At 52.4% G+C, this 142,094-nt stretch overlaps 1 protein-coding gene across 1 annotated transcript; it reads right to left on the bottom strand.

The window, feature by feature from the left end:
• Positions 1 to 567: 567 nt before the first annotated feature.
• Positions 568 to 95,136, bottom strand: NECTIN1 (nectin cell adhesion molecule 1; the record flags this gene model as incomplete). The annotated part of the gene is made up of 9 exons (XM_084275001.1): positions 568 to 786; positions 13,312 to 13,422; positions 13,924 to 14,011; positions 15,950 to 16,097; positions 45,563 to 45,714; positions 49,548 to 49,665; positions 50,082 to 50,384; positions 51,058 to 51,408; positions 95,055 to 95,136. 9 exons carry the CDS (start codon positions 95,134 to 95,136, stop codon positions 568 to 570), a joined length of 1,572 nt encoding a protein of 523 aa, XP_084131127.1.
• Positions 95,137 to 142,094: the final 46,958 nt, after the last annotated feature.

Here is a 142,094-nt window from a genome sequence, read left to right on the forward strand (position 1 = left end):
ATGGTTCAGCAATCTTGGCTGTTTAGCTCTTTACTCAGGGATTTCCCATCCCCGCTGCCAAAGGGGGGCACGAATTTCTCCAAAGGAGGAAAATATAAAATGCTGCAGCCTGAGATCTGAGCAGTGCTGTGCTGTAACACTAGACACAAACTGGACCAGGGGCTGTGAAGAATCCACACCGGGCTTGCCTGGTGCAAGCGGTGTAGAGACTGACACACGGGAACCTACAGACATGAATCAGATTGGGCACATCCCATCCAACACAGGGCAAACCATCACCCACGTACACATGCACACACGGAGCCAGCTTGATACAGGAGGGCCTGGGTGAGAAAAGAAGGGTGAAAGTACTGAGCGAGACGTGGGCAAAGGCAGAGTGTTCCCTTGAGCATTAGCAAGCCAGGCAGATACTTAACCTAATCATGTCAATTACAAGTGCACCAAAATTTAAAAATCAATAAATAAAATCAGCGATGGCAGAGGGAGATCTAAAAGGCCTTGGTTGTTGAGCCACAGGGTCAGGAGGAGTGAGAAACAATAGCTTCTTCGTTTTGCTGTGCTGACACTTTAAACATACTGTTCCTTAGGACAGATGTAAGGAGCCCGGGAACCGGGAGGCGGGCAGCAGAAGGAGATGTCAGAATGATGAGGATAAAGATCTTGTGGGAGATCTGACAGGGGGGTATAGACATGAGGGATCTTCTCCAGATATCGATCTTCATGTGAGTAACAGCGGGTCAGGTAATCACTCGCATTCGATATCTCTGAGTGACACTTTCCAAAGTTCTGTAGGGAGAGACAAAAGGCAGCGGGTGAGAACTCTGGGACCACCAGCCATAAAACACACAACTCTGAGCTCCGTGCTGAGACACACACACGACAGGTAGGATGGGAAATTAAATAGTTCTGCTTACTGCTTCAGGAAAATAGAGACCCAGGGGATAAATCCTCACATTTCAAAGCTCCTCTCTCAAAAATACCCATATTGCTGAGGAGTGGGTATAGATTTTGCATGGTATGGCCCTTGCCTGTAAATGCTCTGCCTCTCTGGGTAAAACAAGCAGTGAGCTGAGAAAGGACAGTTTGTTTTCAGTCTTCCTCGCTCTTCCACACCTGGGTTTTGAAAAAGCAGTGCCTGTGTGTGTCATTAATCTAATCCAGGCTCCTGCTCCTTCATTTAAAGGGCACGTGTCTCTGACCAGGGACTCTGGAGGCAAAACAGGTCCTTGTGCCTAATGTTTACCTAGAACGGATTGCCTGGGCTAAGCTTTGCCTGGGCTAAGCTTTGCCTGTGCTAAGCTTTGCCTGCAGGAGCAGTTCCACAGAAGCCTCAGAGCCACTTGTGGAAGTCAAATCAACAGAGAATATAAAGCACTGGCAAGATCGACACGGCTCTGCGGCCCCCCGATCTTCCCTCTGATGAAGACTATTCCTCCAGAGTCTTTGCAAAGTTGGATTCTTCCTCTTTAAGTGCCAAATGAAATGAAAACCCCTCGGAGTCCACAGTGCTTTCTCCTGAGACCATTTTGCGGAGCTGTGGCAAGCGATGCTGAAGAAACACTGCTTTTTGGGGTGCAAAAATCCCAGCAACCTTTTCCCTCCCAGCAAGCTCCATGCAGACAGCAGCAATGGGAAGAGAGAGGGCACAGACACGCCACCCCAACATCCCCCCATCCCATTCCTGGTGTGCCTGGGGGACCGCTGTGCATGCTCGGAGTGGGAACAGTGCTCCCTGCCTGGGGCTTGGGCTCCTCAGAGAGCAGCAGCAGATGGGAAAGATTCACCCCCCTCACATACCCTTTCCTCTGGTTTGAAGCCCTGCAAGATGAGCCAAGCAGGAGGGATATCTAGCCAGGACACTGCTCTTGGTCTTTAAAATCAACCACGTTTGTGGGTTCTCACCAAGGGCTCATCTCTACGAGAGAGCAAATGCACTGGCTGTTGCCCTTTGTGCCTGTGGTTTGAACTGGGGCTGGCTGAAGTAAGTAACTTGCCCTTGAGTTCTTCTTTGTTCCCTTTCAAAATACCAGAAACAGTTGGTTTAGTGGAAAGGACAAGGACTTGACCCTCAGGAGAAAATGCCTGAAGGAACAGAACAATCTACTCTGCCTGTCTGCTGCCAGGTCTTGGATAAATATTTCACCAGGATGCTTAAAAAAATCATACAGAAAACAAAGTGTCGACAATAATTTATTGATGGTTCAGTCTGCCAGAAGAGGCAAGAAGCAAGTTGGAGGGCTGCTCAGTCTTAAGGCAGTTTCAGGAGCAGCCTTGTTAAGAGCAGCAAAGGCTGCTAGAGGACAGAAAGTTGGAAGGCTGCTGGAGGATGTAGGACAGGAAATGTTAAGGTCAATCTCATTTTCATTTCCCTTTCCTTGGTAAGGGAAAAACATTGACCTGGCCAGATAGCAAAGAACAATAGGCTCTAGGCCCATCTGTTTAGAATTGCTGTGGTGGAATCTGAAATTCGTGTGGGCCATTCCCACAGCCACCTCCTGAGGCTTTTGTCCACTTCTGGCTTTTGTTTGCAAAGTAGGAACGTGGAGAGGTGGTGTGCAGCTGTTTAACTGGAGTAACTCAGGCCAGGGCACACAAGGAAGCTTCACTAACCCTGCCTTAAGCCCTGCAACCTCTTCCTGGCTGCTTTAGGCAGTCCTGATGTACAGCTTCCCTGTTCCTAGGTGGGAAGGAGAAGGTTTAAAAGTCAAGGCTCAGATTTGCACTGTAGGACACACAACCCTGTGGCTGGAAAACTGAGCAGGCTGTGGCAATGTCTCCTTTGAGCCTGGAGACAGTTATTTTCATACAAATACTATACCATAAAGAGGGACCCATATGGGAAGGGAAGCAGGAAACAAAGAACAGCTGATTGCTATTCTTCTGATTGCACCAGCCCATAAAAAGGCATAAAGAAGGGCTAGCAGCCAGGGAGGGTGTTAGTCAGCATTGAATGTGTGAGGGGCTTTTTCCCCTCTGTAATCTGTTCTCAAGAAATCTCAAGCACAACAGAATTCCTTTCCATATCTGCAAGGGGGGAAATAAAAGTATGAGCCATGGTCTCCTTCTGTTCACAGAGGTAAGTCATTAACTGGTGGCTCAGCTTTCTGGGTGAAGCTAAATTGGAAGGGAAGTTGTCTCAGGGGTTGAAACTTAGTAACAGGCAAGTGGGTCTCTCAGCAAGGCTATCAATCTGTGAACAACTGAATGGGAGAGAGGGTATGTTTATGTGCTTTCTGGGTATGCAACAGAAGAGCATGGGGCTGCAGGCTAATGTGTGTATGCAAAAGGTGTAGTAGGAAAGAGGTTCTCAATTAACACAAGTAGCTATCTTGTGTGAAATGAGCTGGTTGTTGGCATCTCACGCTGAAAGAAGCAGAAGGGATCAGGCTACTAGTTTGTGGGCTGCCTACTGACAATACATGGGGTCAGCAAAGCCTATTTCATTTTGTTTATCTATCACTGTGGGCATGAAACAAGCATCCATGAAGTAGTGCTAGAGAAAACAAGTGCAATTTTGTCAGCACTTCTCTTTGGCCTGATGAGCATGAACAAGCTCTTTTCTTCCTGGCCAGTGTTTTGTGCTCGCTCTTCCCAGGTGGGAGTGGGGCCAGAGCAGGGCAGCTGGAGAATGCTGCTGTGGGGCTCTGAGGAAGAGACTTCCCTGCCTCCTTTCACCTTGCTTCAGCACGTGGAGCCAGAAGTCACACTGCTCCTGCTTTGTGCCCCTGTCTCGTTTCAAGGTAGAAAGAGGGGAAAGAGAGCAAAACCAGCCTGATGTTTTTTAACATACTTAGCAGCCGGTGCCCTTTGACTTCCTTCTCCAGTCCCACTGTGACTTTTCCCAAATCTAATTTATCTTTAACAAAGTTTGAAATTAATTTAGGGATAATGAACTAATTAAATTGAACTGGCACACAATTCTGCCACCTTCCCCCACCTGACTTTTCCCGCTTGCCTTTGTTTCCAGCATGACTCCATACAATTCTTCATTATCTGGGTTACATCCTCCCCTCCCAGATTTATTTTCAAGAGCTTGATTAAAGGGGATGTCAGCAATTTATCTGTTTCAGGCAGCCTGGCAGATTACCTTTAAACGGTCTTTATTTGATTGAATTACAGAGCTTTCATTTCTGCTGTTGCTTACTCCCAACCCTTCTCCAGCCCCTATACACCTCTCTCCAGCTTTTCTTCCATTTACAGGTCAGCTCTTTGGTAAAACTAGGGGTGCTACAGACCACTTTCCCTCTGTCCATGCCTTATACTTCTCATCATCCTTAAACAGTGATTTCTTAATAGCTTAAAAGTGAAAAACTCCCCCTCAGGGTCCTGAGAATCATGTGCAGCAGCATCTTCAGGTTTTCCAGAGAAGAATATAGCAGAGGGAGCGTTGGACAGACACTGTTACAGAGGACTGTGGCTTCTGCTATTGCTTAAAAGCTCAAGAGCCAGTTAATAACCTCTGGTGCAGTTTGACCTTGGCATTAGCCTTGCAGCAGGGCTCACAAACAGAAGGAGGCTGGGTTTCCCCACTTGGCCAGACACAAAGTAAACACCCTGCATGTTCATGAACTTGATGGATGTGTTCACCTGTTTCCTGGCTGAGGAAAGTTCCTGCTGTCCAAAACTGTTCAGACTTTGGGCTGACTACCCTGACCCTCTCCATCTTGAATTCTGGGATCTAGCACAGGCTGATGGATAGAAAAAAATCAGTGACAGAAACAGAGGACTGTTGTCATAGTGTGGACCAGTCAGTGGAGAGGATGTAGGTGTTGGAAGACAGACACTATAAAGGGAACTGAAAATATGAACATTTCATAATGGTGTTGGGAGCCTCACATCCTCTTCTCCCTACTCAGCAGTTTGGAGCTGCTTTCCAACTTCCAAGTATGGCCACAACTTTAGGTATCTCCTGGCATGCTCCTGCTCTCCCATACCTTATCTATGAGGGAGTTCCTGCAGTAATTGTGGTCCTGAGTAAAGATTAACATACCAGACATGGGTGGGAACCAGGGATCTTGATGCCCTGAGCTTGCTCTTAGGAGAGGTGGGCTTTTGTGAGGGCAAAACTGAGAGCAAGCAGGTTCAGAGGAAGAAAAGGTTGAGCATGAAGAAGGCTGAAATTCCCGAAATACAGGGTGAGGACCCGTGCACCCACAGGCACATGCAAGTATTACTTATGGAGAGAACTTGCTCATGAAGTTGCATTCCTTCTTACAGCATGCTTTGAACTCTGTAGTAGATACCTGTGCTGGATCCCTGTGGCATCTTAGACCATTCTTAACTGTAAACACTTCCCTCCATGCTGTTTCTCTCTTAAGTCCTTCTTTCTACCCTCCCAGAGTCAGGACAGGGTGGGGAAACTACTAAGAAGCCACCTTAGTTCTTTGCTTTATTTCTCCTGAAAATTGGAATGGGGCTACTGACCTGGGGGGTGTTCAGGTAACCTTGGTGTTGATGGGAAGGGAATGTGGTAACTGGGAAGCGAGTCAAGGCTCCTTCAGCTGATGGTTCTGCAATATCCACAGCTCAGCCTGCACCAAGTCAGTAACTGGTGCAGGTTTAATGGCTTTATAGGGACACTGAGAAAGCAGAGCTGGGAATCTGAACCCTGGTCGGTAATTTGCTGGGATCTCAGTGTCATCTCATGGTTTTGAGCTATTCTTGCTGTAACAGGGACAAGAAATTCCCAAACAAAGCTGGGAACAGAAGTGTGGGGAGGTGAAGGAGAAGGAAATAATTAAAAAACCAAAACCCCCCTGGTAAGACACACCACAGAGCAGGGGGATTTTGTGGCGGTGAGATTACACCTTCAAAGCACCATATGACTGGCTTTATTTTTACTTCAGAGAAACTGGGAGGGTTTCCAAATTTGGATTTGGAGGATTACTGTCCTTTTGCTGACAATAAAATCCCCCACCCCGGGGAGGACAAGGTGAGACCTCCCAAGATGGATTAGGGAGCGCTTGCCCTGTTTGTGGAGTGGGACTGGCCCTCCAGTGCAGCCCGAGACGCTGTTGGGAATTGGAGGTGAAGGCACAAGGGAAGGTGGCTGCTTCCAGCCACAGCTTTGGGCTGGTGTTTTCATCCTGTCTCTGTGTGTGAGAGGCTGGCAGTGCTGCTGCCTTTGGGGACAGGCAGGTGCCCAGGAGCTGCTCGGCTCCTCTCTCCAGGGACAGACCCCACGATAGGAAAAAGCAAACCCAAACCAATCCAGAACTTACTGTCCACTCTCGCTCGTTACGTCTACGAAGACCTTGATCCTCATTCTGGGAGCAGGGGTGGGTGAGACACCGCAAAAGAGAGAGGTTACCGTTCTGGTCCGAGCCAAGCCTGCTGCAGACACTTACCTAGGAAGGCTTTTGCTACAGCAAGGGAACTCTACAGGGCTGCTTCCAACACAGGAAAACCAGGGACCACAGGGATAAAGGCGGACAGAACTAACCCATTGCACACTTTCCACCCAGGTGTTTATGCTCTACCTCAACCCCCTGTTAGCATGGATGTTCCTAGGCTGCAAGGAGGCACTACATCAACAGGATTGTGCAGCAGAACTCTTTAAAAATGCCATTTCCCCCTGCTTATTCTCCTACACAGAGCTATTCCTCTCACTGCCAAGCATCCACTTCCCTGGCCCTCTATTGTCTTCTTCTCCATCCCTAAGTTACTGCTCTTTGTGTGCCTCCTGACCTGGGAGGGATTTGGGAGCTGCAAAGCACCTCATCTCTCCCTTAGCTTTCTTCCTTGCCTCCCCACCCTTCTGTGCACCTCTGCGTTTGGTACCCCTGTGGGGCTGTACCTCCATTAAACCCACAGCACCCTCTTCCCACCTAAAATGCAGCAAAATAAAGGGGAAGGAGAAAAACAGAAGCTGCAGTCATCACAGCTGGGGGAGAGTCGTAGCCAAGGAGGGAGCCACCAGTGCTGTTCTTGGGCATTATCTCATCCAGCAAGTCTCCCATGGGGTGGGAATGGAGAGTTACCTCCCTTTCAGATAGGGACCTGGTGCCTTTTAGTACCTGAGAAAAGGGTATGATGATAGTGTAGGGGGGTGTAAGAAGGGCAGAAGGCACCTCTTTCCACTGCAGACACCATTCTATTTCAAAGGGTCACCAGTAGCTAGAGGTGGTCTAGATCAACCACTTGTCAGTGCAAGCTGAGTTCTAGTCAGTCCATGCTGCAGGACCTGAGCTTTCTAAGGAGCTTGGTGATGCTTAAACAAAGTGGTGAATAAAACATGAGAATAGGGAAGCAGCCAGGTTTGGCCTCTAATTCTGAGGAGGGTATTTTCTTCTCTCAAGCATCCGAACATGCTGTCTACCCCAACCTCACACAACGTAAGCCCTTCTTACTTTTGCATACGTGGTCCCTTTCTGACTCTCTCAGATGCAGGAACCTTTGCATGTTCCTGTATTCTCTCACATACTCTCCCACCTTGTTCTTTCACACATGCACATATGCTCCATCTTATCTATAGTTCCTTCCATGCACACAAACTTGCTTTTTTTTCCCCTTCCAGTCAGTCCCTTTTCCCTTCCCTTCCCTTCTTGTACTGACTAGCTTGGAAAGGCCTTCTTAACAGCTCCACAAAGTTTTTTGGCGTCAGCTTCTGCGCATCCCAGCATTGCTGCTTTGCTTCGTGCTGCTGAGCCTTGCAAAAATACCCCAAACCCAACTCTGGCACCAAGAGCTGTACCCTTCAAACCCACCTCCTTTCTCCCTGCAGTCTCCAGCCACACTGACTGCAGAGGGGCAAGACCCCTGTCCTGAAACAAAGCTGTTAACCCCTTCCCCCCTCCCACATGCCTCACCTCACTGTAGAAAGCAAAGGAGAACACTGCAGAGAGCATGCAGAGAAGGCAAGGCAAGGCATTCCTGTCAGCACCCCCAGAAACAAGGGCAGCGAAGAGCAGCCATCATGGGCAGCGTGCAGGAGGTGGAGGGAGGGGAGGGGAGGAGAGGACAGACTGGGTGCGTGGGGGCCACTCCACAGGAAGGGAGGAGATGCAGGGGGTGGGGAGCAGTGACTTGGGAGGGGCGCAGTGCGGAAGGCAGAGTGTGATCGTGTACCTTGAGGCCAGAATCTGAGGGGAAAGGGCCTAGAGTGACATGCGCTAGCGTAAGTTGGGCTGGATGGTTGCATACTCGACTAGGTCTCCGCCAGCATGGATGGAGGTCCGAGGACTGGGTGACGAGGCCAGAGCGGACGTGTCCAGCTCTGCATAGTGGACATCACAGTCCTTGTTGCCAGGGTTCTGGAGAGAAGAGAGCAGCAAGGCGGTGGGGACACGGGAGGGAGGAGTTGGGGGTTGAAGTGGGGAAGGCAAGGGAGTGAGAACCGTGCCGAAGGTGGGGAGCGAGTGAATGAGGCGGGAGAGGGAGTGTGTGGAGGGTGGAGGGAGAAAGAAGAAAAGGGTGAGGGGGGGAGGAAGAAAAAACAGTTAAAAAGAAGGAGGTAGGGAGGTAATGAACAATCAGTCAGGTAAAATCCCAAATCCAAGGTCCCAATCAATGGCATTGCTCCCCAAATCCATCACTCCCAGCAGCTGCCCCCTCTGCTCCTTCCAGCGGGGCTGCTCCCAGCTGCACGATGCTGCTCTGATCTTCCTTCCCTTCAACCTCTCTGGGATAAGCGTCTTCCTGAGCTGCGGGTGGTTGGCTGCATTCAAACCTCACTGGATCCCTGAGCTGTCAGTGCTGACCTGGGACTGTGGGGTTCGCTGCAGCATGCTGGGGGCATGAGTGAAAGTCACAGGGGAAGGCTGGAGTTTTGGATGTCAGGAAGGAGTGGCTTCAGGGTTGTAGCTCCAGGGGCAGGTTGGCAGCAGGCACGTTACAGAAGGGAAACAAACAATGCTGCTTGGCCAGTACTCCTGTTTTGCACTATTATATTCTTACATTCCATGTTTTAACACGGGGCTTGACTGCACAGAACTGCACAGATTAACTGTGCAGCATGATTTTGTCATTATAATAATGTCTACTAGATGCTACAAGCGTCCTCCTTTGGCATGAAAATATTTATGGGTATCCCCTTACTAAGCAGGCTTATCAGCAAGAACTGTGTGGAAGGAATATTAGCCAATTTGTCTGATCATTCCTGCTCAGGCATCTTTCCTGGTTTGCAAGTGATAATGGTCAGATAAGCTTGGGATGCAGGGTGGCAGGGAAACCTCATTGCTCGGCAGGGAAACTGAGTCACCAGGAGGAACGCTGGTGTCAGCAGCTGAGGTGTGAAGGGGTAAGTACCATGGCTGCTTCCCCAGTGGGGTTTTTTTGTGCTAGTTTTCAGGCCTGGTTTCAGTGCCAGCAGTAGTCAAGCATCTGCTCAGCCTCTCTGAGAGGAGGGAGTTGTCTCTTCCAAACGAAATAGCTTTCCAGTTTCTCTATCCCCTTTCCAAACTGGCTGCATCACGTGGCAGCTACGTGAGAGGTGCTTCATTTGGAAATGTTTTTCTCCTCTCTGTTTGGAAGTGTCCTCAGCCACGTGCCAGCTGTGGCAGGGCCATTTTCTGGAGGTTACAGCTCTGGAACAAGTGGATTTAGTGCCTGTTGCTGGAAGGGGCTATTCAGCAAGTGGTTATCTCGGACAGCCACGCTGTTCTGTGGCAGGGATTGGCTCCCTGCTGACATCCGTGAGCCATGGGATGAGAGGACAGGGAAACACAGCTGTAGGAGCATCTGCAGTGCCCAGTTCTCCTGTGGTGCTCAGTGAAGCTGGAGACTGGGGGGCCAGGAGGCTTGAGGTTGCCTCTGCCCTGCCCACAGGGTGGCTGTGGCAAGTTGCTGGCATGAAAGCTGTGTCCCACGGCCTCTGCTTCACGTCTGGGCCCAGACTGTCTATGGACACTTAGGAAAACAGTGATGCCCATTGCAGGCTCTCACCTAAACCTATGCCCTGAAGACCTCTCTCCCTGTGAACTTTGTATCTTGTTTTCTCATCCAGTCCTACAGAAAGGCAGACAAAGTCTTTGCCTCCTTGTTTCTATCCTGTCTGCTTTGCCTCACTCCTCTCCAAAGAAGTGCCTCTTCCCACTGGAGGTGCTCTCTCCATGGAGTTCCCCTCCTTTCTGCTGTTCTCGGGCTTGCTCGTGCTCCCTGCTGCTTGTTTGGAGTGAAATTTATTACAATATCAATAATGTGACTTGTATACAAGGTCTGGCACTGCCACGTGCAAGCACTGGCTGTAAATCACCAGCATCGGCACCCCGGTAATTGCCCTGTAAACTGAAAGGAATGATTCTGCCGTCTGCAGCAATGAAACTTTCTCTCCTACCTGTGCAAATGGGTAGAGCTGACACGTAAACTAATCACACTCCTACACACACACCCCCCTCCAGCTCTCCTGCTCGCTCTCGCACACACAAGCACACGGTGTCTGCGGGACCCATGGGCAGTGCCAGGGACCCATGGGCAGTGCCATGTGCACACAGGGCACACGTGTGCCTTTCCCCACACATGTTAATTGGCACACACGGGTGCTGCCACTCTGACATGCACACACAGACCTTGTAGGTCTTCCCTGACCCAGGCTCAGCTCTCCCTGCCAGCACGCATCTCCACACATCCACACACATGTACCTGCACACTCCATAGATTCCCCCTCCACCTGTCTCTCATTTTCTCCTGGCAACTCTCTCATCACCCCCCCTTCTCCCCACCGTTGCCATCTCTAATCACTTTCTGACTCCTGTTCCAGTGCTGTGAAACTGTCACCCCCAGGCAGTGGCTTTCCTGCTGCCTTGTGAGGAATCTAGTTTATCTCAAATTGTGAGGTTTTGCACAGTTAACTTAAAGCTGAATGCACCCACCCTGTTTTCCTTCCTCTTCCCTTCCTCCCATCACCTTCACCAACATCCCAAGTCAAATCTCCAGAGGAAGTGCAGGCAGAAGGAGAATATCTTGCTTTTCTTTTGAGCCTTCCCCTCTAAAGGTTCCCAGGACCATGTCTAGAGCAGAGTAGCTGCCTTGCATCTGAACACAGTGGGAGGGGGATTGTACTGAACTGAGGTCGGTGGAGACCCAGTGAAGCTGAAGGAAGTGTGCTTCCCTCCTCATCCTCCAACTGACCCATCTCTTGGGCAAAGGACTGTGCATGTCTAGCTTGCCTTGGTTGGTCCCTCAGCATGCTGATGGAGGGTGGTGTGCTGGTTTTGGCAACCACCACTGCCCCTGCTGCTGTTCCCTGGTGCTTTCCACACAAGTGCTGTCCCAGCTCAGCATCTCCTGTGCCTGGCATGAACAAGAAGCCCCTGCAGTCCTTCAGGAGTGAAAGAAGCGATGCCTGTGAGTGGTCTTCCAAAAGCTTGGCTGGGCAATGTGATGCACACCTGGCTGTGGCAGCAGCCTGCTTGTGTTAGCTGGGAGGAATCCAGCAAAACCAGCACTTCTTGGCAGTGAAGTGATGCCCTTCTTCCCCTTACCAGTCACGAACTTGAACAGCCTGCTGCCTGCCCAAAGGGTACAGGGATTTAGCAAGAAATGGGAGCAAGCCTCATCTTGTTCCTGGGGCAGAAAGCCAAAGCATGGTGCATGGGTGTGATGAGGGAGTGCAGTACCATTTACAGGGACTGCCAGCCAAGCTGACCAAGAGACAGGTCACAGCTGTGCTAGACTTGTGCCAAGAGCGGGCACAGCTGTGGCAGCAGTGCTTGAGTTACCTGGGCACCACATCCCCAGCCCAAAGAGAGCTGTTTTGTGGGCCAAATGGAACGAGGGCTCCACAGTCCATCACCCCTTGGCTAAAGCCACGGGTAAGGAGCAGCACATGCCAAGTGTGGGACACAGAACTGCATCTTCTCAGACCTGGATTGAGAGCAGCAAACTCTGTTCCCATGGTTACAGAGCAGCTACCCATCAGGCCCCCATCTCACATCACTAACTCTGCCACTTAATTAACTGACTGCTCGTTATTTCCCGAAATGAGCTCCTCCATCCTCTTGCTTCCCTGAAATTTGGTGCTCAGATGCTCTCTGCAGAGCAGCCCGTCTGGCCTTAGTGTTCTGTGCTTCATTTAAAACTCAGCTACTACTCAGCAAGGATCAGGAAGAGCTGGAAACAAGCCCCAGGACTGAGGAAGAGCTCCAAAGGGAAGTTTTTCTTTAGGGACACTGGCCATCTTCATATGGGGTGAAGTAAATAGGATCACATCAGTACAGCTCAGCCCAGAACTGTGTCTTTATTGCCAGTGCCCTCGGCATCTGTCTCTCTGCAGACTTCTGCTAGCTAAAGATCACTGGGCCCTGTCCTTCTGTTATCTGCACAGGGAAAACACATTAAAGGGTCATACCAGGATGAACTGGAGCGGGGGTTATAATTAGTTATGTTCATAAAATATTACTCTGGTATGGGCTGGTATTTATACTGCCTTCTCAAAGATACGGGGTCACGTTGATCTAGAAGCAGCAGGCTTGGTGTGCAGTGCTTTGAACCACCCCTCGTGGAGGAAGGGATGGAGAGAGACCTGCAGCCTGTACACAGGGATCTTTGGGGGGGAAGGAGGGGAGCAGCCCCATGCCACAGAGTGATGGAGGGGAAGGATGTTGTCTAAAGTCTGGGAAGAGGAAGGTTTTCTCTTTTCTCATTGAGGAAGGACTCTAATCCTACCTGATTTCTGTGCCTTTGCCTTTTGAAGCTAACAGTTCCTCCTTCAGCCTCAGTCCTTGAAAGCTGACTGTTCCCGTACACATCTCTCCTTGACCCTTAATCCCTCTGCTGCTGCTGCCTCACATTAGCATCTCCCTATCTGAGGCTGAACAAATCCACACACACAAAAAAAGGGGGTTTTAAAGAACTTGGTGTCAATTGAGAGTCAAATGCTGGCACGCTGGGCCCTGCAGAGAATGGCTCTGTGAAGCTCACACCGCAGGGCTCGTCCTTCAGCCTCAAACCCTCACGGGGGGCTCAGCTGCAGGAGGCTGGGGTGGGATGGTTGGCTTGTAGGCTTAGCCATCATGTGCAGGTAAAGGTGAGACTACCCCAGGTTGTGAGAATCCTCTGATGAAGATTTGGAACATGCAGGGTGTTTTACTGAGGAGTGACCCATAAAGGCACAGCTCCAGGACCTATGGAAACCAAGGGCAAAAGGGGCAGGTGCTGGATTAGGGTCAGTGGGCTGAGGTCAGAGTGTGAAGGTTGCCTTCCTCCGGGAGAGGATGCTCCTGGGCTGTGAAGGCTGGTTGTTCACCCCCCATGGCTGCTGGGGGTGGGGAGGGGGCTTTAATTTTTCAAAGGTGAGAGATCCTGTGTGGAAGGCGGTGGGGCTGGGTGTGAGGGTGAGGCCAGGCAGGGCTCTCAGCATCCCCATCTCCTTACCGGTTTGTCGGAGTAGGGGGAGGGCTCGGTGGCTGCCATGTCATAGTATGGAGTCTGCAGAGGGAGCTTCTGGATTTCCTCCTCGTGTTTCATGTTGTCTAAGTGAACAACCTGTAACAGAGGAGAGAGAAAGGGGTGAGGAGAGCAAGTGCTATCCCTCTGTCACAGCTTGGGGCAACGTCTGCTTCGGGTGATGCCCCTACAAGTTATCACCATCGAGAGCAGCGCATCTTCCCTCCTCCCTTGCTCCCACCGTGTTATTTGCCTCCTGTGCTCTTTTCTTTCATTCTCACACCCCTCACTGATACTCATGACCTTCAAAATACTGGGTATGTTCAAAAGTCCTCACACCTGAGAGCCCATCTAACACCGTTTTATTTAGAATTCAGTTCCCACAGAAGGCAGTAAGCAGGATCCAAGCTGCAGCTTCCAATTTGTGCCAGTCTTGGGGGATTCTGGGCAGATGAGCCCTTACTCTCTGTCCCTCAAACTCAGGCCAAAGACTTTGCTCTGGCAGACGTGGTTTTTCCAAAATTCCTGCACTGCAGAGAGTGCCCCAATCCTTTTTCCTTGCCAGGGGAAGGAACCTGCATCTGGGCTGGGGTGGCATACCTGGATGTCTTCTGCAGTCAGGTGGCTTTTCATCTCCTGTTTCCTTTTCGGTGGAGGGGCAGGTTTGTGGGATGGAGGCAAGTCAATTCTGCAGGTAGAGAAGGGGTTGTCGATTAGAGAGCAAGAGAAAGGGGTCTGCTGGCTTTGAGATGCTGTAACAAGCCGGATCCTGCGGGCACCAAAGAGTTGATTTGTCACTGAACTGCCAATATAATCATATAGATTCTCCTCAGTGACCCTTGGGCGTCCTCCTCCTCACCCTAATTAGAATTGTTAATGGAAATAAACTCCCTCCTAGCCCTCTGTCCCTAGTTCCAAGCAAATCCCTGTTGGGATTGCAGGTCCCAAGGGTGCAGCTGGGGTACCTGTCTCCCAGTCCTGTTTTGGAATGGCTCCATGTCATCCCACAGGAGGCGGCTCGTTCTATGGCTATAGGGTACCAGAACATGCCTGGCAGTGCTGACTGCAAATCAACAAGGTAAAGTCAGCCCCAGTTTGGGACCCTATCTGGAACAGTAGCCCCTGCCACGTGCTTCCCAGGGGGAGTTTGAGTTTCCCTTATAGACAGGCTGTGCCTCTCAGGGACATTTATCCCTGACCCCCAGTCGGGGGGTCAGCTTTTGCCCCAGGGCACAGGGATTGGCAGCCATTATAATCCCAGCCTAGAGACTGTCTGCACATTCTGTCCATATGCACAGATGTGTCTAATCCTTTTACAAAACTTATTAACACTCTGATCCACTAATTAGCTGGCTCCCCCTCCCTTCTCTGTATAAACTTCACCAGATCTTCTGATAGAGACTGGGGCTATCCTTGGCAACCCAATGGATTCCAGCGTGAGACCAGAGTGGATGGGGGGGAGGGTAAAGTGGGTCCCCAAGGCTCCCAAAGGCATTGACTTTACATGGCTGTAAAGAAAAGAAATGCTATTTAGGGACTCCACAATAGAGGCGACAACTCTGCAGACTAGGGCACCTTTGTGCTTCTGTTCTCAGCTGAAGTGGCTCTTCCCTGTGCCTGCCTGGAGGGCCATTGTGGGGAGCGGATTGTCTGAATGCATCACTATCACAGGGCAGAGCTGTTGATGCAATTTCACCTTGTGGTGCTATTTTTTGTGTGTTTGTGTGCCTTTCTGTCTCTCCTCCTGTTCCCTCCCTCTCCTGCTATCCTCCAATGCCCTCTCTTCAAATGGGATTAAATGGAGCACAAAATGTGGCCAAGATGTAACAACAATGAGGATTGGGGGGGTGGTGGGAGGTGGGTTGTGGAAGATAAAAGCAGCTTCTAGCCTTTGGGCTTTCCTTTTGGGTGGGATGGAAGTGGGGGGATGCTCCTGTGGAAAGGCAGTGACAAAATGGAGCTGTTCAGCAAGACGCTGGGGAGAGGGCTCTGTTCCTGCTGCACAGGCTGCACTCCACACCACCCAATTCCCTGCCTGGGGTCTGTGTAAGGCAAAGCAAAGCAAGTACCTGTCAAGGAGAGGAGTCCCTGGGGCATCCCCTCTCTCTACTCTCCCACTGCCAGAGTTCTTGTTGTCAGGCTGGCACCATATGTACAGAACTGGAGTGCTGAGTGGATGTGAATCCTTTCCAGAGTCTTTGGGGCACATTCAGAGGTGCTCAGGGCCTCTCTGAGGCCCCTCTCTGGTGACAGAATGTGACTCTGTCTAGTTCAGGAGCCTGAAGCCTCTTAGAAAAGGGAAGGATAGGACCCTCCTGCCCCCGGAGCTGAGCTGCATCCAGGGAAAAGCAGCGTCTGGGTCAACATCACCGCTTCAGCTTCCACTTAAGGCTTGTGATAAGGGTTTGAAAACAGGAGAGAGCAGGATGGAAAGCACTGGGGGGGAGCCCAAACCAGGGGAGAGTCAGAGGAGTGAGCTAGAGGAAGAGCCGGCTGGAGCAGCCGTGTGCTCCGGGCTTTCCTTGCACACGGACAGGCAGCAGAGGGGCCGGCGCTGCTCTGTCTGCTGCCCCATCCGACAGCACCTGTACCCGCAGGTGCTGTACTGCCAGCACGAGCTACCTACAGGTCGTTGTCGGTCTCGGTGCGGTTCTTCTGCTGCCGCCTGTAGACGATGATCACGGTGACAGCCACGCCGATGATGAGAGCCGCCGCCACGACTCCTCCCACGATCCCAACGATGCTTCCTGGGGAGCCCTGGGGCAGGGGCTTATCTGCAACACAGGGAAGCGCAGGGGGAGGGGGTTAGGGCATCAGACAACGCAAAGACCAGTAGAACCAGGGAGCAAAGGGGCTGAAACGGCCTCAGGTAGCCGTGTGTGTGCGGGCAGCTTCGTGGGGCAAGGCAGGATGTACCAAAATGCAGCAGTCAGAGCTGAAGAGGAACAGGGGTCTGTGGCTACAATTGCAGCCCACTCTGTCTGGGAGAGCTACCTGCTTCCTTACTCTATTCCCCCATCCCCCCTTAGGCCAGGTGATTGTTCCTGGATCTGTTCTTGTGCCTTGGTGCTGCCCTTGAAGAAAGAAGGGTTTAGGGAGTAAAGGTGCTTCCAGGAGGAGCAGGGGGGCTTGCGTGGACCTTCTGCTGTATATCCTGTAACTGGCTTTAAAGCCCCCAGCACTCTCTGACACTGTGACTTCACTGAATTCCAGGCCCTGTTGAAATGACAGAGAGCTTTGCTGTTTGTGGCCCTGAGGAAAGCCAAGGACCAGCGCTTGATTTACTGAGGTGGAGCAGAGGTTTGTGCACCGCTCAACCCTGCGAAAGAGAGTCCCTGAGTGCAGGATTTAGGGGTGAGGGGGGGATACACTGTATCCTGAATTTCATCTCCTGTTTGCCCGGTGGCTGGAGAGCTCTGTGACTTGGGCCAGCTCCTTGGTGACTAGCGTGGCCCTCATTCAAAGGAAACCTATCCCACGGGCCTGATGGGAAAGCGCTTTGAAACGTACGATAAAAGGATTTAATTTGCTCTACCTTCCAACCTAATTAAACTTGAAAACTAGCTAATTGGTACTTTGTACTTACAGCTCTGGCAGTGATGAAAGAAGGAGATAATTGGAATGGAGGAAGAAGGAGGAGGAGGAGGAGAAGGAAAAGAAATCCAGGGGAGGGGAGCAAGACAGGGATGAGGAAACAAGGTGCTTTCTAGAAGTTGTCAGTCGCACCTGATTTTTCTACTTGGGTTAATGCATGGGCTACTGGCTGCTCTTAGAGAGTAGGTGCTGGACTGGATGGGCTTTATTTTGCAAGAATCACACTGATGGGCTTTATTCTGTGAGAATCATGCCTTTGGGCATTGTAGCAGTAGCCAGGATCTCCACTAAGCTCCTCATGCCCAAGACCTCAAAATTATACCCACCTTACATGCATGCATGGCTACAAAATGTATGCACACCTTCCCAGCCTAGGCAGGACAACTCATAGAGGGCTCCTCAGGGTGAAAATCTGCCACTTACTCCCACCTCACATCCACAGATTCAGCACTTGCTTAGCTGGGCTCCCGACAGTCCCACAGACCAGATGCAGTTGCGGAGCTCACTGTGCTGAAACGCTGCCAGCAGCCTATTCCCAGATCTCACCTCACAGCCAGCCTTCTTCACCTCTCAGATTTGCTGCTGTCATACAGGAGTGAACTGAGGTGTATAAACATTTCCCAGGGAAACCCCCTCTCTGGTCGATACCAACAAATCCCCCAGCAGAGAACTGGAGTGTTGCCTCTGAGCACGGAGCACGTGAACTCCCAGCACCGTGCCGAGACATCGCTACCGGGGAAGAATTTGCCTTGGGAATCACCTCAACCATGATCCCCCATCCCTTTCCTGAAGAATTCCATGCAAACCCACTCTTCTCTTGCCTCACAAGGACACCCCAGAGCCTGCATCGCTCAGCACCCTGCACCCTGCCTTCCCCTGTTCCTTAATTAAGAGCTCAGAGCTCCACGTCGAGCCATCAGAACGCGAGGCTCCTCTCCCCACTGTCCTCAGCGGTGGCAGTCATTCTTCCTCTCTCTCTCCCCTTCTCCATAAACCACATTATCTTGTAAATAATATTTCTGCCTTGAGACAGCTCCCTCACAGCCGTGCTCAGGCAGACAGCTGACACGCTGCAATCCAAACCCCCCGACAGCATTCGAGATTGCGGCAGGGACGGCGACTGTAAAGAATCTTCCAGTCACTTTGGCTGGGGCATTTTGGTGATGGATTGGCCCCTAATGGCTCTCTGGATGGCAGGCAGTGAGCAGAGACCATCAGCTTTCCGCTGCTGCTGTAAATCTGGGGGGGAGGGAGGTGTATGGGGGTGTGTAGGGGAAGGGGACAGAAGGCAAAAGAGGGAAAGGGGAATAAATTAATGAAGCAAGCTGAAATGAATCTCCAGGAACACAAACAGGGCTGTGTAATAGCAGAAAGGGGCCAGGAAAAATTAAAGAGGGGGAGGAAAGAAGCTATTAGTTTGCAGAAGAGAGAGGAGTAAATATAGGGCACTGGGTAAACACGTTAAGGAGGTGATGAGAGGGAAAGAGTGGGGAAGCACAAGGAGAATATGCAAGGAAACACAGATGTTTATGGTGTCTCTCAGTGCTTCCTTCTTGCCAAGCTGTCCAGACTATGGTATGAACATCCCAGCTGCCTAAGATGGGGCTGTGTGGCGATGCAGTGCTGCTGCAGAACGGCAGGTGCCCAGCAATGCCATAGCCCCACGGCACCCAGCCCTGCCTCTGCGTGTGCCGGGCTCCTCTGTGAGGGTGAGCTGAGCTGTCCTGCAGGGGATGGTCCCACCTCTGCAGGAGCCCAGCTGGGAAGCTGCAGTAAGAGGAAGCACTGGGAGGCAAGGAAGGTAAAGGGGAAATGAAGGTCCTGAGAGAGCAAGAGAGTGCAGAGGAGGTAAGCAAATGGGAAAAGGTAGATACACCTTCCTTTCTGCTGGCTCTTTCCTATTTCCTGGGGTTTGGGGATTTTTCCCCCCTCCTTTTCTAAACCTTCTTTCATCTGCAGCTGTGTATTTCCTCAGTCTTTCCTCCTTGGGGGAAAGCTGTGACTAGGACTGTTAGGAGTGGGTCACCTGCAGCCCAGCTTATTTCCCTCCCCCCCTTGTGTGTGCTGCCTCTTCAACAGGCAAAGTCAGAGGCATCAACAGGGCTTTTCTGGAGGGCAGGGTGGCTGCAAGAAGGGGTGTTGTAAGTCAAACAGGAGGGCACAGGGAAAGCCTTGGGAGAAGATGGTAAGAACGGGCAGATGAGGATTCAGGTACAATGACAGGGCTCTTGGGCATCCCTGGGAAGATGTCTGCAAGGCATGTGAACCAGGATCAGAATAAATTGGCAGGACAGCTCCCACACTGGAGTGGGAAGAGGCTTTGCCAATTAAGGATGCAAACCCCCTTGCTCTGTGTCACGCTCGAATAATTTAAAACTCTCTGAAAAGTTGGTGTGAAGCAGTTGGCAGCGAGGCAGGTACCAGAGAACCCAAAGGAGCTGAACGAACAGCTCAGCCTTATCTGGATGTCTACGGGCTGCTGGGAACTCCTTGTTCCTGCTGGAAACAGAATTAATTCACAGTATTACAATTAAGGAGAAAAGAAGGACACCCCACCCCCAGTCTGTTTCGGAGCAGTTTTGTTCCTTGCTTTGTTCTCCCACGGCTCTTCTGGAGATAGAAGCAGACACAGGAAAGGAGGAAAAGTGGCTATCTCTCCCTAAAGCATCCTTCCAAGTCACCTGACAGTGTGTATCCCTGGGTTTCCAAAAGTAACTAGGAACAGATGAGCATCTTTCTACCAACTGCATCATGTGGAACATTTAGCGAAGTGCTGGTAGTGTCATTCACCACTCCCAATGTTTGGTTCAGTCACACCGAGCAGAATGGTGCTGCCAGTCCTTCCCAGTGCCCCAAGGAGAGAAGAGGAATGTCCATCCTGGAGAGATGCATCAGGCACGGTCACAGCACACAACCAACAGTGTTTCACAGCACCGGCTATGAAACACCCCTTGTCCAAACAGCCGCAGGGCTGACAACTCTGTCTGGACCCAGCAGCTCAGATTTATTGCCCTGCCCCAGCAAACAGCCACAGCAGCATTTCAGGGGACAGAGACAAAGGATGGGGCTGTCTGTCGGTGCTGGGCTCATGGGGTGATATAGTGCAGCTGTGGGGTGCAGCAGCAAACAGTACCAGAGGCACAGTGAAGGTGCTGGGGAACCAGCGAGCAGGGGAGGTGTGCACAAAGGGAACCTGAGGCTCAGCAAGGACAGTAAACTGGAAAGCTTCCAGAAAAGGGTATGCTAGAGCAGAGGGAATGACTCACTCTTGGTATGGGTGGAGTGATGTGGAGGACTTAGTGAAAGGAAAGCAAAGAGGAGACAGCGTCTGTCACACTTTGGAAGTACAGTCTCTTCCACTGAAGCTACTTCTGTGCCTGGGACATTTGGATTGTGAAGCTGTCTGGGATCTGGGATGGAGAGTGGGGTATTCTACATCCCCAGCAAGGGGCTGTGCTGTGCCTGTCTGGATGGACCTTCTGCCTAAAGCGATGTGTGCACGGTGACACGCAGCCTGCACAGGCAGAGAGGAGCAAATCAGTGCAATGGGGTCCTGTGAGAATCGCACAGACAGGGTGGGACAGGCGTGCTGGCAGGGTGCCTTCATTTGGACCAGAGCCCCAGGTCTCACAGTGGTGCTGTCAGCATTGTGTCCTGACCGTCTGACATGTATTCAGCCTGCGCCCCAGCTAATTGCTGATGCAGTAACCCCCGTGCCCGGGGTAACTCTGGAAGCTGAGTCGTCTCTGGGCCCAGTTTACCTCTGCTGTGAGAGGAGCTGGTTTGCTCAGAGCACCGCTCGCTCTCCTCCTGCCTTTGCCTCTCCGAACTTACCCGATCCCTCAGCGCTTTGCAGAAAACCAGCTGTAACAACACACAACGCCTCTAATAAGCTATTTGCTCAAAGACCTGCCTGCATCTGTAACCAGCTGCAAAGTAGGGTTCCCTTTCCATTTATCACCTCCCCTCACAACACAGATCTGTGTCCTGGCTGGCTAGCCAAGGCACCCGGCGAGGCACTGCCTGGCTCACAGGCATGCTGTAAATCGGTGGGAAGGAATTGTGATTCTTTCCCTTTCTTTCTGCTGGCAGCTTTGAAGCTCTCCCAGCTTCCAGCCTCACTAGAGTTAACGTTACCTTGGTGCTCGATCGCATCCCTGTTCGCAGGCATGCACAGCCTGCGTGTCTAAAGCAGCCTGTCCCAGGCCGGTGCCAGCTCAAAGTAAGCTTGGCTGTGACCTGGATTGTCCCCCTGGCCCAGTGGAAGGGAGGCTGCACTTGCTGGACTCTTTCTGCCTGCTGAACCTTTGAGCCAGACAATGAGATCAGAATGATGCATATTTATAATACACTCCACCTGACACATTCCAGGGAGCCTGAGACACGGCAAGTTCGCAGAGCTAAATTAAACTGAGTTGAAAAGCTTGGCAGAACAAATACATCTCCAGTTCGGTTTTAACGACAAGAGCAGGATTGGCTAATTTGAGACACGCTCCAGTAGCACACCCACCCCCGGGCACAAGCTGGTTCCGAGCCTCGTGGTGCCTGGCGCCTGCAAGGGGTTAATGGAATGCTGCTCCCAGGAGAGCCAGAGACTGGAGCTCCTAAGGCTGATGGGCAAAAAGGCAGGGTAAACAGCAGGGCTTGCGTGGCACTGGAGGTTTTAAAGGGGCCTTAAAGCCTGAGGGAGGAGAGGTGGGGAGATTTCTCTGGGGGCGGCTCCCTTTGCTGTGTACATGAAGCGAGTCCCTTGCAGGGATAGTGAAGCCTCCAGAGGATAAAAGGGATTATGAGAGGGAAGATGCTGCTTGGAAAGCTTCACTGGGTGACAGAAGCGTAAGGAGAGCAGAGCTGATCCAGCAGTCCTCCCCACCCCTGCCTGCCAGGGGCTGCTCCAGCTACAGAAGGAGCTCAGGACCAATCTTGCTGGCACGAGAAGGTGCTTTGGTTTCGTGTCATTTCAGGAGCTGGAGATGCAGCCAGCCAAGCAAAGGTTAAGCAACAAAATGAAGTCAGAGGTGCTCTTCTGCCTCTGCGCCCTGATACAAGCCAGAAGGAATTTTAAAAGCTGCTCCTGCCAGGGTGTTTGTTGATGTGAGTCCCATTTACACAATCAGCCACCGCACAGGCGAGTGCCAAGCCCAGCCTGACACTGCTGCTGCTCCGGGCTGAGCCTCCTGCCCCTGGAAATCCCCCAGCGTGGGCTGGGATCTCACCTCCCCCACCGGGCTGCTCTGCATCCCACTGCACAGCCCTGCATCTGCTCCGAGCAGAGGCACTGGGGGGGGGGGCTCGGCCACATCGTGTGTTTTGGGTGGGCCAAAAGCCAGTGTCTCCAGGGGTGGTTAAACCAGGAAATGCTCCTGACCGCTTGCTGCATGGCCCTTCCTTTCCCTCCCACAGCAGGAACCCCTCAGGACTGCCAAGGCCTTCTGTGAGTGACCTCATACGTCCCCTCTCTGCTGAACACCCACTGACCGGGAATCCCCTGGGTCCTGACCGCGTTTGGAGCACGGGCATCCCACTGTCTAGGTACTAATCACAACAGCTCTTTGAGATCCCTGCCCACTTTGCTTTTCTCTGTAATTTTCACTAGCCCAGCTGGCCCTTGAAGGCTTTACAAGCTACTCTCCTGGCTCTGATGAGGTTTTGGGAGCACTTGGTGGTGTGGTGTGCTGCCTGGGGTGCCTGCTTTGAAGAGTGTACCCAGCTGGAAGTGGACACAGGGGTGTGCTTGGTATTAGTGGAGATTTGACACACGTTCCAGCAAAAGCAATTCCCTTGCCATTCACCAAGGGTGGAGGCAGCTCAGCTCTCTCCAGTAATAACCAGCTTTCCCCCCTTCCTCTCCCGCATGGGAAGCAGCAGAGACATCCTTGGTTAAGTAGCATCTGGTTAAGTAGCTGCTGGCAGCAAAAGCACGTCAGGAATGCGGCTTTAACCCGTAGTGACCTTCCCTTGCAATGCTTCCCGGTGGCCACTAAAGGAGGATGGGGTTTGGATACCAGCAATAGGAGCAGCGTGTTAAGCCCGTGGGATTCAGCGGAGATGGGGACTGAGTTCTCCAGATTAGCTGGGCATCTCCTCTTGCCGTCCTCTGGATGGCAATCCAGATTCTGGGATGTCCCTGTCTCTCTGTGCCACTCAGTGGCTCAGGCAGAGGGGGCCCAGATGTGACCTCCTTGTCTCTAACCCATCCATCCAAATCCAATACAGCCCTCACCCTGCCCTCTCTCCACCCAGCTTGGCCAACTCCACTGACCTCCCTGCCTTTGCAGGACCAGGGGCTGCACGGCTCAGTGCAGCCATATGGAGAGTGCCCCAGCCTGTTTCGGGGGAGAAGATGGGCTCTGGAGAAGATGGGAAATGTTATCTGACGTTTCCTCTGCCTCCTAGCCCTTAATTTTAGTTCTGCTTCATTTCCTTGCAGCTCAGCAGAGTAATGAACAATCAAATCCCTTTGGTAATTTATTTCTTCTGCTGTACAGTTTCGAGGAGGTGATGACACTTGAAATTGCCTCTCTTGGAGGGATGAAGGGGCCAGATCCTGAGCCCCATTACACCAGAGTGTGTCTCTCTTGATCTTAGCAGCCTGCTCTAGCTGCCCGGAGCACAGCATGGTCCCACATCCATGTTTAGCCAGAGACAGAGCCTTGCTCCCTTGATGAGTCCATTAAGGTCATGCTATTACAAGCAGCCACCAGATGAGTTCTGCCAGATAGAAGGTACAGGGATTGCAGCTCAGACCCTTATTATTTGTGTTAATAGAGCTAATTTGCTCAACAGTCTTCAGCAGCACTCCTGGGAACGTCTGGCTCTGATGACCATGTGCCCTGGGACATACTTGTCTCCTGTTGCCCCCGGGGTGCTTACAGCCCAGGGCAGCTGTATCTTGGATGTCCCTGAAGGACGTGAGGAGGAGCTCCCTGCTTGCTTCTGTGCTGGGAGCCTGCTGGGAGTTAGAATCATAGAATCATAGGATGGTCTGGATTGGAAGGGACCCCAAGGATCACAGAGCTCCAGCCTCCTGCCACAGGCAGGGACACCAACCTCCAGGCCTGGAGCTACACAAGGTTGCCCAGGGCCCCATCCAACCTGGCCTTGAACACCCCTAAATAGGTGCAGACATGGACTTTGTGTGGCAGGGTGAGGAGGAACACCTCTGCTTCTCTGCCTCCTGGCCCAAAGCACCTGATCAGTTGTGCAAAGGGGAAGGTGGACCAGTGCCCTCATCTCCCCTGGTAACCTGCACACCGACTGAAGATTTGAATAACTATTCACAGTCTGCCTCTGGAGGCCAACAGAGTTTGTGGCTTCCAAGATGACAAAACAATTCTTGTGTGTTTGAGGATAAGACCAAGGATCTCCTTGGATACTCCACTTCCCATAAGCAGATACATGGGTTGGAAGCCTTTGCTGAGGAGATGCTTCACTCGCTGCTGTTGGGTTTTACTATTTGTTGAAACAGTTAAATTCTAAAAGGTTAAATTCTATCAGGCTGGAAAAGGACGCAGAATGACTTGAATACTACAGGGTGATCTGATGGCATCAAAGAAAAAGCTATCACAGGTTCCAGTTAATAAAGAATTAAAAGGCAGGAATATAATCAAGGCTGGTCTACATGATTCATGGGAAATGGGCCTTGTCAGTCAAACACAATGCCATTTTTTGCCTACTAAACCAGTCATCAAAGTTAAGTGTAGAGATGGAATTGAAAATAGCTTAAGAATGGCTAACTGACAGGTCTCAGGAGGAGCTGTCAAGAGGGAATCGCTGTCAGTGGGCACGTGTCTGCGGAGTGCACAAGGGGAGAAGGTGGGCCTGATGCTGCTTTCATAGGGTGTGTGGGACCAGGGACAACCTCAGTGCCATAGCAGTCCCTGGGTGAGACAGAGCTCGGTGGATTCATAGAGAAGCCCGTGTGCCGACTCGGGGCATTGTAATTCCACCCCTGCAACACTCTGTGTCCCTGGGGAAGCAGCTGTGTTTGGGAAGAGGATCCCAAAGGGAAGAACACAGAAGGTGCCTGAGTATAGCTCTTCAGCAGGTCTGCTGGCACTGGACCTTAAAGGATGTTCCTTGACATGAGAAAAAACTGGTGCCAACCTGCAGTAGAGGAACAAGCAAGGGCTGGGAGCTGGACACGTCGTGTCCTGCCCCTGCCAAGGTCATGCTGTAACCCACAGACAAGCCTACCCCATCTCTAAATCCTTCTCCCCATCCTAATCCCCTCCTGTGTGTCAGCCTTTTTTGGCTAAGCTGAATGCTGCAAGAGGGGAGGTGAGTCCCTCTCTGCAGCAGGGAGGGTTGTGGGCCTTAAGGAAAGAGAATCTCAGGGAGGGGAGAGGGGTCTCAGCGCCTCTGTGGGGGGTGCAGAGCTGGCTGTGCACATCCTTCTGAGTGGGAACAGCCTCCACACATCCTCCTCTGCAGGTGCCCCTGTTCTGTTCAGGTGACACTTTCCAGGCAGGTCCAACAAGCAAATTTTTAGGTCAGTTGTAATTGGGAAACCTCGTGTGGAGCTATAAAACATTAGTTAATATGCTGGAACTATCTAGTTAAATGCCAATTATAAAACCCCATAAGCTCTTCAACTCAAATATATTAATAACATAATTAAACATTTATTGCTTATGCAAATTAAAAGTTAAGTTAATCGGACATCAATGAAACCCCAGGAAGTGACCATTTCAGTAACTAATTTCTATTTAATTATGATTCCTGCCTATTATAAAGCCCCCATGCCATTATTTCTGGACTGCTCTGCAGTGTTTACTTGAGCTGTTCAGACTCAGCATTCCCACTCTGGTATCCATTCATAATCCCAGGCAGCTGTGGCATTCAGATGGACCTCGCACAGCTGGCAGCAGCTGGACTGGGTGCCTCTCCTCCTTGTTGCTCCTTCTCCTCCCTGGCTAAGCTACTAGGAAGGGTACCCAGAATTACACCTCCCCAAATTCTGGAGATCCAGGGCAGAGGCAGGGATGTGGACCCATGGAAAGGGACCCGCTGGGGACGGTGACTGTGAGCCTGTGTTTGTGTATAACCCACAGGCAGAAGTGTGCTCCAATAAGCAAGAGAAGGATTTAGATCTCCCAAGTCCACCCCTGAGCCCTCTCCCTGGCTCCCTGCACGCCTTTGCTGAGGTCATGTCACTTCTCTGCACCACCCCCCCCACCCCGCCTCGGGGGACAGGCACTCTTCTGCACGGTGGGAAATGATGGGCCTTGGGGGGGATGAGCGTTTCGTGATGGGATCAGCTCCTTGGGTGGACAAAAACTGTGTGCCAGCAGAAAGCTGCTGTTCATTATTCTAGTGAAGCAGTAATTGAAAGGGCTGGGAGCTGCAGCAGGACAATGTGGCGAGGCCAGGAGATGGGAAATGAAGCGTTTTGTTCCTGAGGGATGGAGACATTTCCCCTGGTGAGCAGAGCCTGTGGAGCCAGGGCTGTACAGATGGGCTCCCTCCCTCCCTCCAAGCGACAGGCAATCACTTAAACCTGACAGGTGTGAGGCTGGCAATTCTCTTTTCAAAGCTGTGAGAGAAACAGGCTGGCCAGAGGACAGAGAGGTAAGGGAGAAGGGGAAACCTTCGGGTACCCTCTCTCCATGGGGCCAGTGGTGGGTCCCAGGCAGATGGGTGGCATCCCTGGGACTCTTCAAAAAAGGGGTAGACATGGGGCTTCGGGAGGTGTTCTAGAGGTGACGGTGGTGTAGGGCTGATGGCTGCACTTGATGATCTTGAAGGTCTTTTCCAACCTTGATGATTCTGTGGTTCTATCAAGCAAAGCCCCAGGTGGACCGGGTCAGGTGCAGGGCTAGAGAAAGGCTTGGCACTAGTGGAAACTGGAAACCCCTTCCTCTCACAGCTCCTCAGAGTGCTCCCTGTGATCTCCTAAGGTTGGATCAAAGTCCCCCTCCTGGGATTGCTCCCCCTGGGTTCAAACTGCAGGACAGTGTTTTCTGCAAGAACCTATTCACACACAAACCATTACTATCTCCCCCAAATGCCACACATGGTTCCAACAAAAACCTGCCTGCTGCCTGTGAAGATCTGCGTTCTGGTCAGCAGTTGTGAAATCCACAGAGGAGGGAGTGTCCCTAACCCACCCTGTGCTGTGCCTGGTTTGATGCTTGCCAGCTACATTACCTTTTCCTCTGGCTGTTGGAGCCCTTTGGCTCCTGCATACCCAGTTCTAGGGTTGTCCATGAATGTGGATCCTTGGGAGATCCATCTGGTTTTGAGTGATGTGCAAGGCATTAATCCCAGCACGGGAGCGGCACCTCCTTCCCAGGTGACTCTGTCCAGGGATGTCAGGCAGGTTGCCTGGTCATTCACCAGTTACTCTGGACTGTATCTCACTCACTACAAACCCTGCTTAGGTGCTCCTATGTGCAGGTGGAAATAAGCATGGCTCCACTATAGTCAAAGTTGGATGTGCTTGCACCAGGCAGGAGCCAGGGTCTGTGTCTCCATCATGGACATTTCAGCCCTGAACTCTGCATACATCTCCCAGTTCTGGGGAGGTAAATCTGATGGTGCTTGCTCTGCTCTAGACCAGCTCTCTGCAGTTGGGCTCTCAGCAGTGGGCACACGGCCCAAGAGCAAACACGAAGCTCTTGTTGATCTCCCCCTGCCCCGATCCAGCTCCTCCCCAGGCTCTCTGCTGGCACCTCTGCTGATCGTCACGGCTCTGCAGTTGCTTTTGGGGCCAGCAGTGCTGGCCTGCAGAGATGTGGCTTTGAGAAGACATCCAAGCCACGCTGCCATTTTTCCATGGGCTACAGGCGTTGCTGGCATTCCCGCCCCCAACGTGTTTCTGGTTTGTTCCAGAGAAACACAATACTTCGGGGCACTGCATGGGAGGCAGCTCCTGCTGTGTTCAGCTCCCTGCAACCTGAGCTGCTGAGAAGAGGCCCCATGTGATGGGGTTTATCCATCATCGCTTAACTGCAAGACATGGCCTGGGAAATCAGCGCAGCGTTTCCCAGGGGCTCATCCCAGCAGGACCACGGGCAAAGACAGCCTGTCCTCTTCCATCTTTGACTCCCGTCCCAGCTCCCTGGTGCTCCTTTTCTTTTTCTCTCCTGAAACTTGGCTGGTGAGGCTGGGCCAGCTGCTGGGGATCCAGTTCTGCAGGATGCTGCCCCTCCTGATGCGTCCCTGTCACGGTCACTCCCAGGGCTACCGGTCCGAATGGCTGCAGCTGAGGCAAAGCCACACTTCCAGCATCTGGCACTACTAAGGAGCTGGCACAGAAAGGTGGGATGAGAGGAATGAAGTATGTGGACATGCAGGTACAGCCCAGGCAGTGGTCACAGCTCCCTTAGCCATGTCGAAGCCTAACAGCAAGTGTTCCTGGCTTCTCCTCCCTTTGCATCCAAGGAAAGGCCCCCCCAGGGCTGCTTTTAACCCTTTCCAAAGCGAGGTGCCCATCACGCTCCTTTTCCAGCAGGATGAGTGAGGCTGTGTTAGTGGTGTGGGGTGTGGAAGGAGCCTGTCTGTCTGCACAGCAGCACACAACACACTGATCATCAAGCCTGGTATCAAAAAGCCTCCTGCTGCTCTGGCGCATGCTCCACGCCTGCTTTGCTGCTGGCAGGGAATGAACAGTCTGCACCACACCATCCCTTTCCAGCCCAGTCCTGAACACTTTCCTCACCCCCATTCAGATCATCTCTTCGCAATGGAGGCCAGTTCAAGTTCAGATTTGGGTCAGGATCCCTCTCCCCCTCTCTCTCTCTGTCTGCTGGGGAGTGCTGAGCTTTGTTCAGATCTCCAGTGGCTCATCCATGTGCTGAAGCTGGGTGCAGGAATCCCCTCCCTGGGAGCATTCTGCTCTGAGGCCAGAGGCTATCTGTTGGTAGCAGTGCAAGGAAGAGCTCACACATTTTCTCTGATCTCTTGCTTTCTCTCTCCCTCCTTCCCTCACAAAAGTCTTGGTCTTGCAGAGTTGTCTGCCTTGATCAAGGCTTCCTTTGTAGCACACATTCACAGCAAGGAAGCTGGTGGAAAGAAGGCAAAGTGTTCTTCCTAATGCAGAGCTCAGGAGCGGAGATGCAGGGATGCCATTTGACTGACCTTGCCTTGCGATGGACCCTCAGCATCCCTGTGGCATTTGGATGGTTTCCATACGTGATCGTCACGGCAGCCAAGTGCTGCTCTGTAGGAACATCCTACTGTGTCAACACAAAGGTCGGCCTAGCCCCGTATCCTGGCCCTGACTGCAGCTAATTACACATGCCTAGAGAAAATGTAAGAAGAGTGCAAGTGTGTATTGACATTTTCCCAGGAGCCTATCCCACATCTGCTACAGCGAACGGCAAATTAGGAACTGCCTAAGGTAGAGTCAGTGTCACAACTTTTCATAGCTCTACATGGGGTTTTCTTCCCTAGGTTTTTCTAGCCACTTTTTAGCTCAGGCTAACTTTTGGTGTCAGCAGCATCCTTTGACAGGGAGTTTAACTGGTCAGGCTGGTAAGGGGAAAGACTCCCACTTCCCCTTGGACACCTTGAACCTGCTGTCCAGGAATTTCACACAACAGCACTTATGTTCAAACCCACCCTCTGCACCTTCTCCAGGCTGTTTTGCAGGTCTCTAACCTTTAGCCTTCAGCCTTCAACTGCAGGCATCTCCCGTTACCAAACACTGCACCTCATGGCCACAGACCTAGGTGGTTGGAAAGCAGATGCCATTTCTGCTCCTGTGACTCCCCTTCCAGGTCACAGGTTGCAGAATGACGCAGTCACAGGTACACCAAGGAAAAGGAGAATGGATCTTTTCTTTTAAAATTCTTTATTTATAAAAAAGTACATTTTTTTCCACAGCTGAGCCACTATTATTTTTTATACAAGTAAAAGGAAGGGTGAAGGGACACCCTGCCCACACAAATTATAATCATGAAAATGCCCCCCCTGACCCCCAACAAATTATTACAAAGAATGGAAAACAAAACCAAAAAAAAACCCAAACAAAAATCATAAAAGTCCATTACATTATTATTCTTTTTAATTTGTATTTTTTACAAAAGCACTTACAACACAGATTACAAAAAAAAAAAAAAAAAGGAGGGAGGGGTTTTGGGGTTTTTTGTCTGTCCATAGTCTTTATTCCACAATGATAATTACAGCAACAGGAAGAAGAAAACAAGAGATAAAATCACTGGGGTTAAGGAATCACATCTTAAAAAAAAGAAAGGCAAAAGAAAAACCAGATCCTCAATGAGAGTCCCTCCACAGCTCCCAGCTGATGCTGGTGGAGGATCTGACTCGATATCCTTGTTACATTCAGCCCCAAGTACGTTACACCTGGGAATCACACTGCTCTGAAGTACGAACTCACCCCCCACACCCCTCCCTAAGGCTTGGGTTCCTTCCCTTGCTGGTGGACCGAATCCTTCCGAAGGCAGCACCCCCTGCTCTGGCACCCCGGCCCCTGGCCAGGGCCAGCCCTGGGCTCAGACCTGCAGCCCGGCAGCCTTGGGGAGAGGACGGGAGTTTTAGGGGCATCGTTTGACCCGAGGCCTTTGCACCCTCCTCTGCCCGGGGCTTCCCTGCCTCTCTCAAGGGGTTGCATCAGCAAATTGCATCAAATACAAAGAGGGGGAGGAAAGGGAGGGGGGTGAAACTGCAGGCCAGGGGAGGGTAAAGTGCTCTCGGAAGCTGTGTAGAATAAAGAGCAGGGATGCCAGCAGCATCTCCCCTCCTCACTGGAGCCCACTGCCCAGCAGAGCCAACACTGGGCCCAAAATGGTGCTATGACAGGAGCATTGGGGAGCACAGGGACCTGACAGGGAACTTCAGCCTGCTTGTGACAGGCTGCAATGCACCCTACTGCTCCTCTCGTAGAACAAGAGGGGCCTGGGATACCCCCTCTCATTTCCATGGTGTGAAAGCTCTGAGCTGTGTGCACAGGCAGTGTGATACCTTCCCCATCTCCCATGCTGAGTGGGGTCATGTCATTTTCCTTCCCCTCAGCAGAATGACCAGTGCCTGGAACTCGGAAAAGCTGTGTGTGCGTGTGCTTGTGTATGGGAAAGAAAAACAGCAAAGGAGAGCAGCAGCCCCCTTTCTAATTGCATTCCCTTCTCTAATTGCTTGAAGATCAATCTTTTGAATCTCTCCCTCTCTCTCTCTCTAGCCCTCAGTGATTTCTGCTGAACAGTTGTTGTGTTTCTTTCTCGGCTCAACATCAGGAAAATGGCTCCCTTTGTCCCTTACGCCTTTGCAATCAATTTGGTGCTACCATTTCAGTTTGTTTGATTTATTTTTTTTTGCTAAGAAATCTTAAGGGTTTTTTGTGGGTTTTTTTTTTCCCCTGGCTGAATGGAAATGATTTAACAACAGGGAAAAAAAAAATCTGGTAATTAAATAAGGGAAAATAACATCACTGGGGTGAATTGCAATGAATAATCCTAGAGATAAGCCCCAGCAGGAAAACAGCTGGGGTGTCTTTGTACATAAACTACAGGCTCGTTTTGTGTTGTGACACAGATGCGTCTACTTCAGTAACAGCTCCCTGAATACACACATGGAAGGAGCTGGGGGCTTGGCCCAAATTCACCTGCTTTTTTTCTCTGCTGAGATGGTGGCAAGACCCAGAGCGATGCACCTCAGGGCTCACACTGACCTCCCTCCCACAACTTGCTTCTTTATCCTGAGGTATCCCAAGTTTTGCCTCAAGTTGCCATCCAGGGTCAGGGCTTGTGAAGGGAAAAGCACCACATCGCTGTGTCTCTTCACTGGCAAGAACCTAGTGAGGGGATCTGGATGATCGTCCCTTCGGACAGGGGAACAGCTGCCGGCCACGCCGACCCTGAGCAGTGCGATGGCACCTCCCAGGCAGAAAGCCAACTGGGCAGAGCTGGTGTGACACACCAGTTCAGGTCACACGTAAACTGGGGCACTTCCCGGAGAGCAGCAGCTCCCTAGCATGAGGTGGAGAAGCAGCCAACACTGTGCCCACAGCAGGTGCTGGGAACTGGGAGAGGATGGGGACGTGCTTCACCCTGACCAGAGGGCTAGCCTGGGGATCCCCATCCTCTGCTGCTGGCTGAGAGGCAGGGACACAACAAACAGCCTTCATCTCCCAGCTGGAAGCTTCTGCTTGCTCTCTGCTGGGTCCCATAGGGATGCATTACATCTCCTCAGTAAGCAGTGCCTCAGCCTGCCAGCATCTGGCCTGTGGTGAGGAATTGGGGCACAGAGGGACAAGTGACACTGCCCAGCCAGGAAAGCGCAGGTTGTCCCTCTGCCTCCCCTTGGAGCCCCCCAGGCAGATCCCCTGCACGGTGAGTACTGCTGGGTCTTCATCCAGCACCTTCACTCCCCTGCAGCACCTCCCAGGAGGCAGGGTGCACATGGTCTTCAATTTGGCATCTCTACCAAGCACACCCTCGTGTTTGGGTAGAGACAAGTAGCACTTTCTTCCTGATGCTGGTGGAAAACCTGATCTAATTACCTTCAAGGGTCTCCTCAGAGCCATTTAACCCAGAGAAGAGAGTGATGCTATTACTGGATCAAAACAGCTCTCAGATGAGGCATCAATCTGATTTCTTTTTTCCCCACACTTTCTTCTCCTACCTTGCTATGGATTAATGGCTAATCACTTGGCTAATTACCACCCCAAGAGCCTCTTGGCCAATTACCTGACCTTGCAAGGGACAGTGAGAAGCAAATCACTGCACAGAGGTGGCATTTTTCTATGGCTGTGGGTGTAATTGCACCAGTGGAGTGATGCTGAAGGGCCCAAGGATGAGAGGAATGCACTGCTGAACCTTGAACATGCAGGGGACCTCACTGCTGTGCCAGGCAATACTAAGGATCTTCCACTCCAGATTTGTTGAGGTTCTGGATGAAAAATAACCATTTGTCCCCTCTTCTGAACCACGCAGCTGGGCTCAGCAGCTCAGCTCCTTCCTAGACTTCTGCTGGCTCAATATTGGAAAGCAGCAAGTGTGATATGCTCTAGCTTGGAAATATCCTATGGCTTTGCTATCTCCTTTTCTTTCTCTGAGTCCCACTGGTGTTTTGAGCCCACACTCAGCTAACTACGTGGACACTGTGTGAATGGGCAATGAATAAGCCAAGGAGGCCACGTGTCTGTGCTGGGGGAATCTGCAGGGGAGGGTCTGTGCCACCCATTCCCTCTCGGTCACGGACCCGCCCGGGGTTTGGTGCTGGAGACGTTACCACAACTCTTTGTAGAGCCTGGTTGTGAAATTCAGATCTACAGGATTATTCATTTGAAAGAGACTTTTGCTGAGAATCACCCCTGAGGGCCAAACTGTGGGGGCTCTGCAGCACGGCCCCTGTCAGGTGAAGGTACACTGGAGCTCTGCCTGACCCAGGCTACAGGGCTCAGACGCTGGGGAACTGAAGCCCTGTGTATCCCAAGGCACTGGAGGGAAGTCATTCCCTCTGCAGGTCTAATAATCAGCCCCTGCTAGTGATCAGAGATATGGCAAGATGGTAGAGATTTTGTTTCCTTTCCTGGGGGTTGCTTGGCAGCAGGGTGCTGCTGTGGCACCAGATGGACACGGGAGGGTTTAGCCCTGTTTTTTACAGTTTAGGCTAAGAGATCCCAAGGGAATATCTGTCTGCCTTGCTTTGAGTGGACACAATGCAGCCTTCCTGTGGCATCTGGCTGTTCTACCAGAAGCCAGGAAGCAGGGAGGGCTGGCAGGAACAGCAGGAAGATTACAGCATAACAATCGGATTTCCCACTCCCCTACACCAGTAACACAGCAAGAGCAAGCTACAAACTGTGGGTGGCTCAGGCTGAGCTTCAGGTTGTCTGGACCAAGCACCAGCAAGGTAAAGGGAAGCACTGGAGGCTGTCTGGATCAGAGCTCTGACCTTGACTCATACATGTGGGTCTGACTCGCCACCCTCCCTTTGGTAGCAGGATAACTGCTGGATGCTACAGAACAAAACCCAGCGGGTAAGGCAGGAGGAGAACCAGTCCTGCTATTTTTAGATGTGTGTGATAATACAGCTCAGAAAACTGGGGATTTCTTTTCAAAGAAAAGATTTATTTATACATCAAATTAAAAAAAAAACCCAAAACAACAAAAAAATCCCAAAAAAAACCCCCAACCAAAATACCACAACCAACCCACAAGGAGGAAAATAAGCCTCAACCCAGTGAATCTGATTTGGATACGGTGTCATCCCATTTACCCAGAGAGCAGAGATAGCAGCAATCCAGAGCCTCCCCATCCCAACGCAGTGGCTCAAGGGAAGGACGACAAGATCAATACCCCCCCAGCTCGCTCACTCGTGCCCTGTCTACCAAGCCTTTGCTGAGGAGGGAGACGTGCTACTGAAGAAGTGGCAATCAATGCAGGATAAGCCACACGTCGAAGGGCTGGGGTCGTTGCTAGGCAAGTCTGCGAGGAGCACCCCCATGCTCTGACCCAAAAAAACCCCCACAAAACCCCCCATGTAAACATGTGACATTAAGTCTTAGTGGTATAGTAGAACTCAGGGGCCTGATGCTGTACTGCAGCCCCCAAAGACACTGGGTGGTACCCTGGGAGATGTGCGCTGCCCGGCTCCGCCGACCGGAGCCCAAGGGAGTGAATTTGAGGGAGAAGTGAAGCCATATGCGTTGGTGCCCTTCCCAAGGCAATGGCAGCAAGGTGTGTGCACGCCACGCTGCGCTGTGCCAGGGTTAACTGCTCTGTGGCTGGTACCACCGACAACAACAGCAACAAGAACAAAAGGAGCCAGTGTTTCTCTGAGCCATCACGGGGGGGGGAAAAAAAAGTCAGCAATAAATACTCCTTTCCTTTCTTCTAAAGGAACAGTCGAAGACAGCAAATGAAAAGCCAGGAAATAATAAATTGTAGAAGGAAAATGGCAGCTCTGTTTCCCTGCCCTGCTATCAGCCCATGCACCTGGGGTTTGTTCTAGGGCTTTTTCTCTCCCCTCTCTCCTCATTTTCCTTTTATTGAGCCATTAAACACTGGGAGTGGATCTCCCCGGGCTGTGGTGGACAGTGGGAACACTACCCAGACCCCACTGAAAAGAGAACGTTTAGGAAAAGAAACCCAAAAATCAGTTCACCTGATAGTGGCACCTATGTTTCCACTGCCATAAGCTTTCCTGGCCTCTGTCCTTCTACGGACATCCCACCTGACCCCCCCCAAAAGGTTAAAAAGAACCAAAGAAGACAACATACAAACAAATTCCAGTGTTTCAGGGGTGCGGAAGTGGGAGGAGGAACCCTGGGGGAGGAAGTGGGGCCGAAGGGCACTCTGAGACATGAAGACACAAATAGAGTGTAATATACAGGCTGGGCAACAGTCGTTAAAGCAAATAGTAACACCTAAGCCACCGACCAATACAAACACCACAGAAGGGGACAAAAAGTCGTCAAGAGAAATTAAAAAAGCAAAACCAAAACCGAGAAAATAATTACCCAACCTCCCACCTCCCATATGCCCCACAAATGATCTGTAAGCAAAGCTGCCCTCCCTCCCCACTCGCCCCGGCCTGCCCTTCCTGCCAGTGCTGGAAGCGTCCAAAGTCTCTGCCCAGCACCCAGGGCTGGCTCTGCGTGCATGTTTTTGGGGGGAAGGGGGGGTGAGCGTGCGTGCAGTGGGTGTGCAAGCGGCCGCAGCACACTCGGCTCCGCTCGGGCAGGGAGGCGGGGGGAGTGGGAGGGCATCACTTGCACGTGTGTGTGTGTGAGTGTGTGTGTGTGAGTGTGTGTGTGTGTGTAGCGATGGGGCGCCGAGCTACACGTACCACTCCTTTTTGGAAATAAAAGATCCATCGTTCTGTGAGACCATGTTCTCCGCTATGTCGAGCTGCTCGGGGTCGTACTGGAAGCCGAGTGTCCTTTCATCGTACGGCTCGGGGTGCGCCTCCCCTTCGTCTACTGTGAAGTAAGGCCGCTTGGCATCCTCCTCGTATTTGCTGGGGACGCCCAGCTTGCGCTCACCTCCCGCATCCTCGTCCTCATCTTCGTAGGTGCTGCTGCCCAGCGGGCCCGGCTTCTTCTCGTCATCCGAGTCGTCGGGGTACTGGAGGTTTTGGGCCATGGGGGGGTGATGCTGTGGGATGCCGGCCTTGCTGTAGCCGTTGCCGTACACGTGCTTCTTTGTGCTGTAGTCACCCTTGAAGGTGTGACGCCGGCGCAGGAGTACCACAAAGAGCGCCACGGCCACCACCAGGACCAGCGAGATTCCTCCCACTATGCACCCAATCACCAGTGTGGGGATGGGTGTGGGGATGTTCGGCTGCGCCATGGATTTGCGATCATCGATTGGAGACGGGGTGTAGGGAAATTCTGGGTAGGAAAAGACAGATGGAAGGGGGAACAGTGTCAAACCATGCGGAAACGCGCCCTCCCTCCATGCTTTCACTGCCATTTTTGGGGGGTGGGGGTGGAGGGGTGGGAAGATGAGGGTAAGGAACAAGGAAGGGAAAAACTAGGGAAAGGGGAGAGGGGTGCATCCTCACAGGGGAACAGCGCACGGGAGCTCTGCCTTAGCAAGGGGAACGCAGCGTGCCGTGCCAAGCTCGCCAAGCCTCATGCAGGAACCCACCAGGCTGCAAGCAGTGTTTCCCTCCCCACCCCACCTGGTTTCTCCAGATGTGCTCTGATCCCACAAGCCCAGTGCCTTGAGTCCAGATGCTTTCCAGGGTTTTTTTGGGTGACATTCAGGTCCAGTTTGCCAGAGCATACTGACAGCCCCGGGGTGCTCCAGCCGGGGAACAGGACCGAAACCCCATCCAACGGTGGGCACCGAGCTGCCACGCTTGCTCCCGTAGATGCCACACTGTAGGCTTTGCATCCCCCTCCTTGGTATCCCAGCCCAGTGTGACCCCCCCCCAACCAGTCCAGGTCAGGCCAGAGGGCAGTGGCACCTTGTGACCACCCCTCCCACCCCCCCAACTCGCGATCTGTGGCTGCACGGCGCTGCTCAGGGTTACGGCTGGCTCCAAGTGCCAGATGCTGACCCAGCTGTGCTCTGCAGCACAGGGACACAGACCTCCCTCTGTTCCTTCTTCTGCTGTCACTGTGGCCAGCGCCACTACTCATTCTCATCTCGTTCCTACAGCTACCCTGACCTATTTACAAAAAATAACTAACTCAAAAGAGAAAAAGAAAAGAAAGGAGAAGGAAGCTCTCTTCTCTCTCATGAAGTTCAACACCTACACTTCAGCACAGATAAAGTTTGATCCAGGGCTTAAATCAACCTTCCCAACCCTCCCTGGGCGCAGTCACAGCCCCTGGCCAAACTCAGCTTTCACAGACTGCATGTTGAGCATCCGTGTCGGTGAGACTTCAGCACCACATGGCTGTCTCAGTCCATCACCTGCCTCTGAACGCAGACAGCAGGGACCTGGTTAGTGGCCACTGGCAGCCCTGCCCTTGCACACCATGTACAGACCCTCCACACTGCTTTCTTCCTCCCCAAGGCCTGTCTGCCAGCCCTGCTCATAGCTGCAAGCCATTATTCCTGCTCTGGAGCCTCCTGGCCCTCATTTTTTACCTCGGCAGCTGAGGAGAGGTGCAGACCAACTAGAAATCTCAGCACAGCATCCCAAGAAGAGGGGAAAAAAAGAGCTCCTGGGATCAGGCAGCTCCTGGAACAGCTGCAGATTTTGAGCAAGGGTACTGAATCTGAGCAATTGCTGGCCTGATCCTTGTGGCATAAACATTTTGCTTGTGCCTGAGAGCTGGTTCATCCCCCCCTGTTCCTGAGACACCATCCCAACAACAGCTTCTTGGTTTCTGCAGTGCTGACTTGCCTTGAGCAAAGCCTCACGATCCTGAAACCGCACACAGAGCAGCACACTGGGCAGAAGGGGCTAAGGAAAAGGCAGATGGAGGGGCTCCCTGCTGCAGCCAGAATGAGGAGCAAGACACTGTGCAGGCAGGAGCCAGCATCTCTTTCCAAAGACAGCCTTTGGAGCAGGAGCGAGGGCATGCGTTTCAGCCCTGGGAGCTGGGATGGGGTTCTGGAAAGCCAAAACCACATGTTGCATTGACAGAGGACTTGTCATAGCCATCTGGTTAATGCAAAGCCTCTCTGCAGAGACAGCAAGAAATGTCACGTCCACCCCCTGGTAGTCTTGGCTGCTGAGGGCTCACCATCAACCAGTGCCCATACGGCTCTTGGCAGCCCTGCCCATGCCACCTCCCCAGGCCTGCTCCATGCCACCACAGCCTGGTGCCCAAAACGGTGCACAGAGCAGGGGTCTACCTGGAGTTTAAGTGGGTGCAAGGAAAGACCAGAAAGCTGGCTCAGACCCCAGGGGCTGTAGCTGTGATTTCCCCCCACCCACAACTCCAATCTGAAAGCCTCTTCCTACAGCATGGCTGGCTCTGTGCATGGGGCCGTGGGGCCCAATTCCCCACCCTGAGAAGACCCAGACACGGGGTGCGTGCTGGGTGCAGGGCATGCTGCTCCCCTCTGCTTCCCAGCTCTGGAAAACAGATCCGAGAGGGGAAGTCTGCACAGTTTCAAAAGGAGCTTGGCCCACTTTTCTATTAAAAGCCTCATTAACAGTCCAGGTTGGACACACGAAGTGAAAAGGGGGGATGTTTTTCTACCTTTCTCATAGATATTTATTTTCTTCCTGCCCTCTGTGCCGCCCGCCCCTGCGATTGCAACTCGCCTACACGCCACCCCCCACACCCCCCGCCACTGCCAACGCCACGGACACCAGAGCTAACAGGCTGCTGTGTTGGATTTCACACGTTGCTCAGGGAAAGGAACTATTTTCTGCTCAGAGCCCATCCCCATCCTCCTCGCAGTGGCCCAGTTCCCATGCCAGAGAAAACAAAACCCAACTGTGGGAAGAGAGGGAGAAGGAAGATGGGAAGATCGCAAGCCAGCAGCCGAAATCATCCCCTCCCTACCCACACGGTTTCCTCCCCCCACACCCCTCCCACATCCTTCGTACACCCACCGCACTGCCCCGGAGCCTGGAAACGCGACTGGCTCCGGGGATGCGGCGGGGGAACGCGGCTCAGCCCCGGCGGGGGCCGGAGGGGGACACGGGGATGAACAGCTCCTGAGTGACCCACATAGAGGGCCGGGCCAGGCTGCTCGGGAGCAGGGAGGGCACACGCCCGGCACCGCCGCTGGATGGCGGCACAGACCGCCGCTGGCTCCGGCGCGGGGGCGGGCACTGCCGGAGCCCCTCACCGTGGCCGCCGGGCTGCAGCGAGCGGCAGGTCCGGGCCGAGCCGGGAAGGGAGGGGTGGGGGTCCCCCGGGCAGCGCTCTCTCCTGGCGTGCTGCTGTCCCGCCGCAGGGTCCCGTTGGCGAGGACGGGTGCTGAGCAGGGCGCTGCGCGTCCCCCCGCGCCCCAGTCCCCCCCCATCCAATTCACTGCCGGGCCCCAGCCCTGCCCCAGAGCCACTGGCATCCCCAGGGTCATGGGCACCCCCAGGGCTGCCGGGCACAGCAGGGCAGCCTCCTGCCACGGTGCCAGGGTGCTCAGCAGCCAGGCTGGTGAACTGGGGACCAGTCCAGTTCTCTTTGGGCATCACTCTGTGCGTATCCACTGCTGGCAGCCCCACAGAAGGGGGGATGGGGGATTTGCCCCTCTGCCCACCGAGTTTCGTGCCTGGGGTGCACAGGAGAGCGGAACTGCAGGCAGCACGTGGGAAAAGGATCCCCTCCCCCTTTCTGTGTTCCGAGGGGCGCATGAAATTTCTGGAAACCGGTGCGATGCCCGAGCGTGCTGGGGGCCCCATGTGAAAAATCCATTAGGAAGAGTCTGGAGAGAATTAAAGCCGCTGTGAAAAGCGGACTGGAGAAACAGGAGACAGCCGAGCGGAGGGAGGGGGAACAAGCCAGGCTTTAATGCCAGCATAAAAAGCCTCCCCCCCTCTGCTACACCCCAGCCCTCGTAAAAGGAGGGAGTGCTGTATGAATAGGAATTAAGGCAGCAACACTATCTGCCCGCTGCCCGGCTCTGCCAGCTGTTGCATTCAGCCCAGCTTCCTGTCCCCGTGCCAGGAGCCAGACCTCTGGGGCGGCAGCTGGGAGCGCAGGGAGATGGGCGGTCGCCCTGGGCTTCGCTCTGGCACCCGGCTGAGCCCACAGGTTGGTTCTCTTTGATCCCTCCACGCCAGGCAGAGGGCTCGAGCATCTCCCTGCCCCGGCTCCTGCCTTCTTCCGGCAGCTCCTGCCGCTGCAGAGACAAACCAGCCTTCCTCATCACAAGAGAGGCTTAAAAAAAATAATCCCATCTTTCTTTTAATGAGAGATGTATGCAAATCATCTTGCCTGCCCATCAGGCCCTTATCTAATGCTTTTTTAACCTGCCGGCCAATTTCAGAGGTATCTGACTGAAGAACGAGCCAAAATTATCCTTATCACAAAGCTCCTGGAGAGAGCTGGAGTGGGATCCCTGGTAGAGGTGGCAGCTAAACCTCATTAGACATCAGAGAACCCACAGGGACAAGACAACGCTCCCAAGGGCAGGAAGGACCCAGATCAGAAAAAGCCGATTTTTAGACACTGAGTAATTCTTCTATGATATGCAGATCCACAGGAAACCAGCTTTCAAAAGCCCTTCTGCTCATCACAATGCTTAGATACTTTAAAAGATACTACTTCCTGTGGACACAGTTTTTTTCTTGAAGTCACATTGCCATCCTTATCCCTTCAATCATAAGGGCCAAGGAAAAGCCTGGCACCAGCTGAGATTCTCCTGTAGCCATGGGCATCGTGGAGAATGTCAAACTCCATGAGCCATTACCTTTTGGACATGTGTCAGCCTACACCACTCCTCGCATGAAGCTCCTCCAGAGGAAGGCCCTGGATTTCCTTCTGCCTTGCAAAATCAGACAGCCTCTGCGATGGGAAGCAGGGGAGCCTTTGGCTGGCTCTGGCCAGGGCAAACAGCAGGAACCTTAAAGTTGATGGGCTCACGGAGCTTCCCACTTCCCAGATGGCCTCAGCAAACACAGTGGTGATCATGAGAGCTTTATAAGAGACAGATTGGTGATGGGAAACTTTCCCTGCCAGTATATTCCATGCCAAATTACCCTAGGACTTTGACCTGCTGTGTAAGAGGTGCACCTGAAGGAGATAAGGAGATAGCTCTGCCAGAGCCCGGCCAGGGCTGCCGTTTGAGAAGCCCGTAGCACTGCTGTCCTTCCTTCACAACAGCCTGCACATCTCAATGCACGCTCATCTCTAGCTTCAGGAGACCCTGCCTTGCCTCTCTCTGGAAGGGATTTCTGCTCTCCTCGTGTGGAGCGGGGCAGGGGGGGGAGGCTGCGGGGTAGAAAAACCACTGGCAATTAATCCAGAAGTTTAGCAGCTGCCGCTGGCATTTCAGAGTGTGACGGCTTTTAGGCCAGATGCCAAACGTGTCTTAGGTTTTAATCTCCCTCTCAGGTCACCTATCGCTTGTCAGTCAAGTGCTGGTCCCGCGGGGGCCGCTGGCACAGATGCCATCAGACAGGATGCAGCAGACGCTGCTCCTACCCGCCATCTACAAGATTAGCATCAGACAGACCCCCCAGGCTCGCTCCTCTTTCGCCCCCTGCTACGTCTCCCCACCTAAAGCAGCCACAGGCTGGTGCTGCATGGCATGGTGGTTGCTGGTGCTGGGGCTTCGGGTGCACCTGCTCTGCACTCAGGATCCAACGCTTCCCAGAACTGGCTCTTGCTCTGAGCCCACAGCAAAGGCCTTGCTGCTGCACGGCGCCGGGCTCCAGCAGGCCCCACAGGCTGTCTGCAGTGACCTTGCTGGGACGAGATCACTGGTGGTGTGTAAATAACTCCCTGCTGCAAGCCAAGCAAAGGCGGGGGGTTGGGGTGCATCAGCCCCTGCCAGCCTCTCCTCCCCCCACAGCCTGTGGCATATCTGAGGCCAGGGCTGCAAAGCTGGCACGGCCCTGGGCAGGGAATGGCACCGAGTCTCCCACCCTCACAGCCCCTCCCCGGGGCACCCCCGGGGCTCCTGGAAATGTGGGGGGTGCAGAGGGGGGGCTACACCCCCAGTATCCTGGAGGAACCAGGCAGGATGGTCACTGCCTCAGCACAGGCTCTGCTCTCCCTGCTCCCCAGCTCTAGCACTGTGGTTGTCCTTCAGTTCTGATGTTTGCTGGTGCTCGAAAGCCCATGGAGAGAAGTGCTCCAACACCTGTCTCCTAGTGCTTCCTCTGGCTTAAGTGCCTCAGTGCCCCCCTGCACACGCACACAGATGTATGTGTACACACACAAGGGCCAGGCTATGTACACACACTGCACATACAGCCAAGCACATCTTCGTTACCAACATGCATATTCACACATGCTAATGCACCGATGCTCTTGTCCCCTGCATGCACATGTGACTCTGCAGTAGGGCATCCCTGTTCAGGCATGCAGATATGGAGACCCAGGATGCAGACTGGGTCATACACGTGTGTGTCCACGAGCAGCTCTGAGTGCAGGACCATGGCCCCCGTGTGCAGGCATGCAGGGACACGCATGCAGGGCCAGGCAGTCTATAACCACAGCCTTTTGTTATGTCACCCAACCGCCTGTAATAAATAGTTACATGTCACACTACATGGGTTGGCTGCAACTGACAAAGGTCCTGCAAGGCAGGAGAAGCTATTATAGGAACAGATTGCAGGAATAAAATATTAAATTTCCACTTATCAATCTCTTTAATGTGCTATAACTCTAATAGAAGCATTCAGCCTTCTCCACCTGAACAAATCGCCCTCCCCATGAGGGGGCTGCACTAGCCCTGCGCTCCTCCTCTCCTGGGGCTGGGAGGAAGGATGCTGGGTGGCAGGAGGAGGGAAGGTCTGCACCCAGGCAGACTGGAGGGGGAAAAGGCGCCACAGGGTTTTCTCTGCATCAGCCTTCAGGTTTTTTTCTCCCAAGGCTGGCTGCTCACTAGATTGAACTCCATTTATTGCATGCAGCTCTTGAAAGAGGTTTCGTGGTCCACTGACAATCCCTAAATTGCCTGCAAGACCCAAACAAATGTACCTGTAATAGCTGAGCGAGGACGGCTGAGCCCTCCCCGGCACTGGCCTAATCGGTCCTTAGGGAGAGCTGGATAAACATATTCAGATCCCATGAATTATTAAAAGAAGGGTTTTTTTTATGTGGTGGAGCATTGTCCTAACGGGTTGACTGCTAATCCCTCCTAGCAGGGCAGCAGTGCCCCTCCTTCCCTCTCCTTTAACCTCAACCCCACAATTCGGACCGTTGGGAATAAATGGAGATTACAGGCAGGCAGACATCAGCCCAAAGCCCTTCCCCAGACATCCTGCCTGACCCTGCTTCTCTCGCTAGCCCTGTGCTGATGGAGTGTGAGAAAGGGGCTGTACCAGTCCCCTGAAATAATGCCAGGAAGGGACAAGTGTGGCGACCCACAGACCCCTGTCCCCAGAGGAACTGAGTCAGTGCAGCTCGTCCCTGTCCCCAGAGGAGCTGAGTCAGTGTCTCGCTGCTGTTGTGGCACTGAGACAGATAAAACACTGGCTGGAAAGGTGAAGAGAGGGCTGTGTTTGGGAACCTGTGTCCTGAGAGTGGGTGGTCGGACATGCAGAATGACAGTGAGAAATGGATGTTCAGATGATGCAGAAATAGAACACGAGACGTTGTGAAGAGACCCCGACCTCTCTAAGTCTTCTGCAATGCCTGTCCCACCTCCTCTGGCTCTGGGGACTGAGCGTGGAGGTACTAGGGATGGTTTTCTGCTGCTGATGGGAAGCGAGTCTGTTCAGTTTGCACCAGGCAGCTGCCTGCACTGTCCCAGAAACACAGTGCCTTTGGTGGCAAGTCCCATGAAATGGCCAGTGGCACAACAGATCTTGGCCAGGACCTCCTGGCTTGGGGTGGCTGGGCAGAGCTGGGCAGGGCAGGAGCTACGCCTGTCTGTCTGTCCTGAACAAAGAGCTTTGTTATTCTGGTGCCTTTCACTGGCAGATGAAAAATCCCCCAGAGAAAAGCCTGCACCGGGAACAACTCAGCAGGCAAGGATCCAGGATGGGAGGTGTGAATTAAAGGCCTGCTACAGTGATAATGATCATAAATAAATACTTGGTAATTAGCATATAATTAGCACATCCCATCCATTGACCTCCAAGCACTTGGATAGAGGAAGATTAGCCTGGTTTACCCATGTTACAGAAGAGGAGAGCCGAGGTGGTGAGGGTGCCAAACACAGTGTTACTGCTAATTTCAGGAGGTCAGCTGCCCCGACCTCCTCTTCACACTTGCTCAGCACTAACCACTGTAGGGAGCACGTGGATGGGGCCCGAGCTCAGGGTTAGACAAGGCTGGACAGCGGGGAGGCCTAACAACCTTGGGAACCTGTCCTGTATTTCCCACCCCCTGAGGAGCCCCATCGCGCCCCACTGCCCACCCATCCAGCTCAGAGACCCTTGTGCTGTGTGTGGCATTTGCAGGGTGCAGGCAGCTCTCCTGCTCCCCCTGCTACAGGCACTGCTCCCCCCAGAGAGGGCAGGTCTGGAGCTACAGCACCCCATGGTCCCTGCTTTGAGCCCAGCTGGAGAAGTGGTTGTGTGCTGTGGGGTGCAGGGGGAGCAGCCAAAGGAGAGCAGCACTGAGCCCCCACCGAGCTGCTGGCCAGGCATGTCTCCCAGGCAGGCAGCACTGTGTCACTGATGGTCAGTCCCTCCTCTGTCCCCCAAGACCCCGTTGCAGCGTGGCAGTGCTTCAGCTCACTACTGCAAGAGCTACTTCCATCTCTCTCATGAGACCCACAACTGCTGGTCACCGCCTGTCATTAACCCACTGATAGAACGGATGGTTCCTTTTATCCCAAAGGAATGGGGTCAACTTCCCTTCCCTGCTCTCAGCACCGACAGCCCCTTCTACCCTTCAGTGACGCCCCACAATATCATTTTGTCTCTCTGAAATCAGGCTACTGCCATATGTTATTTCTTCTGTTTAACCTACTTCTTGACATCACTCTCTCTCCCTGACACTACCTAAGCATTTCCAGGCCTTCTCTTCGCTCCTGTGGCTACACTGATTTGCAAGTTGTCAAACTCCTCCTGTCCCCTGTGACATCACATGGCATCACTTCCCATTGTCTGCATCCTGTGATGTTATTTCTTTCTGGAGGCCAGACAAAGCTACTCGAGTGCTCACAGCCTCTGGGTAGTCTGTGGCAGCCAGGTGAGCAAGTGCACAGACCAACATGGCATTGCAAGGAGCACAAAGGAAAAGTCCTGAGAATTGGAACTGCCTGACATCAGAAACACCAAACATCCTCTCCTGAGCAAATGACTCATCCATCTCATGCTTTCCTGCCTCGGTGGCAGTCTATATCCTGATCCTTCTTCTCACCAAGATCTCCCTGACATGTTTTTGCTTTTAACACGTGCAATGATCTCTCTGAATCTGAAGCAGAAGGGGGGGAAACAAATCGAATGTATCTTGGTGTAAGAAAGGAAAAGACAACACGAGGAAAGGAGAGAAGTCAAGCCAAACCAGTGCAAAACCAGTGCAAAGCAGAGAACTTCACCCCTCCCTCTGCACCAAGAAACTCCCCACCCCTACAAGGAGACACTGGCAATTAAGAGAGATTAATTAAGGAGATGTAAAAGGAAGCTGACAGCTGCCCGCACTCTCCCCTCCTCACCTCCTCCTCCTCTTCTGTCTTTCAAAGCACACCAAGAGTTTTCCTACCTGTGACATTGACTTCCACCAAGCCTGACCGTGTACCGATGGCGTTGGAGGCCTCGCAGATGTAGGTGCCAGCCACGCTGTAGGACACAGGCCCTTTGAAGTAGATGGTGTTGTTCTGGATTTCCACGCTCCCCGGCAGCGTCCCGTTTGGCCTGGAGGAAACAAGGACCGTGGTTCACCCCACAGATGATACTCAGTGGGGTCAAGCAGTATTGCAGAGGTGACAAATGATGCATTGGTGCTGCATTTGGCCTTGGGCAGGTCCAGAACCCCATAGTGCTGTCTGGAAAATACCCATTAATGTAGTCAGCCTTGAAAGCAAACCCACAGACAGTGGCATTACAGGAGGAAGGAGTCAGCGGAGTGTCTCCAGGGGAAATCCACTGCAGGATTAGAATCAGGTTCTTTACATGGACTGGCCATTTGGCTGTTTTTTTCCCTTTTCTGTGATTACAAGGGAGACTGGACATATTTAGGTCACATACAGCCCCTTGGACTAGGCTAATGGGACATGGAGCACTACCAGTCTATGTTCTCCCCTACCCAGAAAGCAGGCTCAGAGCCTCACAATGCTTCATTTCCAGCACAATCCCCAAGGAGATGCAAGCTCAGGGTAAGATGGTCAGCTCACTCTTCTGTTTTGAGTGGTTCACCTCTAGCATGCTCATCTTCAGTGTTCCTCCATCCCTGACTTGATGGTAAACACAGGAATGGGACACCAGCCTGACCCTGCTCTACTCCAGTTTCCTGCCCATCTAAGTCCCCTGGGCAGCTGATCAGCCAGTGTTAATTGCAACTCAGGCTGGAGGAAAGCTGTACTGATTCAGAGCCCTGCCATCTGTGACCTCCCATGTCAGAACAGTCACATCAGCCTGGAACTGGAATAATGCAAAGCCAAGTCTAGAGATACACAGTGTAAATGAACAAAGGCAGATTAAATTTTTTTAAAAAACCCTGTGTGTTAGAAAAACACACACATGGCCTGGTTATTCTTAATTACTGAAGCAAAGTAAAGTAATTACTTCTCTTAGGCAATTAAAAATTACTCAAGTAATTCTCTCCCCTCCTCCTGGTGAAAATGTGCACATATTGTTAGCAATTTGTCAGAAACAAAAGGGAATAATGGGGGTATAATTGGGTTTATAAAGAAGTGCCTAGCTGCACATGCACACATTTTGCATGTCTACATACACACATAGGCACGCAAGTCTAGCAGACATTAGTCTTTCCCAGCCACATGAAGCCAATGATCCCAAAGCTGATGGAAGAACAGAACACTGGTCCTCTGCCTTTAGAGCCCCGAGTCTAGAAAGAGAAGGGCACATCTGAAAACCATGCCCTGGGATGCTAAAGGAGGTTATTGCTTCCTCTAACGGCTCCCCTGGCTGTTGGTCATCACCATCCAAGTAAGAGGAGAGAAAAGCATGGCTGGTTTTACATTCCAGGCAGGAGTGAAACATCATCAGCACTAATTGCTTCCTGGCCCCGGGAAGGGGAAGCTGCACCTACGAGCACATGGATAGACCAAAGATGCTGATGGCTATTTCTCTGGCTGCCCAGCCAAAGAAATAAAGAATCGGTTTGATACTACTGAAGTGGCCCTGTGGGAGGGAAGGGGGTGGCCCTGGATCTCATTTCCATCCCTTACCTCCCTACACACAGGCGTGCCACATGCCTAGGTGGCTGGCAGCAGTGCCGTTCTTTATCAGGCTTTAACCCATCCGCTTGCTCTGCCCATTCCTTGCAGGGCCCAGCTGACAGGCAGCCTGGGGCTGAGTGGGAGAGGAAAAGTCTGGGCTGAAAGAGCCAGGGGGCAACTCCATGCCCCAGCTTTTTCCTCCTCCTCCTCCCTTTCCACCTCTGTTTCCTCCAGCCTTGCTCGCTCGCTCTTACTCCATACTCTGCTCTTCTTCTGCCTCCATTCTCCTTACACTGGGCTGCACTCCATCGCTCCTTTCCAGCCTCCCTCGGGTCAATAATCCTATAATCAGTCCTAAATGACGACCCAAGTGTGCAGAAAGGGAGAGGCTGGGGAATTGGACTGAAGCTCTATCGGGTTGAGAAACGTGGGCTCTTTAATTCTGTGCTTTCTCTCTCTCAGCTCTTCTTCCCACAGTCCCTTCTCAAAGCGAAGTATTGATGCTCCCAGCCTCTCTGTAAGTGGAGAAACCCTTTCAGGCTAAAGGTAGAAAAATGGGCACGAATACAGCTCACAGAGAATCCATAGGAAACCAACTCTTCCCAGTCTTAAAAAAAAGAATTAAAACATCCTCAGTCACACAAGCACAGAGGGACCAACTCGGCGCCTGGCTCGAAGATGTGCTGAGCCCAAGAATCATTTCTGCCAGAGCTGCATTTCTTACCAGCACAGTGTGTAAACCAGGTGTGCAAACGACACGTCACATTCAGGCTCAGTCATGCAGGGCCATGCTCAGTCCTGACACCTGCACCCCCCTGCTGCCTCTGAGTCTAGCTGGTAACTAACCCTCTTTCCTGCCCTGGGCTATAGGAACATCACCTGGATGAGACTTTTGGCACCTGGTTACCCCACGCTTCATCTCTCAGCCTGCCCTCAGCATCGCTATCACAGCAGCAGCAGAACACCCCGACAGAGATCAGGGGCCGCTCGTGCTGCTGGCTGTTGTCTGTACGCCAGAACAGAGCTCCTGCCACAGAGAGCCTGATGCCCAGGAGCTCAGCAAGCTCTCAGAACTCAGCCCCGCATGCGAGCAGCGGCAGTTCAAAGGGATGAAATGACTTGCCCAAAAGCAGAGAGAAAACCTGCCTCCTGTCCCCAGCTCCATCTCACAAGGCTCGTTTCAGCTCAATTTGCCAGCCCTGGTACACACTGATAGCCTAAACTGGCATCTCTTCTGCCTTGGGTGCCACATGGGGCATCTTTGCCTCTAACACTTTCCTGGCAACGCTGTGAAAAACCCAGAGAGCCCCCTCAGAGCTTAAGTTGAACTGGCAGAACCAACAGAGGGAGAGAGCTGAGGACAAGAACTAGAAAAAAGGCAAGAAAAACAATCCTCTTCAGACTTCCACTGCGAACAGTTTGATCTGGGGAGTGGAACGAGAGAGAATATGCCTAGCTCCTTGCAAAGCCACTCTGAAAGCCTCTTTCCTGATGACAAATGCCAGCTGAAAAGAAGAAAGCATCTATTTGATCTTTCGTCTTTAAAGCTATACGAGTGTTTATAGAAAAGAAAGAGGGAGAGAGAACCACCTCAGGTTGCATCAATTCCCACCTGACTCAGATACCCCTTGCTCACTTTCCAGTCCCTTTAGTGTGTTCTGGCAAAAGCTGAAACCCTGGAGGACAAGGATTTGCTCCCGTTTCATGCCAGTCACATAGGGATGAGCACTCTGATGGGGAGCTCCTGCTTAGAGCTGGGGCTGATTCTTGGGGAAGGGTATTCTGCACACAGAGCAATGTTGTGCTATTTGTGCCCCTTTACAGAAGGGAAATCCTGGGTTGTTTTCCAGTTCTGCTACTGAAGCCCTCTGTGGCGCTGGGCAAATTATTCACCTTTTGGTATCTCAGCTTCCTCACACGTCTCTGGGGCAGAATTCTGTTCCAGGAACAGGAAGTTACCCTGGGTACTGAGGCTGCACTGAGCTGGGAGCAAGCTCCATACTCTCCACCCTGGCCCAGTGCAGAGAGGGTGTGTATGATCCTTACTGCCCTTTCTCCCTGAGCTTGAGCTGGAGACCCAGCTGAAGGAAAGGGGATAGCCTCTGCCCATCACCAGGCAAGGTGGCTGTGTGCAGGTCAAGTAAAACCCAAGTCCCAGCGGGGCCCACAGGCCATGGGAATCTTCCGATAAAGCCCACCCACCCAAAACAAGTGCCTTGCCCCTGTCGCTCCAAACACTGCACTACCTGCCTCAAAAACACAGGCTGCCCTCTAGATACAGCTGCTCCCTGGCCCTGTTCAAAGACCTTACGTGCTGCTGAGGCGAGAAGCACTGTAGGCACTTACAGTTTCCATTCATAAGTGTGAGCTGGGGGGTTGGCATCAGATTTGCAAATCAGCTTCACATCCTTCCGGTTGAGAAACCAGTTGCCATCAAAGCCCTCGATAGTGACTTCTGGCTCGTCTGCAGGGGGGGAGGGAAAGGTAAAGGACAGAAAGGGAGAGGAAAGAGTTGTGGGAAAGGAAGGGGAGAAAATGAAATAGGAAGAGATGAAGGGGCGGGGATGGGAGAAGGAGAGAGATTGCAAGATGGGACAAGGAATGTGAGAGAGGGTGAATGAAGGAGAGAGAGAAGGGGTGAACAAAGAGACACAGCAGAGGCAGAGAGAGAAAGGAGGTGTGAAAAAGGGAAAACACATGATTATTTCAAGGGATCACTTCAGTTTTTACTCTCCAGAAAAAGAGAGCAGTTCCCCACTTCAGCCCCTCCACCAGACCAGCATCTTCCCTTCATGAAAACCCTCTTCTGCCAGACTTTATCACCCACCCCAGGGACTGACTGCAGGGTGCTGCTCTCCAGCCTTGTCCAGGCTCACTTACACTGCACATTGAGGGTGATGCTGTCTGTGAAGCGGTCCAGCTGGTAGTTGACCACACACATGAGCTGCTGCCGGTGGGCTTCCCGGCTCGGCACCAGCCGGTATCGGCTGATCACTGTGATGGTGCCATTGCTATTCCTGATCTCCTGAAACTCCGCTTCCCCTTTGAGCTTGGTGTCCCAGGTGACAGTGCTGGGGGGCTTTCCATTAGAGGAGGTGCAGGTAGCTACCAAGATCTTTTCTGTCCTGCCAGACTTGGCGATCAGCGGCCGCTTCGTGCCCTCCATCCGATTTGTGGGCTTGGCTGCAAAGGAATGGCAAAAAGGAGGAAGGGAAGAACAAACAGATGGTTAGAAAAGCAATGCTACCCTCTCTGCGACCACCCAAGAGACACCTAGCACTGCTGAGCCTGTGACACACCTTGTGAATCCAGAGCTGCTGCAAATTGCCAGCAACCTACTCTGGGGAAAGAATGGAGGTGCCCTACATGCAGAGATAAACCGTGGACAGTCAGTCCCTTCCTGCCATAGGCTTTCAGTCCTGTGTTAGAAGGAGAAACCAAAATCTGAGAGCAAATGAAACGTGAGGCCCTGGGTGGGGGTCACTCAACAGTCCTAAGATCCATGGCCAAGCTCTACTTGTGCTTGGGATCTCTCTGTTCACTTGACAGCCACCGGCTCATTAAAACTCACCGCTCCCTTAGGGAACAGGTCACTGTGACTGCTCCTGCATTATGAGGTATGGAAACTGAGGCCTGGAAAGAGGAAGAGGCGTTCCTGAGATAGCTCAGTGAACCACCTACCCTGGGTTCCCTGCTTTTCACCTCTTTACAGTCAACTTGAAACATCATCAAAGGTAAAATTTGCACCCCAGAATTTGCCTTCACCCTGCGCTCCCAGGACATGAATCTCAGGTTCCTCTGGGTCTGTTTAACTGGAGGCAATAGTTCACACTAAGAAGCTTGTCCAATGTCTTACCCAGCACAGTGAGGTTCAGCTGACTTTCCCGGTTGCCAGTGGGGAAGGTGGCGAACTCGCAGATGTAAACCCCCTCATCCTCCAGCTCCAGCCGAGAGAGCTGGATGGTGCCGTCCTTGAAGGAGGGGTTCTGGAAAGTCACCCGCTCTTTGTAGGGAGAGAGGATGGAGACCCCCATGGCAGGGTTGTAGATGGCCACATTCTGCTTGGAGCCGTTGCTGGCTTTCTGCCACGTCACCTGTGTGATCTTCACATTGGGGAGCGGGTTGGTGAAGCTGCAGTGCAGGATCACGTCTGTCCCAATGAACCCCGAGACTGTGTCATTGACTAAGACAGTCTGAGCTTGCAGCCCTGCAATGAAATGGAAAGACATGAATATATGTGTACTTCTCAGACAGAAAGAGAGAAGAAGAACGGTTCTTGGATGGACATCAGGCCCCACGCTCCTGTATTTATCCCATTTGCTGCTTCTTGGCATGGCTGACACAGGAACAGTCGATGGCTACAGGCACTCAGTACCTCCTGCAACCAGGCATCCACCTGCAGCTCCTCAAATTCACTCCTGTCCATAAACACCTTCACTCCCACAACTGGTGCTGAACTCTTCACTATGACCACTCTGCAGCAAACCCAGGGTTCATGGTCACCAAAAGGCACCAGGCTGGATCGATACTACCTCCCTTCCCTTTGTCCTTTGGATGACACTGAATCAGGTACTGCAAATATACAGGACACACATATCTGGAGGCATACGAAGGCACAGATATTCATCAGCATAGCACATCCCAACATATGCTAACACAGGCTCAGGCATCCATTTAATCCTACTGGAAATGCATCAGTAATTAAATGAGCTGTAAAGACTCAGCATGGCGACAGTTCCCAGGTAAGAACAGATTCACAAGAGTGCCCATACACCTCACACCATCTACCTGCATGATCTAGACTGTTTCTGGGGCCTTCTCTTAACCCAGAAGCGGCCACATTTAGGAACCTACTGTCTTGACTCTGCAGAATAAAGATGCTTAGGGGAAGTGGTGGCTGGTGTTCATGACTGCTATTCGGTGGCTGTTGATTCCTCCCCTGACAGCTGGAGAAAAAAACTGTCTCCCACCAGACCGACCCTGAAATTAATCTTTGGCTGCCACTGTGTCTTTCCCTAATCTGTATGTTTAGAGATAATGCTCTGGTAATTATACAGCCAGTATTTATATGATAAATACAATAGAGAAGCAAGGTGGCAGGAACAAGAAAAGCGGGTTTTGCTCGCTGCTTCTGGCAGAATCTGAACTGGGTGAATTCTGGAGAGTGATGAGGGGAGAGGAGAGAAAGGGGAAGTAAGAAATGCACAAAGAGGGAGGAACATGAAAGGGTCATGAGAGAAAGACAAGAAAGGGGGAAAAAAGCACAACAAGAGAAACTGAGGGGACAGAGCATTTCTGAAATGTGTCGCCTGCCCTGTTCCTCCAGAGGGCAAATGGGCTCCCTGTGAGGGGCCGACATGAAGTCCCCAGGCTTGGCTGCCACAGACCCCTGGCAGACATGCCCTGTGACTTCTGCACGTGAACCTCAGCAAGAGTTTCCTTCCTGCAGTTCCACACACCCCAGTGCAGCCATGGAGAAGTCTTCTTGCCCACAAACACCACTGTTACTGTCCTCTCAGCACACTCCCACGCTGCCCCCTCGCCCGGTGCCTGTTGTACTCAGCCCAATCTCAGTCCCCACATCTCATCCAAACTTTCTCTCCTCCTCCCACCCCTCCACATCAAGCCTGTGACCCTAAGGACAAGCCTCAACAATCCAGCCCGGCCAGGAGACGCCAGCAGCTGACCACAGTCATCAGTTCAGACCGAAACTCAGTCTCTGGAGCTTTGTGTGAACTTGCCCCCTTCCCTGAGCCAAGCGCTGGTTTGCCCCACACCCTAGCACTGTGGCTGGGTGCTGAGGAATGTTTTCCACCACTGCTTACAGCCACAGCAAAGCACTGGTGCCCTCATGTGCCTGCATGCATGAAGCCATTGAGCCCTCAGAGGCTGTCAGCTGAGCTGGCAAGGTTCCTCCTTTCCCCTCCCAGTGTAGCCAGGGACATTTTTGCCATGCATGTGCCTCCAGAAACCAGAAGGAAGGGATGTTGCACCATCTGTCTCCATGCCAACTGAGAGCACTGGCCTACATGAGAAAGGTGTCCGGCAGGAAGACACAGTGCCACCAGTCTGGGCTGTGCCCTGTGGGACCCCACGGCCTTCCTGATGAAATGAGGGCACTGGGTGCAGAGCAGGGCTGGGTTTAGATGATGCTACGCTGGGATTTCAGGGAAAAAAAAAGGGTGGACAGGGAAAGGGGGGAAGATGTCTCCAACATGCTTTGCAGCATCTGCTGCTCCTTCTACCCTGGAGGTGAGAAAGCCCCTTGCAGAATTGCCCACACCTGCGGAGGTGAGCAACAGCTTTGCCAAGCAGTCTGGCTCTGAAGTCTTCAGCGCCTCGCAGAGCGTGTGGGAGCTTGCCGGAGAGCAAAAGCAATCACGTAGCAAAGGGCCTGGGAACAACCTGCCGCCCATCTCACGGCTGCCTGGCTGTAGCACTCCCTCTTTCTCCCAAGGCTGGAGGAGAGCGGATTCATCACCACCGGTCCCCACCTCTTTCATGAAGGGCCCGTGCCCCTGAGCATCGCCTGCCCCGGGCTGGGGCGACGGCACCGCTGGCTGCGGTCCCACACAAGCTCCCTGACCCCCCACAGGCCTCAGCGGTTCCCTTTGAACCAGGCTTTCCACATCCCAATAAAAGAGGCCCCATTCATGACACCAGCAAGTCGTGGCCCAGCACCTCCTGGCAGCGCCAGAAGAGCGAGAGGTGAGTGAAGCACGGAGAGGAGAGGATGGACAGCCGGAGTCGCCCTTGCAGGGCAGATGGGAGGTTTCCCTAGCAGGGTGTGTGGACAAGGAGGAAGGAGGCTATGCTGGGCTGAAGGCTACCACTGCCCAAGAATGGGCACCTAAGGTGCACTACCAACCTGGCAGAGAATCACAGAACCACGTCCAGAGATCAGCAGGTCCAATCCCTGAACGTGGTATAGATCACAAGAGAGAGATCAATCCAACCCCTCACTTCATTGTCACTATGCCCTTTCTTTATGCTCTGATTTCTCTGCAAATTAATGAATGACCCTTTCAAAAATCAAGTCATTTTTCTTGACCATGAGTGGCAGTAGCAACACTCAGTTCTACCCTCCGTCTTCTACCGTCCACCTGCCATGGGATCCCTGCATCAGAGCAGACTGGACTTGCCACAGACTGGACAAAAAGCAGACTCTGGTGCTGACAAACTTGTCCCCTGAACCAAGTGCCCCTGCAGAACCCTCTTCTGCCCAGCTGTGAAGAGTCAGACTTTCGGCTAGGGAAAAAACCCATTGCCCGTTGAGGACTGCTTGCCAACAGCAAAATGCTGCCAACACTGGGATTCAGGCCTCTACATGTAGCAGCTTTAACAAAAACACATTCCAAACTTTCTAGAGGCTTCAGGGGAAAAAGGAAAAACAAAACCCAGCAGAAGAAGTAGCAAAATAAAAACAAACAAAAACTACCCCAAAAAAACCCCAAACACTGTGCGGAAATCATGTTTCCTTTCCAGGTGACTGAGTAACTCAGGGCTCTGTTGCAAGACAGGATAAACTCTTTGTGTTCCACTCCTCCAGGCCTCTCATCAGGGAAATAACGCACTCACTGCCCTGCTTCGTGCCGTGGCAGCAGCACCCACACCTCAACAGGAAGGATGGGGAAGAGGGTACAGATGGAGGAAAGGGGTTTTGCAAGTTGGTGGATCAGCTTCCCATGCTCCCCATGCTAAATCAGAAGCCAAAGGGGGCAAAGTAGCTGCTTTCATGCTCTGGGGAATGTTTGCAAGGATGGGATGGCAGGTCTTCCCTCACCCTGTTACACACTCAATAATTCATCAGGGCAAATCATAGATAATTGATGGCAATGAGTGTGCAAGGCTGGGAGAGGAGGAGAAAATAACATCACTAATCAGCCTCTGGAGAGGCTTGAACATACTAAGCAGGATGTGTGTGTGCATGTACAGTGCTGGGGCTCCCCTGGCTTTTTACTTCACTGAATGATGTGTGTGGTCGGTACGGCAGAGAAAAGGCTTGGGATACATCCTGATAGCTGCAGATCCTATGCCAGAACTCCCAGAGCCCGCCAGGCCACTCTGACACCTCCCAGGGGACAGCCAGCACACAAGGAAGGATCAGCTGGATAGGCTGAAGCTTGCTGAGCTGTGTTTTACTCATTAAGGATTTTGGTGTTACATTTTGGGAGGACCAAAAGCAGTAAAAAGGGCCCAGCTGCGTGCCAGAGACAAGTCGGTGCCAAGTCCTCTGAGATTCTACTCCTCCACCTTGGCCTCTGAAGTGGTTTGTGTTGATGCCTTTCCCCACGATCCCAAACCCAGATATCTACTAGGTCATGCAAGGCCTTGGGGGCACTATGCAGAACTCAGGGTGGCCTGCGGCGCAGGCACTGGGCTGGGAAGGAAGGTCTGGACTCCCCGGGTGTGAGGGGTGCTGGGGAGGGAGCAGACTAGGGAGCACCAGTGGCAGCTGGTGGCTCTTCAGCTCGAAAACCCTCTCTCCTAAAACCCCGGGAGGTGCTGTTACACTGAGGCTCCCACACCTGCAAATCTGGTTCTTGCTCCCCCATATAGAAAGCTCTGGAAATGATCTCCAGGCACTAGTGAGCTCTGTCACAACAGCAAGCTTCCAATGAATGCCTCTTTGTTAAGACCCATGTGAACTCCACGCCGCTTTGCACAACTGTGCCTCTGCTGAGCCTCTCACCTCCCTCCTCTTCCCTGATACTCATCTCACCCGAAGGGCACTGAAACAGCCCTTGGCAGAAGGGTGATGAGCCACCCTTAGGTTTGGCAATATCATGACTGATGCAAACGTCAGAGGCATCAGTCCTAATCGTTTTTGCATTGCTTAGGACTCAGTGGTAGGGGATGTGGACAAGGTCACAGTAGCTTACAAGAGGACAGAACAATGCATCACACTTCAACCTGCAACAGACCCTACACAATGCACCCGGTGTTGAGACAGCCCCTTGCACTGCACTTGACTACAGACCATGATGTCCTCTCTACATGTTCCCATGTGCCTCACAGACACTTCAGAACAGGTGTCAAAGGACTTTCCATTAGAGGAAAAATGGGATGGAAAAAGCTTTCTAGCTGTGGCATCTGTACACTTTTTCTTCTGGCATTTCTGAATAAATTTCTCAAATCTTCCCCATTATTAAGTGGAAATCAAGGTCTGAAATTCAGCCCTTGTGGGGCAGAACACAACCAGATGCAACTACCCAAAGGAATGCCACAAGTTTCTCAGGAAGAGTGGGAAATGAGAAAGATGCCTAAATCCCAGCAAGGGAATTTCTGGTGTCAAGAACCAAAGGTTTGAGCTGGTGAGTGAGCAAGCTGTTGGGGTTAATACCTTTCCTCTTCCCAGAGAGACTTCGTATTGATTGCCAGGCATTCAAATCAGTACTCTGCTACCCTTCCAAGCACTGTGCCTGCCTCGCCCAGTTTAGTCAATGGCTTGCAGTGCAGGAGTGGTCTCCAGTGAGTCACCAACATGCACTTCCTGCAGCAGCAGCCTTTCACTGGAGGTCTCTCTGTCGTGCACTTGGGTCTGTTCTGCCCCACTGAAGAGTGGAGCTCGAACGTCAGAGGAATTAGAAGAGGAAGATGGAGTTTCCAACACAGGGGGAGGGGGCCTTAGAAAGAAGATGAGAGGAAGCGATGAGAGTGAGATTATAGCTCCAGGTGACGTGGCTGCACATGAAAGTGAGAGGCCTTGAGATAACACTGCGATTGGGTGGGGGCACAGCAAGAGAAACTGCAAGCCCAAGCATCCCTTCTCCCAGCTGAGAGCTGGGAGCTCTCTGGGGAGCTGACGGGAAATGGCAGAGCATACAACTGCCCACCTGGCTCCCTCCCAAATCCCTCTCAAAAAAGAAAGAACATGCTTGGCTTTGGCTCACGACTGGGAAACACAGGGCCTTTTACTCTAGGTCACTGGTTCATATCCAGAACCAGCACATAGTAGCAGCAGCAGAGATGTTATTATCTAAGGACCAGTCAATGGCTTGTATTGAGCGAGGCCTCTAGTCAGCCCTTCATTGGCTGTCTGCTGGACAGGAGAGTGGATATGCCTTTGGGATAAAGCAGGGTTGTCTTCTCCTGCCTATGCAGTATTTTCTCTTTAGATAAATAGAGCACAAAGCAGCCTCAGGATCCACTTGAATGAGAGATCTTTCCCAAAGGGCCCGAGCCATTGATGCTCCTCTTGTTCTCTGTTAAGGTTCGGGAAGTCTATTCACTGAGCTGCTACCAGGATTTACACAAAGGCCCTAAACACAGGCAAAGCCATGTTTGTCCTAGGTGTTCTTCATAAAAGTAGATGAAAGCAGACACCAGGGTTAGACCAGCCAGAGATCAAACAGACAGCAAAAAGCGGAGACGAACACCAGACTAGACCACTGGTTCTTGCTGTCTGTGGTTCAGCCCTGCAGACAGCCTCAGCTGCAGCCAGCCTTCCAGTTCTCTAGGAAAATGGCTGCAAACCAGAGGAATGGGAAGAGAACAACCATGCCTCCCTCTGCTCCCAGCTTTTACTCCTTGCTGTACCTTTCCCAGCGTTCACACAGCTGCTTTGCCTCAACACCCCCCACTGCCCCCCAAGCCAAGGGGAGGGGAATGTGCCCCATGGCAAAACCAGGAAGGCTGGCAGAGCAGGGCTGCTGCTGAAAGAGCTGACACAGCACTGGGAAAGGCCTTTCCTGCAATAAAGCTGTGAAACCCCATGCTCAGCAACAAAGCACAAAGGTTCCTCAGTCTGCGGAGGAGCCAGCTCCTGTTGCCCAGCCTCGCCCCACAAGCATGTCAGCTAATCCTTCTGCAAGAGCTGCCAGTTCCCACACACCTGAGCAGCAACCCAGACTGCCCTTTGCCTCTACCTGACGTGCACCAGTGCTCAGGGCTTGGCCCACCTTCGATGCGGCGTGTCCCTCCAGGCCTTTTAAACTGGACGTTACTCCAGCTCCTTCCTCAGCTCTTTTCCCACTGTGAGCTCTTACTCATCATCCCTGCCCAGTGCCTGGCTTCAGAAGACTCTCAGATCCTGTGGCCTTGCGCAACTTACAGCAAAGTCTTATCTCCCTTCAGCCCCTCCATAAACTGGGAGTGGATTTCCTCTCCACCTGGTGCACAGTGCTTGTTTCTTTGCCTTGCCCTCCCTCTATTTTAGCTCTACAAATCTTCCCACCCCTCTTGTGTGTCTCCAACATCACTACCACATCCCAGACCACCAACTTGCCTGTTCCCATCCCCAGCCACTACTTCCTCTGGAAGGCAGCTGTGACTATGCCCAGGATCAGAATTTGGCACTAGGCAAACCAGGCAGCTGGCCAGACTACGCCAAGGCTGGACAAACAACAACAAACTGAAGACCCTTCTGTCAAGAGTCATCTTGATGCCTGCCAGCAAGGAAGAAGCCAGGGTCTTCTTGCTTACCAACTCTGACTTGTAAACAAGAGGGAGGATGGAGAAAGGGGACCGTGTTCAGAGCCAATGCTTATTTGGTGGTTGGGTGGGGAAGCGAGGGCAGAAAAGAACAGTACAGCTGGAAAATCAAGTGTGGAGGAGGGGAAAGAAACTGAAGCATGGAGCAGAGGAAAGCTAATTAAGCTGAGACTGTCCTGAGACCTTATCTTGATGGGCTCAGTCTTCATAAAGTATTTTCTCTGCTGTTCTTGGACTTCTGCGTTACCTTGGATGTTGCTCAAGGAGCCCCAGTTCAGGGCTAAATATTCTCACTATTAGAGCTCTCCAGGTGCTAAGGAGGAGGCATTTAATGAAGAGCTGTGAAGAGGGGATCAAGATAGTAACCCATAGAGAGTCTCATTTCCGAAATGAAGGAACTTGAGACTGAAGAGATTCAATAAAAACAAAAATAAACTTGATGGCACAGAAAGAGAGAACATCAGATCCTCTCTTCCCTCCCTGGGCTGCCTGGAGAAGGAAACCTGGGAGCTCTCAGGGCTCGGCCAGCGATGACTCACTCGCCTTCACAATGGGAACGCGACAAAGCCGAAACTCTGCTGACTCAGGCGTGACTTCACCTCCGGGGTTAATAGCTGGCAGTCCTAATTTGGCTGCCCCCACCAGCCTCACCACCCCCTGATTCTCTCTGTCCTAGCTCAAATCAAGCCTCTTTTATCAGGGGGGTAGATGCCAGGTCACAGGAAATCACCAAAGCATACACAGCACTCTGGTCTTCTGTCCAAGACGTGGTGAAAACCACACGCCTGCCAAACCATGCTGGTACTGGCCAGGCCTGTAATTTTTGTGGAGAAGATCAAAACTCCTACTTTCCTGCAGTTTAAATGCATGCTGGCCAGCCACAGCTTTCCTCCTGCCATTCGGTATGCAACACATGGCTGGTATTTCACTGTGTCCTTCAGTCAGACAGCCCTTAAGTTAGTAGTCGTCTACTACTGCAAGTGAGAATGCCATGCTCCCTTCCACTGTCATTTGTTGGAAGGCAGAAACAATTAATTAATTATTTTTGGGTGACCAGAAAAATGTGATGCATGTTCTGGTGGCTGGTGGAGCATCAGAGCTGACAACTAGGCACAACATCACGAATGCCAACGTGGCACCCAGCAGATGCAAGGGGCAGACACCCTTTACAGGCTGACTGCCTGGGATTGTTCTGTAATACGTGTTTTACCTTGCCCTAGAGAGATTCCTCAAGGAAAGGGGAAGAGACTTGGGCCTCCCGACTTCCATCTGGGTTGTTTAAGGATTCCTGCCCACAAACAACAAGCCATGAAGAACAGCATGTACATACAACCAAAACTCAGTGCTGATTTCCAGCCTGCTGCTGCTCAGCTTCTTATCATCCAGTCCCTGTTCAGAGAACTAATTTTCCAAATTTCACCACATCCTGGACTTATGATCTCCACAGCTCAGAGTAAAGGACATCAAGCTTCAGTCCTCCCCAGGCCCCATCTGTGGGAGTACTTCTGCATATTTATGGGAAAGCTCTGCATCTTCAAAAGGCTTTTCAAGCAGCAACTACTTAATCCTCCAACACCCTGAGAGGCAGGAAAGTATTATTACCCCTGCTTTCAGGGATGGGGAAATCAGAAGTGGTGAATGACAAAGAGATGTGCCCAAGGCCACTCAGGCAATCAGTGGCAATCTCACTTGAATGGCTTGGTTTAGATGTGGGTATCTGCATATTGTGATGACAATTCTCACCTAAGGAAGCAGGTATGGAGGCATTTGTGGTGAGGACTCACAGTCCCACCCACCTTTCAGGCAAATAGAAAAGGTCACCCTCATTTTCATGGCTGAGGAAACCAGCATAGGGAGATGAAGTGGAAAACCTATTCTATTGACAGAGCCTGGAAGCAAACCACCTAAACATTATCCACCTCAACAGCTAGACTAAAGGTTCCCAAAACGCGGTTCATGTTCTTCTCAACAATGAGCAAACTGGCTGCAACGAAATTTATGCCAGAAAATATGTGAGACGTTGAGGCTGATGGTGAGCATCCCATTCAACCTCTGAGCAGAGCCAGATCCACAATTCCAGTCCCCACTGCCCCAAGGAGCAGACATGCACTCTTGGTTTGCTTCATCCCTCTTGCTGACCAGATCAGGGGCTGCTGCCATCCTCCTGGCCATCTCAGCACCAATGACACCTCTGTGAGGAGAGAGACCTGAATAGGTCAGATCTGGGTGCACGGGAGTCCCTTTGACTCCAGACCTCATGGCAGTTGGTGGGGTTGAGCAGAGGGCAGCTGGCAGAGAGGTCGACTCCATGCTGGATGGAGATGTAGCTCTCATATCTATTAAGGTCACAGCCTCCATCCAGACTGTCTCAGCTTCCAAACGGCTGCACAGGTGGGGGCTTAGAGGAGCCTCTTGAGCTTGTAAGGCTCAGCACTGTAAACAAGTGACAAGACCACCCATTAGAGGCAGCCTGTGCTGGTGAGCATCTGAAGGGGGGAGGAAGGCAGAGAGTGAGGGTCAGTGCCTGGCCCGGAGGCCTCCCACAGGGGGTCATGCTCCCTGCCTCCTCTGGCGATGGCTTTGCTTTTCTGGGGATGGAAAGGGAGATCAACATGGTCATATCCCCTCTTGCCTGCCCACAGCAGTGAGGGCAGCCAGCAAGGGCTCGCTGCACTGTAAAGACAGATAGTATAGAGCCCAGAGCAGAGGGCACGTCAGGAGCAGTTCAGAGGGACTTCTACACAAAGGAGATGACCCTTCCTGAAGGGAGGAGTTCACAAAATAGGGACCACAGAGCATTTCCTGCTGGACGCCTCTCAATGAGAGCAAAGCTTGCTCTTTCTGGTGAGGCAAGCAGGGGTAACAGGGGACTTTTGTAGCGCAATGGGGGAAGCAAGCAAACTTCCAGGAACAGAAACTAAGGGCTTCTCCATTCCTTATTATCTCCTCCTCAGACAAGGTGGCTTTGTGCTTCCAGGCAGCCCCAGGGAAGAGCTGGGTTGTGATAGAACACTCAAGGGAATTTGATGAGAAATGTCACTCAGGAGGTGGAATGAGATGCTGTGCTGAGTGACTCACTGGGCCTCTTATGCCCAGGTACGAAGATGTTCCTTCATACACATCCCAGGAGGCCTTTCAGCCATGTGTCACCTCGGGTCTGAACGCAACACAAGCGTCTACACCAGGGTGCTGCCCTTTGGGAGCTCTCTTGGCATGTTTTACTTTTTGCCCCAGTCTGGGAGTGCCTAAATCCCAATGGCAGGCTTGAGTCACGTATTTGCTTTAAACGTAACTGTTCCCAAAGTCCAGATTCATGAGAGAGAAGCCAGAACCAAAACCCAATCATTTCTCCATAAAGATGTATTATTGGTCAACATGATGGAGCAAGCTGAGAGTCAACATCCCACTTCCAGTCTCATGCTGGAGAAACTAGGCCCCAACACTGAGGGTTAAGTAGCCCAGTTGGTCTTAATTGACATATTTCATTGACTTTCATAGTTATTTCATTAACTTCTGTTGAAACTGCAGCAGCACCAGGCTCCCTCTGTTTCCCTCTTATGTAGAATCACGCTGGGTTCTGAAGGCTGGCTATGTGGACAGGAACAGCAGGCTGCTCAGTGGGGCAGAGGTATTTTCCTCTCTGTCACTGGGGAGAGCTCCAGTGAGTCATTCTGGTCTTCAAAGACCATGAGGTCAACTGCTCTTTCGGGACTTGTGTGTGCTTCGTCCCAGTTGAAACCAGGGGCTGATGGAGATGCCACAAGAATGGGAAGAATGTGAAAGAAAAGCTAGAGCTAGTGGAAAATAGTGTTTTTCTCATAGAAAGTGCCATTTAGTCCAAGCCAAAGCTATCCACTGGATGTTGAAAAAAATAATTAAAAAGTGCCCTTGATAAGGCTGAAAGAGCCTGTGCTGACCTTGGAACAGAATGTTTCCTCTTTTGTGGTTTTAATTTTTCTCACTTCTCCTTCTGGGCTCTCGTTTCTTTTAAAGGGTCCTCGGTAAGACGCTGACCAGAACTGAGGCAGAACAGAACACGCTTTGGTGGGGCATTCAGGATTAAGCCAGCCCAAAATTTTCTTTTGAAATTTCATTTCTGCAGCAATTTTCAAATGTCACTTTGTTTGAAAGCAGAAGGAAAACTCGCTCTGTAAGTCCCAACAGCTCCATTCGCCAGCCCGTTGGGTGCTTTAGTCATCCCCACAGCCGACCTTCCCAGCAGCTCTCACCCCCAAAGAAAAAGCACCTCCCGCCTGCCTGTCAATCTCCCCACCTTCATTTTCTGCAGCCCACTCTGAGCTCCAGCCCATCTGGATTCATTCTGAAGGAGTCTCATCCCACCCCATCCCTGGGTGAGAAGTTCCCCGGGGCTGGGGCCAGCCCGCACTGCCGCGTGATGTTGCCCGGGACGGGGCCGCTCCAGCACCAGCCCCTTTGGACTCCCCGTCTCTGCCTCCTTCCCGACAGACGGATTTGCTCCCACCCTCCACCTGCCTGCTGTGCCCACCACCTCCTCCTCCGTCTGCTGTTTGTGGCTTCCCACTTGCTAACAACTACACGGAAGGCTATTTAAGAGAAACTCGTGTTCTTCTCAGACTGGGGTGGGGGGGAAGGAGGAGAGAGAACACAGAGCAGACTATGACATATTTTAGCAGATGCAACAGTATGGACACAGTTCCTGCAGAGCGCTGCACATTTTTGAAGACAAACTTTACCCAAAATCCACCAGCCAGCTCCCCTGGTGAGTGGAAAAATGGAGACAAGAAAGGGTCCTACGGGTTCACAGCTGAACTTTTATATTTTCCCCTTGGAAAGCTGAAAACAACCGGGCAAGATCTCTCAGCACCTGGCTGCATAGTCAGCGAGTGCTTGGCTACAGCACACAGCAGCTGCTCTTGGACGTGCTGCGAGCTGTGCGCAGCGGTGCCCCAATGTCACCCAGCACCCAGCTCCATCACCACAGCGCCCGGCTGCCTCGCACAGCATCAGCATCGTTTGCTGCCTTCCCTGCAGGGATGCTCCCCAGTACCACAGCAGGGCTCCCACAGAAGCTGCCCTTATCCCCCATCACAGAAGTGCCTGAGGATGGGGGAAATGCTTCTCGAGCCAGAAGCAGGGAGATTCACAGGTCAGATATGATGGAGTTTCTTGACCTATCTGTCAGGTCCCAGAACAGCTGAGCACCATCACACAAATGAAGGAGCAAGGGAAGGAGGGGCTATGCAGAATGAATCCCTGGGAGACAAGAACACCTCCCCCGGGGTTCCTGATGTTCCACAGAAGGATGTGACAAGCCTGGTGAGGGCTCCCCTAGGTGCTGCACCACCTCTGGGCATAGCAGCTGGGCTTGAATTGCTCACAAGCTGCACAGCAGCTCGAGTGTCACTTCACTGCCACCCCTGCTTTAGAGCAGCCATTGCTTGAGCTAACAGCTGTTAAGAAACATCTTCAACTTGTTGCTTAGGTACCAAGGTGACAGATATAACACAGCTGGATACTTGACTACCTAAGAAGATGGATGGAAGGATATAAATAGCTAACAGCCAGAGAAAAGAGGACAAAAAGTTCCTTCTCCAATTTTGTAAAAAATGACCAGAATAGCAGTGGAGAAAGACCTCCAGAAATAACTACATGGGTACTGAATGAATGCACAGAAGGAAAGGAAAAAGAAAGTGGGGAAAAAAAAGATCAAAGGTAGCTTCTTAATTTGTCTGAACAGTAATTCTCCTATCATGGAAAAAGACTTATTGTCATCTGGATGCCACAAGCCATTAGGGTACCCAGATACTCCAGTGTGGGGAGTAACAGAGTAGGCAGTGGAAAAGAAAGATAAGTATGTAGATAAATGTCATTAACTCCTATTAGTGTGGGGGTTAGAGAGTTCAAAGGGTCAATCTTCAGTTAAGAGTAGAGGTCTCAGGGGCTGTGTCTGGCAACACAGCCTTGTCTGTAGGAACTCTGAAAGGAGGCAAAGGTGGGCAGATACAACACCAGCTTTAAGGGATGTTGTCGCCTTGAGTAAACACAGCAGAGCAGGAGATGTGCTCCTGACGCAGCACAGTGCCACACAGAAAGAGATTAACTTGCTCCTAAGTAAGCTCAGGCCCTGGAAAACAGTATTGGAAAGAATCATTAGTTAAAACAAAAGCTGAGTTTCTTCCTAGCTCTAGAAAGCCTCCTGGCTTGACAGCCTCCCATTTCTGACGCTGCCACAGCATCAAATCTGTGACAGTCAGAGGAAACAGGTCTTTGGATTTGAACTCTCAACAGGTGAGTTGTGTGGCAAGCAGGGCAGCCCACGCTGGAATCACCCAAGCAAGAATGAAAAGGTGATGGGGTTCTATTCTTGAAGTCACTGTGTGTCCAGACCCAGCAAAACATGGGCAGTGAGATGGAGGAAACAGAGCACAAGAGGATAAGGATTGATGTGGCCTAAAAAATGAGGAAGCCTCTTTTAGGGGAGAGACACACCTTCCTCAGGAGACATCGCATCAGGAAGAAATCACACCCCTGAAACAGACAGTAACTGCCTCTTGCAGGGCTGAAGGCAACCTGAAAGGCCAACCCAATCTTGTCCCCAAGGCAGTTTTCAACCCTGTGGACTACGAGCTCAACAAGCACTAAGAAAAGGACTGGGATTTTTTTTGTTCTCCTCAAGTAAAGGAAATTGGGACAGGGAAGCAACAGGAAGCCCAAGAGGAAGAGGAAGTTTACAGTTGTCCTCAGAAAAGTATTTTCTCTCAGAGCTTCTGTACCCCTTAGGAAAGCATAACAGCTTATATTCAAGTCTGCACAGGACCAAAGGGAGTCTGAACCTCAGGCCTGACAACTCACTGGCAGAGTGTGAATCTGAAGTAATTGCACTGTTTGCTCTGGGAATACTCCAGGTATACTTGGCATAACTGAGAAACAGCCTCCAAATTCTCTCACTGTAGGATCTACAAATCCTCTACTCTTTCACTTCCCTAGGATCTGTTTTCTTCTTTTCTTCCATGCCTTCTTTCCTTCTGCTCCCCTGACTGATCCCAGAAAAAGGTATTTGGAGTTTCTGCCTTCACTCTCTCTCTCTGTGTAATGAAATCCTCATCCTCCACACATGCCTCACAGTTAAGGGGTTCTCTGGAGCAGACAATGAGGTAAGGGTCCCTTGGGCATAAAGACACGTTATCTGCAGGCAGCTGTTTGGGCTGCAGGGTTAAGCCATTTTAATTACCTGGAAGCAGAGCACCAGCCAAAGAATGGTCAATGTGTAAAGCAAGCCCTGCTGTCCCAGTGGGGCTGGGATGTCTCAGGAAGGCTGCCTGCTGATCTTCTGCTAGATTAAATTCTTCAGTGAGAGCTGGCCTATGGTTTTATGGCAATGGGGATAACTTCTTTCCTGCACCCTAGAGTCCCTTGTTTGGTTTGGGGCAATGCCTGTGATCGCAGAGCAGTGCAACTGCAAACCTCCCACCTGGATTACAACGTGCCCTGCAAAATCCCAGGAGCCATGGCATCAGCAGGGTTTGAAGTTGTTGCTTTTCCATCCCTCTCACTGCAGGGAGGTAGATCCTGCTTTCTCAGAGTCCTTGAGCTTCAAAAGACCAGCGTGTCCTCCAGGATGTTTCCTGCCCAAAACCATGTGGGCAGAGGGGCAGGAAGGAACAGATCTTGCCCAAGAGACTACGATGGGAGCCAGTGCTGAACTGCAGCTCTTCCCAATACAGGGATGCCCATTTGCCTGCCAGCTGGGTCGCCCTGGCCCTGTGTGAAGTCACCTGAGGCTATGGCAGTGCTCCTTGTCAGGAAATCAAACCTTCCATACGTGACATACTGCTTGGCAAGCTGTGCTGTGTCTCCACTGAATCTCCTGCACATGCCCAACTGCCCTCTCTGCTCTCCCCTTGCTCCCTTTCCCAAGCACTCTGCCGATGCAGGGAATCCAGTGATGCTCCCCAGGGTGAACCTGTGCCCCTCCAGCTGACGACAGCTCTGCAGCACAGACTCCACGTGGAGCTGCTCTGCTGAGAGCAGCCTGCCTCCATGGCCACCTGCCTCCTCCCCTTCTCTCTGCGTTTCCACGTACTAGGAAACTCCTGGTCCCACGGGACTCGGGGTCCCCGATGTGCTCCCACTTCCCTTGTGGGAAGCCACACCCTGACCTCTCTGAGCTCTGACTTGCTTTTCCAAATTCGACTGGTTAGGGGCAGGACAAGCCGGGGCCTGCTGCCTCCTCCCCGTCCCTTTGAACACAGGCACGTAGGCAGCGGAGCACGCCGAGCGCAGCTGCACACCGCAGGGTCCAGCCCTCAGACCACAAATCCACCAGTCACCTGGATTCTGCTCCACGGGACAGAGGAGACACCATGCCTCCTTCCTCCTGCCCCAGTAAGTGGTGTAAGCTCCTGGGGGGAGCTCTGCCTGCTCTGCCAGGCTTCAGGAGCAGGGTCTCGGACCCAGAACTCAGGACGGGCGAAGGGGAGCCCTCCGGGTGTCCCTGCTGTGAGAAAGGGGAGGGAGAGGAAGGACAGGGAAGTCTGGTGCCACGGCAGAGAACAGGAGCAGATGAGTCCCTGCAGAGCAGCCCACAAGTCGTAGGTCTGGCATGCTGCAGCCTTGCCTCTGCAGCGTGCTCATGATTCATTCTCCATGCTCAGCACTGCTCCCTTCCCTTCTCCCCTTTGTCAGAGACCCCATCTCCGTTATCAGCCCATTCAGGACCTCTCCTCCAGCCACCACCATTACCAGTGCCCCCTGAAGGGCAAGGGATGAGGGTGCATTGCGTGTGAGAAGGTTCCTGCCTGGCACTGGAGCTGCCACCTGACAAGTGGGTTATGGGCAGGATGCCCGTGGAAAGGACGTTTTGGGGAAGAGGAAATACATGCTGTATTACACACTGCCTTTCAGGGCTCGGCACAAATGCTACTGAACTTCCACAGCCCAGCCAGGAATCCCCCACAAAGGCCATTTTCTCAGCCAGAGAGACAATAGAGATCTAACATAAACAACCTAGTACAGTTAGCACATGGGTAACTAGCCTGCCCCCACTGCTCCCTCTCTTCCCCCTCAGTGGAGCTGAGGCTAGCACGACACAATGTGTAATTAGGTTAATGAGCTAAGCATGGATTTTAATTGGGATTCCCTGATTTACTGGTCTATCTCCTTTTGTTTTACTGTTGGTGAAGGTTCCTTAAAAGCTGCCCTTGCTAAAGGCTCTGATATCAGAAAGGTCTTATGAATCTTTAATTGTATTTAATCATCAAGGTAATTAATGATCCTTGAGCAAAATAGAGATTGCATCTAGAGTAGTTCCAGTCTTACCCTTCAGCAGCTGTTGTGTCTGAGCAGAGGCATCCACCAGACACACAGGAAGGGGGCTGAAACAGAGCAAGACAAAAGGATATTGGAGAGAGGAGAGGGATGTAAAGAGAAAGGGCTGGGGTAAAACCTCCAAACGCTTAAAACGGAGAAGGAACTGAATAGAATAGAGAGAAATTAGGAAAGGGAAGTGATGCTGTTCCTTCTCATTATATGTAAGCACCACCCTGTCTCATGGATGATTTCTAGAATGGAGGGAAACCAGGTCCCTCTGCCGACTGTTCAAGGTGACCCATGATGCTCCTCTGCCTTTCTTACAAACTCTCCATCCAGTGTCCAGCTGTCTATGAAATGGGTTGAAGTTGCACAGAGCTCTCCTCAGGTACAGCCACGAGGCAAGGGGGAAGCAAGCTTCCATCACTGGAGCCTCAACCCCAAAGGCAGAGATACAGCCCTGTGTGGGGCTTGGGAGCTCAGAGAATGTCCCTGAATTCACATGGCCCTGCCTGAGCTACCAGAGCAGAATGGGCTGCATTCCCCAGGGGGACAGGAGACTACAAGCCATGTAATTCCAGAGCCTGAAGCACTGACTTATGGAGGATGGCTGGTCTTGCCTATGCCTTCAACCTGTACAGCCTCAGCAGGTGCCCAGTGCTCAGACTCCAGCAGGTTTACTCCCATAAGACAGAGTCACCTGTTTCTGCTGTTCCCCTTCTTCCTCCTTTGCTTCCCTCTGGCACCATTTCACACCCCTTTCTGCAGGCAGACATTTCCAAAGTTCAAAACGCTGAGAGGGAACCGGGGAGAGAGGGAGAAAGGGGCAGCAAGTTGCAACACATCTTCTCTCCCAGGCCACAACCCTGCAACTCCCATCCCAGCCGAGGCCTGCAGCCAACCCCTCCATTTCTCCCAGAGCACAAAAAAGCCTGTCCAACCAGAAACTGGGCTGCCTGCTCCGACTTGCCTCAGAAATGCAGCTTTAGTTAAGAAACATCAGCAGGAAAGCAGAAGGGCCACGGGATCAGTCCCTGTTGCTTGGGACAGATCAGACAAGGACGGTCATAAACACAGGGATGTGCAAAGCAGGGAGAGGTGTGCATGTCAGGGGAGGGGGTCTGTGCTGACTTGTTGGGGAATGTACTCTGGCTCCCAGCCTCAAGGACAAGGGACGGCTCACAGCAGAAAAACCTCTGCCCTCACCTTCTCCAGCCTCAGCAGAGGTGGGCAGGAAAAATGCAGCCGCTGCGGTGTGAGACTCAGGGGCAGATGCAAATACAGCATGTGAAGCAGTGCAGCCTGCGGGTGGGGGGATAGTCAGGTCTGCAGAGGGAAAACCCAGCTCTCACAGCCAGGCCCACCAACAAGGTTTCCCCTCTCAATCCTATTCTGGCAGGTTCTCCATGGCTGAGCACAAGTGAAGGGTCCTGGCATGGTACTAGCATGAGCCTGCTTTTAGACCAGGCTTGTATTTCAAACTGGGCATGAACTGGGTTCACAGGCTTCCTCAAGCCCGGAGAAGCCTGAAGTCAAGGTTAAGGGTTGGGGGGGAAAGTTCCATTCCAAATAATGGAAGCCCCATGCTTCCTGGAAACCCTGGGCTCCATTATCATGAGAAAGGGACTGTGAAGAGCCAGTCCTGACTGGGAATCTGCCCCTTCCCACTCTGGAACAAGCCTCCTCACCAGGCAGGTTTCAGCTTGCTTGGGCCGCCAGCTTGGCAGCTCTCATTTCTAGTGGGTTTTTTTTCTCCTTTATTGCCTACCTATCTGCCCTGGGGCTTGAGAAAAGGCTGCCTCCTTCTTTGTAGCATTAGCAAACATGCCAATTTTCCCCGCTTGGAATATTTCATGCTCAGGCCCTTTTCTCCCACGCTCACTCCCTACCCACCTTCTCCGTCCCACATTCGGCTGTGGCTACCACGGCAGCTCATCAGCATTAAGGTGCTGGCAGGCACAGGTCCCCCTCCAACCATAGCACAACTGAGCAAAGAAGAACGCTGTGCGAGGCAGAGAGCCAGGAAGGGGTGTCACCCAGAAACATGGGACAAGGAGCAAGCCAGAACACATGCCCAGAGAACAGGAGGGAAGGATGTCACAGGCTGTTTTGTGTCTGTCCACAGTGATGGGCCTTGAGAAACGTGGCCTTGCAGTGGGGAGAAGGGAAGACTGGGAAAGCAATCTGGCTACAGCGGCGGTGTGACACCGGGGTCGGTCGTGCTTGCACAGAAACTCCCCTCCTTGCAGGCAGAGCAGGGCCTTGGTCTCCCTACCAACAGTGATCTCTACAGACCCTGATCCTGGGAACGGCTAAGCTGATTGCAGCAGCAGTGAAGATCCGAATCAATCCTCTCCTCCCTTCCCAACACAAAGATCAGGCTGCCTGATTGTGTCATTTCTTCCCCTGTAAACAAAGCAGCCAAAAGAGAAGCCCAGCCCGTGAATGAGAAACCTTCATAGAGATACAGCCCAATGCGGAGCAGCCAGGAGAGCAGGAGAGCAGGACCAGTGCTCCTGGCCTGACCTCATTTGTGCAGGAGCTGCCTTGGGCTGGAGCCCAGCAGGAGGGAGGCACAGCACCTTCCTCTGTACCACTGCCCGCAGGCAAAGCCCCCGGGGAGCCCGGACAGCCTCTCACCCCACAGGACCACATGCAGAGAGGACCCTCAGCCAAGCAAGGGGGTGATCTGTGTTTGCTAACCCCAGCCTGTGCTGCAGCTTAGCTCTGACGTACTGAGAAGCAGAGCTCCAGCTCCCCTCCAGCTGTTCCCAGGAGCCAGGGCTCGCCTTCCAGAGGCAGGGTCCCCAGCTTCAGTGCTCTCTCAGCCAGGGCTGTATTGCACCACGGAAAGCCTGGGGTTCTCATTGGAGCTGCTCAGCGTAGCTGTGGTGCCAGGGCCTGCTGGCAGCATCCATGCCTTCTCCTGGGGGATGGCGTGTGGGGGAGGCAAGCTGTGCTGGAACTGCTTGCCTTGGGGTCCCTGCCAGCATGGTGATTTCCCTCTCGTGTGTCAAGGGCAGCCGGCAAAGAGCTGGCTGCGAAGCTCCCCCTCCGTCTCTCAGCTCTGCCTGCCCAGGAGGAAGGGGAAGCAGAACAACAGGCCCACAAACACACACAAATGCACCTGACTTACATCGTCTCCTCCTTCTTCTTTCCTCCCACCCCCCACGCTGCCTTTTGTTCTGCCCTCCTGGCTCCTCTGCACATGACAGCATTGTTCTGCTCTGCCAGAAACAAGCAACCTGACCAATGTAGAGCAGCAGAGCCCAACAGTGGTGCCCAGGGAGCCAGGTGTGTGGGAAGGGGAGAGCTCGGGAGGCTCGCTTGACCCCGGCTCGCTGCAGAAACTTGTCCCTGCCATCCTCGCCTTGAAACACCCGCGCTGAATAAACACGAAGGCAAAGACATCCAGCAACTGGAGGCACCACAAGAGTAGTTTCTCGGCACAACTCAGCAAAGAGCCCATGCTGTCCTTGCTTGCTGCTGCCTGCTGAGGATCAGGCCCAGGTATGCAGTGTGCTTGTTCGAGAATGGATCTCAATCCGCTGCAGCTGGGGTTTTAGAAAGAAGCAGAAATAGAGCTAAAGATCTTGAGGGATGCAGAAAAGCCACCGACTCAACACACACCCAAGAAGCCTCCCCAAGACACTGTGAAACCTTTGAACTGCTTTCCAGATAGATTTTAAATAGAGTCCCAGGCGTCTGTATGCTTAAGGTGATGAAGAATAAAATGAACCAAGACTTTTTCAATGCACACATTGAGGACAAATGGCTTTTTCATTGACAATGCCAGGAGCTGAAGCCAGGGGATTCATCACCACGTTCTGGCATCCCGTGGGACTGCAGGATTCTGCCCATACTCGTGTTAAATAACACGCTAACAGGAGCAGAAGTGCAAGGAGGAGTGCAAGGCCTCCCAGCAGCTCCAAGTACCACAGAAGCTGTTGCCAGATGCCCTTGGGAGACTTCAGCTTTCAAAGTCAACCCCTCCTTCAGATGAATGGTGTGTACTCCTGCAGCGTGGACAGCAGTTTGCAGCCAGATCGCTTGGCTTGAGTTGGCCTCTGCAACACCACTGCTTTGAACCAGAAGAATTACCCCCAGTGAGCACAAGCAGCTGAAAGGGAGGCGATGGTTTAGCATCTGTCCCAGCGTTCCCACTCTGCCTTATCCTCAGGTTCCTGTGCACACCCAGCCTGAGTGCTGGGATGCCACTATGCCCTGCCTGCCCAGGCTGTGTGTTTTGCTCTTCATTCCCCTCAGGAGGCTTTTCTCAGCCCTGCTGTTGCACTAATGCATCTCTTGGGACCGAGTCACTGGCATGCAGTAACCCAGGCAAGGAGATGAATCCTGGGGAGACAGTAATTAGTTCTGTCATATTAATAAATTAATAAATCTCTCATTTATTCTCCAGATTTAATTTCCCATTCCTGTGTTTTCTCATCCTGTCACACAAACACACTACTAAAAAATGTCGTGAGGAATGACTGAGAGAGGCAAGGAAGGGGAGAAGGAGGCTCCAAGAAAGGGGCCATCTTTCCCCAGCAGCAAAGCTGTTTAGCATCACCAGAAAATGATGCCAGGCTACTGAAATGGCTCCTAAAGTTGCAGTGAGAGAAAGGTGAGAGGAGTAGGAACTCTGCCTGCACAACAAGCAGCCCCCCCCCATGGAAAAACACAGCTCATGCTGCACAGTGCAGACATCTTCATCTTTGCTGGCTGTCTGCACTAACTGCGGAGTCAATGAAGAGAAATTTCTACTGCATAATTCACCCAGTGTGCATAAGAAATCTACATTGGGCTGGATGAATCTTCACCTCCAAGTGCCTGTTTATTTCCTTGGACACAAAGGAGCCTGGGTGATTAGCTCTATATTCCCACTCGATGTCAAAGCAGGGTCTGGCAGGATGCTTTCCCCAGTGAGATCATGCCTGCCTCCCTGACCTGGACTACAGAGAGGGCTCTGCTCGTTCAGCCATTTACCCAGCTCGAAGCACTTGTTCAGGAGACCCTGCGCTCTGTTTGCTAAAGGGGCTGCCTGCCCCGCTTCATTTCTTTTCAGAAATGGCTTACGAAGCGCTGCCTGCCTACACGGGTCTTACCCCAGACAGCCCAAATGACAAGCCACAAAGTGCAACATCAGCTGAACCTATCTCCTCCTCCTCCAGTGCCTTCCTGGCAGTACTGCTTCTTGCCCGAATTCCTTAGCAAGCACTTGCCTTCCTCCTCCCTTTGCAAGCTGCCCCTCGGTGACAAGTGACACTGCCCCTGGATCAGATTTCTGACTCATCACTTAAAGATGATGCATTTTGGCCCAATGCTCAATCCAGCCTCTGTAAGCGATGCTTGGCCTCTTCTCCCTCCCACCCCTTCCTGCCCTCCTGAACAGCTGGCCTATGAGCCAGAAGCAGTGGTAACCCAGATGTATTTGTTGCAGGGGAGGAAGCACTGGCAGTCTGATGCTGCGGGGACCTGCCCGTTTCCCATCCCAGCAAAGAGGGGAGCTCGAGGGGAGCAGTAACAGGAAGGGGAGCAAGCTAGATCCTCCCCCTGTGCCATCAGGTCTTTTCCAGTGAGGAAGCCACACGCCCCATTTCACATCCCCTTCCCTACCTCACTTGCAATTTCTTGCTGGCAAAAGCAGAGACAGAAGGACATGAGGTTTCTTGCCAAAAAACCATGTGGTCACACCAGGAATAAGAGCCGGGACATCACAAGAGTCCTTCCTATAACCACATGCCCTGGTGAAAGCCTGCCTCCCCTGTGCTCCCTGCGACAGCAGGATGTTCACCAATGCAGATGTAGGGCTAAGCCAGTCTTCTTCCCTCCTCAATTTGGGGAGAAACCCCCAAGGATGGCCACAACCGATGGCCGTATTCTGGGCAAATGAAGTAAAAAAGCAGCAAGGAAAGACAGCAGCAGCAGCAGCCCTTCCCTGCCCCCTCCCCGCTCCCTGCAGATGTCTGCTGTCTGCTGTCTAATCCTCCCGGGTAGCCAGGCACCAGAGCCTCCCTCCCTGCTCCGGTCAGCAGTGTCACACGGCGGGAGGCGAAGGCAATCCCCCGCCCCTGGATCCGGCCTCTCGCACAAAGAGCATCGGGGCGGTGGACCAGCCATTCCTGGCCCAGCTGTGCACCGGCCCTGGTGCGCAGAGGGAGGGGTCGGAGGGGCTGGGGGCGGTTTTATCCCTGCTCCTGCCATGAGCAGGAACAAAGCGATGGGGCCAGGAATTTAGAGCAAGCAACAGCATTTCTATGCTAATGAGAGCGCCGAGTGAGATCCTGCCGCCCGTGGCAAATTGGAGCGAAAATCCGGGCTTGAAAGGATGCAACTTTTATGTCCAATGAGAGTCGCTGGGCTCCAACACCAATCCTGCTCCCTCGGTTTATTTTTAATTGACTCCTACTAAGCCAGAGTGCATGTTCATCCGTTCCAAATGGAACAGCTGTTGAAACTGAAAATCAGCATCATAAAGTGCGGACGTATATATTTTGTGGTGTTCACTTCTTAGCACTCCCATTTCCAAACCTCAGCAGCCTGCCCAGAACAAAGGATGCCTTGGCAGAGCATTTTAACCCCATCTTGCAACCCTCTCATCCCCCTGCGCTTGTGCAGAAAGGGCTGCGGGCTGGATCCCGCACTGAGCATCACGTGTACGCTGACGAATGTGGCAGCACAAGGTGAGACTGGAAAAGATCTGTCCCTCAGGCAGCTCACAAAGGTAGCTACTCTTCAGTCAGCCCTGTGCTACAGCCCCAGCAGAGCGTGTTTTTTATCAGCAGGGTCAGAACCAAGGTCTTTATCCTTTGCGTAACTGTCCACCGTGGGCTTGCACCCTCAGAAAGAAGACCTGACAGGGCACTGGCCCCTGGGTGTGGGCTGCTGGACTCTGTGACCTGACTGCTGGGTTTTAGCAGGCATGATGTTCTGATCATCAGGCTGCGGAGCTGACATGCTGGTGCTTGGTCCTCCTCACAGATAAGCCATGCCCTCCTTACAACAATGAAAACACCAGCTGGCTAAACCTTGGCTGTTGCCCTGCTGAGTCGCAAGGGATAATAATCCCATGACCTGGCACTGCCGAATATACCAGAGCGCCCCATGGATTGCCAGATTACCACAGCAATCCCAAGTCAACATGGAAATGCTGCAAATGGGGGCAACTGGGATCCAACTCGGGAGCTGCAACAGGATCCTTCAAGCTCGGATTGAGCTCTCTGCTAACACAGTGCTGCGGGATCTGGCTGGCTCTGAGTAAGGGCAGGGCTCATCTCTCTCTGGAAAGAGACCGTGCACCTTGAGGTGAGGAAGGACAATGGCACATTTCTAGGGTACCCTGCCTCTGGTACTCCAGTAGGTCCAGAGCTTTGGCCAAGGGGCATTCCTGGATGCTCCTTTCTAAATGATAATAGCTGCCAACCCTCCAGTTTGGCAACAGCCCTCTCAAAAGCTTGTGTGCCTCTTCTGCCTTGGCCTGAAGGAGTCAGAAGGAGAAAAGTGGAGCAGTGCTCCAGATAGCCTGGCCATGGACTCCAGCCGTACATACCTGCTGGAAACGTTTCTGTAGGCGGCGCATTGCTAATGGGCGAATCAAAGCTTAACCCTTCTCCCTTAGGAGTTCGCAGCAGGGTTTCTACACTAATAGTTGTAAAGGCCCTGGATCCCTAATACCAACAAAGCCAGAGGGAAGGCTTCCTAAGAAATCTAAATCCTGCTGCAGGAAGGATATCCCTCTCACCTCCTACCTGTATCCTGGGGAGCTGAATCCAGCCATGTGAGCAGACCTGAAGGAAAACCACAAGAAGGAAAAGGAGACGAAGCAATGGATGCAGATAACACCTTGCTAGCATGTGTCAGCAGGACCTTTCCTATAAATACTGCTTCTCACCAGGGGCATGCTGGGTGCCAGTCCTTTCAGATGCTTTGGCATTCAGTACAGTGGTTTGCCAGGAGCTGTGGTGTTCGGAAAACCTGTCTGTCACTGACCAGGCGTGCTGCAATCTTAAAATAATTGATTAATTAAAAGCTGACCCTGAGCTTTTCAGAAACTCTGGTCCTATCTGCCTAGCTCTAAAAACAGAAGAAGCAATTTTTGTGTTTTGCCAACCAAACAAACCCAGCTTCAGACCTCTGATTAAATATTAACTACTCTGCACAGACCACAAGCAAGATCTACAGCTATTTATTGCTCCAAAGGCAGCTGCAGCAAGAAACAAACCAAACAAAACAAAACCAGCCAGGAATGAACGGTGTCATCCACATCAACAAGTTTCCCATGTGTGCTTGAAGCCAGGAGGCATTGAGGAGTATGTGTCAGTGGGCTCAGCACTCGGGGACCCGGCGCTGTCGGTGCCCTGTGCCTCCCAGCACCTACTCCTCCTCCCTGCTCTGCCTGCTCTGCATGATGTGCTGACCACAGCCCTCTCCACTGGCTAGTGACTTCAGTGATCCTCACGTTGAGTCTCACTACAAAGCCTCTCTGATGCCTCCAGAGCTGGTATCACTTTGGGAGGCAACTGCTTGACTTATGCTCCTTTCATTCCCTTCCTGAAGCCCAGTTTGGGACCAGCAGAGGCTCAGCAATGGAGACGCAGAGGAAGGTGAGGGTGCACAGCAGCACGGACCCTGGGCCAGCACTGGGAGCCTGCGGAGGCCGATGATGCTGCCATGCAGCGGTGCTTGGCCTGTGCAGCACTAGCTAGGGCACGAGTGTAGGTCACTGCTGGGAGCCAAGGTGAAACCTGTGTCCCCATGCCAAACCTGCCCACTTCCTGCAGCCCTGCTAAACACCTGAACACACCGTGGCAGAGATGGGTCTAAAATACCATCACGCATTTCTCTGGACGGTACCACCTTCACCTTTCCTCCTCCTCCTCCCTGGTGAAAGGGCCATAGCATGGGCATGAGGGCTGTGGTGAGCAGTGGGTGTGCAGAACAGCACCTCCAGCAGCTGCCCAGCTCTGCACTCATGCAGATGCCTCTCCTAAGGGCTTCTGGCCTGCGTAGAGCTGAGCCGGTGCCAAGGGGCTGTGGGGAGTGGAGCTGCTCGCCTTGCTGTGTGGCTGCTCAGGCAGGTACTCACAGCCTTCCATGTCTTGAGGCCTCAGTAAAGCCAGGCTGAGGTGGGGCACCCTGCAGCACTGGCTTGACTTTGTCCCATTAAGAGGCTAGGTAGTGTTAACAGCCCTTCTATGCCCCACGCAGGTCTTTGAAGGCTTTTCCCAGGGGTTCCTAGTATCATTTGATGACCCGGAGCAACAGGACAAAAGGTGATTGTTCCCCATCTTATTTCTAATTATTACTGGAAATACAAAAGCAGCTGTGCTCCTATTAGAGCCCTGAGCCAGGCTTGGTATCCCCCCACCTCCCCCACCTGATTTCACAGACATATGCTCAGGTTTCTGACGCGCAGAGATCAAATAACCCATCACTCAGGGTAAGATATTATCCCCTATTACCAATTCAATGCAAACAGCTCTTGTCTTCCCCAGATTAAAAGCCAATTAAAGAACCTTGCTTCTGAAGGGGAGAGGAAACTGAGAGGAGTTCTTTGTGGGGTTTTTGTTGATCTCTGGGAAGGAGGCAATATCCCCTCTAAGTGTTATCGATGAGTTCTTTTCGAACCACATTGATTTTGCTAAGAACCGTTTGGGACTCGTGTCTCCAGAGAAAAAGAGAAATCCAGAGAGGACAACAACAAAATCTCAACAACACGTGTCCTCAAAAGGAAAAGGAAAGGAATTTTACTTGCCAGAGGATCAATGGTGTTTGTTTAAGTCAGCAATTGGTGGTTTTGGCTTCAAAGCTTTCTCAGAGCAAGGGAGCCTTACTCTCAAGGTGAAGAGCAAGCTCATAAATCTGGGAGAAGCTTCAAGACCAGAATATGCTGATTCCCCACTGCAGGGAGGGCAGAGCCAACAGGAAAAGGGCATTTGCTCTGCAAACAAGAAGCAGGATGAGCGCTTGTAAATCGCTAGTCACAAGGGAACAGGTGACATTCAGCCCTGCTGCACTCAGATCTGGGATACAAAGGGAAGAGAAAGGTGACTTTAAGCCAGCTCTGCACTCACGAGGGCCATACGAGCCCCTGGTTTCTCCCCTCAGCTCCCAGAACGGGTCAGTGAAGCCCCAGGTCTGACACTCTGTTTCCCACAGCTCTCACTGGGAAACCAAGACTTATCTTCAAGGCAGCAGCCTTGGCCCTTGCCCCAAACACCTCCTATTGCCTTACGGCCCAGGGAGCAGACATGTCCAGAGATGTGTCCAGTGCAGGGGTAAAGCCAAAGATGGGAAAATCTCCCATCTGGGATTGCAGCCAGCACAGTGGGACTCCAGCACAAAGGTATACAGAGAGATCACTCGCTCCATCGATCCCCTTTCCCTAGATTTAGTAGAAACAAACAAAAAGCCTCATCATTGAAAAGCCCCGGCTGCCTTCCCAGCAAGTATCATCACCAGAAGGAGCTCCGTGTCCAGGCTTCCCCCAGCTTGCTACTGATCTCCTGACTGACCCCTGCCCCTGTGAGGGCCCACGCTGCTCACAGCCCCCGTACCCTCAGTTTACCATCAGCGTGCAGGAAGCACGCCGGGCCCGGCCCTGCCACTCCTGTCTGCCACGGCCCTGCAGTGCCCTGGCACCCAGCAGCCGCCTGCTGCAAGGTGCAGGGGTATCGAGTTCTTGGCAGAGGACTTTCAGCACACCCGCCTGCTTCACCGAGGGAGGGAGGGAGGTGACCTCCTGAGGTCCTCTGCAACCTGAATTATCCTCTGCTTCTAGCAGGATGCTAAACTAGAACCAAAACATGCCTGTCTTTCTGTCAGTCTGTCACTTCACGTTCATTTCAGCTTCCCCTGTCACAGATTAGCCCCGATCTTACTGTTTACAAGCAGACAGTTATTTATTGTTTCCTCCTTTGTTTTCTTTTTCTAAAGCCGTTTCCACTCGACACACAGGCACACGTACACAAACGGCAAGGCACCACTTCCTCTCCGTTCCAGGCTTACTTAGCGAGAGACTGGGAGTAACGTGGTCTGACAAGTGCCTCTTTGCATTAAAACCAACAGCCAAGCTGGCGCAGCCTCCTCCGGCTGCCTGCACGGGCAGGGCGAGGGGATCTGCCCGGATTCCTCGCCCAGCCTGGGCTCAGCTGGTGCAGAGAGGCAGAGCAGGAGGCCAGGTCCTGCCTCCACCGCCGGCAGCAGATCTCAGCCGCTCTGCTAGTCCACGCTTGCCCATCAGCCAACGTGTTCCCAAGAAGCCACAACTTTTGCATGGGGAGAGGAGGGGCCCGACCGCAGCCCAGCAAGTAGGAACCAAAAGCCCTGCTCCCACCATCTGGCCTGAGCACAAGCACAAACCAAGCCACCCACCAGCAGACGTCCTGAACGTCCTCGTGCTCGGCACGGCACAGGTGACTTCAGCCCGAGCTACAGCTGGCTGACAGCCACCAGCCCAGGCAGAAAGCAGGGAAGTGGTGGCACAGAGACGCAGCCACGGCTGTGGGGACCACAACAGCTTCTCCCCAGGTCAGGACGTGGGCTCCAGCAGCACATGTACAGGTGGTGGGCGCTACATGGGGCTGGGGGAAGAGGCAGAGCCCAACATGACTGCTCAGGGAGGAACCACAGCCCCTCCTTGCAGCACCCCGCGGGTGTACTGCCTGCTGCCATGCTGGGAGAGGCAGGACACCTCCCAGCACACACCTGCACAGCCACAGCCCACCTCACACTGCGAACACACACAGGAGACTCAGGCTGGAAGGGAAGGGAGAGACTGGAAGGGTAAGGGGGGGCGAGCAGGAGGAGCCTGGGGCATGGGGAAGAAGGAAGGGATGCTGCTTTCCTCCCTCTCCCCTCATTTCCGCCCAGGGAAAAAAGGGAGGACTTTGCTGCCTGCATTTTTTTCCCAGCGTCCCCAGCCTCACCAGTGAAACCCCATCTCAAGCCACCCCATCACCATGGCGACAGGCCGACAGGAACAGATGGTCCTGGCGAGCCAAGTCCCAGTTCGAGGGGGAGCAGCGCAGGGGTGCGGGGCAGGGCGGGAGCAGGCCCCGGGGCGGGGCAGGGAGATCACCCCCTCGCACTCCTCTCCCTCATTCTCTGGCTGTGGTGGGACATTTGTGGATTTGCTGTCACATCAGGGTGGCCTTGCAGGAGGGAGGGAGACACGTGGTCCCCTTCCAAGGGGCACGAAACCTCTGAGACCCACCATCCCATGACCTGGACTTCCCTAGCTACGGGAAAACCCACATTTTCTCAGGGGCATCACCCTGCCCACCTTCAGCAGACCTCAGGAACTGCACAGCAGGCGGGCATGGGGGCCATCAGTGAAGTGAGCAGGCACAGGGATCAGCTGGCCCAGCTTGGCCATGTCTTCCAGACAGATTCATCTGAGCAGATGCAGAATGAGGACCAGGGTGGGTGAAGATAAAAACTCGGCCACTAATCTCCCAGTGGATTAACTGTCAAGCCTGTCCACGTGGGGCCATGGTGTGGGGCTCTGGAGCAGGCAGACAACATCTAAGCCCTCCCGGAGATACCCACGACGACTCAGGAGTATCTGAGGGAAGCAGCCAGCACGCCCCAGGCACCCAGAGAGAAGAGGGTGTTTCTCAGGGGTACAGACCCCTTCTCATCGGATTCGTAGAGTGAGCTGCAAACCCAGCACGGCTTGGTGCGGTCAGCCCCATAACTGGTTGCATTTGGGGGGGAAAGCAGCAAGTGTGACACTACACCTCAACGCCTACAAAGCTGTTGGGACCTGCAAAGGGGAAGGAAGGACTCTCTGTGGGGAAACCTGGGCTAAAGACACCCAGGAATATTGTAGCAAGAAAGAAAAAGTCTAAGTGTCTTTCCCTTTAGAACCCTTAGCTCGTAGCACAGCTGCCTCGGCTGCTCAGGCCCATCTTCTCCTGACAAACCCAAACCAGCATGAACTCTCCAGAGCCAGCTTTGGAGCCGTTACCACCCACAACACGACTTCCTTAGCTCCAGACAAGTTCAGTCCCTGTGGATCACGGCTGTGTTTTGCAGCCCTGTCCTCAGATCCGTGGGGGCCACACAGCTGCTTTTCTTGCCCTCAAGAGTCCTGGAGAGCCTTCATCCCACTTGGGAAGCAGTGTTTTTCAGGGCTGAAGGGCCAGAAGAGGCTGGGGACAGAAGGCAAGCAGTCCCACGGTGAGAGATGTGAGAGATGAGCGTATGGGGAAGCTGCAGGGAGCGCTGCGGGGAGGGGAGAGCTTAACCCCCCTCTTGCCTAATGGCAATCGCTTCTCCCCGCGCCAGCCGCCCTGCGCCAAGCTGCTCCCTTTCCCGTGGCCCTGGCACGCTCACGGAGATACTGGCCTCAGGGGCCCGGCCCGGCCCAACCGGCTCCCATCCCACACCCGTGAGAAGAGCCAGAGCCCGTCCTGCCTCTCAGGTGTGGCCCTTCGCCTCCGGGCTCCCGCCCGGTGGGAGAGCTGGTGCCAGCTTGGATGTGGCCACTTTTGCTGGTGAGAGATGGGGAGCTGGAGCTGCCGGGCAGCAACACCCTGCCAGGGAGATGTGTGCCAGGGCAGCGGCTCGTGGGAGCCTGCAAAGCCCGCCGGTGTGGATGGGGTTGTCCGTGGCACCTCTTCTCTTGCTTCCTCTCCTTCAGACGGGGGTTCCCAGATTATTTTCTTTTCCCTGCTGGTGTTTGGGTTCAGCCCTTTCCTCCCCAGCCTGACAAGCCCTGGAAACCCACGTCTTTTCTCTGCAGAACAGGTTGGGTGCGGGAGCAGCCATACCCGCTTCCCGGGTGCAGGCACAGCCCAGCCTGGCCCACACCCTCCCTCAGCCCCAAGAGCCCATCTTTTCTTTCTCTTCCCTCCCCTCTGCTCTCTTTCCCAGATCAAAGCTGCTTCCCCTCCCTGTATTACAAACATTATTTGGCTGCTAGATAAGAAGTTCTCCGTCTGCTCTTTATTAATCCCACCGGAGGCAGAAAGAAGGCAGAGAGAAAGGACTCAGCACGGCCAGGACAGAGACTAATGTTCCACAAAACACCTCTGCAAGAGAGAGGCATGTCTTTTTCCCAGAAAGTCTCATGGGAAGCCTGGGTAATAATTAACAATTATCGAACTTTAAACCCTCCATTTCTCTCTCCGTCCTTACCAGGATTTGGTAATAACTCATCCAGTCTGAAGCACTCCCAGCCTGGCTTGTTAGGGCAGGAGGGGTGGGGAGGGGGATGCAGACAGGCTCCAGGGCAGGCAGGAGGCAGTTGCTCAGCCTGCTGCTTCCTTGCTTCTATACTGTGCTGCAGCGAGCATCCCGGCTCCAAGCTTCCAGGGAGCCTGGATACAAACCTCCCTTCCTGCCTTCAGTGCATCTTGCAGCTCCTTTGGCCACAAAAAGAAATGGCTTGTTGTGGTACACGTCTTCTAAGGAAGTTTCCCCCAGCCTTGGAATACCATAGACTCCTGCATATGGCCAAAATCTTAATCTACCCAGGAGATAGACTAGAAAGCTTTTATAGCATAAAGACACTTGTTTAAACCCATCTGCTGTCTGAAGCAACTATAATCAGTACCATGTGATGGCTCACACGTGAAAGAAGCTGGATGGCTCGCAGGGCCTGGGCTTGCATTGCTACCTGCCCCCTGCTATGGAAGGACCATGGAGTTTCTGAAGTGCTCCTTCACACCACAGGCAGGGTGTTTGTTATCTGCATCCTACAGTGGGGCAACTCGGGTGCTGTGAGACTCGCTCACAGCTCCCAAGGAAACCAGTGGTGAAACCAAAACACACTGCAGGTATCTGAAGACTTAAATTACTGTTCCCAGCATGCAGACATCCCTCCTGCCTCAGCATCCACAGCAAAGGCAAGGCACAGCGTGAAGCCCTGTCACCTGCCCTGCCCACTGTCCAGCAGAGAGCCAGGGTGCAGGTGGGAGCTGTCCCAGGCTGGCAGGGCTGCCCAGCCCACACCTCTCACCTACCTGTAACCCCCTCTGGAAAACCAGAGGTGACCCAAATGCAAAACCAGTGGAGCAAGAAATCAAAAGGCCTTTGTATTAAGCCAGACAGGGAAGCCAATGGACCATGTTCACCCACTTCCATGATTTCAACCAACATCACACACTCAGGGCAGTAAAAACTGAGTCCAGTGTTTGCAGTGACAGACTATGTGTACATCCATCTATGCAAAACAATCTCTTGTCTTCTAAAATCACCAGGCAAAGAGCTGCCAGCTCCTGGCTGCCATGAAAAATGACAAAATAAAAGGGAGTCGCCTTTCCCTGTGCCTTGTGAATGGTCTTCTGCTGGTCTAGAGTAACATTGATGAGATCGGCTGTGTGAGGAGCCCTGCAGACACAGGGCAATGTGAGCAGAGCAGAGAGGGGCTGCTGCCAGCAGCTTTGGACAAGGAAAGGCACACAGAGGTGAAGTGAGCTAGCCAAGGATGTTCCAGGGAGTTGGTGGCAAAGCCAAGAAATGATGCCAGCCCTTCTGAGCTCAGCCTGCCTTTGCCATCACCTCCAGGCCATTCTTTCCCTCTAAGTAAAAGCTGATTCACGCCTGGTAGAAGGCAGTGTGAGGCAGCAGATATTCCCATTGCCAGGCAGGTACCGTAAGGTACTCCACAGGCATGGCAGCAGTTGGAATGTCAAGAATACAAATATATATATACACACCCACCCTTAAAAAGAATGATTTTAGCCTTTTGTTTCCAAGGTGAGTTTAGAGCCAGTGAAAGGTCTCAGATCAATTGCAGCAAAACTGCAAATTGGAGTCCTCCCCTTCACCACGAGAAAGGGTACAGCTGAGACAGCATCTGCACAAACAGCCTGCCCACAGCCTCTGCCAGTGTGCCTCAGCTCTGACCTTGACGAGTTGCCTTGAAGTGCAAGAGCAAAACTCTCCCCCCTTCCTTCCTCCCCCCTTCCCATGCAGCCCTGGGCTTTTGTTCCCAGGCAGGGAGATCACTGCTGCCTTGTTTCACTTGGGCATAGAGAAGAAACTGAGTCTTGACAAACTCATTCTACGTGCACACCAAGACGACCTGCTTCATCACGCAGGTAGAAAGAAGTCCTAGGGGATTCAAGGGGACTTTGCAGCAGGGATTTTGAAGGAAATCCAGCCCTAGAGAGAGCTTAGCTACCATTCTGATGGTGAGATGCAGTTGCCTGTTCACGTGCTCCATTATAAACAGGCTTTTCTTCTCCTCTCCTGCCCCACAGCTGTGCCTGTGCTCGGCCCCATGCCCCAGGGACCTTTGAAAACTGCATTACAGGTCCTCCCCATACAAAGTTTGGATCAATACAGCTGTCAGGCTTTGGCCACATTACCCCTGCTAATTGGAATTACAATAGGCAGACTGCAGCTTTCACTCCATCTCTCTGTTGCTTGTCATAACGTAATCAAAATCTCTCTCTCCCTCTCTTTATCATGGAGCGTGACGGGAGCAGAGGCGCTGGCAACCACGCGGCCCCCAGAGACGTACGGATTCCTGGGCATCACACTGAGGCTGAGCATCTTTGGCACAGGGGTGGGAAAAGAGCCCTTCCCTCCCTCCCTGCCCAAACTCTCTGGTCTGCCCAGGTTAATGGGAGAGCCATGGGCACGGCATGGGGAGAGATGGGTGCTGAGGGGTGCCGATGCTGCAGGCAGGAGCTGTGGAGCCAGGCTACGACCATGGGCAGCCACAGCCCGGTTGTGGAGCTGGGCAGCAGAGCCAAACCCTCACCTGGCAGTGCTGAGGAAGGTGCCTCCAGCCTCAGCCCCACGGTGCCTGCGCTCACCCAGCATGGGGCATGGGAAGGGTGCCTCCTCCTCGCTGCCTCCTGACATCCCCAGCTCCTGCCTACTCAGCAGCACAGGGCAGGGGTTGCCACCAGCTGCCAGGGACAAAGTGAGCAGGGGATCGTGGGATAATGGCACAGCCACGGCACAGGGCACTGACTGGGACTCCGGTGGCTGGGCAGGAGCAAGCCAAAGCTTCATGTAGGAACCTGCACGCTCCTTGCTTAGCCCCTGTACACCCAAAGCTGAGGCAGCACCTAAAGGCTCTAGCTAGGTCAGGATCCTTTCTGTGCTAGGTGCTGTACAAAAGTTCCTGCCCCAGAAAACTCCACAGTGACTCACAGCCCCCCCACCAACCCCATCACATCCCGCTCCCTGCTCCCCACCTCTGTGCAGCAGCCCTGCCAGCAAGAGGCCTTGCACGTCCCCCTCACATCACCCCCAAAGGCTCGGCCCATTTACAGAGCCGGGGTGATACATGGAAGGCAGCAGATACAGCATCTGTGATTTGTTGATCGTTATCAAACAGCAGTAATGCAGGGCTGAATTACCCAGCCCAGGGAAGGATTGGCAGCCTGGACCTACTCAGCTCCCCAGAGACTGGTCATAAACAAAACTTAAATAATTAGAGTGCTTGGGCGGAGATGAAGCCTCTAAGTATTCTTAGGCTCAGGCAAATAAAGGAAATAAATTCTTGGAAGGTGCCAGGCTGGATGGGGCAGAGGGAGGCTCATTTTCCACATCACTTGAGAGCAGCCGTTATAAATCGCACTGAAAGATGCACCTCCCCAGGCTAACGATATTTTTAAACTCCAGGAGGGAGGGGAGAGAAAAAAAAACACGTTTTAGTATTTACACCACAGGCGAAAAGGGTATTTAAAAATCAGGGGACATTTTTGAAAGTCTGTTCCTGCCATGCCAAGAAAGAAAGAAAGAATTTTCTCTCTATAGCGTGATAGCTGGAAATTTTAGCCCCAGAGAATTCATTCCTACTACCATCCTTCTGTTGTACACTGAGAAATCGAACTCCCAGAAGGACCTGGGGGGGGAGTCAGGGGATAAAGGTTCTTTCACTAGCAAATTGCTAGTTCAGCTCCCAACTGAATCCAAAGCAAATGCAAATGGGCTCATCTGAATCCTGAGGGGTGACTTCTGCACTGTCCCTGCTTCCTTGCTGTCTGGGTAAGGTCCCTCAGGAGATGAGACGACAGGGCTCTAGGCAGCGGCACCCTCACTGGGAGCAGCAGTCTGGTTTGCTGGGCCAGGAGCCAGAGCATGTAACCAAACACAGCAGGGATGGGGACACAAGGGCACGAGGACCCGCTCGTGGATGTCACCTGAAGGACGTGGCCCTGGAGTGCCAGCCAGGGCAGGGCCTCACGTGGTGCTCTGCCTGCCCAGCAGTGTGACACGAGCAGCGTGACACGAGCACTGTGACACGAGCAGTGTGACACAGGCCCTTCTGCGTGGTGGGGCCACCTGAGCTTCGGGGCAGGGAAATCCACACATGGGCTTGTGCAGGGCACACAGGCCAGGTTCCCTTCCTGGTGCTTCACTGTTCCTTCGGTTGGTTGGTGCTTTCTCCCCCGTGGAGGGTGGGGTGTGAGGTGAGTTCCTTTTTTCACAGCTATCTCTAGGAAATCTTGTCAACAGCTGACCGATCACAGGTTGAAGGCCAGGGCAACAAGAGGTGTAACAATGGGAGAGCTCTCAGACTTGCTCTCAAGGGTGTATTGAGGAGCCCAAGATAAACTGCCAGAGCACTGCCTTCCCCACTGCAGCTTTCCTCCTCCCAAACTCAGTCCTGTTCCCAATTCTCTCCTGAGTCCTTGGGCACTAAGAACATTCCCCCTTTTACAAGCTGTGCAAGCCTCTCTCCCTCCCATCCCTCCTACCCATTTCCAGAACTGCTGTCATCATCCCAAAAGGATCCTATTCAGCTGGTATCAAAGGGATACATGAGCACACCCATTAGGCATCAGAACATCAAGCAAATCCCTAAACAAGACACCTCTAAAGATCAGAGCACACTGTAATCACTCCCTCTGCAAGGAGATCCCAGTAAGCCCTCCCCACTTTCTCTGGGTTCTTGTTGAACCCAGACACATGGAGATATGAGATATGCCTGGCAAGCTCAGCCCCATCACTCCCAGAAGTCTCTTCACAAAAACTTGCACACTCAGGGCTCTGGGACCTCTCCCTATTCCCCACAAGCCCTCTCCCCCCTTTTGGGCATGCAGCCGATGCTCAGGGGCTGCCCCAGCTCCCGTGCCCTGCAGCAAGGAGGGTCTGGGTCTCGCATCCCTGCCTGCAGCTGCAGCACATCACCAGGGCTGGGCAGCAAGAGGGGCTGCTGCAGATGTCACAGCAGGTGCCATCCACTTCCTGAGCAGCCCTCCTCTCCCTGCTTCTCCCCAGGAGGCAGCAGAAACCCAGTGCAAGCTCAGGGAGAGGGGACCACTGGCAGCAAGGGCAAACACCAGGGCAGATGTGGCACTCTGGTACACATGTGTTGATTCACATGCTGGTGCACATGAGTGTCTTTTGTAACCAGGGCCTCGAAGAGGAAAGCAAGAAGACTTTTCCAAAGCCTTTCGTAAGACACCATGTGCTTTACCAGTATGACACAACCAGCACAGCATTTGGCTTTGATGTCCTGACGATAGGTGTCCTGTAGATCTGGATCCTGGGTTGGTCTGAGACCGACCTTTCTTCAGCACCTACCACCTAGGGCTCAGTCCCTTGGTACACAGCAATGAACTCATCCTTCCCAAGGAAAATGAGCAGAGCTCCAGTGTGTCCCGCTGTGGGGTGCAACGCGCGGACTAACAGCACCCAGCAGCACTGCCTGCAGAGCCAAGAGGGGTCCCGTATCCAATGGAAACTGGCAGCTGACATAAATTATGGCATGGCAAGGATGCTGCTGTGCAACACATCCCTGATCCTCAATGACCATAAATGGGCACAGCTTTGGCTCCCCCCTCCACCCAGAAGATACCCTCAGTCCCCGGCGCCTGTGCCGGTGCACAAGGGGAAGAGCACAACCAGGCCCAGTAATGAGCAGCTTGTGCCGTTATCCCCACCACACGCCACCAAATCACTACCTGCTGCCTTCTGGTTTAGCCCATAAAACATTCCTTCTCCAATGCCACAGGCCTTGGCTGAGTGAGTGCAGTGACATCAGCAAGAGCAGCAGGGAAATACCGGTGTTGCAACCTCTTTGGAACAGGGGTGATACTTTCCCTGTGTGTACTTACAGACCTTAAACCAACTTTGATCATCCATCCTTAACATTTCCTCTAGTTTTGGCATCCCCAGGCTAGGGAGACCATTGGCACAACTGCTCCAGTGGGAATGTGACCCTAGGCTTACCTACAAGGGGTCTCGGCGCTGGTTATCTAGACCAGGAGTAAAACCCATTAGATGCCTCTCCCTGAGATAAAAAGTAGCCCTGGCTTAGTGCAGTTTAACTCTCCAGTGAAACCAGCATACTCCAGACCGCAGGCTTTGTATGGATGTTTAATGTGCTGGCAGTGACACAGCCCCTCTCCTGCCCAGCATCATTTTGCAGGGCTTACAGCACTCATCTCTGGCACAGCAGCGGCTGTAGCTCCAGCAGTTAGGGAAGCTGGGGCTGCAGCACACCAAGACACCAGTCTCTTTATTTCTAGTCCTGGCCCAGTGGGAGGGTGAGGCCTTGGGTTTGGGTGAGGGGTGAGTTGTGAGTCCACAGTGTGCCAGGAACTCCCCCGACCCTGGACTCTGAGCTCAGCCAGCTCACTTGTTCAGGCTGTTCAAGGCCAGGGCAGAGTTCGTTCCTCCCTTGCTGCTCTCCCTGGCCCTGAGTGCCACAGCCCTCACACAGGCCAGCACAACCATCACATACTGAGCTGCTCCACACAGAGACCTGGAGAAGACAGTGACAGAAACTCTGACCTCCCTCCCGACCTACCCAGATCCCTGCACGTGACTGAGTGAACCTTGTTCCTCATGTTAAGCTTTCCCCTAGGTCTACAATTTCTGCCAGTCATGGGCTGTTTGTAACCCCTGGCTTTGTTAGGACACTCAGCACTGCAGCTTCTAATTACAGGTCTCTGCTTGAGCTCTTAAGTCCCACCAGCCTCTCCTGCTCATAACATTAGACCAAGTCCATAGCCAGTCCAACTCCAGCCCCTGGGCTGTTCCTAGGGACAGTGAAAATGGTCAGTGAAGAGCTTCTTGAGCAGTATTCCCATCAGTCCCAGGAGCATCTCACCAGGGGCTAAGAAATGAAACCTGCTTTTGCTAAGTGTGGTGTGGCCAGTGCAAAAGGGAGCTACCTAAAAGCCCAGCTGAAATCCAGTGTGCCCCCTGGGTCTGCAAGATGCAGCCACGGACCCTCCCCTGCAGCAACCTGCTCTGACCCCGTGTCTGTAGCCTCGCACAGAGAACAAGGCTGGCTGTGCTCTCAGGTGGCCACAGGACACCCCCTCCAGCCCGCTCGCCTCCTGCACAGACGGGCCTTTGTGTGGGGAACTGTCCTTGCCTGTCACCAGAGCAGAAATGCTGGATGTTAGCCACTGGCTGCGAGCTGCATGCACCCTCTGTCCCGCCTGGCCATGCCTCCGGATGCCTTGCTGTGGCACAGGGGCAGGGAGGAATGGATCTTCCATGGGAAAGGGAAAAACAGACTCGGAATCGGTCTGATTATGGGGTTTTCCCAGGTAGAGAGAGGACTGCTGAGAAGAGAGATGGAGGCAAAGTCCTCTTGACTCTCTTGACTAACCAGGCTTAGGAGCACCTGCTGTCTCATAGCCAGGTGGTCCATCTGGTACCTGCCACTGCTTCAAGGCAGTGATGTGATTTGCTGGTCCTTCTGCAGCATCCCTGCATGGTTGAGAGCAGATGAAGGCACCTTGCTATTTCCCATGGTGAGAAAGGTGAATAGGTTGGGATGGGGGACAGAAAACCACATCCCTGTGTTTCCTCTTTCAGGGAGGAGTCACACAGATCCTGCTTCTCCTTCAGCTCTTCTCCCTGCCCACCTGTAGGTCGAGTGAAGATGGAAAGCAGTGCTGTGCACATCTCCAGCTGGACTGGTTCAGAGCCAGGGAGAGCGGGCCTGGAGCAGCATGAAGGAGAGAGGCCAAGTTGGGTGGATAGTGTGCTTAGAAAGGCTTTCCTCCTGCATCACACCAAATAATGTCAGAGGAGGATTGTAAACCTCTGCAGGGACAGCTTTATTGCTGGGCAATGGAGAAGAGATGGTTCATCAGGTTGGGTCAGTTCCTCCCATCCATCCCCAGCACCCTGTGGAGATACCGAAGGGACAAGCGGGCCAGATACCCCTGTCCCCAGCCGCTGCAGACCTGTGCCACACAGCCTGCCTAACCTGGGACCCCCTGTCCCCCTGGGCTGGGCAAAGAGGAAGGGACTGAACGTGTCTCTCCCCTTCTCACGCCCAGAAGCTGCTGCTCATCTGCCTTGGGACTGCTGCAGAGCTGAGCTGCAGCAGCTTTTACGATGCCAGCCTGAGCAAAGGCATCAGCCCCAGAGAAGGGGAGAAATCCACGGCTCCACAGCAGCCAGGAGGAAGGCAAGGGCATGTGTCTTGAGAGGTTCCATTCCTTAGTTAAACAGATTTTCACCTGAAACAATAATCTGGGTTAGGGAGCCCTCGCTGCAGCGCTCCGAATTCTCCGCGCTGGGATGCCTGTGCTCTGGTAATTAACACAAGAGGTGTCTCAGATGCAAACTGGGTCCCAGCTTCAGTGGCTGGCGGCACCAACTCACCCTGCATCAGAGCTGCCCTGATTTAATCTGACGTGTTTGAAAAACACGAAGATCTCTCGGGGTTGCTCAGGTTGGAGTACCTCTGTCCCTCTCTCATTTGTTTCTCCTCTTTGCACCGATACGCCTTGCTGGCCTGTGGAAAGGACTGTGCAAGAGCCATCACGACCTCAAGCAATGAAGCTGTGAGATGCAAACCTTTTCCCAGGGGCCCTAAGGATTGCAGCCATCCATTTGAGGACTCACCAACTCATCCCTGCAGCATTCACAGCCAGCCTGGCCTCTGCTCTTCCAAAAAGCCTTCTCCCCTGGTGCTGCCCCACCATCTCCCCCAGATCCCCATGAGCAGGCAGCGCTGTGTAACTCCCCAGGGTGCTGAAGGTGGGCAGGAGCCTTCCCCTGGCTAGTGGTAGCCACTCTGTCCCCAGCCCTAGCCCAGCTAGCAGAGGGCAAGGGGGGGCAGTGGAAGCACAGGCCTGGGAAGCAGGTCACGACAACCGGCTCTGCTGGTTCCCCTTCGTGATTCAGCAAGAGGTGTGAGCGGTGCCCAAAGGATCCTGCTGGTGCCTCCCTGTAAACTTGGCTTTGTGGCTGGTACAGTCGGAGCCCGGAGGAGGGGCGATGTGAGGAGAGATGTGCCGGGGCTCTGTCAGCCACCAGCTCACCACGAGCACCTGCCTGGCGCTGGGTGTGCTGCAGGGATGTGGTAATGCCCCTGCTTCTCCCTACACTGCTTCCCAAAGGGTTCCCTGGTGCACTGGGCTGGGAGCTCTTGCTGGATGAACGCTGCTGGTTCAGACAGCAAACAGCATTACCCACGCTCGTCCCCTGGCTCTGGCCATGGGGCAGACACCCTCCTGCCCGTGGGGCTGAGCTGGATCCCAGCACAGCCTGTCGCCTCGCCCGCGCTGACACATGCATGAGGTCATCGATTCCGGCTGGGTTTAAACTCGATGGGTCGGTTCCACCGCAAGAAGAGAGGTTTAATGAGGGAATATTAGCAAAAGACACACTTCTGCCTCCTGAAATAGCTTGGTGCAGGTTTTTAATAAGTTTTCAGAGGAGATATGTAGGGGAAAGGAAAAAAAAAATAACAACTAAGAACTCAAACCAAAGGCTGACCAAAACCCTGGCGAGATTCTGTCTTTTGGAAGCTGCTCTGGGATCTCAAACCAGCTCTCTCCAGAGAATGAGATGGACCAGATCCTGCAGTGACACACTTTGACTACTCCCAGCACTCTGGAGCCCTGTGGTACCTCCCCAAAAAGGAGCCCTCCCTCCAGCTGCAGCCCGGTCTGACCCAAGGCCTCCAGGTCACTACATCTCAGTCGACACTGCTTTCAAGCGCCCTGATGGAAAAAAAAAGCCCGTGTCAAAGCTTCAAACACGTCTCCAGCTCTCCCCTGCTGAGGATCTCAAAGCACTTGGCTAAGAAAGACTCACAGCCTCCCCCCTCAGAGCCCTCTGAGGTAGCCCAGTGACAGCAGACAGGAATGTGTCCCCAGACAGAGGGGAGCGGTTGGGAACAGAGGCCCAGATCTGCAGATGCAGGACCCAGCACAATGCCTCTGCTCTGCGAGGTTGCATCTCAAGCTGTAGCGAGTTTCGTGGCAGGGATAAACAGGCAGACTGTTAGGACTTGTCAAGCATAAATTTAACCACCAGTGATTCTAACCTCAAAGATCAGCTGCGTAGGATCTCCCCTCCCCAGCGCCCCACGGCTTTCCAATAAGCCCTATTCATATCAGTATCTTGAAGCCCTAATGCCAGAGCCGGAGCTGATACCTGGTTAATGGTTCCAGATGAACGGGCAGGCAGATTTTCATGGAAAGCTGCAGGAACCCTGAATTGAATCCGTTCTGGACGATTGAGCCGATCACATTAAAGACAATTTGTAAAGCACATTTTTCTGAGGGACTCCTTACAGCTCGTACAGCAGGGCACTTTTATTTCCTTATCAGAAAAAGAAAGCTAACGTTGTCAGAAGGGGCAGGCAGTATATGTGGATGGGAACAAAATGAAATGGCATCGATTGGGCGAGCACAAAGGCTTTCCAGAGAGCAGGGAGCATCTCCCGCCTTCCTCTCATCCTTCTCGGGTGCTGGGTACCAAACCACCTTTTCTAGAGAAGCCCACAGCTTCTGGTTCACTCAGACCAGAGGATCCTAAGTTCCCCTGCACCCCTTCTCCTTGGCAAGCAAGCCTGTCTGCATCCAGAGCTCACACAGGCTTCTCCTATGCAGCCCCTCGGCTGGTTCTGGCACAGCGCATCGCAACTCGAGGAACTCCCCGCCTCAGCACACACTGCCTGCCAGTCTGCCCTGGCTCTGTGCAGCACCCAGCACCCAGTGGGGTCCTTCCCTGCAGCTCTGGGGTGCACACAGTGAACGGAATAGGTGAATGCATAATGTAGGAGCCCACACTGGCTCCTGCAAACGTGGTGCATCCACCACCAAACTGGTCCAGCCGAGAGTCTCGCCCACACAGGCTTCAGGGTACTCAATGCTCATGGATGGGTTGGGAAGGATTCTCCTCCCCAGCATTGTGGAGCTGGCTGTACCCTTTGCTTGGCAAGGCACCACTCAGATGCACCCCTGGCTTATCCTGGCAGAGCTGTCAGTGGGACGGTGCAAGACAAACTGCCGGGCTGCTGCAGAGTGGCAGGAGAGGAGATTGCCTACCTGCTGGCAGCAAAGCCTCCAGAACAGCCAAAACCAGAGTAGGTGGGGTAAAAAATGTCTCTCTTGACAGGGCAAGGTGAGGTGCCAGGCTGCCCCTGGGTCACTGTCTCTCCTCAGTGAAAGCAATTCCTAAAGGAACTGGGGGAGTACACAGCCCTTTTGGTTTACTCAGCACAGTCACCACAGCGTCACTCCACCTCCGGTGCCTTTCCCAGAGGTTGTGGGGAGGGTTTCCTGCATGGGGCTGCCCAGCAAATGGATGATGAGAAGGGAAAACCCAGTGAAGGATGGCATGGAAAGTTCTGAGACTCCTCACGAGGAGCCAGAGCTCAGCCAGGCACCTGCCTGGAAGCACAGAACAGTGTAGGGAGCCTGAGGCTGTCCCTTCCATCACCTCTTTTTGCAATGCACAGCAGATCCCTTTGTCCTGGGAATACAGACACATACCCAGACCTGGTTTCTCATTGCCCTGTTACCTCCTTCCCTCACACAATCTCCCAGGTTTCTTGACCACCCACCCCTCCCGTTTCATCTCCGTCCTCATCCATTTCAGCTGAACCACCCGGTCACTGTGCTCTGTTGATCTCCCGTGCCCTGGATGCTCCCATGTCTGTCTTTCCTAGCACTGGGGAACCCCAGCCCCTGGCATTTGCTCTGCTGGCCGGTCCTTTGGCCCAGACCTCGCCAACAGCGGCCACATCTCCGAGTCACAGCCCAGCCTGCCTGGCCGCTCTTCTAAGGATGCTGCCTTAGCCCAGTGAGAGGAGGAGCGGAGGCAGTTCCACCCTGCCTTCACTGCAACTTCTTTCCAGCTGCAGGTCCCACTCCTTCTGCAGGGACAGGCTCCCTCTGACGCCCGCAGAAGGTTGGACACCATCCCGGGGGGTGGCACATGTGCCCGCTGCCCTGCGCTCCAGACCCAGCCACCAGCAACCCAGCCTCAAAACCGAAAAGAATGGTTCTGCTTGCATCTCCCAGCCCGTTCCCAGCCGCTGCAAACCCAGACTGCTGGTCCCCCTGCCATGGCTCGGAGAGCGGCCTCCGGAAAGCCCCCCAGGGTGGCATTAACCCGTTCTGCACTGGACCAGAATCAAAAAAGAGTCCCCCCCCAGGGCACTTCACAAAGTGGGTCACTCCTCTGCTTCCAAGAGCTGTGCAAGAGCCCAGGGCAGGACCGAGCCCTGGGGTGGGGACACACGGGCTCTTCTGCAAGCGCCAGCCTAGGTCGAACGAGCCGGGAAGTTGATCCGAATCCTTGCCCATCTCCTCCTTTCCAGAGATGGATCAGAACCAAAGGGATGGAGGATGAGATGCCATCAGGCACCCAGGTGCGAAAGCAGTGAAAGGAAGGTCTGAAACCTGGGAGCAGTCCAACCCCTCCGCGAAAGAGCCCGTGGCAAGCGTGCGTTGAGGGGAGCGGGGGTTTCGGGGATGCCAGACAGCCGCTACCTTCCATCTCTCCTTCCGAAACATCTGTGCTCATCATTGCCCAGCCCTGTGGCTCCCTTCCCCGGGAAGCCTGGCTGCTATGCCTCGCTAGACGTTGCTCGATCCAAAAAGCAAACAAACCGCCTCAGCTCCCAGGACTCCGGAGCCCACTGCCTGCAGCTGCTTCCAAAACAAACGATCGTGTTGTTCCTCTCCAAGCCAGAGATGAAATCGGCCCCGGTTCTCTCTCCCACCCTCACGCAGATGCTTCCACACCTGCTCCAGAGCCGGGCGCGCACCCCAAAAAGCCGATCCCATCCCTCCCCACCGCCCCGCATCCCTTTTTACCCCGCCATGGGCAACCCCGCAGCCCTCCTCCGGGGCTGCCCCGGCCCCCGCAGCACCCCGGCAGAGCCCACCCCGCCTCCCGGGAGTGTGTGTGTGGGGGGACAGGGGGGACCGGCCGGCAGCGGCTCACCTGGTAGGAGCGTGGCCGCCAGGATGCAAACTCCGATAGTCCAGCAAGATGCACGGCAACTTGTCTGCAGCTGTGAAGCCATGAGAGTTCCTTACGAGAAATGGGCAGGGGTCGGTGTGGCAGCGTCGCTGGGCGGCCCCCCCCACCCACCCTCCCTCCCCGCCCCCGGTGATGTGCAGCTCCGCTTTAAAAAAAAAATAAACTAAAAAAATTAAAAATTTGGGGGAAAAATGCGGGTGCGGGAGGACAAAGAGGAGCTGCGCCCAGCAGGCAAGCCGGCGGGAGGACGGGCGGCCGGAGGAGAGCTCCGCACATCCGCAGGGGCCCTGGGGCTCGGCAGGGCGCGGGGGGCCCCACTCCGCGGGTGCGGAGCGCTCCGGCCGGTTGCGGGCGCCGGGGGTAGCGCGGGATGCCTTCCTCCGGGAGCGAGCACGTCCGCAGAGCTGGGCGAGTGAGAAGGGGAGGGGAAAATGCACTTAAAAAAAAAAAATAGGGAAAGAAAAAAAAAAAGGAGCGGGGGGAGGGGGGGGGGGGAGGAAAAACAAATAAAGAACAGGGAAGGAGAGCTCTCTCCGCGGGCTCGCAGCGCGGCGGTATCGTGGCTCCGGCGGCGGGGCTCGGCCGGCAGCCCCCGCCCGCTGCCTGCCCTCCGCTTCCCGGGGAGCCGGGAGCCCGGCGGCGCTCAAGCGGCGGCGGCGGCGGCGCTCAAGCGGCGGTGGTGGGTCGGCTGCGATGCTCCATGGCCGGGCGGGGGGCGCGGGGCCGGGCCGGCCGCGGGGCGGTGGGGAAAGGGAAGGGAAGGGGGGGGGCTGCCCGGGCTGCGAGGCACGGCCGCCCGCTCGCACACGCACACACTCCCGGGCGGGGCGGCGGCGGCGCTCGCCCTCTCCTGCGTGATGTCAGCGCACGGCGGAAGGAGGGCGCAGCGTTAACTCTTTGCCTGCCCCGCAGACCGGGACCGCGCCGCCGCCCGCCCCATCGGCGCCGCCCCGGGCACCGCCGCTCCTCGGGACCGCGCCCGGCTACGGTGTGGGCCCGCGGGAAGGCCGGGGGTGGCCGGGGTGCCCCGGGCTCGCCCCTCGGCTCTGCTCCCCGCCGGCTGGCCGCTGGTGGCAGCTGTCTTTTGTTCGGCCGGTGTCCGGCGCGCTGGCAGGGGCCAGTCCGAGAGCCCGGGGCGCCGCTCCGCAGGTCTCCGGGGATGCCCTTCGGCCGTGCCCCCGCACCCGGGCGGTGCGGGATCGAGCCTCGTTTTCCGGATTCCCGTGGAGATGTTGGGACGCCCGGGCCGTGGCTGCGGGCAGCAGGCAGCAGGCAGCCTACCTATCCGGCTGTTGGCACGGCGTGTAAAGATACCTTGCATAAAGCGCGGGTGAAGCAGGCACTGCTGAGGCACGGCACCCAGATTTACGCTCGTAAATGCTTCTGCACGTAGATCCTAAGAAATACCCGGGGTTTTCACGGGCCCTGCTGGAAGGGGCAGCTTGTGCCAGACACTGATAAGCAAAGGGGGTCCAGAGTCGGCCCAAGGGCCGCTGCGCTGGAGGAGGGAGGCACTGGTTTGCTCTGCTTTGTAGCAGCCCTTATTATATGGACACAGACACAGCCTTTGTGGATCTTTTACTAAAGGAGGTATTTAGCCGACTCCTGAGCTGCCCTGGCCTCAACAAGGATGCTGAACTCCAAACAAAGATGTGAACAACAATGACAACAACCAACAACAAAGTCATGTTGATTTCAAGCTCCATTAGAACAACACAGGAACAAATCAATGCCTGGCAAGCAGAAAAGGACAGAATCAGTGGGGAAGGATACCACACATAGTGGAGAAGGGAAGGGAGGGGGCAGCCAGCAGCTATAAAAAGATACCTCTAAGGACCCCTCCAGCAGTCTCCTCCTCCTTTTAATTCCTTTAGAAGTTAATTCCTGTTGGAGGGAAGGATGGGCAGCTCTGTAACAAAGCGGATTAGCCAGATACAAGGTTTGTTCCAAAATAACAAAAGTTATTACGTAGTAATGAGGTTTAATGAATAGATTCACAGGCTTTAGGACCATTGGGATTCTTCTGGACATTGTGCTTGCAGAGCAAAGGCTGCTGAACTTGTCCCAGTGCATCCTGCTGGTTCTGTAAAGTTGCAGGCTGGATAATAGGGGTGCAAGCCCTGTTCTTGTGGACAGGCAAGCAACAGACATCTCCCAGCATCCTTGCAGCAGTCGTTTTGGGGGTTGGCTTTCCCATGCTTGGAGCATTTATCTGGATAGTTCCACCTGTAATCCATAAAATCTCATTATTTCTTTTCCCACCTCCATTAAAGAGATACCTGTGATGAGACATAACTCACCGGGCAGGTCTCTAAGTTGCAATGGATCCCCCCTGCATTACACAATGTCCTCCCTTAAATTTTTCTCAGCGTGAAGCTGTTCCACCTCCCTCCTGAGGTACTGCCGCTGGTGCCTGAGCTAGCCTCTCCCTGCTGAGATGTGCAGGGGCAGGCCAGACCTCAGCACTACTAGTTTAAGCTTTCTGCAAACCCAGGCAAAGCCATCTCGGGTTGGCTACCTTCACTTCACACATTCAGGCTCTCCTGCAGAAGCCCAGCAGCTAGAGGCTTTCCTCTGTGGAAGGAAAGGGAACAGCCAGTGCTGGGATTACACAGTGCACCGGGCAGGTCCATCCTCACCCTTCACCCCTTTGGGGTCCTGGTTTGGCAAACACTGGAGTTGCCCGAGTTGTGAGGGCTGGGAAGAGGAACGCTGTTCCTGGGGGCTCCTGGGTGATGCAGAGTGGACAGAGCAAACACTTCAGATTCCCCCCACACACAGTGTGTTGCAAACTGAAACATGAAATCAATCACGGAAGGAAAATCTCAGTATCAATCATCTACTGCTTGATCTAAGCAAGGTGACATTTCAGTGCTGCGTCTGGGGGGTGATTAAGATTTCCCTTCAAGAATATGGGGAGATTCCACAGAGCCTTGGCCCTGGCCTCCCAAATCACAGACCTCTAGCATCTCAGACAAAAACGTAAATCCATTAGCAGCAGCAGCAGACCATTAGCCCCGGTGCATCAGGCCCAACTTATAGAGCCAGAATGTATTATTTTCATGATCCTGCACAAAGCAAAACCCATCACATTTGGCACAGTTCTGGCTGTTAACTTCTAAGATTTATTACACAGTGCCATGGGGCCCCTGTTCTGCAGCTTGTTCCCGAGTCCAAAATTTCCGTGAAGCCCAAGGGGACTTCTGCATGAGCAGGAAAGGCAGGAGCAGAATACTTTGGTTTGGCAGTTTTTGTTATTTCTAGGGGAGGAAGATCATAATATGTAACATATTTAATTGCATCATGCTTAGTTTTTTTGATTTGGGGAGGTCTCTGTGTGCGTGTCCTCTGAGGGGCTGATGGGGCTGCCTTCTGCTGTGCTCTACCAGCCAGCTCAGCCAATTGTTTCACCCCTTGTTTCTTGCCCTCGCAGCAGAAGGTCTCTTGAAGCACATCCCAGCCAGAGACATGGGATCAGGAGCCCTAACTACTTCATATACTGCAGTGCTCTCAATAATAGGGCACGGGTTTCAGAGGTTGCCCATCCTTTCCACTCCTAGTACAGGAACACATGAACCACTCTGGGGCTCAGAAATCCTGTTCAGAAACCTATAAACATATTCCACAGGAAACAAGGAAAAAAAACCCATCCCACCTGGCACTTTGGATCGTCCAAAGAACTGGGCTGTGAGGCATCCCCCCCTTCCCCAAGGAAAAGAATTCCTAATAATGTACAGAAGTGGTATTTATCCCATCCTGACTTTTAGGCGTGGTAGAAGTCACATTTGAGATGGCAACTAGCCATCAGAACAGAGATCCAAAAGTTATACAAGCCCCTTTCCTCTGCACCCCTGTGAAATCTGTTTTAGGCACAGATACTAGAAATGGTGTAGTAACTTGGCCGACACTTACATAAGTTGTCATGCTAATGTAGTTCTTGAAATTGCAATTAAAGCATGAAACAACACTTGGCTGGAAAGGGAAAGGAAAAAAGCAAAAGAAAAAGGCTTGCTTGTTGTAGTCGAGCGCTGTTTTGTCCGCCCAGCACTCTGGCTGTGCAGCCTGCACAGGAGTTTTCTGCTGATGCTGACATGTGAGGTAACGTCTCTGCAGCAACCTGCTGTAATAGGACGTTTCACACGCACCGCCCAAAATCCTGCCCACTGGCGAGCGGGGTTGAGCACGGTGTGTTGGGAGGACACGGGTGGGTTTGGTAAGGGTTCTCTGGGCTGAGATCCCTCAGGAACAATGGGGCTGGGGGATGGATAGCCCTCAGGGGAGTGCTGCCACAGAGAAGGAAACTATTCCCCCTCACTGGTGATCCTCTGCTGGTGTCTGGGGCTGTGCCTCTGCTCCCAGTCCCCAGCAGTGGCTGTGTTCCAGCAGCTCCCTGCACACACACAGTCCAGCAAGGCCCTGAGGGATCAGACATCTCATATTATTCCTTACAATTATGAATACCAGAGGGGATTGGAAGGAGGGAAGAAGAGGGGGCAGGAATTGCTCTCGAAAACATTTCTCAGTGGGTTTTTGCAGCCGCTGTTGTTTGATGGAGAGCCCACAGCAGAGGCCTGTCATTCCGAGCTGGGAGCACATTTGACACTCCTGTCTGCACCGTGTACCCGGTGTGTATTTGCTGCAGTGCTGATTACATTAACTTCTGTGTTTATAAACATTTTGAATCAGTGCAGAAGGGCTGTGCTGAACAGAATTTTAAAGCCGGCATCGGTTTTATTTTTGCCTTTTCATCTGTAAACACACATAATGTGTCTGCAGCGCAGTCAACAATGAGGGATCAGAGGTGCAAAGGGCTTCCTGAGCTGATTCTCTGCTTGGCTTCACTTCTGAGCTCTCCTGATACAGCTTCCTACATGCTTACATGAACACACATAGGTCCGCACATATATATATATATGTATATATACATACACGCTGTGCAGACCGCAGACACCCCTATGAAAGGCAATTTGGTGCCGATAGTCTATCCAGCCCTGCTGTTCTCTGGATAGGACCAGCAGCTGGAGAAGAAATTAAATCTGAACTGGTGAGAAAATCTCCTCCCAGTTAATGGAAGCTGATGGACGTTGCAAGCAGTCAGCAAACAGCAGTGGGGTTTTTTCGGTCCCCCTCTGTTGAAGGGTTTGTAATAGCCTCGCCGCAACGCTATCTGAGTGCCTAAACCCTCCCAATCCCCACAGCACCCCCTTGTGAGGCAGGAATTAAACCATAATCCTCATTATACGTGGAGGAAAGAATCCCAGGGAGATTAGGAGCCCCAGCCTTGCAGAAAGCAGCGTGAGTTCTGCCACAGGCTTTCAGTGGACGATGGCTGCAAGTGCAAGGCTGGCGGGCTCGGGAGGCCCCCGTTTCGGACATGCCGAACAATGGCCGGTCTGGGTGCCTTTTCGTGCAGAGCAGCCTCAAACTGGGGGTGAATTTGGGCAGGATGGGCGAGACCGCTGCCAGCAGCATCCGTATCCAGCTCGATCCGCTGCGCCGGGCTGCTCCTCGGGCTGCTCTTTCCTTCTTGGCTTTCTGTGCCAGCACACACCTTCCGTGCCAGCCATCAACAGCAGCGTTACTGCGGGGAGATGCGTTTAATTTTGGCTCCTCTCTGAGCTGGGCAGAGGAAGGGATGGAGGCTCCACCCGACGCTAGGTTAGGGACAGGACACCAGAGCTTTTGAGCGCTCTTGAGGTGTCTCCTGGCTTCAGCTGGGGAAGGGGTCACATCTCCCGTGCCGGAGGAGGAGGAGGGGGTGCGGGGATGCCACCCTTGCTGGGGCAGAGCCCAGCACGGCAGGAGCATCCCTGTCGAGCCGGACAGCTTGTGGGAGTAGAGGGAGGCGAGGCCGGCGGGAGCTTCGGTGCCATTCCCCAAGGGAACCCGAGCGCCGGCCCCGGGCATCGCCGCACCAAGCGCAACTGCCGAGCTCCATCTAGTGTCACAGGGCCGGCGCCGCCTCCCCTGCCCCAGCCACCGGCCGCGGCCCGGGCCGGAGGCACCGGCACGCCGGGGCCAGGCCCGCGGGGCGGGGAGGGGTACAGCCCGCTGCTGCCGTACGGCCGCTCCGGACCCGCCGCGGTGGAGCCCGGGCGGGCAGGGGAGCGGGGGGGTCCCGCACGCCGGGTCCCAGCTCTGCGGCGGGGTCTGTGTGTGCGGGAGCGTGTTCCACGTCAGCCAGGAACAATTGCTTAGGCAAAGCCGCTTAAATGCCTGATGGAAGGAGCTATCGTATTGCTTGGCGGAGCTGACGTGAGGAGGAATTAAAAGGCACACCAGCACGGGCGCCTGGGCTTGGGATTGTGTATACAGGATTTACCGGGAGTGTTGTGTCCTGTTCTGGGCTCCCTGGGATAAAAAAGCCAGGGATCTCCTGGAAAGAGTCCAGTGTAGGGCTACGGAGATGATGAAGGGCTTGGAGCATCTCCCCTATGAGGAAAGGCTGAGTGAGCTGGGCTGTTCAGCCTGGAGAGAAGAGCCTGAGAGGGGATCTGATCAATGGGTATCAATATCTGAAGTGTCACTATCACAGGGGGAAATGGCCAGTGTCTGTGGGGACAGGACAAGGGGCGATGGCCTCAAGTTGGAGCACAGGGAGTTCCCCACCAGTCTGGGGAAGAACTTCTTCCCAGTGAGGGTGAGGGAGCCCTGGGACAGGCTGCCCAGGGGGTGTGGAGTCTCCTTCTCTGGAGAGATTCCAGCCCCGTCTGGACGCCGCCCTGTGTGCCCTGTCCTAGGGACCCTGCTTTGGCAGGGGGTTGGATCTGATGAGTTCTGGAGGTCCCTTCCAACCCCTGGGATTCTGTGAGTCTGTGATTCTGTGTGTGTCTGAGCATAGAGTGCCAGTGCCAGGCAGAAGATTAGACGTACCATTCACAGAGATACCAAGGCACAGGGAAGGAAAATGCAGGGGAGAAATACAACATGAAATCAACAGAAATATTTCAAAGGGCACGGTGTTCCTGGCATTGCTAATGAGGTCCAGCAAGGGGAATTCTCTGTCTTCGAGTCTTGTCTCCCAGCTCCAACATCTGAACTGATATGCTCTCTGGCGCTGGCACGGCTCATTCAGAGTGTGCACAAGCCTCAGCGGTTATTGTATTAGAAAATAGCATGCATTATTGAACAGCACCATAGCCCTGCCTTCCTGAGCACCTTGGCAGTGCCCGTGCATGGCAGAGAAGGTAGGACACACAGTCCCAAACCAATACCCAGAATAGCCACCTGACTGAGGGGTTTAGAAGCTGCTGTGCAGTCATCCATGAGGGAAAAAGCCACAGAGAGGATTTCTTCTGAACTGGAAATTCACTGACACGCTCTGCTTCGGATTTGAATCGGGAACAGAACTTGCTGTGAATTTACAAGTGGAAATAAGCCCTTTGCTTTTAGTAGTTGGACAAATAGGCTTCTTTTCTCGCATAAGCTCTTCTGGGACCTGATCTCTGCATCACAGGGTGAGAAGTCAAGAGGTTTGGAGGCCTGTCTCATTTGCAAGCTGTCAGGTCAGTAGCATGGGAGTGTAAATTTGATGCTGTGGCCATAGAGCTGCTGCTGTGGATGGGGAGCAGTGTCCCTGCAGCCACCACAATGCGTCCGGAGGGCCACATTGCCACCATCAGGGTAACTCCACTGTCACCCTGCTGGAAGCCCTGGAGATGGACCAGATCAGGTCCCCACTGTCAAGGTGTACCTCTGCTGCATTGACTTCAGCGCATCGGCAGCAAATCCAGCCCAGACACGGGTGTTTGTGGTGTAAATCTGGAATGAGTTGAGCACCATTGGTGCTGTGAACTGGAGCAGACCCACACGTGGGGCAGCACAGCAGCCCCCTCCTTGTCCATGCTGGAGCAGCTGGACACAGAAGGCAGCTGGAGAGCTGTTCCTGGCTGGTGCAGAGATGCAGGCGTGTGCTCTGTTAAAATCCACATCCAGGTGGGGAAACATTTCTGCTGCACAAGCAGCTTCCCTCCTTCAACCCTCACCATTGGCTTCGGAGGCTGTCCCCTCTCCCCCCCGCCTTCCAGCCAGGCCATTAATTTCCGGCTGTCACGAAGAAGAAGGAGAAGAAGAAGGAGCCGCTTCTCTGGCAGCAGGGCCCTCTGCCACCCCTCCTCTGCCAGGCGAGGCAGCCATCAGCCTTGTCAGCATGGGAATCAGCCACAGGAATCAACACATCCCGGTGATGCTGATTTATCGCCCTCTAGGTTGTCAGCATAAATACTTGATAAATACAGATATGAATAATACAGCCTGAGTTTACCTTGTCGGCATTAATGAACCTCCCGTTGGTGAGCAGGGGGAGGCTACTGCCGGGCTGTGTGTGCCAGGAGGACTCCTTGCACACTCCTCTGCCGTCCCAAGGAAGGGGAAGGCAAGGGCTTTACTCCAAGCAGTGCTTTCCTGGACGTGGAGTCGCCGCCCTCACAGCCTGCTCTCTACACGCCAAGCGGGCCCGGCTGATGTCTGTTCAGAGGAATTTTGCTGCAGTCTGAGGAGACAGCGATGTGAATTTGGAGGGACTCCAAGGGAAATGTTTCTGTCAGCCTGGAGTAGCTGCAGAGGGGCCAGTGAAATGACGTTAACTGTTCTCTTTCAGAGGACGAACCTCTCCTCATGGGCCGGTTCCCTCCTCCTGTCTAAGTGTGGGAGCAAGTCATTCTCCTCCATCCATGAGCTTCTACTTTCTTCTGCAGGTGCTGGAGAGAGCAGGTCACCTTCCTTATGCTGAGCTCTTAGGAGACCTTTTCAAAGACACCAGATAGGGAGCCTTTGCCAATCTCCCCACGAGAGCTGCTGGCCTGGCAGTGAGGATGCCCATCTCTCCCATCTCTCTACCACACTTTGACTCAGCCAGCTGAAAAGCCAGGCTCTGCCTGCTAATTCCTACTGGAACTGGGCTGGGGTTTTCTATTTTGTGATGGAAAAAAGCCATTAGGAAAAATATGGTAGGGCTGTGGCATTTTTACAGTCTTCCCATGGGGAGAAAGTGGTCGTGCAGGGACGTGGCGGGGGGTGGGGTGAGCAGGCTTATTTGCCCTACCTTCTAGAGCTTGGGGGTAATGCAGCTGTGCTTCAGAGCGCTGTGAGACCCTGCCATCCTGGGCACCCAATAAGAGCTGCAGACTGACTTAATGAGTCATCTCTTTCCAAGCGGGGAGAAAAATGTCACATTACATTCTTGTTTGCAAATTTCTCCAATGTGTAGCTTGAGTTCCCGACGCAAACGAGCTCACAATGGAAACTGTCTGCAGGGCTGAACGTTCCCTGGCCATGGTTTTGGTGATTTGTTGGTGTTTCTGGGTTTCAACCCCCCTCTCATGGAGTGGCAACTAAGCCGGAAGCATCTGGATCCAAGTCTTCATCATTTCATGCCTCAGTTTACCACCAGGCACGGCTAACAGGGAAGTTTGGAGGCCAGAAGCCCTGAGTGGCTGCAGCACGGTCAGGCAGAGCTTGGACAAAGGAATAGACGTTTCCCATCTGGAGCATTACGGGAAGCTGGGCTTGTTTAGCAGCGATGTGCTGTGAGACAGACAATAGCAGGGACAAGCTGTTAAGGGCTATCTGTCCTTCCGTGGGCAGCAAAAGATTCTTTGATCTTACAGGATAACCTGAGAGGAGTCAGACTATGGGCTCACTCCATTTGTCAAGTGATTTTTTTTTTTTTAATGTATTTAAATACTTTTACAGTGTCTGTTAATGAAACTTTGGTGACCCTGCAGCTCCTGAGGGAATCCATCTGCATCTAAGTGATGGAAAATGAACTCGTTAATAGCTGGGGCCTGCTCAGTCAATATAGGAAATCGATCCCTAGTGATGAAGGGCTGTATGGGAAGGAGCTTGGCTTAAGTGGGTTTTATCCTCGGGATGAGTAGGGGTGGGTGGGTGGGCAGCGCTGAGCAGTGACTGATGAAGAGCATCAGATGGTGGCTGGGAAAATGCCTCATATTTACTGCTAGCTGCTGAGATTTAGGGCTTGCCAAAGCGAGGTGCTTGTGCCTGAAGGACATGTGGAAAGCCTGTGTAAGAACTGATTGTAATCTCTCTACTTCAAGCCTGTGTAAGATCTGATTGCAATCTCTCCACTTCTCTTTTCCATACTTGTACACCACCTAGCACCACGGGGGGTCTTCTTTCCCTTCCCTCTCTGTTTCCCTCTGGATGTCTCTCCAAAACCACCCATCCCTGCTCCCATCAAACCTCATTTCCTGCTGTCACAAATGATTCATCACGGGGAATGAGACTAGAGCTCCTGGAAGGGTTCACACTGTGGATAATAACAGAGGCTGAAGGCTGGCAGTACCAGAAAGCCACTGGAAAGCCACACACCAGGTGGCTGGGTCCTCTGGGAAGTGCTCTGGAGCAGTTTGGAACATCTGTCCTGCATCTAACAGGAGTTATCTAACAACATCTAACAGGTTCTAATATCTAACAATTATCTAACAGGAGCTATCTAACCAGGGAAGGGCTTGTTCCCATCTTGCCTTCACTCGGGCTAGCAGACTCCCATGAATTCCAATTCCAGTGGCATTGGGATGCTCTCCTCTCTCTGCCCTTCTCCCTTTGCTGAGCCTCTTGAGCTCCAGCCCACCCTGTGGCCTTTCTGCACCGCAACAGGGACTCAGTTTCCCCACCTCATGCTGAACTGTGTCTGAGCAGGGACTTGCAACTCCAAGGGCACTTTGAGTGGAAGATCTACGTCATGGAGGGGAAAGACCCCAGGGGCAGACCTTCACCTGGCTCCTTGGCAGTCTGCTGCAGGGAACGGGGATTATCGCTGTGGCTGTGGAGGCCCGTTCCTCCTGCTTGAGGGGGAAGGTATGAAGGTGGGGAGGAGGATGACAGATGAGAAGAGGGAAGAAGGGAACAAGAAGCATATTTTTCTGCGTTTGGGGATGCTGTGTGTGCAGTCCTCCTGTACACACCATCTGTGCTCTGGTAGAACCACGTTGGGTCTTTTAAGAGCACCGATCCGCCCTTTCATCTCTCATGCAGGGCAAAACACGTACCACAGAGCTGGGAACAGAGCCTCAGACAGAGTAAATTGGTCATGTTCTGCTGGTACCCACAGGGCGATGCTGATTTTCATTACAGAGGTGGATGGCCCAGCGAGATCAGAACAGCAGGGCTGACTGTGCTTTTACTCAGGGTCCCTTTATACCCCCCCCTCCTCTGCTTCGGGGAGGGGGAGATCACCCTGAACCTTTCGGGAGTGTGTGAAAAAGGCAGGTTTGGAAATGTGAGCGAAACCTTCTTGGCTCTGAAGCAGCTTTGGACGTCCACAGAAACGCTTTGAGATCTGCAGCAGGCAGTTGCCAAAGACGAGCAGTTTTATGATGATGTGATTGGTGCTGTGCCCTTCGGTGATTTGCACATCCCGTGGGGCAGATCCTCAGCTGATAAAACCTGGGAGAACTGAGCTGATTTATGTCCACCAAAGATGTGCTGCAGCAAGCCTGCATTATACCATTTGATGAGGAGTCTGCTCGCTCTATCTTGCCTCTCCGCTTGCCTTTTAGTCACTAAAATCTGCTTCATTAACAAACTCTGCCTAATCACCGCTCCTGAGCAGCGGAGCACTTTGCCCAGTGGGACTCCACATGAAGCTTCTGCCCAAGGATTGTTCCAGCAGAGGATAACGGGCACTTTAATGGCTTCACTTCTCCTTAGCCAGTCGTTGGAGGATGTGGAGCGGTGATTCCATAACGCTGGCTGTGCTGGGAGTCTCTCATGGGTGGCTGGATGTTAGCTGTGAATCTGCTCATCTCCTGAGCCTGAGAATGTTTTCCTTCATTAAACAGGAGTGTCTTTTAGCTAAGGGCATTTCTGCAGTCAGCAGGCGAAGGCTGGAGGGATTGTAGAGGGGATATTTCAGGTTTTAGGGGTGTCATGGAAAGAGTTTGGGGGTCTTTGAGGATTTCATCTTTGTGCCAAGCTTTGGCTGGAGATTTTTTGGGCGGGGAGGGGAAGGAACCCACAAAGCACAAAAAGGCTTCTGGGAAATACAGTTCCCTGATCTGGGAGCGATTTGATTTGGGCTTTGCCACGATGGGGGAAAAGATGGGTATGGCAAGGAGCAGGTTCAGACCTGGGTGCATGATCAGGATACGTGCTCGGCAGTGGCTCTGGGTGCTCCCTGCCCCATGGGCTGCGCTTGCAGCCCCGCTCTGTCGACACGGCTGACGGAGACCCGTGCCCAGCCCCACGATGCAACATAAAAAGCATAATTTAAGCTGTTCTATTCCTATCCTGGCGTGGAGCCATTTGTTTGAGACGTAAGAGTCTCCCCCACAAAACCCCTTGCAGCAGCATTTTTGCCGTGGGGAGCCACGCACTCCGCTGAGGTGCTGGGGGAGCAGCGGAGCTGTGAGGAGCAGCTCAGCCGGCGTTATTCTGTGGGTGGCTTGTTTTTCATCCTTCCCACCCTCTCGGTGATGATGGGGCCTATTTTTCTCCCTTCCATGTGCAGAAATAGCTTGCATTTGTCGTAAATCACCTCAGCTGCAGATGGTGAGTCACTGGCTGATCAAAGGCAAGACCCTTTTCTAGGTCTGAGGGGAAGACTAGGTGCTTCAATAAATCATTAGGAATTGGCAGCAAAGAGAGTTTCCCTTGGGTTTGGTGGGAAAACCTCACACACCCCTCCTTTGTCTCCCGTGCCCCCCAGCTTGTGTAGTGCAAATCGACAATATTAGTGATGTGAATGGGGACACCTGATTTAGAATCCTTGTTACAGCCATTCCCAGGCATTGGGCAGTAGGTTCTGCCCTAAGCAACAAGTGTGTCCAGCAGCAGGGGCAAAAGTGCAATAGCTGGAGGGGGGATAATGTGAGTGAGTGCATGTGCTACGAGCAGGGAATGAGAAGGGACACAGAGTGGTGGCATGTGCCATTCACCAGCAGCAGCAAGATAAATGCAGAGTCCAAGGGGATCAGCATCAGCCTGGCATGAGCTTGACGTGAGCCAGTGAAGCAGTGACAGGATGCGGGATGTGCAGGGTGAGACCAGCCACAGGCCTGTGACACGGCTGTGCCAGGATCCCAGATCCCACCCCATGCACCTGTGGCCAGGTGGGATGAGGTGGTACAACTGGGATGTCCAACACAGTGCACCTGTGGCGAGGAGGGATGAGGTGGCACAACAAGGATGCTCACTCAAGGAACAGTAGTACGGCAGTGGGGAGAGGAGGAGAGGCTGAGCCCCAGCCACGTGTCTCCCAGTGTCATGACTGCAGCATCCTGCCCAGGAGGGTACTGGCTTACATGGGACCAGAGGATGGCACGAGAGCTGTCACGGGGAGCAGGCAGGGAATTGCTCCCTTACACCACACCCTCCTTTCCTTCCACACCCTCTGCATGTCTCACACCAGCCTTTCTGGGAAGGAAGGGATCAATGGCTCTTGAGTCAGAGACTCTGCTGAAAGCTGAGCAGATGAAGCGTTTGCCATCTGTGAACAAGTTGTTCTGATTGAATTAGGGAACATTTAACATTTACAGATAATTAGAAACAGCCACCCATTACAAAGGGAGCAGCAGAGAGAAGGGAAGCTTTTGAAAGGCAATGGGAAGCTCCTTGACACATCAGCCAGGGGAGCTTTTGAGACACAACTTCTGAGCAATGCTTTGTGCTCCTTACATCCCCAGATCCTGGGAGCCAGGTACCTATCTCTGTCTGCTGTCCCCTCCATCATTTTTTACCTGCCTTTTCCCTGTTTCTCAGGCAGCGCTCAGCCAGCTGCCCTTCTGAGGGATTTTAACAGGGTCTCCTTTTTGGTGCCATGCTGTGAAGCAAAAGGGATGGAAATTTGCTTCTCTTCTCCATGACCACCACAGTCTCCCCTTGGCCTGGAGCTGGGTGATGCAGCCGTGGGGAGGGACAGCTCTGTGTGCAGAGGCTCCAAGGCTACTCTGACCTCCAAAGGATAGGCCTGGGTGTAAAGCTGGTTAATATATCTATTTTTTTTCCAACTAGCTTTATTACACAGAAAGATAAATACCCTTGGAAGAGAAAAGTGTGAATTTTTGGTTACAGATTTCAAACAAGAAAGCAAGCTGTGTGAAATGCTCTCTTCTCTACTAAAAAAAATAGCTTTCCTCTTAGAGATGCCTCTTTTCTCCTCGTGTTTCCTTAATATGTTTTTACATCAACAGTATTAAGAAGAGCATGTGTCTCATACTTCTCTTCTGAGAAAGAGAAAAAATTCCCCCAAACACAAGAAGAGATGATTTCCTTCCCAAATTTCCTCTGCAGAGTAACTGGCATTTCTCAAGCAGCTCGAGCAGTAATTGTGCTTCCATCAGTGACAGTAATTGCGCTGCATCTGCTGCAGAGAGTTACCCCAGGGGTGAAGTCGGGAAAGCTGCAGCTGCCCTTTTGCTGGAAGAAGCCTCGGTGGTGCCTCTCGGGCAGCAGCTCCACAGCTTGAGCCCTGCTCCCAGCACCACGAGCAGACGGAGCTGCGGTCGCAGCCCCGAACCGGCCGGGGCTGCTGCACCATACGGTGATGACTTTGCTTTTGGCTGGCAAGGGAACTGCATCGTTTCCTTGGCCGTGTCCCCGCAGCAAGGGTATGGGTGAGGGCCTCTCTGAGCAGCCCTGGTGGAGGAATGTACCTAATGAGGAGAAACTTCTCAAAACTTGTCTAAAACCAGCTGAAATGAAACCAGGGAAAAGCTTGCAGCACACAGAGGTAAGAGTCAGCTTCCCTGCATATCTCAGAAGGAAATAAATGGAGAATCGAGGTTTTTTCCACAGGCACAAAAATAATCCTGATGGGGATAACGAAGACGGGCACGGACACAGCTTTCTGCACAGCTTGCACCCCAGCCTTGTCTCCCGTGTTTACCAGGGCTGTCCCCAGCAGGCAATGTGTAGGACCCTGACAGACATCTAGTGGCATTTAACTATAACTACAGGAACATATGGCTTAAGAAGGAGGTGCCCCGGGAAGCGGTGGGGTACGGTGGTAAGGAGATGGTTCTGCTCTCCAAATAAATGCCAGGCTTTGGTCACAGAGGAATGCCAGCCTCCAGCCTCCATCCCCTGTGCTGGCATCCATCTTATGGAAGAAGAAAGGGAGAGATATGTGACCTAGCAGCACTTTTTCTTGGAGAGTCAGACTGCACAGAAAGGAATCACCACAGATGGCTCACCCTACACAACCCTGTCCCACTGCCACTCATATCTCTGCCGCTGTTGGTGGGGAAGGAGAGGGTACCAGGGCAGCCCCCCACTATTAGACACAGCGTGTGCTTAGGGGGGGGGGGATCTGCACGTGCCCACATCTTGGCTGGGAGCATGAGAAAATGCCTCCAAGGGGGTGTCAGACACAGTTACAGTGAAACATGATATTTATAACAAAGTGTGGGGGAAGGTGTCACATCACATTACGCTGATGCTCCAGCACCAGGGATGCAGGGACAATGCTGCAGAGTGGGATGTGGTCAGGGCCAGCAGGCAGTAAGAGGGCTTCACTCTGCAAACCCTGGTTCTTCTCTGGAGTCCTGGCAGCGTGGCACACTGAAGCAGGGGTTTCCTGGCAGCCAGTGGGGAGGGCAAACCTCTCATGCATGGGTGCTGGCATCTGCTGCTGGTGTCACTGGGCTCCTGCATTCCTGTGCTTGGCCTTGCTCTGGTTTTCCAGGGACGTAGTGCTAGGGTGTATGGTGGTAAACTGGGAGGAATAAAATCCAGCTATCTCCAATGTTCTTAAACACTGGTCTGTTCTTTCTGTTCTGGGCAGATAGCAGCAGATAGATAGTGATGTTCTTGTTTTTGCGTCAGTGCAAGGACACAAGGCCTAGGAATGTAACTTTGCTGATAGACTTTCCCTTAGTAAGCTAAGCTTAAATGCTGTATTCTTTGGGATGAGCAGTCCTTCAGAGGAAGCTAGGCTGTGTCACTGCAAGCATCTGGGATTGCACAACTCCCTCCCCGAGGAGCCAGGCTCTGACAGTACCAAGCTCTTTCCAGTTGCTGCAATGAGTGGGGCAAGACCGAAGCCAAAGGGGCACGCCTCAGAGCTGCAGTTTCCCTGTGCAGGGGAGGCCCGAATCCCCATGCAGACATACCCTCACACGCTCTAAGGAGAGCGGTGGGAGCTCAGAGGCTTATTTCTGTGTGCTGAGCTCCTGCTCCTTCCCCCTGCCCTGGCAATAGCACAATAAAACATGGATGCAATGTAGCGCAGCGATTGCAGCCTTCACTGGCCTCTTGGGGCTAATTGCCTGGGAATAACTTTTGTCAGCTGCCGCTTCTCCCTCACTGCGAACACGCGAGCATCATCTCTGGAGAGAACAGCCGGCACATGGGCAGGCAGAACCGGAGCCTGCTGCTTCCCCCCGCTCCCCAGTGAAGGCATTTGGCACAGTTCTGGTAGCAAGTAACCCCATGGTGGTGAGTGGGGCCTGGTCCCCACACGTCCAGGCTCCGGGGAGCTTTGCACACCCTGCAGCAGGCTCAGAGCCCGTCCTTCCCTCTCTGCCCTGCCCTGTGACTTACCCAACAGAGGATACAGCCACACTGCCTTCCTGGTCAGCCTCTGCCCACCCAACACTAGTCCTGCTTTTCTCCCTGCTTCTCCCCCAATGCAGACAGCCCTGCCATTTCTTTTTTTGGGGATTCAGCTGCTCGGTGCCTGCAGGGATTGTTGTTCTTTCCCAGGGTGGTTTGAGGCCAGCTTGAGCATTGCAGCTCGGTCCAGAAGCGGAGACCTCATCGCTAGTGGCATGTCGGTGCCAGCTTTTATTCTCATGGGAGCACCACGCTGACTGCTCTTGCTGGAGTACAGGCGTGGGTAGGGGTGACCTTGGCCCCTTTGCCTGCCCTTACGAGGCTGCTTCCAAGTGCCTGCAGCACTGAAGCTGCAGTCCCTGACTGGAAGTGGCAGCAGCGGCTGCAAGCCGGTGGGCAGGCTCTGCCACAGCTGCCTGTGCAGGAGCGTTCCCCAGGACAGGCACCGGCACCTGCCCCCTTTGCAATGTCTGTGTGTCCACTCTGGGAGAAAGCAGCTATTAATTTCCCTGGGGAAATGACCTCTCTTGGCCTCAGCCCTAGGCCAAGCCACCCTGAGCCCCAGCAGGCTCTGCCCACCAGCCCTGTGTGTGGTGATAATGAGCAGGTGGGTGCAAGGTGCCCTCGTTAGGCTGTTGCTCAGGCCTGGGCTCCTAAAAAACCTCCACATGAGAAAAGAGCCAGGGGAAAGGAGGGCTAGAGCACAGCAGGCTGGAGGTCAAAGGGCTGGAGCACCTCAACAGGTATGGTTCTTTGCTAGCACTGCAGCCAGGGCTGCTTTTGGGTGGTAAAAAGGGCTAGTGGAGCCACTGGCTGAATGCAGGTCAATAAGGGAGAGCTGTCTGGTGTGTTGTAGACTGTGTCTGTGGGATAGGGGTGTGTTGTGTGTATACTCATTGTGCTAGAAGCATTTGTACTGTACTATGTCCCTGGGGATGTTCCAGGCCAGGTTGGATGGGGCCCTGGGCAACCTTGTGTAGCTCCAGACCTGGAGGTTGGTGTCCCTGCCTGTGGCAGGCGGTTGGAGCTCTGTGACCCTTGGGGTCCCTCCCAACCCAGACCAGTCTATGATTCTATGAGCATCTACATTGTCTTTGTGGCACCCACCTGTGATTTGCTCTCACGCAGGTGTGTTGCATGCCCACCACGGCACAGGCCAGCACATGTACTGTGGCTGCTGCTCCCGTGGGACTATGTGGGGAGACGCGTTTGCAGTGGGATCAGCGAGGGGGGAGATGGCCTCACGAGGACAGAAAACAGCCCGCTACCTGCACCCCACCTCCGTGTGTGGGTGGTACATGTGAGCGTTCTGCCTTGGACATACTTATGCCGACGCCTGGACGCTGACGTCACATCCGCGTGGCGTGATGGGCTGAGCAGGGACGGCATGTGTGTGGCTGTAAGGCACGACGTCTCCGCATCCTGCTCGGCAGACGTGTTTGTCTGCAGATCCCTCGTATGTCACGTGTGAGTCACTCTTCGCAGGAAAACGAAGCATTTGGCTAGGATGTCCCTGAGCCTGTGTGTGGGTTACCCTGCCTAGCACGGCCTGTTCCGCAGTGTGGGCGTGCCCGGGGTGCCTGTTCGCTGTGGGGCCAGCCCTGCCCGCGGCCCCGCCGGCTGTACGCCCGCAGCCATGGCACAGCCAGCCCTCTGATGTGGCTACTGTTCCTCTCGCTGCACAGGCAGTTTAAAGGAGGTCGTCCTTGTCCCACTAGAGCCGGTGACTAAGGCAGTCTGGCAGTTACCCAGGATTTATTTGGACACTCCAGAGCCAGCTGCACGCGGTTTTTTGGGTTGGTTTTTAGCCTGACTTCATGGCCTTTTAGTGATTGCTTATAACCCCGGCACAGAGAAGGGAGCCAGCCTCTCTGCTTTCAGGGGAGGGAGAGTAGAGCAGCAGCCACCACATGCAAACAAACCAAAAGGAATCAAGCAAAAAGAAAACAGCCCAAAAAAACCAATCCAAAGCCAAAACCAAAAGTCTTATGCATTATCTGCCCTGGAGAAGTGCATGTTCTTCATACAATCCCTTTTGACTTTTCAGGGAAAGATTTATTCTCTCCTTCCTCATGTGTTCCGCAGTTTGCTGTGTTCCTATAAGTCTGGACCAGCCCAAATTAACTGTGCATCCTCAGTGTCTGATTAACTCTATCTGCTGTGTTTTTATTGACCTATACAAGAGAAAAACTAGGTCAAGCCAGGCTGATGAGGCTGGATCTGGCTCTGTAATATAAACCGGTACAAGCAAGGCCATCCATTCGCTGAGCCATCAAATGATGCTCTGGGGTGGGTTGCCTCCAAAGTGTCCAGGGGACATAATTAGGAACCTTCCCAAGCTGTCAATCAGAAGTGAAGCGTGGTTTGGAGGTAGAGGTAGATTATTTTTTTATAGAAGCTGCTCTTTGTTTCTGTGGTGAGGGGCATTTTATCAGCAAGTGGATGAAGCACAGGCACTGAGATGCCTGCAAATAGAAATGGTCCAGCCTGTCTGTGACTCCCCCCAGAGGAAGGATGGGGGCAGCTGAAAGAAACCTCAGGGCTGAGAGGAGGTTTTTCTACAGAAGCAGGAGGGGAGGGCAGGTGTTTTACCTGGCTCCCTTGCTAGCAGACCTTATTCATGGCTTTTGCCATGTACAGCTGTCCTCCATCCTCTAGTATGATGGAGAAGCTGTTGAGACCGTCTGCCTGTGGCGGTTCTGAACCTCCTCGAACGTTGCCTCTCCTGGTTTGGTTGGATCACAGCAGGAGTCAGCCTGTGACCCGATCTGCTGCTGCTGAGCTCCTCACCCTGCTCTGGGGAGGAAGTCTGTGATAGGCTGGTTTCAGATGCGTTAAAAGTACCCCTCCATCACCCTGGAAAAGCTTTTTGCAGGGAGACTTAGGTGTCTGGTGCTGGAAGTTTCCAGGGCGGGAAGCAGGGAGCAGCCTCAGCTGGTCTCGTCTTGGGCGTGTGATGTGCTGGGAGTGAGATGTCACACAGCATCAGCTTCACTTTCCGTGGGGCGGAGGCGGGCGGCAGTCGCGCTGTGACAGCTCGGGGAGGGGGACAGAGCAACGTGGCAAAGCAGAGGGGGCTACAGCCCACGTAGGTTGTGCTGGCGTAGCGGGGGACTGGAGGAGGGGGCACTGGGAGGTGGGTGGAGGAGGCTGCAGTGCTGTAGGCACAGAGGGCACGGGAGGCTCTCCCTGCTCGTCATGATTCCCCGCGGGGCTGTCAGTGAGCCGCGGCTGGATTGGCCTCTGCGTGCGGAGCAGCAGCCATGCGCGGGAGGGAAGCTCAGGTCAGCGTCACGTTGGGCTGGCAAGAGCCACCCATGTGATGTCCAGGCAGCGGGGCTGCGAGGGGGAAGCGTCCCTGAAGAAGGTCACCTGGATGGGAGAGCCAGTCGGGACCTGCTTTTGAAGGAGCAAGTGGTTTGGGCAGAGCCGAGCTGGGTGAATTCAGCCATGATGGCAGATCAGAATGTTTCACTGTACAGGGGGAGGCAGAGGGCTCAGCATCTTCCAGAGTCCTTGGGGATCTTGCAGAGGTATCAGGCCACAAATGCTTTATTCTTTACCCCTGAGAGTATCTGCCTTCCTGCTTTAGTGGGATCTGAAGGGATTCTGTGTGTTGCAACATACAGGGCAGGAGCTCCGTCTGTGGGGGTGTCACGATGCTGCTGGAGGCAGAAACTCATCTGTTACAAACAGGAACAATCCACCCTCTTTTGTACAGCTATACACCCAGCTCTGTGCAGCAGCAAGTGTCAAAACGTGCAGTAAATGCTGTTCCCCTGGGGAAAATGTGGTCAGTAAAACAAAGAGGAGTATCAGCTTCATGGAGAGAGACAGACCTGGTGAGACCTGGTTGCTAAAAGCCTGCTGGAGAAGCACTGCGTCCTCCACTGAACCCAGATGTCTGTTCAGCTGAGTCAGCTTCCAAGGAGACGCTGCCCATTTCTGCCTTTCCTGGGTGAGGCCAGCAGCTGACGGGAGCGTGGGGTGCTGCTGCTCCCACAGGGTAAGACCAGCACAGGCACATCTGCATCTCCTCTGCCTGCGCAGCTTCCAGACCTGCTTCTCCAGGCTGAGCTCCGCAGCAGCCCGGCTGTGAGCGATGGCCCCGGCTTCCCGGCTGCATTTACATTCCCCCCGCACGCTGCTGTCGCCTTCCCTTCTTTAGGGCTGTGATTTACTGACGTCACAGATGCAGCATCACAGAATTGAATTTACAGGAGGCTGAATTTACGAGGGGAGAAATGAACCCTCCACACAGCCCCCCTTCTGTACACACGCGCACGCACACGCGTGCTCCTCGCTGTGCTCTGCAGCTCCGCAGTGCAGTCACAGGGGGGGAAGAGTGGCCACGGATGCCCCTAGTTCATGCAGGATATCTGCTCCCATGGCCACAGACAGAAAAGAACGCAGCAGGGAAAGCATCTGGCAAGGGCCTGGGCATCCAGAGCTCCTGGAGTCTGTCCATAGACCTGCAAACTGGCATCACAGTCACTCCTGTAAGCTGGACTCCTGGGTTTTGGGTGCCTGTCTGAGAGTAGGAGTGGGCTGTGTCCCACCAGGCTTCTTTATTTCATATTAACAGTCCTCTTAACAAGGGTGTGTTCCTACATTTGGGTGATTTCCAAAGCGTTCCCAGAAGGCATTTCTCAGCCTCACTGTCTCCTATCCAAATCTTGCCTTCTCTCCCACTGAACTTCGGGATAAACTGCAAGATCAGTAAGCCAAACAAAGGAAGAGGATCAGAATTGAGAGACAGAGAGTATACAGGTCGTAAACCAAACTCATAATAGGACACAGCTCCGTGCAGCTTGAAGTATGGCTTAGTTAGTGCCTGGGTGTGTTGGAATAACTCCATCCTTGGAGCTAATTTAGGACGTCCTCTGCTCTCTGCCTGGGTAGGAAAAGGCTTCTGTGCAGAAGGCACTTGTCTGCGACAGATCTCTTGTAAACAGCATGATAGCTTGATGTCAGACATGCTGAAGACATCTTTATCAGGTACTTTGCCAAAGCCCCCAGGGGAAGCTGTAGGAAGACCTTGGTCAGCAGAGATTTTTCAGGAACAGACTGGCTGAGATTCAGAGTCGGGCTGCATGGAGCCCTCGCTAACCCAAAGGCTTGGGTAGACCGCTAGCTATTAATAAAAAAGGAGGTCTGTTATACCACGCTGCATCACAGCCCCAGCTGTCTCTCAGCAGAGGAGCTTTGCTGAGATATTCTAGGCAGAGGCACTAAAGAAAAGATTATATCAAAAAATGGAGCAGGTTAGAAGAGCAGGGTGGATAGAGGATTTCCTGCTCTGGGGGAAGGTCAAAGCCTTCTTTTCTGGATGAAAATCCTGGTGGTTTTCATCAATCATCAAAACCCATTTTTATCTGGCCTTAATCACAGTGATTCAAGTTCATGGAGGCCTTTTTATACCCCCTCCCTCCATCCCCCTACTTCTGTACATGTACTAACTCCCTTTCCAATGAAGTGTCCCTTCATAACAGCAGTCCCCAAAATCTTAGTTTAAAATCTGCATGGAAAAAAATTCCTATGTTTCTTTTTCTCTGGGCTTTTGATTAAGTGAGGGGAGCCAGTCTCCCTTCCTCATGAACAATTCCAGGGTTTGTTGTCTGTTAGGAGCTGGAAGCAGAACGATTTTAGTGGGCATCAGTGTTTCTTTGGTGATGCGCTTCTTCCCAGCCTCTGAAAATAGACACCCCTGTGCCTGCTACCAGCCCATCCATTCATCCATCCTTCTCTCCATTCCCATCTCTCCCCACATACCAGAATACCCTCTGGCTAAGCTGGAACATACCGAGCTGTAGAAATCGTGCATGAGGTGGAGAAATTGCAGAAGCAGAAGGAGCCTTTACAGCAAACGGTCTATTTATTGATATTTTATTATGCTGTTTAGCAGGACCCCGGTGCCTGTAATAAAGCATTAAGGAAGTGTAGCAGCACATTCTCATTGATCCCATTCAGTACTGTGATATTAGTGTGAGGGCCAGTGACAAAGAAAAGAAGTAATTCTGTTCCCCTCCCCTGTGCTGAATTGCTGATGGCAAAATGCCCTGTAAGCCTGAAGATTAGTTACTTGTACTGTGACCCCCAACCGAATGATCACAAACCACGTGCAGAAGGGAAAGGCAAGCTGCTTTTTTTCCCCTCCAGGGATCTGGAGAAATCCATGATGGCTCAGGAGAGCTCTGATCTGTCAAGCCTGGAATTCCGTGACTGAAGATGGAAGGGATCTGGGCTAGTCCCAAAGAGCAGCCAGGGGAGGAGATGAGCTGAAAGCTTCTCTGTGTGACAGAAGTATTTGGAGTTTTGTCTGCTCGGGGTTTTCCCAGTTGCAGGACACAGCAGCTGCTCTGGATTGTGGACTGTGAGCAAACTTCAGCTCTTGGGTCTGTGGTCTCCTGGATGGTCTGTTTGCCTCTGCCCCTCTGGCGACTCCACAGCCATGGTACCAGTAGAGGGAAAGATGTGAGCCCATCAGTAACAGACCACGGGGAAGGTGCTACATGTAGCCCTAGACATCCCCTGCATTCATGAGTTTATACCCTAAGTACAGGAAAGGTGAGAAAACAGTAGGAAAATGGTGAAATGGTTGCCAAGCGTGCCAGTGGCACAACAGAAGCAAACCCCTCCTGGTCACTGAATGATGATGGGCAGCCCCCAGATGCTGCCCACTGTGCACATGAAGGCCCCTTGCTTTTCCTCCCTCACCCCACAGAAAGCCCCGTGCCCCAGAGCCTGCCTGTGCCTGGGCAGGGGCTGGTGCCTCGCAGCCCACAAGGAGAGCAGCTGTACCATCAGTGCCAGGAGCTGGGAGCCTCTTCCCGGGGTCCTTGCTGCTCCCCATGCTGCCAGGCCCCCAGGGATGGGGGTTGCACTCCTGCTTTCTCCTTTATTCCTCTGGACAGGCCTTGGCAGGGCCCAGGAGCGAGTGCTGCTCCTGGTGAAGCACGGCTCCTCTGCCCCCTTCTCCATCTGCCCCGGAGCAGGTGGCTCTGTGTCAGCCAGCTCCAGATTAACGTGTACAAACACTGCATTAGCCAAATGGCCTTTCCAGAGGGAGGAGCTGCTGGCATGTTTGAGGAGGGATTTAGCTGTATTATCACCTGGACAGCTGGTGTCCTGGACGTGGTGTGGCTAAATATTTACATTCAGGCATGGGGAATACGGCACGTGGGGTCCCCTCTCCCCAGCCAGACCTCGGAATACCCAGTGCAGTGATGCTGCTGCTGCTCACCCATGGAGGAATGACCCCTGAGGTCTGATTTATAACCCTGCTCCTCCACCAAATTCCTACATGGGCCCATCACCTACTGATGCTCCTTTCTCTCCTCCCGATGAAAATTAGGGTAATAATAAGAGTAGCCCCTGGGGTGGCTGGAAAGGGGTGAATGTTAGCTCCAGTGACACTCCCAAGGGCCTAAAGCTCTCATTTCGTGCGTCGTGGGGTTCACATCAGCATGAACATGCTTCCTGCTATTTTGGCAATCTCTGCTCCCCCACTGTGACTGTGGGGACAATTAGCAGCTGTAATCTTGTGAGCCTGGTGTTGGGAGGGGGAGAATCCGGTAATACCTGGCTGGGATTTTGTGTGGATTAATTAGCTGCCGTTTGCACAGCTCTTTGAAGCTTCAAACATATTCAAGTGCTAAGTATTGTTATTAAATAGTGATCCATTAGTTCTGATCACTGGCTACAGCTTCTCCATAGCCTCTCCGGTGTCATTTTCAACAGCATCCCACATTTGTCTTTGCTATTCCAAATACGGTTATTAAGGAGATGTAGCAGTAAAATGGTCCATCTGCAGCCTGGGTTTAAGGGTGGTTTTAGTAATTATACCCACGATGGCTGGGTTATAACTATGCTTAGCAGTAACAAGCCTATTAAAACCTGTACCTTGCTGGTTCTGGGTCACCTGCTCCTGGGTGACTGAGCACCAGGTGAGCTAAACACAAAGCTTTCATCAGTGGTGGTGTCCTTCACAGTGCCAACACAGCACTTAAGCCCCCTTTCTAGTTTGGCAACTGGAATTTTATCTCCACAACTGGGAGAGAAATGTGTTAGCTTGGGGCTCCACGAATGCCCTAATGCAGCCACCCTCACATTTGAGACGTGTCCAGCTGGTGCTTCAGCTGGGCTGTGGTAACTCCTGGGCCTTGGTGTCCTTCTCCGACTGCCTTTCCTGTGCTGCAGCGCTACGGCTGCTGTCGGTGCAGGAGCACGGCCTCTGTGCCATCCTACTCCTCCTGGGCTGTGTGGTAAGAGATACCTCCCTCCCAGCTGAGCTCCACAGGGCTAGGAGTCACCTCCCAGCCTGCATTGCTCCAGGGGTTGCTGCCTTGCCCATTTCCAGCATTGTCGCTTTCCTGTGTGCTGAGTTGGTCCATCACCTTGCTGACCAGCTGTGCCGGGTGCCAGGGCCACCAGCCAACCAGGGGACAGGCAGCTGCCTGATGCTGCCGCCAGCCCGAGCATCCCCTGACAGGACCCATCTTTGAGGGAACACTGTGACACGTGGCATGGGCCAGCTGTTGGCCTCCCAGGCGTGTGAGCCCAGGGGGGAGCAGGAGCCTCCCTCCTCCTCTTCCACAGGTCTTGCACAGAATTGCTGTGCTGGAGTGAGCCACACCAGGGAAAAGTCTGTGGGGCTCCCTGCAAGCTGAGACCAGCTGTCTAAACCAGTGAGGGTTGTGTGCATCTGTGAGCTTGCTCCTGGTAGTTACCAACGGGAAGAGATGGGAGCCTCTGGCGCTGGCAGATACGCGCGGGTGCGTGTTTCTATCAGCAATCGAGGTTTTATTCTTGTAAACATTCTATTTATTATTAAAAAAAACCCCACTGTACAGGCTGCTGACTTCATATTGCACAAAAAAGTCGTAAACCTCCCGCTAAAAAGTCAGAAAAATGCTATGAGGGGAACAAAGCAGGCATATATCACTGCGTTGGGCCAATCTTAAACCCAGGCACGGCACTGCAAATAAAATATACAGTGCTCCTTTAACCACAAATGTATTCTCAATCAGGGAGAAAAATATATATAATTCAGGATCTGATACACTCTAAATCAAGAGGTGACTTATGTTCAGGAATCAAAAAGATGAAAAAAGGCTGTGCAATTTCTAAATCATTCAGGCCTCCAAGTGCTAGTTCTTCAACCGATGTTTAAGGGGAGAAGCTTTGGGGACAAGCAGAGGTTGTTATGTGGGATAAGCAATTTGGAATGGCTCAAATACTGAGACTGAACCCCAGCGTGCTTACATTTCAGTATCGTGCCAGTGGAGGCAGGCAGTGCAGCTCATTGCTTTTGCACAGGGTGCTGGTTTTGACTGGGATGGAGTTAAGTTTCTTCATAGTAGCCAGCATGGGGCTATGATTTGTATTTGTTGAGTGACAAACAGTTTTAAGCTGTTCCCCACACATAAAATGTTATCTTTGTGGGATGATTTAACTCTTGCTCTGACTGATGCAGGCTGAAAACTTCAAGGATGGATCGAAGCCAGGAATTTCATGCATGAGGTCCTGACTTCTGTCTTATGGGTCCTTTTATCCCTTATTACCCAGGTTGTGGCTGGGGCTGCAGTTCCCAACATGGAGCAGAGAAGAGGTTTCCTGACAAAATGACCATTTCCCAACAAAACGAAGCTGTATCCTAAATGTCCAGGTTAATCCAGCAGTGATGCCTCCTTTCCTTTCTCATATAAGCAATCCACCTCTTTTCTTTATCTGCTGGTTTAAAACCGTGTTCTGCAAGTACTAGGCAGTACTGGGGCTGCTTTTCAAGGATCTACCTAAAGCGACCAGGGAAAGCAAATCCCACTGTTGCCTGGTTTAACTGTGCTGCAGTGGGTCCACGCTGCTGCTGGTAAATGTGCAGAGGTCTGCAGATGGAAAGTGAAAGCTACATAGACACTAAAGTCACTACACCAGCAACTGCTGCTCAGTAGAGGTCTGGACAGCATGTAGAGCAAGAGACCTGTCTGGCAGGGGGAATTTAAGCCCTGTCTTAATATATATGGGCAAGTATCATGACAGAACCTGGACCTCTTTGCTAGAACCACCCTGTGGTGCTGCAGTGCAGAACTACTTTGTGCTTCAGTGTATGTGATGCTCTTTCAGTGCTAGTTAAGTGTAGCTTAACTCCATCTTGATCCCTGAACAATATCATTTGGATCATTTCCAAACCAATATCTGGCTCCTGAGTCTAAAGAGATCTGTTATCCAATTTTTGATCCATTTTCCTGATAAGGTTTATAAATGAGCTCTAATGCTACTTTCCCTTCATGCTGAAGGGTTTGGGTGATCACCACTTCAAATTGCATTAGTGTGTTGGTCCATGGTGAGCACTGGAACACTATACTGGTATTTTGAGGGCTCTGCCAGTGTGTTTGGTCTAACTCAGCCCGTGGATGCTCTTTGTAACGTGGGGGTTTTGCCTAAATCGCAACACAGGTCTCACTGTACCAGATGCTGCGCAGGCATCCAGGGGTGCCTTGGGGAACCTGGGAGAAGGAGAGGGGTGAAGGACAAGACAGGAGTGTTATTCCTCCTGCTGTACAGCTGGGGGCTCTGAGGCACAGCAGGATTAAGCGCTCTGCCCACAGCCCTGCTGCCCACAGCCCTGCTGCCCAGTGCTCTTACTCCTTTCCCAGGCTGGGAGCCCACAGCACCCTGGGGAGGTTCCTGCTCCCACTGAGGTTCCTGATTAGGTCTTGAGCAGGCGTAAGTCTGCATAGCACCAATGGGTGCACTGTCCATCTGCCTTTGGCCTTTGTTTCTTAGCATGGGCCCAGTGTTCACCTGGTAACGTGTCTGGGGACTTCTCCTTCACAGGTTCAGCTACACCTCTGGTTTATTGAACAGGCCATTGGAAATTCAGCTGCACCTTCTCTCTGCAGGCCTGGGGGCCCTGCCTGCACACATGTGGTTTCAGTATAAATACAGAGTGCTGAGATGCTCATTTGAAGAGAAGGTGTAAACCTTTGTGGGATAAACATACCTCCGTGGGCAAGGGAGAATGACTTCAGTTCTGACTCACAATCGTTGCTTGTGTGAGCTTTAATCATTCTGCTCTTTGTACTAAGCGAAGCCCTTATGATCAATCAGAACTTTGAAGTTTTGTTATAAAAATGTAAATGAAATGCATTTCTAAATGAAGCTTTTCTCCTGCCTTCCATTCTTCCACACAGGCGCACAGAAAGCCAGCGGCACTGATAACACAGCGATTGCTTTGCTGGGCCGTTGCAGCGCTGAGGTGAGTGTTTGCCTCCCTCCTCCCACTCTCTTCACTGCCTCCACTCTGAAAAAATAAAAAGAAAGTTTAAAAAAAAAAAAGGAGCAGAGCTGCCCCCTGTACATCTCCAGACACTTTGATCCGATCGGGAGACAAAATGTTCTTCTGATTACAGCCCTAAAAATAAAGATGGGGCTTGTACAGGAAATATTGTGCTGCTGGTTGCTTCTTTTTTAAAAGTTAAGCCTGAGTCCCAAGGGAAGCAGCAAGGTGTGTGCAACCTGCTGGCTGTCTCCATGTGCGTCTGGTACGTGCCACTAGTAACTTCTGCTCTCATTGGCCTCTTTCCTCTGACTCTTAGAAAGAGAGATGGCTCTGAGGTATGAAGTTCCCATAAGCTTCAGGAAATCCCATCTGTCCAAGCACACTGGTTTTGTTCCAGTACCTGAGATAGAGCAAAATAAATCAGCTTCTCAAACTCGTTCTTCCTAAGCCTGGCCCTGGTGATGTGCAGCTATTGCCCATCTGGCCACAGCCCTCAAGAGAAGCCCTTCCCAAGGGTTTTGGCCAGGATCTGATCATGGAAGGCTGAGGAAAAGCCAGTCTTGGGAGCAAGGATCCCACATCGGGAAGGTGCCCAGCTAGCATTGGGTTCAAGTCAATCATTTTCCAAAGGCTTGGGAGGAGCATATGGAAGGAGGCACCACTGCAGCAGGACATGGATGAAGATGTACTTCCTCTCTGAACTCACAGGATTTTTCTTTTTCTTTCCCCTTTTTTCTGAGCATCCAGCTGAGGGTTTTGCTGGTGGGCTCCATGACTCCCAGTGCCATAGGCTGAGGAAGCTCCTCTGGGAGCCTGAGAATTGGAACTACTGGCCTGGAGAATGGGAGCATCTATAAGTGCAGCCAGCACTCCCAGCACACAGCTCCCTGTTCAACACTTCACCACCTGCAGTCCCCTGGGCGCTCAGGGAGTGGGGTGGATGGGGGGAGATGGTGCTCAGCCTTTGAGATCGCCGTGTTGGCCATGCAACACGAACGCTCTTGTGCCCAAGCCTGAAGAGCTGACTCTGTTTTCACCTGTGAGCCCCCCCAGCGCTCACCCACTCCCATCCCTGCTCACACAGGGGCGATACTGGGAGGTCTGTGGCTTTGTGTGATCCCTTGCTGATGGCCCTCTCCCCAGCCAAACCAGCACATGCCTGCAGAGAGCCAAAAGCGACTGAGGTGATTGCAGGAGCCCAGAGGCAAGGGGAAGAGCGCTGCCAATTTCTTTTCTCCAGTTTCCCTTGCTGTAGCACTTTTCTGAGGAGCTAATGTGATTTTGGGCAGCTCCACAAGCCCAGAGCAAGGTCCAGCCTTTTCTTAATGCACACAGCATCCGTCCCTCTGTTATCACCGAGAGCGGCGGGCTGCCTCACCTCTCCCCAGGACAGCTGGGGAGACTAATTGCACACACCAAAGTGCTGACGGGGCACAGCTCTGTCCCTGGCCTTGTAATTGGTATTGACGTGGTACTGCCAGGCCCTGGGGTGCTCCAGAGCCCAGCAGAGGTTTCAGTCGGGGAAGTTTGCTTGGTAAAGAGGGGGGGCTCACACTTTTTATAGGAATTGACTGGGATATTTCTTACCTGTTCTGTTTGGTCTGTGCTACAGTCAAACTCCCTCTTTCTCTGCCAGTCCTGTAACCACTCGGTTTGAACAACCAGCTGATTTCAGCAGATCCCCCGTGAAGTTCTGATGGGTTTTGCCAGGCAGGAGGAGGGGAGGGAAATTACTTCCCCAGCTAAAGGATGAGCTGTGTGGTGAGCACAGCAGCAGTGACAGGCTCCAGGGAGCCCACAGCAGGGACATATGGAATGCTTACCCCTGGGAAAAGCTTCGGGCAGAACCTGCAACTCAGCTGTGTGTGGCACCCAGCCTTGGAAACCGACCCAAGCTTTGTCAGCTGCACAGCTCACCAGAGTATTTCTTTATTGGCACACTGGAAATCTTGGATCTGGGGTTGGGTTTTAAGCCCTTAGAGGTCCCAGCACCATTTTGCAAATGCTGTTTAGACAGGCTCCTGAGTCACTGGCTGCTTGGAAAGAAACCCCTTGTGATCCTGTATTCCAAATCCAGCAGTGCCTCTTATTCCTGAGCGAGGAGCTTTGGTCTCTTCTGAGAGAGACGTGGGACTGGCAGGTCAGCAGATATGCCTGGAGATGTTTTGCCATGGCCCACATCAGTTTATATCTGTGCTGGCTTTAACCTGCAGTCCAGGGATTCCAGGCAACCCACTGACTGTTTCTGACCGTCTGGTGAAAACAAACTCATCAACTTAAGTTTGCTACACAAGGAATTGCAATTCCAGGAAAACATTTTAAGGATTCAGCAAACTGGAACAAACAAGCAAACAGCCAACCCAGAAGTGCCCTTTCAGGCTAATCCATTTTGTTACCTAGGTCAGACATTAAATTTTGAAGTGGGCTGTGATTTGAGTTTGGATCCATCCTGGTTCTGATGTCCACAGATAAATAATCTCCAGGCTGGAGAGTGAGTCTCCTGATGCTGGTTGGTAGACTATTCTAATTGATAGCACAGCATCCTTTCTCTGAAAGAGTATTTTACTATTAGATTTATGCCATTTACTACTTTATAGATAAAACAGTCACTATCTTCTAAACTGGTGATGTACTCAGAATGGAGAATGAACTGGTTTAGTGGTTTCTGAATCTGATTGCTTAGAGGGCAGTTTGCTTCTAGATTGGAGAGACTGTGCTCTAAATTACAGACCTACTGCTTTTATGAATTGAGCAGGGTATAGATTAAGCAGGTGAGAAGGCTGACTAGTGCCTTCACATCTTTCAGGATGAGTGGCTGAGGTCAATTCGAGTTCATTACACCGTGAGGAGTTTATGATTTCTTTGTTATGGAGGTTCAATATGAATTGATTTTAAAATAAACTTTTTTTTACCAATTTCATAAATTCACTTTATTGTTCAGGCTTTGATGTTATTTTCCATGTGATCAGCGTAAAGCATTTCCCTTGCTACCCCTATCACTCTGAATGTTATTTGGACCTCATGGCTCTTCTTTCCTTCTCTCCAGAGCTTGATCAAAAGATGGGCAGGAACCAAAGCTGATTTGAGGGTTTAGATTCCAGTTTTGCAGCTGTCATGGAGGAATCCAGCCAGTACAACACAGTGGGGGAGAGACACTTTTTCCTCAAGCCAATACTTTCCCAGGTATTTTTGCTGGAATTAAGAAACTTCAAGTCTTTTCAATGAGCATTAATAGATGGAAAATTTCAAACTCACAGTCATCATGTGCATCATGGCACGATTTTGATAATAACAGCAGCTATTCCCTAGGGAAGTCTGGGAATCAGCTTGGCATTGGGCAATCTTTTCCACTCACCCAAGCAAGGAAACCTTACCCACTTTGCAAATTTAAATGCATTATTAGATAAATCCTTGCACCAGGGAACCTATAGACTCATAATCCCAAAGGATGAGCATTTGCACAGGTTCTTCAGCATCTAACGGACTCGTGCTGCAGCTTTTCCTGCAGCAGAGACAGTGCCAGCAACAGCCCTGAGATGCAGAAACTTTTCAGAGCTTCACTCTCACACTCTGCCCAGTCTCCCAGGAACGGTCTGAAACCAGACAGGGATTTCAGGAGTTGTGTAGGACAAACAGCAAACCAGCAGAAACACAGGCAGCATGACTGGTGTCATGGGGAATCAGGTGGAAGCAGTGTGAGCCTCATTTGGGCACCCAACTGGTTCAGTTAATTGGGATAACGAGGTTTTCTCCTCAGACTTCTCCTTAAGAAAATATTTTTTCCCATATCCCATTTATCATTTGCTTCAGACTAATAATGATCACCTAAAGATGCTCCCTTGGACCACCTAAAGATGCTCCCTTGGCCCCTGAGCTACATGTGGCCCTGAGACGAGCATGGGGGTGGCAAATAAAGTATGTTTGGGGCATTCTTCACCCAGCTGTTTCTAGTAAGGCCACAATGATGGCTCAACCACCCCCCGCCCCTGGGGCCACAGGTACTTATTGAACAGCACAAGCTCTTCCTGGCCTTTTGTGTCGCGAGCCTGGTGCTGTTGCTGGCTGTCCCGTTTAGGGCAGAGCGTTTTAGCTTTATTGTTTTAAATTTAAGCGCCGTAGCCGCACCTCGCTGCGGCTGGAGATGCCGGGGGGTTCCCTGCCCGCTCAGCTCCCCTTCCCCAGCCTTGGAGCCGCGTTGGTAAGGTAGGAAACCTCGCTGTTACTGCTGTTGTTCGGTCTCCTGTGCCTTCCTCCCGCCCGGAGAGCTGGGAGGGCGGAGGGGGGTGGTCGGTAGCGGGGGATGCTGCAGCTCTGTCGGAGGGATAAGCGCGGTGTGAAGAGCAGTGATACTTGTCAGCGAGGCAGCAGCTGCGCAGCAATTCATTTCCATCTCTGCCTCCTCATCTGCCCCAGAAACGCCGACACAGCACTTTTCTCTCTTGGGTTGTTTCTTGAGTTGTGGCTGTGGGTTTTTTTATGGCTTTTAGTGTATCCAGGGGCTCTGTCGAGGAAAGGGCAAAGAAAGCTGGGGAGAGCTCTGAGGGGAGGGTAGCCCAGCCCCAAATCGCTACCCGGCCTTGCCCCCTCAGTGTGCAGGGGGGTGACGGGGGGCTGCTTAGGCTGCGCCTCGGGAGGACTCGCGTTGCTGTGAAAGGCATCCAGGGGAACAGCCACAAGCCCATCCAGGAATGCCCAGCTCTCGGTACAGTCTGTCCTGCCCTCTCACCGCTCCGGTGGGTCAGCCGGGCCGTGGGGTGCTGAGTGTACCCTGAGCGTGCCTCGGGCTCCCCGGGGGCCAGGCTGCCTGAGGTGGGGAATAAGGCAATTTGCTGAGGCCACCCAATGTGCCACTGGGTCACTCGACCTGACACCACAAGCATGTGACTTTAACCCCAGTGCTTTGCCTAGATCCCAGTGTCCTGCCCATCTGCACCCGAGGTCTCTCTGTGCCAGAGATGGGTGTCAGCACCTCTCACCCCCTGTGCTACTCGGTTCCCATCATGTTCAGTGGGGCAGCAGCAGAGGGGCAGAGGCTGTGGCCCCTGTTCTTTGGGGAAACCCACGTCCCACTCTGAGGTCAGGATGGTTTTACTAAAACCAGGATCTTTGTGTTCATTTGAAGCTGCTTACAGCCACATTCTGCAAAGATGGACAAAGGGACCACTGGCTTTAGTGGGTGAATGTGAGTTGGCCAGCAGCCCTTTGCATTTCCAGACATCAGGATTTGTCTGGTTGGGTACAGATATGTGTCTGCAAGACTTGGTGTTTCTGCCTGCAGGCTCTATGGTTGCCACAGCATCCTCCACTCATTTGCTCCCTTGGGCTGCAGAGAAAGCCTGTGGTGTTCTGTAGCTCTAGACACCCTGGGTTATGCTGATTGAAGAGAGGTTGGTAAGAGTTATTTACAGAGAAAGAGGGAGAAACTGCAGCACACACAACTACTACAGGCAGCAGTGATGAAAAGCAGCAGGCTGAGTACCTACTTTGGAGTGAAACCCTCTCCTGAGTTTCCTCCCCTTGCTGCTGGTGCTTGCTGTCAAGATGGGAGGTTCATTGCTTCCCGTCTTTGCTAGAGAAGATTCAGGAACTGTGTTTTGTGGGCTCTGATGGGATGTGGGGATAAATATCTGAATATATCTCTGTGTTGGAAATTCACTTGGTGTCTCTGCTCTCATTTGAAAGTCTTTCCCTTAGTCTGCAGTCAATCATTGTGGTTCTGCTCTCCGCAGTGCAAACAGCATCTATCATCTGGCAGGGAAAGTTACGGGAAGGCTTTGTTACCTGTTCCCCGTCACTCCCAATGCCCAGGGACAGCTGTGATGCTGATGAATATGCTTAAGGGTTTAAGTGGAAGCGGTGTGGGTTTACCCAGGCGTTATGCTGGGATGATTAGAAGTGTTTGTTGCTTTAAGTTGGGAGTGTGTTGCTAGTAAAGGCTTCTGTGTGTGGAGGGCTACCTGGTGTAACTCGGGCTGGCTTCTCTGGAGCTGCATTATACATGTTTGGGCTTCAAAGTCTGTTGTTTCAGTGGAACTAGGCTGATTTATGCTGGCTGAAGATCCGTTTCTAAAACTGTTTAAAGCTTAGCATTCCTCTCTCAGCATCCCTGTGAGATAAGGATTTACTGCAGCTGTTTGAAAAATGCAAATTTTTTTTTCAGGAAATATGTTTTTTCATAAAAATGCTTCTTCAGTGAGTGAAAATATTTCATGAGCATCTTTAAGGTTTTGATGGGAGATAGAATCCCAGAAAGCAAAGCATTTTTTGAGCTTTCTGTTTTAGAACACTTGGGTTTGCTCATGGTCTCAATTATTTACATTTTCTTTATTGATAAAACCTGTGCTAAATGTGAGCAGGCAAGTTTCTCATGCACACAGAAATGGGTATTTTGGGGGACCCTCTTCTCAGTGAAAGAGTGGCATTGTGTTAGTGCTCTAGCCAGCCCTGTGACAAGCTTAAACCTAAAAAAAGAGAAAATCCTGGGTTCAGTTTTTGTTTGGCAGGTTTCTTTTTTCTATTATCAGCTTCTGCAAAGCACTCCATGCTTCCCCTCCTAGTTAAAAAGCAGAATCAATACCCAAGAAGGGTCAACCAGCTTACAATTCATTACATGTATGCACTTCTAACTGACAATGCAATTCTTGTTTCTCATTTTTCATGTCAACTGTTTCTTGGAAAAAAAAAAACAATAAAAGGAAGAAAGAAAAGCAGAAAAAGACAAAGAGACAGAGAGATTTACCCAAGTCATCAAGTGAAATGAGAGCTGACAGGTTCTCTAATGTTACATGCCCAGAACAAAAAGGATTCCTCTCTCTGCTCCTCTGTAAATGTTTGAGAATCCTTTGTGTGCTACTGCTATTCACTGGGAACCTCAGCTCCAGGATTCCCTGGTAATTCCTTTAGAAATGTGCCCAAGATGCTCCTTGGTCTTGGAAGAATTATTCGGCAGATCAAAGGCAGGCAACAATGAATTGTTTGGATCTCTTCCCATCTTTGCTGCTGAATGTGCCCAACTTCACCCAAGCCCATAAATACTGCTTTTTCCTCTCTGTTTCTTTCCTTGTTGCAGGGCAAGGAGAGGTAACTTCAGCTGGGAATGGTCAAGATGCAGAACTTCAGGAAAATATTCCCCACTGGGGAGAAACTCCTCAGCTAATTAAAGCAGGCTAAGCAGCTACCCTGCTAACACAGTTTTAGCCATGTTCAAAATTCTCCCAAGTTCAGATAGGCTTGGAAGTGCGTTTGAAGGTCATAACCATCTCCACTCGAGTGTGTCCAGTTGGGAGCTGTAAATCCAGGGGGGAAACCTTGGTTTGTGCCTCACACTTCAGCAGGTGGAGACAGTTTTCCTGGTGATGAGATTGTGGATACTGTTGGAGGCTGGTGGGGATGTCACTTCAGCCCTGGGGCAACAGGTTTAAGGGGAAGTTGCAAACCAAGGCTGAAATATAACAGGGCAGCTCTGGAGGTCCTGGGTTGTCTCCTTGCTGTAGTTCCAACTCTGCTTTCGTTGACAGAGCTTCCACAGACAGGTAGGCTGATGTCTCCCAGTGAAAAGCTCGTTGACTGGAGATAGAGGTTGGGGCTGAGTCTGTTCAGAGACAGTTTTGGATCTGCCTGGTCAGAGCAAGTGCTTGCAGGGGCTGGGTCACAAAAGCTTCACCCCTCATAAAAGGCTGAGAGGCTTTTTTGCACATTATTGTTCTGAAGGTTTTTTTGAGCCAAGCCTAATTTATCTGTGGAGTCCAGAGGAGGAGAAACCTCCCCCCAAACACTCTTGAAGAAAAGTCTTCCAGTTTGGGCTGAGTTCTGCAGCTGTTTGCTGTGGTAGTGCAGGTTTCTTTTTGCCTACCCCAGTTGACTTCCACCTGGGAAGTCAAGCATTTAAGTGATGAGAGGGGCACAGTGACTGAAAAAGAGCCTCCTTTACTATCCCTTCCCCTTGAGGCACAGCATAAGCTGCCAGCCTAGATGAACTCCAGCACTTTCCTGTCCCCATGAGAAAAATCCATCATTCCCAGAACAGACTATTTGCTAGAAAGTGAGCTGAAAACCTCTCTCCTTCCCTGTCTTTGTGGTAACTCCTCCTCCATCTCCTGTGTGACAATATTCCCTCCAGTCCTTACATGGTGCAGTGCATCTGGAGAATCATCCTGCAAGTCAGCAGTGTCTGGGGGCTCAGAGCCTGTCAGTCATGGGGAAAGGAGGTGGGAAATGAATTCCAGTCCCCAGCAGTGGCTTGCTGGGGGAGAGGGGGTTGGAGGGGGAAGCATTGCTCCTGCGAGCTGATGACTCTTAATTTCTGCCCTGAAAGTGAAAGCTCACTCAAAGAAAATCCTTCTTAACTCTTGTAACCTAAATGCAAAGTAGAATTGCTGGGCTGAGCAGGTTTTAAGGCAATGCTGAACTGGGGTATTGTCAGCAGCTATGGAAAGGAATGGAAATTGGGGAGATGTTTTGCACTGCTAATTAATGGAGGAGCCTTTGCATCTTCTAGGTGGGGAAGGAAGATCAAAAGCCAATTGATTTCTCTGTTTCTTGCACTGTGCTAAATGAATCCCCTCTTTGGGGCTTCTGGCACTGGTCTGCATGGGGCAGGAAGAATCTGCATCACTAGTCTTTATGCTTTTCTCTCATCTTTAACTTCTGGATTGCTGCTTTTTGCCTCTTTGGGATTATTGGAGATTGGTCCCAGCTAGAGACAGCACACCAGGTGGGATGTACAGGTTTTCCCAGGGATGCTGAGGAACTCCTCTGGAGCTGGTGGCTAGCTCATGGTTGAGGACCAATTGACTACCAGCCATGAGGTCAGGAAGGAATATGTCCTACCCCAAACAGGATGAGCTGTGTGAGCTCAGCATGTGAGTTGCTGATACAGAACTCTATGTGAGCCTCTGCCCACAGAATTTGACTGTGCAATTCACATCCCTGGGGCAGGATGGTGAAAAGTCCAAGTATTTACAGCCCTGGAAGCCTGTCTGGCCCCTTCCTGTGCCAGAGCCATACAGTCAGCTGTGCTTGGCTGCCCTGCAGAGCAGCTTGCTTTGGCAGAGGAATGGGCCAGCCTGGGTCAGCAGCCTTGTCCCCATCAGGCTTTTGACACAAAATATGTTCCCTGGGTTGACTCAAGCTGTGGGGTGGGACCTGCTCACACAGCTGAAACAGTTTGTGGCCCTCTGAAGCTGGCACATGTCAAACCAAAGCCATTTAGTCTTGTTCTCAGTCAAAGCCTGATTGAAGGCCATGGAAATCAGTAGTATCCCTTGTCCCAAGGAGTTTTCAGTCAGGTCCTCTGCCTTGATCCTTCTCCAGTTGGTTATAACCCCCATGGCTGCTGACAGCTACTGCTTCCTGTATTAGATAAAAAAAACATGCAGAAATAAACTACTCATGCATCTCCTCCTCTTAGAGTAGCATGACTTCCCTGTCATGTTTTCCATGTTTCCTCCTAGTACTTGATGTTTGCAAGTCTCTCTGCTCTAAGCCGTGTCGGCTACAGGCCCGGAACACGCCATAGCTACGATTTTCTTTCACTCCCTCCCTCTCCTCAGCTTGAGTGCCTAATTTGCTCCAGACTCTGCTTGAGCAATTTTTGGAGAGCACAGTTTATATTTGTGTATGCAAATAAGCTGAGCAAATATGCTAAGGAGCTCCAAAGATAGATTGGTACGCTTAAAGTACATGCCAGCCCACAGTAAAATCATCCCAGGCCCTTCTGGTCTCAATTAACCCCTCTGCTGCCTGCAGTGGAGAGTCTGTTGGGTGCTGGACAGCACTAGGAGAGGACCCTCCAGCCTCCTGGATTGCTGTGAAGAGCTGGGAACTGCTGGCATTAGCAGTAGTGTTCTGCAGGTGAGGCAGAGCAGGACATGCTGCTTGGCCCATGGTTCCTTGTAGTTATGTATTCAAATATTAGTAGTGTCTTGCATCCTTCTCATTGTTGAACAAGCAGATCCAGGAGCTGCAGAAGCAACAGAGCCAGCCTTGTGATTTACGTTGGGGTCTCTGGTGTCTCATAAAACGTGTGCTTCTGTAGCGTTGTGCGTGGTTGGAGAAGAGTTCATACAAACACCCTTCCTGGGGATGCTCTGGTGGCTGGTCACAGGGCTGAGCTGTGGCCTTTTCTTCAGGAAAGCACGTGACCTCGCTCCTCTCCATCTCTGCTGGTGGTTATAAAAAGTCTAGAAAAGCTAATTTCCCTCAAACTGGTGGGTATATGAAATGTGTTGACACCGGTTCAGATGTCTCCTGAAGAACAGGAGCTGTACCAGTCTGCGTTGGGTCTCTGTGGGAGGGGGAAGGAGTGCTGTTTGCCATTCACTGGGCTCAGGGATGGACTGGAATAGCTACTGCAGAATAAGCTGTTCAGGCGGAAGCCTTCCAGAAGAGTTGTCTGCATGGCCATGCTCTCTGGAACATAACTGACTTGACTGTAGCATAATTACTTCACTTTGGAAGGATGCTAATTACTTTGGAGTGGTTTTTATTCTGGAATAAAACCCTGCTGTCATAATGTCCTTTGGGAGGCGTGATGGAACAGTTTCCTCAGCAGTCACTGCTCCAGACACTTTCCTCTTGTAGATGAGGGAAATGGGCTGAACAGGCAGCTGACTCTCCTGGTGATGTACCTGTGTGGGTTGAGGAGAAAGGATCTGAGCAGACTTCCTAGCTGCTTGCAGTGCAGGGCTATTTAACCTTAGTGTGTGTGGCAGATGATACAGCTTCTCATCACGTTTTTAGCTTGGTTTCTGAAAGAAATGAGGTTTACATAATCTGCATACGTGCTTCCTAGAGCTTCTCTCCTGTTAACTCATTTCAGCCATGCTTAGCAGAAGAGGGGAGGCTTCCAAGTGTTAGATTCCTCCAGGCTTTGGGCTGGGTAAGAGAGGGATCCAAGGGCATCTGCATGGAGGGAGGAGCTGCAGCATCCACTGTGGGTCCCACAAACCATTCCCTGCCAGAAGGAAAGCTCTCTGCTGGAGGTCAACACCTTCCCAAATGGCAAAGCCCATGAACACTGGACCCATAGGACTGACCTCTTATGCTCATAAAGACTTTTATTCTTTGTTAGGTGGATTTTCAGCTTCTCTAACACTGAAATGCAGCCAGCTCTGGGAGAGAGAGGTGTTGCCCTTTCTATTTTCTATTCTGCTTTGCTGTTCCAACCTGAGTCACAACCCAGGCTTGCTTGTGACAGCCAGAACATTTTCCTTCTTGTCCTCACACTTTGATGGCTTTCTCATGTGTCTGCAGAAGGGGAACTCTGCAGCAAACATCCCTAAACGGAGTCAGATGGCATCTCAGGGTGGTGTGGTGGCTCTGCAGATGTACTGCTGTGCTTGCAGCCAGAAGCAATCTCCCTAGAAAGGCCTTGCTGGAGGGTGTGATCTGAATCCTGCCCTCTCTGGTCTGCACAGCTGCAGGGTAGGATGAAATTGGGGGTGGTGGGGAAGGTCTATTTTCAGGGCCTTGGTCCCCACTGCCAAAACAAACCTTTGGGCTGAGATTGGTTTTGTTTGTACCACTGTGCTGAGAGGGGCATCACCTATGACTGCATGTGGTCTGTTAATCTGTTATCTCAGCCAGTGAAGAGAGAACAGATCAAGTAGGTGGTTCTGCCTGCTTAGGAGTCCACTTTGGGACATGGATGGGTTGCATTGCTGCTTAGCAGCACCTCCTCTTGGTTAATGGTCTGAGGGGTCAGTCTCAAATGAAGGTGTCTGTGTTCTCCCTGCAGCCTGTTCAGCCACACTAGGTCCCCAGTGTGGTGAGCTGATTTCAGCAAGGAGTAGCAAGCATCAACATGCAAATTATGTGAGGTGGGTGGAGCTGGTAACCAATTGAAAAAGGTGAAATGCTCCAGGGAAACCCAGGGCTGGGAATAGGGTTTGGAACACTGAAAAACAGACCGAGGAAGGCAGCTCAATCACTTTCCATCACCTTCCAGGTGCCTGGAACTGCATCTGCTGAGGTAATAAGGTTTCCAGATAGAGCCCTCAAACAGGACAGGCTGGAGGCAGGTACTTTCCTGGATTTGAACACGCTGGTGCTTTCTGGTGAGCATCTCTGAGCAGAATATGGATCCTCACACAGTGCCTCTGCAGAGTAACAGTAATGGGGTGAGGGAGCCCTTGATTACCAGAGACAAGGAAACAGATGATGCCAGGAGGGTGCTGCAGCCATCTACTAAATGGTGCTGCAGGCAGGTTACACTCCAGTGAACTGCGCATGGGGGGTGGTTCTCTGGGTCATGTGAACCCAGAGTGGATGGGTCTTTGGAAAAGGACCTGCTTTTTGAGTCCCATCATGTTCCTTTGGACTATCTGAGCAGTGATGAGAGATCACCATAACTCAGGCAGTGCTGTGGATGGGAGGCAGCAGTGAAGGCAAGGCAAGAGGTTTGCTTTTGTGCCTGACCCCCTGGTGATGGGGAGAGCTATAGCAGAATCAAACTCCATGTGGAGCACCCATTTCCAGCCAGGTAGCCCTGACTCCAGCAGGGGCAGGTGATGCCCTGACCCATGTCCACCCCTGGCCTGCCAGGAGGCAGGGAAAGGGGATGGGAAAGGGCTGATTGAGGTGCTCCAAGTGAAGCCACATGTGACTTCACAGAGCCTTGTCCCCTCTGTGTGCCCTGGTGACAGGGAAGTGCCTGCAGAAAGGGCTGGCACCTTCCATGGGCTCTGGGATGTGTTCCCAGATCTGGGCACAGCAGGGATCTCTGTGTGTGTCAACATTAGAAAGCAAAAGCCAGACACAGAGAAACATTGAAGAATTTCTTGCCCAGCCCAGCTCTTGTGCTTTTTATTTCACTGCTTATTTGTTTCCTGGCATGAAGTGGAAACCTTTGGTCAGTGTTTTGGCTGGTGCTCTGACACTGCTCAGTTACTTGCCCTGTCTTCCTGTTGTTCCTGGTCAGATGCCTCTGCAGTTACCCACAACTTATGCAAAATGCTGGGAGCTTGTTCTGGGTGGGGGTAACAACATTCTACTTAGAGCTTTGCCAGTTCAAGGGGCCAAGGGCTGCTCTTTGGGAGAGTAAAGGGTGTAAAAGCCTTCTGCAGAGCTGCTGAAGGTCTGATAATTTGGCTTAGTAAATGAGATGATGGTGCATGGAGTTGAAGAGAAGTAAAAACAATTTGGTTAAACTTATGCTCAATGGTCCAAGGCTTAGCTTGAGTCTTAATAATTTTAATGCAATTACCCTTAGTATTATGGTCTGATAAATCAATGCTCCAAGCAGACATCAGGGAAGACTCGGATATGTTGGCTCTCTCCCTTTTTTCTTCCCTGTCGCTGCTTTTGGCTGCTGTATAAAGCAGGGCAGTGGATTAGAGGGAGCATGGGTTGGACCCAGCATGGCCCATTATGCCAGCAATTAAGACACTGAATTCACCCTTGCTATATCACTTGTGTTGATAAACAGCAATGCCCTGGGTTTATTTCACAAGCAAGCCTAGCTTTGTGTGGCTTTCCACTGCTGCTGTGATGCCTATTTCAGCTGCTGCATTCTCAGCAGTGTGAGGTCTGAGCAGGCTCCTTGCTGCCTTCAGCAGCACCTCTCGGTGAACAGCAGCAGGGCTGGTGTTTGAACTTGGTTGCCCAGGTGCTTTGCTGCCTTAATTTGTGTGTCAAATGTTCTGCTGCATTTATGCCCCTTTTTGCAGCCCTGTGATACATCAGTAACAAGACAGAAGGCTGGTTTGTGAAGGGCTAATCCTGGGAGAGAAACAGGGCCTTTGCTTTACAAACATGCAGAGACTTGTTCCAGTTTATAGCACCAAAGGTTAGTCCTGTGTATTGCAAGTCACACCATCTCTTCTAGTTCTGCTTTTAACATGGGCATCTTTTGACCTTGAGCAAACATTTACTTCCCTGAGCTTTGGTTTCCCCATCCTTGAATGGGATGTTGGGATCCATCTACACCTGTCAGAGCACAGGGTTCAGCCTAATTTATTAAAGTCCATAGCATGCTTTGAAAGCCTGGGTAGCAGCTGAAGCAAACTCAAGCTGCATAAGGCTATACTTCCCTGAGAAGGGCAATGTGGCAGCAGCCAGCCCTTCAAGAGGCTGGGGACATCAGAACCAGGATTGCTTTAAAGAACTGGAGCTCTTCCTGCTTATACCTGTTATTTTACATCTTTAAGCACCTACAATTTGCTCCACAAGACCTATACCTCTCTCCATGTGCAAGAACTGATGCTGGTGGCAGCACAGCACAGGCTGCCTGCTTGTATGCATTATTTATGATGTGGTCTCCAATGCCTGTGCTGACGACAGCACGACACAGGGTTTCCAGGAGAGCTTCACCCTGACAGTTGTCAAAATACCTGAGTGCTCTGCAAACTTAAATGAACTTCTGTTTCCAGAGCCCTATATCTGTTCTTTAATTATTTTTCTTTAATGAGCTCCAATTTTTAAATTAGTCTCTTTGTGTCAGCATGGAGATCACTGCTGAAGTGCAGCCACAATCCTGTTTATGTCTCACTATAGGTGAGATACATGGTTTTTCCTCTGGTTCTCCTTTGCAATATCTTACCTTTCTTTTCAGAAGCAGGAAAACTATCTCAAAATCAAGTCCCCTGTCAGATTTTTGTCTAGCAGAGAGGTCCCTGGCATGGAGACTCTTAGCTTGAACTAATTAGCATGTGACAGTCATAAACTGAAGATAAGGTCATAAAACAAGGTTCTGCATCCCACCTGCATGTCCCACCTGCACTGACTACAGTAAATCTCAGTGAAAGGCCTGGAACCAAGGCAGGAATGAAGCCTGGAGGTGAAGCTTCTCTCAGGTCTGTGGTCGATGGCTTGAACGTGAGGAAGCAGCAGAGCAGGTGTTTATCCATCAGCGTATGTTTAAAGAATTGATTCCCTCTGGTAGGCTCTTAAAAGGCACGTGTGAGCTGATGCTGCAGGGGAATTGGAAGCTTGCTGTTGTTTGACAAGTATATTATTCCAGCTGCCCCTGACTTATTTACAAAACAAGAGTGTGATGCAAGTCAGTGCAAAAGGGCTGCCTCTTTTCTAGCCCCTCAGAGCTGGCCTCAAGTTGATGACATTTAAAATGGATGAAGGAAAAATATATTTTGCTTTGCAGGCTGCTCTCTTGAGGAGATACTTACATTTAAAATACTAGGAGTGGAAGAACTGAGGTTTATATTACCTGGCTGTGCCAGCAGGGATGGGACTGTGGCAGTCTCTTGCCTCTCTTGCACTTCCATGTTCCTCATCCGACTCTGTTGTGGTGCTGAGTATGAGCGCCTTGGGCAGAATGGGTGTGGAAATGTGTGCCAGGGGAAGCCTTACTCCCTGTCTTGGGCTCACTGGTGCCAGCTGGGAGATGTGAGACCCAAGCCTGGCAAGGGCAGTGTGGCCAGTTGCTTGTGCCCTGAGCCCCTGGGCTGGGCAGCTAGCAAAGCCTTTGGTAGGAGCCTGGATTTATGGATTTAGCCTCATCCTTGTCAGGCTCAAGTGCCTTCATTTTCCTTTTCAGGATCTTCAATTTCAGTTCCCAATCTCCCTTATCTGCTTTATCTCTCTCATTTCTGGTCCTTCCTCCATCTGACAGGTTTTGTAAATCACCCTTAGTTTCCCCTCTCTGACCACCAACAAGGGGGGCTGAAGCCATTAGCCTGCAGTGTCTCCCATTAGGTGATGTCCATACCTGTGTTTGTTACAGCTTCAGAGCTGTTCTGTGCTTGTTTTCAGATAGTTGAAGCTTAAGGAATTGTGGCTTGGAGGCTGTGTGCTTGAAGGAACTTCACTGGACCCTTGAAAAATTACCTAATGTAGTGAGATACAGTTGTCTGGTTATCTAAGTGTTTCTTCCTTGCTTTTCCAGGGAGGAACTGCTGACTCCTATCAGTTTTTGACATGATAACCTGTTTCCTCCAAGCTATACCTCTTCATTCTGCCTTTCCAAAGGCCAGAACTCCTCTAAAGCAGAGTAGGGTATGAAAAGGCCCCTCAGTGAATGCTTTCAGCTATAATGAGATAATAAAAATCCCTTCCCTGCCTCAAAAACTTCCCATATGATATCTGTGTCATTCCCTGCTATATACGAAACACACACAGTGGTCCTTGCTTGCCTGTCTGCTTGTTTACAGAACACTTGAGAGCAGCTGATGCTTCCTGCAGCCAATGCAGCCAGGCTTCAGGCAGAGGTGGGCAATGTAGGTCCCACTCCTTTGGTTCTTCTCTGGCATGGGTATGTGCCCTCCTCTTCCCACTCCTTCCTCAAAGATAGAGCAGAGCTCTAGCACTCTAAGGCTTTTTTTTATACCTAGAAAGCTCTCTGCAGGGCCAGGAGTTTGGATTCACTGAGGTCTGTGTAGTGGGGTTGTCTCCTGGGGTGTAAGGATCTGGAGGATGCTGCAGTGGATGGTGCATTGTTCTACCTGTGCAAATGTGACAAGAGACCACAGGGGGCTTCCCTCTTGTTCAGGATGCTTCGAACCTCATTGTTTGACACAAAAGGGGTCTGCACTGCACACACATGGCAGTGTCTTAGTGATAGGAGACATGCTCTGGCATATACTTACCCGTGTGCTTTCAGTGAAGGTGATTTCCTTGTATCAGGTGTGTTTGCATGCACAAGAACCCTCCTCAGCCTGTGGTGAGACAGGCAGAGTCCTCAGAGAATACAGGATGGTTAAATGAAATGCTCACTTGTGTGTTCCTGCAGAACTGAAGTGGGAATCAGCTCTGACTTTGTAGCACATTCAGCTTGTGCCTCCTGTCTTCAGACACCAATGCAAAATTCATCAGGCTATAGAAAACTACAGAGGCATCCTGGGAAGCACAGAGATGATGTCCTGTCCTGAAAGGTGAGGCACAACTAGGCCTGGAAAGAATGCCTGAAGATGAGCTCTCATTTCGTGGTGTTTCACCACAGGTCCCTGCTGCTGAGGGTCCTGGTAAACATCACTGAAATATGGGCTTCCCTATCCATCTGCATCTTGGCAGCATGGGTGTGCTTCTCAAGCTCTCTAGCTGTGCCCCAGAAGCAGACTTTTTCCCATGGGGGGTTGATTCTTTGAGGGCTTGTGATGCCCTTGGGATGCAGAGGCAGCCTGTCCTGGGGTGAAGGCGTTATCTGTAGCCTCTCAGAGATGAGGAGGCAGAGCGTGCAAGCAACTGGCTCAGAGTTACTCCAGATTTCTGGCTGTAGCCCATGTCCCTGCACTCCCCTGCCCTTGAAAGCAAGGCAAGATAAAGAGATAGTGTGTGGATGGCCAAGAGAATGAGCTGTTTCATTGAAGTGTGTGAAAAGCCTCTCTGTTTTTCAGCAGTGATGAGATGAAAATATATATATGTAGGCACACAGAGGCCTGATCCCAGCCCTGTAGGCAGCACAGGCTGAGAGGAGAGACTGGAGAAATACAAACTTGTCGCTGGTGTTATGAATTCACTGTGCCTCCAGGTCTGAGGGGTTTCCTGTCCTCGATGACACTTTTTTAATATAGAGTATTGAAATCATTTTGAAGGCAAGATTACAGGCAGTACCCAGCAAAAGAGGGGATTTGCCATCCAGAAGCCTCTGCAGGTGCCACGTGTTCTTGTCTCCCGTGGCATCATCTGAAAGCTGATATCACATGATATCAGGAGGAATATCTTTCCAGAGAGCCCTGTGGCTTGAGATGTGAAAGCTGCAGAGTGAAGCATTTACATGCTTCATCTTCAGCCAAGCTGGTCTTTCTGAGGAAGCCCCTCACCTCCTGTTGTGCCCCAAAGTAAATGGTTATTGCTGTCAGATGATGGGGATGCCTGGAAGAAGGGTACCACAAACCTCTCCCATTACCCCTCAGGGGCAGGTTCTGTGGGAACACACGTTCATGCTGAGGATCAGAAGAAAATGTTGAGAAGCTCATGCTCACTTGTCTGACAGGACAGAGCTAATTCTTTTAGGGAGGCATAGAAAGCAGCCTGGGGGTAACCTGAAAACAAGAGCCAGAGCTCCTGGGCTCTCCTGCTTTTGGATGTTGAGCACACATCATCTAACTGACCAGAATGTCTGGGGATGTGGGTTAGACACAGGCACTCAGCTCTGGATTTGTGAACCCTGAGGATGAGGGAGGCTGCTGAGATGTGCTTTTCAGGGCAGCACAACACTGGAATTTCCTCTTTCCTGCTGGAGACTGTACAGCCAAAACCCCTTTGCTGCCCTCTGCATGTGACATTTGGTGCTCAGCAAGTGCATCCTGAAAGATTCTGTTAAGTGTTCACTGGCACCTCAGCAAGCTGAAAATGCAGGCTGTTTCCCAGGCTGGGAGTGGACCCTTTGCCTGTCCTCATCTCTGACACTGGAGCTTTTGAGGCCAGCACATACTTCTGGACAGTAACTTTGGATCTGAAAGCCATGTCTCTCTCCTTCTCCCCACACTGTTTTAAAGCTCACCTTTAAGTTCTCCTTAGAGAACAGAACAGGCACAGAGGCAGCACAGAAGGGCAAGAGATTAGAGCATCCTTGGAGTCAAAAATAGCTGCCTGAAAAATTCTTCCCCCTGCTGCTTTAAGCTAAATTATGATCATAAGTTGCTGTCCTCTAACAACGCAGTGCCCTTCCCTCTGCAGCTTCTCCCAACCCTTGTTGGCTTCAGGGCCCAATCCCTTCCTCTCTTGTCAGATCTTGCAGGCAGCAAGTGCCAAGGCTGTGCTGATGGATCAAACACCCCTCAATGAACGTGGCTTTGTCAGCCATGGCCGTAGGTGCCTTTGAAAAGCTGCCTTACAGTGGGGAGACAGTGGGAGAGGAGGGAGGAGAGGGACCATTGCTGATGGAAGAAAGGGGAGAGGTTGGTTTGTGTGCTGATGCTCAGCTTAGCCTTGTGCTAATGGAACTGGGTGGTTCCTGCTGCAAATGAATCTTGCTGGCTTTATTTGGTCACTGGACTGTTTGAGGTCATAGCTGGTGGTTGCCTTTCAGCTGGGGCTAAGTACATCCCTCCCTCACTTTCCCTTCCTGCTTTTATCTTTAATAAAATTTTCAGGGCGAATTTGGTCTGAACTTGTGTTCTGTCTCCTTCTTACACAGTCTAAACCAAAAGCTGGACTTCCAAAGAGACTGGGGTGCCAAAAGAGACAGGTCTCTACTTGCTTTTGCTGCTTTGCCCAAGTCTGGTCCTGCTCCTTTGTGCAGAGAGCATCCCAGCTTCTGGGACAGCACCCATCTCCTGTGGCCACACACCAGGGAGATGACACAGGGC

This window comes from Gallinula chloropus (assembly GCF_964237585.1).
Source record: "Gallinula chloropus genome assembly, chromosome: 24".
Lineage (NCBI taxonomy): Eukaryota > Metazoa > Chordata > Aves > Gruiformes > Rallidae > Gallinula > Gallinula chloropus.